The following is a 144,179-nucleotide window of genomic DNA, read 5'->3' as shown; positions in this document are numbered from 1 at the left end:
GTGCGTGGAGGGGAGTAGAGTGAGATGAAGGGGAGAGGTAGGGGAGTGCGTGGAGGGGAGTAGAGTGAGATGAGAGGTCGGAGAGGTAGGAGAGTGCGTGGAGGGGATTACAGTGAGAGGAGAGACTAGAGGTAGGAGAGTGCGTGGACGAAAATAGAGTGAGATGAGAGGGGAGAGGCAGGAGAGTGCGTGGAGGGGAGTAGAGTGAGATGAGAGGGGAGAGGTTGGAGAGTGCGTGGAGGGGAGTAGAGTGAGATGAAGGGGAGAGGTTGGAGAGTGCGTGGAGGGGAGTAGAGTGAGATAAGAGGTCGGAGAGATAGGCAGGAGCGAGTCAATGAAGGATGCCGATGAGACGCGCGTAGAACGGGAGGGAGAGTCCAGAGTAATGCAGACTCCACACAGAGAGACGCTCCACACAGAGAGACGCTCCACACAGAGAGACGCTCCGCACAGAGAGACACTCCGAACAGAGAGACGCTCCACACAGAGAGACGCTCCACCCAGAGAGACGCTCCACCCAGAGAGACACTCCACACAGAGAGGCGCTTCACTCGGTGCATTGAACCCAGGGCGCATCTTTCTGCCTGATTTCGCGAGTGTGATCTCTTGCCGGCAGCTACCCGTGGACTCTGCGCGCTTGTTGTGGAGGCAAGGCGGTCGTCACGCATGTCTCCTGCGGTTCGAGTATTCTTGTCGAGAGACGCTGTCGCCCAGGGGTATGGGGGCAGCTGTTGGGGGGGGGGGGGGGGGTCGCACCAGCGCGTCTGTTTGCAGTCGTGGTGAGTGGGTCACGAAGGTTTGGTGGTTTGGGTGGGCGGGGGATGATGGTGGATGGCGAAGGCGTTGGGGGTGACTGTTGCGGCCTTTGGTCGAGGCTAATGGTGGAGCGACAGCCGAAGGATGGAACCCCTCCAACGTGGCCACTGCATTTGCCCGTCAACCGACGCGCACGCTAAGCCCAGCAGGTCGGGAGTCGCGTGCGGCTCATTAAGAGGACTGATTCGTGACGTTATTGATTGACACTAGCGATAGCCCTAATACTAACACTAGCCCTAGCCTTAACACTAACACTAGCCCTAACACTAACCCTAGCTCTAACACCAACTCTAGCCCATAACCCTAGCCCAGCTCTAACCCTAGCCCAGCTCTAACACTAACCCTAGCTCTAACACTAACGCTAACCCTAGCTCTAACACTAACACTAACCCTAGCCCTAACACTAACCCTAGCCCTAACACTAACACTAACCTTACCTCTAACACCAACCCTACCCCATAACCCTAGCCCTAACACTAACCCTAGCCCAGCTCTAACACCAACCCTAGCCCATAACCCTAGCCCAGCTCTAACCCTAGCCCAGCTCTAACCCTAGCCCAGCTCTAACACTAACCCTAGCCCTAACACTAACTCTAACCCTACCTCTAACACCAACCCTAGCCCATAACCCTAGCCCTAACACTAACCCTAGCCCAGCTCTAACACCAACCCTAGCCCATAACCCTAGCCCTAACACTAGCCCTAGCTCTAACAGCTCTAACACCAACCCTAGCCCATAACCCTAGCCCTAACACTAGCCCTAGGTCTAACACCATACCCTAGCCCTAACACTAGCCCTAGCTCAAACAGTCACCAACACTCGCCCGAGCCCCGGGCACGCGCCGGCGACGCAGGAATGAGAGGCGCGGCCACGGAGCGGTCGGTCCGGTCCCGCCGGTCCCGGCAGTCGCCAGGGCCAACGCCGTCGTTTCTAGTGGCAGCAGCAGCAGCAGCCACCCCCTACACCAGCCACCCCCTACACCAGCCACCCCCTACACCAGCCACCCCCTACACCAGCCACCCCCTACACCAGCCACCCCCTACACCAGCCACCCCCTACACCAGCCACCCCCTACACCAGCCACCCCCTACACCAGCCACCCCCTACACCAGCCACCCCCTACACCAGCCACCCCCTACACCAGCCACCCCCTACACCAGCCACCCCCTACACCAGCCACCCCCTACACCAGCCACCCCCTACACCAGCCACCCCCTACACCAGCCACCCCCTACACCAGCCACCCCCTACACCAGCCACCCCTACACCAGCCAGAGTGCGTGGAGGGGAGTGGAGTGAGATAAGAGGGGAGAGGTAGGAGAGAGCGTGGAGGGGAGTGGAGTGAGATGAGAGGAGAGAGGTAGGAGAGTGCGTGGAGGGGAGTAGAGTGAGATGAGAGGGGAGAGGTAGGAGAGTGCGTGAAGGGGAGTAGAGTGAGATGAGAGGGGAGAGGTAGGAGAGTGCGTGGAGGGGAGTAGAGTGGGATGAGAGGGGAGAGGTAGGAGAGTGCGTGGAGGGGAGTAGAGTGAGATGAGAGGGGAGAGGTAGGAGAGTGCGTGAAGGGGAGTAGAGTGAGATGAGAGGAGAGAGGTAGGAGAGTGCGTGAAGGGGAGTAGAGTGAGATGAGAGGGGAGAGGTAGGAGAGTGCGTGGAGGGGAGTAGAGTGAGATGAGAGGGGGAGGCAGGAGAGTGCGTGGAGGGGAGTAGAGTGAGATGAGAGGGGAGAGGTAGGAGAGTGCGTGGAGGGGAGTAGAGTGAGATGAGAGGGGAGAGGCAGGAAAGTGCGTGGAGGGGAAGTAGAGTGAGATGAGAGGGGGAGGCAGGAGAGTGCGTGGAGGGGAGTAGAGTGAGATGAGAGGGGAGAGGTAGGAGAGTGCGTGGAGGGAGTAGAGTGAGATGGAGGGGAGAGGCAGGAGAGTGCGTGGAGGGGAGTAGAGTGAGATGAGAGGGGGAGGCAGGAGAGTGCGTGGAGGGGAGTAGAGTGAGATGAGAGGGGAGAGGTAGGAGAGTGCGTGAAGGGGAAGTAGAGTGAGATGAGAGGGGAGAGGTAGGAGAGTGCGTGGAGGGGAGTAGAGTGAGATGAGAGGGGGGAGGCAGGAGAGTGCGTGGAGGGGAGTAGAGTGAGATGAGAGGGGAGAGGCAGGAGAGTGCGTGGAGGGGAGTAGAGTGAGATGAGACGGGGAGGCAGGAGAGTGCGTGGAGGGGAGTAGAGTGAGATGAGAGGGGAGAGAGGTAGGAGAGTGCGTGGAGGGGAGTAGAGTGAGATGAGAGGGGGAGGCAGGATGAGTGCGTGGAGGGGAGTAGAGTGAGATGAGAGGGGAGAGGCAGGAGAGTGCGTGGAGGGGAGTAGAGTGAGATGAGAGGGGAGGAGGAGAGTGCGTGGAGGGGGGTAGAGTGAGATGAGAGGGGAGAGGTAGGAGAGTGCGTGGAGGGGAGTAGAGTGAGATGAGAGGGGAGAGGGGAGAGTGCGTGGAGGGGAGTAGAGTGAGATGAGAGGGGAGGTAGGAGAGTGCGTGGAGGGGAGTAGTGAGATGAGAGGGGAGAGTAGGAGAGTGCGTGGAGGGGAGTAGAGTGAGAGAGGGGAGAGGTAGGAGAGTGCGTGGAGGGGAGTAGAGTGAGATGAGAGGGGGAGGAGGAGAGTGCGTGGAGGGGAGTAGAGTGAGATGGAGGGGAGAGGCAGGAGAGTGCGTGGAGGGGAGTGGAGTGAGATGAGGGGGAGAGGTAGGAGAGTGCGTGGAGGGGAGTAGAGTGAGATGGAGGGAGAGGCAGGAGAGTGCGTGGAGGGGAGTAGAGTGAGATGAGAGGGGAGAGGCAGGAGAGTGCGTGGAGGGGGAGTGGAGTGATGAGGGGAGAGGAGGAGAGGAGAGTGCGTGGAGGGGAGTGGAGTGAGATGAGAAGGGAGAGAGTGCGTGGAGGGGGTAGTGAGATGAGAGGGAGAGGTAGGAGAGTGCGTGGAGGGGGTAGAGTGAGAGAGGGGAGAGGTAGGAGAGTGCGTGGAGGGGAGTAGAGTGAGATGAGAGGGGAGAGGTAGGAGAGTGCGTGGAGGGGAGTAGAGTGAGATGAGAGGGGAGAGGTAGGAGAGTGCGTGGAGGGGAGTAGAGTGAGATGAGAGGGGAGAGGTAGGAGAGTGCGTGGAGGGGAGTAGAGTGAGATGAGAGGGGAGAGGTAGGAGAGTGCGTGGAGGGGAGTAGAGTGAGATGAGAGGGGAGAGGTAGGAGAGTGCGTGGAGGGGAGTGGAGTGAGATGAGAGGGGAGAGGTAGGAGAGTGCGTGGAGGGGAGTAGAGTGAGATGAGAGGGGAGAGGTAGGAGAGTGCGTGGAGGGGAGTAGAGTGAGATGAGAGGGGAGAGGTAGGAGAGTGCGTGGAGGGGAGTAGAGTGAGATGAGAGGGGGGAGGTAGGAGAGTGCGTGGAGGGGAGTAGAGTGAGATGAGAGGGGAGAGGTAGGAGAGTGCGTGGAGGGGAGTAGAGTGAGATGAGAGGGGAGAGGTAGGAGAGTGCGTGGAGGGGAGTAGAGTGAGATGAGAGGGAGAGGTAGGAGAGTGCGTGGGGGGAGGAGTGAGATGAGAGGGGAGAGGTAGGAGAGTGCGTGGAGGGAGAGGAGTGAGATGAGGGGAGAGGCAGGGAGAGTGCGTGGAGGGGAGTAGAGTGAGATGAGGGGGAGAGGTAGGAGAGTGCGTGGAGGGGAGTAGAGTGAGATGAGAGGGGAGAGGAGGAGAGTGCGTGGGGGGAGTAGAGTGAGATGAGAGGGGAGAGGTAGGAGAGTGCGTGGAGGGGAGTAGAGTGAGATGAGGGGAGAGGTAGGAGAGTGCGTGGAGGGGGAGTAGAGTGAGGATGAGAGGGGAGAGGTAGGAGAGTGCGTGGAGGGAGTAGAGTGAGGTGAGAGGGGAGAGGTAGGAGAGTGCGTGGAGGGGAGTAGAGTGAGTTGAGAGGGGAGATGTAGGAGAGTGAGACGCGTTCTTTTATTTGGAATAAGTCCACTGACTCAGATCCGCGCCCTTGCCCAAAGCTTTACATCTACAATTATTCTATAATTAGAACACCTTTGCTCAACACTTGCAAGCGTACAAGCTGAATGCACAGTCGGTGTGTGCAGTGCAATTATCCATGAGGTTACTACTGTACGGCAAAACGAGTGACGATTATTTGAAGCGGTCCTGGGCTTCACCTATATCGACTCAGCCTCAAATGAGTACCTGGTACGGTGTGGACGAAACATCGCTACTCCTAGAGAGACAATGGTGACCGAGCGTATTGTTAGCCACCCACCCCCTCGTGTGCCGTGCCGGCCTTCATAGGTGCTCGCTAACAGAACTTGCCCCTACAGTCTGCTAAAGCTACACGGGGAGTCAGCACACACACAACTCCCTGCCAACACAGACACAGCCTGATCACGCCAAACACACACACACCCCACCAACACACACCCAACACACACACACCCCACCAACACACACACACACCACACCAACACACACACACACCCAACACACACACACACACATAGCCTGATCACCCCAAACACACACACACAACCAACACACACCCAACAAACACACATATCTTGATCACCTCCAGCACACACAAATAGCCCGCCAACACACACACACACACAGCCTGATCACCCCCAACACACACACACACCCCACCAACATACACACACACCCCACCAACACACACACACACCCCACCAACACACACACACATCTCCTGATCACCCCCAACGCACACACGGCGGGCAGCTGTGGTGTCGGCTGCCACCTCGTGGTGGCTGTGAGCAGCTGCGATCGTGGCCCCACGGATCTCCCGTGCAAAAGTCGCCGTGAAACTCGCTCCATGGCACCATCAGTTGAACAATTCAACTTCACTCAAGACACACGATTACACAATACAGTGGTCGTTAACAACACATGCATCTCTGTGCGCTGGCAAGCAGGTCCATAGCCCGAAACGTCGTTCATCAGACACCGTGACACTGTTTTATGTGTTACAACAGTGTGGGTATATTACAGAACGCTGCCTCGAACCAGGATCGACATGGAGCACAGAGAAGAGGGACCTTTCCCATACAACGTCTCTCAGTTCACCAGCATTCTGGGCCTCCCCTAGGTCGACTCAGCCTCAAATGGGTACCTGGCGCGGCCTGTAAACATCGCCACTTAGGGAAACAAAGGCGGCCGGGCGTGGTGTTGCCCCCCCCCCCCCCCCCACACCGCGTGCGCTATGTGCCGGCCTTCAGAGGTGCATGCCAACACCACTTGCCCCTAACCGTCTGTTAGAGGCTATACGGGGAATCTTTGTCTCTTTTTGTGTGTGTGTGTGCGTATGTAATTATTTTATTAATTCCCGGTTGCCTTTTAAAAGCTCCATCAGCATCCGGCCGGTCGATTACTCGGAAAATAGACAACACGATCCGAGCGAGCGGGTTCAACCGAGTTGCCCTGTAAGCTCCTCCACTCCCTCCGTCATCGCCACCATCTCATCAGCTCCTCCTCCTCCTCCACAGTAATTTCACCATCAGGTTGTTTTTAATGAGCCAGATTATTGCCGAGTTAGGAGTACTGGAGTGGGTGTGTGGGGCGCCACGGTGGCTATGAGATGTTAACTCCCTCGCCTGGTATACAGGAGGTCGTGGGTTCGATCCCGACCCTGACGCCTGCTGCTGTATATTTGCAGTGTGTATCTCTCTCTTTCTCTCTCCCCCCGTGGTCGCGTGGATTTTTCTCCGGGTCCTCCGGTTTTTTCCCTCCACGTTTAGAACCAACATCACCACGCATTTTGAGTGTTTGGCTGCAATAAATGTCCACGTGATGAGCCACTTCGTTGAGCTGTCGCTTGTGGCCAGAGCTATGGAGCTCTTAATTAAAAAATAAATTACTCTTTGGTTCTTTCGGTAAAGTCACGTAGTTGGAAAATAATAGATCACGACGTTTCGATCGCGACACAAGCGACCGTCACAAGGTGAGACGATCACAGCAGGGAAACTGCTGAAACGGGCGCCTGTTGGCGGATTCCTGCAGTCACGAAAGCTTCAAATCCAAAAATTAAAATAGCTTAGTTTAGAATCATCACTGTCGTGATGATAATGATGATACCACCTCCTTCGGACACTGAGTCGACGTCCCACGTCCCATGGTTCTGCTCTGGGCGTTGGCCACAGTCGCCACGCGCTGAGCGGAAAGTTGTCCATTTTCGACGTGTGCATCAATAATAATAGTACAATTTGTAACGCGCGCAAATTTGCAGACGTAGTGGCCGCAACTCAGAGGCGCGGAGCCAAGCTCAGAGTCGCTCAAAAGCATGATTGTAGAGGTGAGTTTTTAAGTGTCTCTTGAAGGAGGCGATTGAGGTGATGCTGCGAATGTGCAGAGGGATATCGTTCCAGACTGTTGGGGCTGCCACCGAGAAGCGGCGCGTAGACACGATGACCATCCTGGATCTTGGTATTGAGAGGAGGTCGTGAGTCGCGCTGCGCAGGCATCTGCCGTGTGCTGAGCTGCAAGTTGTCAGTAATGAAGAAAGGTACGGCGGGCAGGCGGATATGAAGGCATTGTGGCAGAGGCAGGCGGTCTTGTATGTGACCCTACTGGCAATGGGGAGCCAGTTGAGAGCGCGGAGACGAGCTAGTGAGTCGAGGCGGGGATGAGTGTGGGCAATGACGACGCGTGCTAGGTTATTTTGTAGTCTTTGAAGCTTCCTTAGGTTGCCAGCGGAGGTCCGGACAAGGACGGAGTTACAATAGTCAAGGCGAGACCCAACTATGCAACATGCCAAAGTGTTGGCAATTTCCGTAGAGATGAGAGGACGTATGTGTCTAAGAGCCTTCAGGTGAAAGTTACATGAGCTGATGATATGGTTGGTTTGACGGTCGAAGGATAAAGTTGAATCTAGGATGACACCGAGGTAGCTGAAGTGGTTGGTGAACTTGATGCTATGACCGAAGATGTGTATGTGTGTGGGGAGTGCTGCTGAATTGAGACGTTGCTTGGTACCTAACATGATGGCCACTGACTTTTTCGGATTAAGGGCTAGGTTGTGTGCAGTGAACCATTGTTGCACGGCGGTGGTACATTCCGAGAGCCTCTCGAATCCAGATGCATTGCTAGAATCGATGGCGGTGAATAGAATCGTGTCATCCGCGTATGAGTGATGCTTAACACCGAAGCTTGCAATGAGTCGGCCGATCGGGGAAGTGTAGGCTGTGAAGAGCAGGGGACCTAGAACAGAGCCCTGGGGAACCCCGCATAATGCTCTTGTTTCAGGCGATGTGGACATGCCCACCCTGACTGAGGATTGCCGGTCAGAAAGGTACGAAGCTATCCACTTGAGTGCTGAGCCGCATATACCGAAGTCGGATTTCAGGAGGGAAGTAAGGAGCGAATGGTTGATGGTGTCGAAGGCTGACGAAATGTCCAGACTTACAAGTGCAACAGTTGAGCCGGAATCAACGATCGTTAAAATGTCATCGAGCACCCTAGTGAGTGCTGTTTCTGTAGAATAGTTTTGACGGTAAGCTGACTGGAAGTTGCAGTAGTTTGCGGAGGAGGTGACGTGTGGTTGTAGCTGGGCGAGGGCTAGTCGTTCAAGGAGTTTAGAGAGGTTCGAGAGGTTAGTGATGGGACGATAACTAGATGGGTCATCCGGATCTAGATTTGGTTTCTTTAACAAGGGAGAAACCAGGCCAGATTTGAGGTTGGACGGAAAACACCCCGAAGAGAAGGAGGCATTTGCGATGTTCCTGATCATGATGGCGAGTTCCGGAGCACATTGCTTGAACAAGGAACCTGGGAGCACGTCGAGTGGAGATGACTTCAAAGGAAGTGATTCAATTAAAGCGAAAACGTCTTTTGTAGACACAGGCTTTAGCATAGTTAGAAGAGTGTCTGGGTTAGTGCTTACAATTTTAGGTACCATGAGCGGGGTACAATGGTGCAATGTGTCAGTAGACGTGCACGAGTTTGCGACGGCGATTAGCTTGTTGTTGAAGTAAGTATTAAAAGAGGTGGCAAGTTTCAGTGAGGCAAGGGGATCGCTAAGGTGAGGGACCATGGTGCTACCAGGATGGAGAAGATCTTTGAGAGTTTTCCATAGAATGCGCGGGTTTCCGGTTGCTTTTTTGATGCGTTCCTCAATGTGGGAGGAACGTGAGACAAGGATCAGTTTGTTAGTTTTCCTGCAGGCGACTCTGTAAGCAAGTCGATCAGCAGGTAGACCACTGCGGGATGCGATACGTTCAAGACGCCTCCTGGTTCGCTTAGCAATGATGGCATCTCTTGAGAGCCAGTGAGTGTCGTGAGAAGACTGCCTAGCGGTTCGTGATTTTAATGGAGCTAGTTTGTCCAGCGCCGCCCTCATGTCAGCTTCTAGTTGGAGAGCGCAGACGGTTGGATCCGATGATGGGGATAACATTGAAAGCGAGTTTGCAAGGAGGTGACGAAAAGCAGAAAATTCGATACCCTTAAAATTACGCAAGTTGCGGGTGAATTTGATGGTGATTGGCTTCGGAAATTGGAGGGAAGAAAGTATAAGGCGGTGGTCGGAGTAACCAGTTTGGAAAACTCCCAGTGCAGTGATGCACTGGGAGTTTTCAACATCATCATCATCAAGAACATCACCATCATGAACATCATCAATATAATCAAGTCTCCGCATCATCATCATCAAGAACATCATCAACATCATCAACATCATCAATATAATCAAATACCATCATCAAGAACATCATCATCATCAACATCATCAATATAATCAAGTATCCGCATCATCATCATCATCAAGAACTTCATCATCATCAACATCATCAACATAATCAAGTCTCCGCATCATCATCAGCTGCTGCTGCCATGGTTGGTGCAGTGGATGCGGTTGTGGCCCAAAATGTTCAGCGTGGGTATCGTAACCGGAGGGTCTTCTGCGTCGTGGGGACTTCAACGAGCAGGAGTTTGCTGTTTGTGACTTATTGTGAACTCCATTCAGCTGTCCAAGCTTCACCATCGCCACCACCATCATACCCAAACCCCTATCACTACTCCTACCACTATCTCTACCCCAACCCCTATCACTACCCCAACCCCTATCAATACCCCTATCACTACCCCAACCCCTATCCTTACACCAACCCCTAGCACTACCCCTATCACTACCCCAACCCCTATCACTACCCCAACCCCTATCACTACCCCTATCACTACCCCTATCACTACCCCAACCCCTATCCTTACACCAACCCCTATCACTACCCCTATCACTACCCCAACCCCTACCCCAACCCCTATCACTACCCCAACCCCTATCACTACCCCAGCCCCTATCACTACCCCAACCCCTATCCCTACACCAACCCCTATCACTACCCCAACTCCCATCACTACCCAGTCCAGTTTACCATGGAAGTCCAGTTTACCATGGAAGCACAGTTTACCATGAAAGTCCAGTTCACCATGGAAGTCCAGTTTACCATGGAAGTCCAGTTTACCATGGAAGCGCAGTTTACCATGGAAGTCCAGTTTACCATGGAAGCACAGTTTACCATGGAAGTCCAGTTTACCATGGAAGCACAGTTTACCATGGAAGCGCAGTTTACCATGAAAGTCCAGTTTACCATGGAAGCACAGTTTACCATGGAAGTCCAGTTTACCATGGAAGCACAGTTTACCATGGAAGCGCAGTTTACCATGGAAGTCCAGTTTACCATGGAAGCACAGTTTACCATGGAAGTCCAGTTTACCATGGAAGCACAGTTTACCATGGAAGCGCAGTTTACCATGGAAGTCCAGTTTACCATGGAAGCACAGTTTACCATGGAAGTCCAGTTTACCATGGAAGCACAGTTTACCATGGAAGTCCAGTTTACCATGGAAGCACAGTTTACCATGGAAGCACAGTTTACCATGGAAGCGCAGTTTACCATGGAAGTCCAGTTTACCATGGAAGTCCAGTTTACCATGGAAGCACAGTTTACCATGGAAGTCCAGTTTACCATGGAAGCACAGTTTACCATGGAAGTCCAGTTTACCATGGAAGTCCAGTTTACCATGGAAGCACAGTTTACTATGGAAGTCCAGTTTACCATGGAAGCGCAGTTTACCATGGAAGTCCAGTTTACCATGGAAGTCCAGTTTACCATGGAAGCACAGTTTACCATGGAAGCGCAGTTTACCATGGAAGTCCAGTTTACCATGGAAGCACAGTTTACCATGGAAGCGCAGTTTACCATGGAAGTCCGGTTTACCATGGAAGCACAGTTTACCATGGAAGTCCAGTTTACCATGGAAGCGCAGTTTACCATGGAAGTCCAGTTTACCATGGGAGCCAACTGTTTACCATGGAAGTCCAGTTTACCATTCCCATGTGATAAGCCACTTCGCTGAACTATTACTTGTGGCCAGGTCGCTTCTGTAAGAGAGCTGAATAGCTCAGTGGGCATTAACTGGTCAAATAAAATGAACATTAAATAAAAAACACAGCTCTTTTTCAGAAGCGACCTGGCTATCACAGATGATAGATCAACGAGGTTGCTTAATGATCGCGTGGACATTGATAGCAACCAACAACTCTAAACGCGTGATGTTGATTCTCAATGTGGAGAGAAAAACCCAGAGGACCCCGGAGAAAAATCCACGCGACCACGAGGAGAGGGAGAGAGACATAGAAAACTCTAAATATACAGCAGGTGTTAGGCTCGAGGTCGGACCCACGACCTCCTGCATACCAGGCGAGGTGGTTAACATCTCCTAGCCACCGCGACGCCACCACGACGTTGAAGGTGGTCGCTGGCGTTGCCGGGCAACGGGGCAGGTCACCCGCAGATTTCGAAAACTTGGCGCGGCTCCCCCGAGCTGCGGACCGAGCGTCAGCGCGAGTGGCGAACAACGCGAGCTCAACCCCACGGTGATGGTGGTGGTGATGGTGGTGGTGGTGATGGTGGTGGTGGTGGTGGTGGTGGTGATGGTGGTTGTGGTGGTGATGGTGGTAGTGATGGTGGTGGTGGTGATGGTGGTGGTGATGGTGGTGGTGGTGATGGTGGTGGTGGTGATGGTGGTGGTGATGTTGGTGGTGATGACGGTGGTGGTGGTGGTGATGACGGTGATGGTGGTGGTGATGATGGTGGTGGTGGTGGTGATGGTGGTGATGGTGGTGGTGATGGTGGTGGTGATGGTGGTGTTGGCGGTGATGGTGGTGGTGATGGTGGTGGTGGTGATGGTGGTGTTGGCGGTGATGGTGGTGGTGGTGATGGTGGCGGTGATGGTGGTGGTGCTGATGTTGGCGGTGATGGTGGTGGTGATGATGGTGGTGGTGATGGTGGTGATGGTGGTGGTAATGGTGATGACGGTGGTGGTAATGGTGATGACGGTGGTGGTGATGGTGGTGGTGATGATGGTGGTGGTGGTGATGGTGATGGTGGTGATGGTGGTGGTAATGGTGATGACGGTGGTGGTAATGGTGATGACGGTGGCGGTGATGGTGGTGGTGATGATGGTGGTGATGGTGGTGGTGTGGTGGTGATGATGGTGGTGATGGTGGTGATGGTGGTGGTGTGGTGGTGGTGATGATGGTGGTGGTGGTGATGGTGATTTTGGCGGTGATGGTGGTGGTGGGTATGTTGGCGGTGATGGTGGTGGTGATGATGATGGTGGTAGGGATGATGATGATGATGTTAGTAGTGATGATGATGATTGTGGTCATCATGGTTGTGATGATGGTGATGATGATGGTGGTGATGATGGTGGTGGTGATGATGATGATGATTTTGGTGGTGATGATGGTGATGATGATGGTAGTGGGTGATGATGGTGGCGGAGGTGATAATGATGGTAATGTTGGTGGTGGTGGTGATGATGATGGTCATCATGGTGATGATGATGGTGGTGATGATGATGATGGTGATGATGATGGTGGTGATGATGGTGATGATGATGATGATGGTGGTGATGATGGTGGTGATGATGGTGGTGATGATGGTGATGATGATGATGGTGGTGATGATGGTGGTGATGATGGTGGTGATAGTGGTGATGATGATGGTGATGATGGTGATGATGATGATGGTGGTGATGATGATAGTGTAGCGGTTAGCGTGCTGTGCTACGAATCCGGCGACTCGGGTTCGATTCCCGAGCACGGTTGACACAAGTGACGATTATCTGAACCGGTCCTGGGCCTCCACTAGGTCGACTCAGCCTTTAACGAGGCGCGCGTGAACATCAACAGTTGGAGCCCTTACCGGCTTCAACTTGATGATGATGATGATAGCTGTACTCGCTAGTCACACTTGCCACGACCATCACGGGTCCTGTGCCTCTCCCCTAGGTCGACTCAGCCTCAAATGAGTACCCGGTGCGCTGTGTAAACATCGCCGCTGGGGAGACAAAGGCGGCCGGGCGTGGTGCTGGCCACCCCCCCCCCCTTCGTGTTGCCGTGGCGGCCTTCATAGGTGCTGCTCCTTAACAGCACTTGCCCCAACAGTCTGTTGCAGGCTATACGAGTGGGGGGGATCTTTATCTTTGTGGGGCACTGTTGGGGGGGGGGGGGTGAGATGACTCGGCGCTCAATACGGATCACTCAACTGGGGGGCGGGGGGAGGGAGGACGAGGGGAGGGGGGTTGGGGGGGAGGTCACGGGGTCACGTGACACGCGCCGCCACTCTGGGCGTGGTGTGCCGGGAAAATGTTGCGCTCGGCTGTCGTTGTGGTCGCCCCCCTGTTGTTGTTGTTGCGAGGGCTTTTGATTGTTATAGTGGACTGTATGGAGTTGGGCTGGGCAATGCCCCGCCCCCCATCCCCCCACCCCCCCCACCCGCCCCCCACCCCCCTACCCACCCGCCCCCACACAGCCGCATTCACAGACGCAATGCAGCAGTGGCCTCTCTGTGCGCGGGGCGGCGGCGGCGGCTTTGAATCAAGCAGCATCATCAGCAGCATCAGCAGCAGCATCATCATCAGCAGCAACATCATCATCGTCAGCAGTAGCATCATCAGCAGCATCAGCAGCATCAGCAGCAGCATCATCATCAGCAGCATCAGCAGCAGCATCATCATCAGCAGCAGCAACATCAGCATCATCAGCAGAAGCAGCAGCATCATCATCAGCATCATCATCAGCAGCAGCACCAGCAGCATCATCAGCAGCAGCATCATCAGCAGCTGCAGTGGCAACGGTGGCAGTAGCAATAGCGTCATCGCCACCGCCACCACCACCAGCTGTGTAGCAACACAAACGTCATTCGCAACATCGACATGAGCATCAGAATCAGCTGCTGTGGCAATGTCAGCTGCCAGGTGAAGGTTGTCAAGGAGGTCCCCGGCCAACGGGAAGATTGTCGGGTTGGCAAGGGCTCTTCTAAGGGGTTCGTAACACGAGGGGCATCGTCATCATTAGTATCATCTTGGTCATCATCTTCATGATCAACTTCATTATCATCTTCATCACCATCTTCATCATCAACTTCATTATCATCTTCATCATCATCATCTCCAACTAGTAAGGGTTCCGGTCAACGAGTCAATTAAATTACTCGACACTCTGGTAACAAACAAAGGTTTAGCCAAAGATATCCCAAGACTTGCTGAACACTGCCTAAATAACACTTACTTCTCGTGGCAAGGTGACTTCTATAAACAAAAGGAAGTAGCAGCAATGGGCTCTCCTTTTTCTCCTGTGATAGCGAATTTGTACATGGAAGATTTTGAAACAAACGCAATAGCTTCAAGCACACTAAAACCATCAGCTTGGTTTAGATATGTGGATGACACATTGGTGGTCTGGCCACACGGCAAAGGTACACTGAACGAATTTCTAAATCGTCTCACATCGCAAAACCCATCAATCCAGTTCACCGTGGAAGTGGAAGCTGACAGACCTCTACCATTGCTGGATATTCTGCTCGGACGGGGTAGAAATGGTAAAATGACACACGGTGTTTACCGAAAGAAAACGCATACTGACGCCGATTTGAATGCAGAGTCACACCATCACCCCGCACAGAAATCTGCTCTTATCAAGACGCTCATTCATCGAGCTAAGAAAGTGTCAGATGGTGACAGTCTGAGAAGTGAAATTCAACATGTTAAAGAAGCGCTGCAAATGAACGGTTACAATGATGCATAAATCAACAGAGCATTGAATGCCAAAACCAAATCAAATAACACGAGCATTGAAACTGCCCAAGTAATTAAAACGATCAAAATACCGTACACATTCTGGGAGTAATTGATAAACTAACCAGACGTTTGGAAAAACAAAATATCCGAGTCAGATTTGGCACAGTACATAAAATACAGAGATTAATATATGGTACAAAATATGTACTACCGAAGCTATCAACAGAAGGTGCGTACAGGATTAACTGCACGTGTGGTAAATGTTATGTTGGGCAAACAGGACGAATGATTAGCACGAGACTAAAAGAACATCAGAGAAATATAAAATTCTTCCAAATACAACTGTCAGCAGTAGCAGAACACGCGTGCCAACAAGGACACTCAATTGATTTTGATAATGTTAAAGTTCTGTGCAAAACTAGCTACTACTGGCCAAGGCTAATTAGATAATCTATTGAAATTGAAATAAATAAAAATAACTTTAACCGTTCGGATAGCTACCGCCTTAGTGCTGCGTGGAAGCGAATAATCAAATAATACATTATTTAAATGCATGCCTATGAAGGGCACCGTACTTCAATAGGGATTACCGTTGGTACGGTAATTTAATACCCACAATGGACAGGAAGGACAAGTTCAAAGGGCTCGCATAATGCATCATGTGCGTAGCCTCCGTAACCCCCCCCCCCCCCCCCACGTGGCGCAAGAGCGCAGAAGCGTGGTCACCACACCTACTACTCGATATAAGGAACTAAACAGGTGGACTTCTCCACAAATCTGGCTGTCGCCTGATGATGCTAGTTGTAATTGTTGGCGAAACGTCGTACTCAGGTTGTAAATGTTGTGGCTTGGCTCTCCAACACACCGGTGTGCTGTACTCGTGACGAATTGGCCACGTTCTGTTTACGTGACAACCCTTACTAGTTGGCTGTGTCGGGTGGTGGCGGGTTTAACGACACATTTATATATTTGCACGATCTAACCCCAAAAAACCCTCTATTAGGGATCATCATGTTCATGATCATCTTCAACATCATCTTCATCATCATCTTCATTATCATCTTCAACATTATCTTCATTACATCATGGGACCTCCTTTGCCAGTACCAAAATATGAGAATAGGTGTGGACGAATCAGTTTCAAAGACAATGCATATATTATCAGAGTATGTTTTTTGTTTGAATTCTGGCCACAAGCATTGTGGTTAATGCAGACATGATTCCTTGTTAAAGGTTTCAGTTTGGTGTTTTAACATCTTAACACAACTGTCTTGTTGCCAGAAAAAAGGGGAAAACTTCTTCTCATTATCTTCATTATCATCGTCTTCATGATCATCAACTTCATCATCATCTTCATCATCATCAGCCAAACCACAGCCCGGCAACCAAGATAACAAGTACATTGATTTTTGGTTCGAATTCGATTAAACAAAAACTAACCCGCTCAATATGACTTCAAGAGCCGCAATGGCACGTGAAGCCGAGACGGTGGCGTCCTTAATAAACGACGTCGCGCAGCGGTCCGTCAAAGAGCCGCCGCATGCGGCTCTGGGTCGGCAGGTCGCCTGCCGATCTCTGCGCTCAAACTTTGAAGTCTCCACGCTCACAGTGGCGGCGCGCGAGTTGGTCGTGGATCCCCGTGTTTAGAACAAATCAAAACTTTCAGATTCTTTGGGTCTTTCGGTAAAAGTCACGTAGATCGAGAATAGGTTCCCCCCCCCCTTTTTTTCTGGCAACAAAACAGCCGTGTTAAGATGCTAAAACACCAAACTGAAACCTTTTACAAGGAATCATGTCTGCATTCACCACGATACTTGTGGTCAGAAAGCAAACAAAAAAGATACTCTGATAATATATGCATTGTCCTCGAAACTGATTGGTCCACACCAGAGACAGCTTTCTTTTGAGCTTAGTCTCAAAACGGTGTGAGACCAGAGGATGCCAAAAGGCGGACAGCACAAAGACAATGCACTATCAGAGTAATGAGAGCTACATCATGGGACCTCCTTTGCCAGTACCAAATATGAGAAGAGGTTTTACCCTTTTTTCTGGCAACAAAACAGCTGTCAAGATGTTCAAACACCAAACTGAGACCGTTTTCAACCTATCCACGTGGCTTTTACTGAAAGACCCAAAGAATATGAACTTCTGCAGTCACGAAAGCTTTTAGTCAAGATTCAAATCACACTTTAGTGATGTCGCTGCTGCTGCTGCGTTGGCAGTGGTGCACAAACAACAACAACCACAACAACCACAACAACAACCAACAGCAACTCCACGCAAACTCGTGAATTTCAACACCGTGCGTCTGTGTGTGTGTGGCCTTAAGATACAAAAATAAACACATCTCAGACTCTGCGTTCATCCTGGAGGAATCCGATGAGGTGTGAGGTCACCACCCGCCATGGCCGTTCAAGCCGCCACCCCAAACGGGCTTTGCCCCGCTGTTCTACCCGCCCCGGGACTCTCTGGGACCCATGACTCGGCGCAACCGGCTCCGTGACTCCGCCGTGGCTCACGCGGCTGATGGGGCCACCCCCGTGGCTTGGAGCGGGAGGAAAGCGGGGACGAGGTGGGGGGGGGGGTGTAAGAGAGGGCATAGGCGGGGTAGGAGGGGCAATTCATCCGTGGGGTATTCAGATCTCTCCGCCCCCACTCCAACCCCGCCCCCCTAGATTTTCCACTGCCCCACTCCACCCATCCACCCAGAGCCACACCACCCACCCCCCACGTTTAACTCCTTTTCGCCCTCTGCGCGTGTCGCTGTCTCGGGAGTTGTGTTTACAGTGGAGGGAGCGGTGGCGCAGCGGTTAGCGGCGCTGCTCGACAGCACGACGCCTTTGAGGACCCCGAGTTTGAGTCCCCGCTCACGGCCAATAACATCGGTGGCAGCGGTGATCTGAGCCGGTATCTTGGCCTCCCGCTAGGTCGACTCAGCCTCAAACAAGTACACGGTGTGGTGTGAAAAAAATATGAGCAGTGGGGATACAAAGGCGGCCGTGCGTCGTGTTGGCCATGCCACCTCTTTATGCGCCGTACCGGCCTTTATAGGTGTTACTCGCCAAGAGCACTTGCCCCAACAGTCTGTTGAAGACTATACGGGGGAGTTTTGTCTGTATTTAGTGATGCCACGGTCAATCCACCGCTGGATGAAGACCTCCCCAAGCCGTAAGCCGCCTCGCACGATGCTGCGATGATGTAAGAACCCGCCCGCCGTGCACGATCTCGTGTCGGGGGAGGGGGGGAGCGGTGGCGCAATAGTTAGCGCACTGCACTACGAAACCAGCCAACCTGGGTTTCGTTTTGACTGAAAACTTTCGTGACTGCAGGAATTCACGTTCGTGGTTCTGTCGGTAAAGTCACGGAGATAGAAAATAAAATAAAAATAACAGGTAATATAATTTAATACAATTATCTCCGCCTGATGAAGGCTGCTTGTGTTGCGACCGAAACGCCGTGGGTTTTTTTAGTTTTACAATTTATTATTTTTATTTAAATAGTTTTTATTTTTATTTTATTTAATTTAATTATCTGTCATTTTTATTTTAGTTTCTATCTACGTGACTTTACCGAAAGAACCAAGAATATGAAAACCTTGGCTAAGATTTCTAGCAGTGGTTACCCACCCCCACCCCGCGCGCTTCAGACACTCGCGATGACCAGCTTGGCGAAGTATTGTCAAACAGCTCCCCTCGCGAACCGCCCCACGACCGGGGGAGACCATCCAGCAGTGGATTGTCACCGCAGGTCCACGACCCCACGAGCTCGTAGCCAATTACCTTGTGGTGGTGATGGTGGTGGTGATGGTGGTGCTGCTGCTGCTACCGCTGCTGCATCGGTAGTGGCACGCAAGCAAAGCCAACAACAACCAAACCAACAACAACCAAACCAACAACAACCAGCCAACAACAACCATGCCAACAACAACCAAGCCAACAACAACCAGCCAACAACAACCAAGCCAACAACAACCAAGCCAACAACAACCAAGCCAACAACAACCAAACCAACAACAATCAAGCCAACAACAACCAGCCAACAACAACCAGCCAACAACAACCAGCCAACAACAACCAAGCCAACAACAACCAAGCCAACAACAACTAGCCAACAACAACCAAGCCAACAACAACCAGCCAACAACAACCATGCCAACAACAACCAAGCCAACAACAACCAGCCAACAACAACCAAGCCAACAACAACCAGCCAACAACAACCAAGCCAACAACAACCAAGCCAACAACAACCAAGCCAACAACAACCAAGCCAACAACAAGCCAACAACCAAGCCAACAACAACCAAGCCAACAACAACCAAGCCAACAACAACCAGCCAACAACAACCAAGCCAACAACAACCAAGCCAACAACAACCAAGCCAACAACAACCAAGTCAACAACAACCAAGCCAACAACAACCAGCCAACAACAACCAGCCAACAACAACCAACCAACAACAACCAGCCAACAACAACCAAGCCAACAACAACCAAGCCAACAACAACCAAGCCAACAACAACCAGCCAACAACAACCAATCCAACAACAAGCAGCCAACAACAACCAAACCAACAACAACCAAGTCAACAACAACCAGCCAACAACAACCAGCCAACAACAACCAAGTCAACAACAACCAAGCCAACAACAACCAGCCAACAACAACCAGCCAACAACAACCAAACCAACAACAACCAGCCAACAACAACCAAGCCAACAACAACCAAACCAACAACAACCAAACCAACAACAACCAGCCAACAACAACCAATCCAACAACAACCAAACCAACAACAACCAGCCAACAACAACCAAGCCAACAACAACCAACCAACAACAACCAAGCCAACAACAACCAAGCCAACAACAACCAAGCCAACAACAACCATGCCAACAACAACCAGCCAACAACAACCAAGCCAACAACAACCAACCAACAACAACCAGCCAACAACAACCATGCCAACAACAACCAAGTTAACAACAACCAAGCCAACAACAACCAGCCAACAACAACCAGCCAACAACAACCAAGCCAACAACAACCAAGCCAACAACAACCAAGCCAACAACAACCAGCCAACAACAACCAAACCAACAACAACCAGCCAACAACAACCAATCCAACAACAACCAGCCAACAACAACCAAGCCAACAACAACCAAGCCAACAACAACCAAGCCAACAACAATCAAACCAACAACAACCAGCCAACAACAACCAAGCCAACAACAACCAAACCAACAACAACCAGCCAACAACAACCAATCCAACAACAACCAGCCAACAACAACCAAGCCAACAACAACCAAGCCAACAACAACCAAGCCAACAACAACCAGCCAACAACAACCAAACCAACAACAACCAAGTCAACAACAACCAGCCAACAACAACCAAGTCAACAACAACCAAGCCAACAACAACCAGCCAACAACAACCAGCCAACAACAACCAAACCAACAACAACCAGCCAACAACAACCAAGCCAACAACAACCAAACCAACAACAACCAATCCAACAACAACCAATCCAACAACAACCAGCCAACAACAACGAGCCAACAACAACCAAACCAACAACAACCAAGCCAACAACAACCATGCCAACAACAACCAAGCCAACAACAACCAGCCAACAACAACCAAGCCAACAACAACCAAGCCAACAACAACCATGCCAACAACAACTATGCCAACAACAATCAAGCCAACAACAACCAAGCCAACAACAACCAGCCAACAACAATCAAGCCAACAACAACCAAGCCAACAACAACCAGCCAACAACAACCAGCGAACAACAACCAGCCAACAACAACCATGCCAACAACAACCAAGCCAACAACAACCAAGCCAACAACAACCAGCCAACAACAACCAAGCCAACAACAACCAAGCCAACAACAACCAGCCAACAACAACCAAGCCAACAACAACCATGCCAACAACAACCAAGCCAACAACAACCAGCCAACAACAACCAAGCCAACAACAACCATGCCAACAACAACCAAGCCAACAACAACCATGCCAACAACAACCAAGCCAACAACAACCAAGCCAACAACAACCAGCCAACAACAACCAAGCCAACAACAACCAAGCCAACAACAACCAAGCCAACAACAACCAGCCAACAACAACCAAGCCAACAACAACCAAGCCAACACATTCGACAATAGCCCCGCGTGGCCTTAGAAGGAAAGACAAATACAAACATAGATCTATCAGAATGATATTTATTTATTTATACTGGAGGAATCCGATGAGCTATGAAGCTCTTTCTCACAGATGTCCAGTCGGGGCGCGTAAGAACGTTTCACCAACAAGCACGATACAAAGTAAAAGATGACAGTCGTGCACAGTACAAGGGAGGTAATCAAATCACCCAAACGCATGCAAATGAAAACGAAACCATCCCCATCCTACCAGGATGGCGACGTTTCGGGCAATGGTCCGCCTTCAAGGGACCATCGCTACTCCTGGCCCGTGTCTGACCCTCCACGCACTCGCGTCCCCGTGGGGCAGTGCCGATCCCCCGCTGCTGTGGATGTGCCTCCGTTCGAGAGCGCTCAACGCGAGCCTTGCCAACCCCGTCGGTGGAGAAGAGACGGTCGCAGCTTTCAGAGACTCGCTGCTGCTGCTGATGATGCTGATGATGCTGATGATGCTGCTGATGATGATGCTGATGATGATCCTGCTGATGCTGATGATGATGCTGATGATGCTGATGATGATGATGCTGATGATGCTGCTGATGATGATGCTGCTGATGATGATGCTGCTGATGCTGATGATGATGATGCTGATGATGCTGATGCTGATGATGCTGCTGATGATGATGCTGATGATGATGCTGCTGCTGATGCTGCTGCTGATGATGATGATGATGCTGCTGATGATGCTGCTGCTGATGATGCTGCTGATGATGCTGCTGCTGATGATGCTGATGATACTGCTGATGCTGCTGATGATGATGATGCTGCTGATGATGCTGCTGATGCTGCTGATGATGATGATGATGAGACACGCGCTCCTCCCTTCCATCGTGAGGACGCCACTGAAGGAGCCGTGCGCTTCAAAATCGTCCACATTGACCCGACTCACTCTTCTTAAAGAACCGCCTTCTTAGTGGTATTGTATTCAGTTTGATGTCCTTCCCGCGAAACCCACGATTGTAGCGCGGCTGGCCGCTTACGCTGCGCGAGGAGTTCATCGTCCATACAGATCGATCGCTAACAAGGGAGGCGATCCGCGTACTCCTTCACGCGTGCGACGCAACACGTTGACGACGACAAATATGGAAAGTCTGTTTGCTATGCCCATCCCATCAGATCAGCCGCCACGGTCCAGATTCTGTGAGTGCATCATTTCAGCAGCATTGATTTCAGGACAAGCGAAATTATTTCGACTTTGAGCGTCTCGTCAGCAGTCAGATTCCCTTGAGTGAATGCAGAACTGCCGATTTTCCCGCAAGGACTGGCTTCGACATTCAGGGTCTCATCAACAGTCAGCTTCGCTTGAGTCAATGCTGAACTGCCGATGTTACTGGCAATGACTAGTTTGGGCATTTCAGTGTGTCATCAGCAAAGTCAGGCTCGCTTGAGTCAGTGCGGAACTGCCGATGTTACTGGCAATGACTAGTTTCGGCGTTCAGTGTGTCATCAGCAAAGTCAGGCTCGCTTGAGTCAATGCGGAACTGCCGATGTTATTGGCAAGGTCCCTCAATGTCATTTGCCAGTACGATCGCCAGTTCACCAGCATCGATTGATTCAACTAAGCCCGTCTCCCGTGATGAAACACTGAAAGTCGAAACCGGTTCAGGGCTTCCTGCTTAAACGAACGCCGTTTGCAATGGATCAAAGAGACGGAGCGCCTTGTGTAATGTACGTCTGGTCACATAGATTAATGGACGCTCGCTGATGTGTTTGTTTAACGCGGGATATCGTCGCGTCTGCGTCTTCACGGTAAAGTAGACCTCTGCGATTTCCACCCCATCAGGCAAATAGGAATCGCGAAACTCAATCACCCCCCCTCCTCCTCCCACCCCCAGCCCCCACTTCCTGCCCCCGCACCCACTGATACCCCCCCCCCATCGCTCGCCCCCTCCTCCCACCCCAGCCCCCACTTCCTGCCGCCCCCACCCTGGTTACCCCCCCCCCCACCACTGCCCCCCACTCCTCTCCCACCCCGCCACTGCCAGCTCAGCTTTGCCAGCCGCTGCCAATTCGCCGGAGCTAAGGCCGGAATTACACAACAACAACAACAACTTAAAATCAACAACAACAACAACACAGATGCTGGCCAAAAATCTCCTCTCCCCCCCCCCAAAAAAAGGTGGTGATTATGGTGGTGATGATGGTGGTGGTGATGGTGGTGGTGATGGTGATTATGATGATGGTGGTGGTGATGATGATGGTGGTTATGATGGTGGTGATTATGATGATGGTGGTGATGATGGTGGTGGTGATTATGATGATAGTGGTGATGATGGTGGTGATTATGATGATGGTGGTGATGATGGTGGTGATGATGGTGGTGGTGATGATGATGGTGGTGATGATGGTGGTGATTATGATGATGGTGGTGATGATGGTGGCGATGATGGTGGTGATGATGATGGTGGTGATGGTGATTATGATGATGGTGGTGATGGTGATTATGATGATGGTGGTGATTATGATGATGGTGGTGATGATGGTGGTGATGATGGTGGTGGTGATGATGATGGTGGTGATGATGGTGGTGATTATGATGATGGTGGTGATGATGGTGGTGATTATGATGATGGTGGTGATTATGATGATGGTGGTGATTATGATGATGGTGGTGATGATGATGGTGATGATGATGATGATGGTGGTGATTATGATGATGATGGTGGTGACGATGGTGGCGATTATGATGATGGTTGTGGTGATGATGGTGGTGATGATGGTGGTGATTATGATGATGGTGGTAATGATGGTGATGATGATGGTGGTGATTATGATGATGATGGTGACGATGGTGGTGATTATGATGATGGTGGTGACGATGGTGGTGATTATGGTGATGGTGGTGATAATGGTTATGGTCGTGATTATGATGATGGTGGTGATTATGATGATGGTGGTGGTGATGATGGTGATGGTGGTGATGATGGTGATGGAGGTGGTGATGATTGTGATGGTGGTGGTGATGATGATGATGATGGCGGTGATGATGGTGATGGGTGTATGGACTTCCAGAGTGGAGCCGTGCGAGGGAAGAGGTGAGGTGACCTGCAGTGTGGTGAGTAGGTGGGTGGGTGAGTGGGTGGGTGAGTAGTGAGTACAGTGAGGGAAAACCGTATTTGATACCCTGCTGATTTTGTACGTTTGCCCACTGACAAAGAAATTATCAATCCATAATTTTAATGGTAGGTTGATTTGAACAGTGAGAGACAGAATAACAACAAAAAATCCAGAAAAACGCATGTCAAAAATGTTATAAATTGATTTGCATTTTAATGAGGGAAATAAGTATTTGACCCCCTCTCAATCAGAAATATTTCTGGCTCCCAGGTGTCTTTTATACAGGTAACGAGCTGAGATTAGGAGCACACTTTTAAAGGGAGTGCTCCTAATCTCAGCTTGTTACCTGTATAAAAGACACCTGTTCACAGACGCAATCAATCAATCAGATTCCAAACTCTCCACCATGGCCAAGACCAAAGAGCTATCTAAGGATGTCAGGGACAAGATTGTAGACCTGCACAAGAATGGAATGGGCTACAAGACCATCGCCAAGCAGCTTGGTGAGAAGGTGACAACAGTTGGTGCGATTATTCACAAAAGGAAGAAACACAAAATAACTGTCAATCTCCCTCGGCCTGGGGCTCCATGCAAGATCTCACCTCGTGGAGTTGCAATGATCATGAGAACGGTGAGGAATCAGCTCAGAACTACACGGGAGGATCTTGTCAATGATCTCAAGGCAGCTGGGACCATAGTTACCAAGAAAACAGTTGGTAACACACTACGCCGTGAAGGACTGAAATCCTGCAGCGCCCGCAAGGTCCCCCTGCTCAAGAAAGCACATATACATGCCCGTCTGAAGTTTGCCAATGAACATCTGAATGATTCAGAGGACAACTGGGTGAAAGTGTTGTGGTCAGATGAGACCAAAATGGAGCTCTTTGGCATCAACTCAACTCTCCGTGTTTGGAGGAGGAGAAATGCTGCCTATGACCCCAAGAACACCATCCCCACCGTCAAACATGGAGGTAGAGACATTATGCTTTGGGGGTGTTTTTCTGCTAAGGGGACAGGACAACTTCACCGCATCAAAGGGACGATGGACGGGGCCATGTACCGTACAATCTTGGGTGAAAACCTCCTTCCCTCAGCCAGGGCATTGAAAATGGGTCGTGGATGGGTATTCCAGCATGACAATGACCCAAAACACACGGCCAAGGCAACAAAGGAGTGGCTCAAGAAGAAGCACATTAAGGTCCTGGAGTGGCCTAGCCAGTCTCCAGACCTTCATCCCATAGAAAATCTGTGGAGGGAACTGAAGTTTCGAGTTGCCAAACGTCAGCCTCGAAACCTTAATGACTTGGAAAAGATCTGCAAAGAGGAGTGGGACAAAATCCCTCCTGAGATGTGTGCAAACCTGGTGGCCAACTACAAGAAACGTCTGACCTCTGTGATTGCCAACAAGGGTTTTGCCACCAAGTACTAAGTCATGTTTTGCAGAGGGGTCAAATACTTATTTCCCTCATTAAAATGCAAATCAACTTATAACATTTTTGACATGCGTTTTTCTGGATTTTTGTTGTTGTTATTCTGTCTCTCACTGTTCAAATAAACCTCCCATTAAAATGATAGACTGATCATTTCTTTGTCAGTGGGCAAACGTACAAAATCAGCAGGGGATCAAATACTTTTTTCCTTCACTGTATGTGAGTGGGTGAGTGGGTGAATGACTATTCATAATAAAGGTTTTTGGGTTAGATCGCGTTAGTATAAATGTGTCGTCCCCCTCCACCACCCAACACAGCCGGTAAGGCTTGTCACGTAAACAACGCGCCAATTAGTTACTACTTCGGCCCACCGGTTTGTTCGAGAGCAAATCCACAAAATTTACAATTTGACTACGACGTTTTGCTGGTAATTACATCCAGCATCATCGGGCGATGGTGGAGGGTTACAAAGCATTTATACCTTCGCGATGTAACCCGAAAACCTTTATAATTATGGATAATATTTGGTCGCGAAAGCCTTCGCGTGAAACTAAATGACGATGTTGTCGCAGTGGTAAGGAGCGGTGGCGCAGTGATTAGCTCACTGCACGACGAAACCGGCCACCCGAGTTCGATTCCCACTCACAGACAGCATTGGTTGCCAATATATAAACCAGTCCTGGGCCTCCCCTAGGTCGACTTAGCCTCAAATGAGCACCAGTGGTGCGGTGTGTAAACATCAGCATTGGGAGAGACAAAGGCAGCAGGGCGTGTTTACATCCACACCACCTCCTCGCTTGCCGTCCCGGCTTTAATAGGCGATTGCTCACAGCACTTGCACCAATAGTCTGTTAAAGGCTACAGAGGGGATGTTGTTGTTGTGACCTGGAAAGAGAGAGGGAGGGGGGAGAGAGAGAGGACGACTCGGAGGCGCCAGGGGGAGGAACCGCAGACGAGTGTACAGGCTGCAGCAGACAGCCGGTGGTGAGGAGCCGGCACTACCGACACGTGAACCCTATAGCGGCACCCCGCGGAGCCATAGTACCCCGGCTCACGCATCATGTCCGTGATGCAGTCATTTGTAGTTTGTGTTGGTGGTCGGCGATGCGGCAATCGACTCATCTCGACGAGCTGTACACGATGCACCACCACGGTGCGTACCGCGAGCGTTCAGGGTTTCGGCGCAATCGTCCTCGCTGAGTTTCGACATCGCGGAGTGGCACTGATAGCGGATTGATTGGTACCCCAGTCGCGGAGTGAAGTAACAACCCTGGGAAAAATAGTGTCCCAGAAATAGAATACTTAATTGCCGCGGACATTTTGACTTATTTGGTACCCCGGGGTACCGCCAAAAGGATTAATTGCCCAAGCTCTGCGATCCTCTACATATGACGGTGTTATTTGCCAATGAATGCGTGTTTATACATGTGTAGTGACTGGCTCAGAGACACTAAGAGTAGGAGGCACTCTGTTTATTAACGCGGCCTTAACAATTCACACTTCATAACTACGGATCCCAGTCAGGACAGCTGCTCGACTGCCTGACTGGCAACGCCGAGATGGCGAAGACGGTGACGACGGTGAAGATCTCAGCAGCAGCACGACGGAGATCCCCCCACTCCACACGACAGCCCCGAGCTCCCCTCCCGGGGCCCCCTCTTATGCTGCCAGCGTGGCCTGGCTCCGCCCCCGACCACGTCCCCCTTCTGGAACCTACTAGCGGGTTCTCGGCGTGCCCCTTCCGTGACCCTTCACCGACATCCCTCTCTGGTCTATCACGTGACCTGCTGTCAGCCAGGGCTGCTGTAGCTGCAGATCCCCTTCCCTGCCAGCAGCCAGCGCTATCCTGCTACGTGACCGATTCTATGTCACTACACATGACTGAGGAAATCGGAGCACCGGGAGAAAACCCACGCGTGCGAGGGGGCAACACTCGATCCCGGCATACAGATGGAAAAGCATTCGCCTGGCCAACCAGGGTAAGGCTCCTCCTCGACTCTCACTTACGAGTAGGGAATAATGGAACTGATGGAGATTGGTCCACACATGTCTGCCGTGCCGCCTTCTCATGGCCGAGCCGCGGTGCGGCTCCTCGTCAGCGCCCACAGGAAGGGGGAGAGTCACATCACTCGCGCGGTGATCCACCAACCCTCGCTGCTGCTTCCACGGCGCTGAATTACAGACAACCACGTGCAGCAGCGCAACCATCGCCACCACCACCACCGCCACCATCATTCCTAACGCCACCACCACCGCCACCACCACCGCCACCATCATTACTAACGCCACCACCACCGTCACCACTACCACCGTCACCAGCAAAAAACAAAGATCCGCCATATAGCCTGAACAGACTGTTGGGACAAGTGTTGTTCGTACCACCACCAATACTACCGCCACCACCACCGCCACCTCCACCACCACCACCGCCACCACCACCGCCACCACTACCATCACCGCCACCACCACCGCCACCATCATTCCTAACGCCACCACTACCACTACCGCAACCACCACCGCCACCACTACCATCACCACCACCGCCACCACCACCGCCACCATCATTACTAACGCCACCACCACCGCCACCACTACCGCCACCACCACCACCACTACTATCACCACCACCGCTACCACCACCGCCACCATCATTACTAACGCCACCACAACGCCACCATCACCGCCACCACCACCGCCACCACCACCGTCACCACCGCCGCCACCACCGTCACCACCAGCACCGTCCAGCTGTCGCATGGGCTGGCGGACTGGTTCACAGCAACGCATTTGCTGCACATGCAGCGTCTTGATTTAACACGAGGCGGTCAGTGACGACTCGACAGGAACGTCTGGCAGCTGTTGGGATACCCAAATCGTCTCGTCTCATTCGCGGTGCATGAGTGTGCGTCCTGTTGTAGCGGCGGTGAGTGACTGGGTGGGTACTAAATCAGTAGTGGGGAGCGGTGGTGTAGCGGTTAGTGCGCTTGCGCTACGAACCCGGCAGCAATGATTATCCGGACCGGTCCTGGACCTCGGCTAAGTCTACTCAACCGCAAATGAGTTCCCGGTGCGGTGTGTAAATTTGACCACTGGGGAGACAAAGGCGGCCGGGCGTGGTGCTGGCCGCCCACCCTCTCGTGCGACCGTGTTGGCGTCCGCATGTGCTCGCTAACAGCACTTGCCCCAACGGCCTGTGTAGGCTATAGGGGAGATCTTTGTCTTTGTTCATGTGTCCACGCTTACAAAGACAAAGATCCCCCGTATAGCCTTCAAGAGACTCCTGGGGGCAAGTTCTGTTAGCGAGCAACACCGAGCCCGGCCGTCTTTGTCTCCCCAGTGCTGACGTTTACACACCGCACCGGGGTGGGGGGGGGGTACACATTTGAGGTTGAGTCGACCGAGGTGAGGCCCGGGACCGCTTCAACGTATAGCGCTCGCTCACAACCCAGGGCCTCATCGATGACATGGGCAGGTTTTGTGGCCGTGACTCGGCCGGCTGTTTGCATGGGCGCGTCCTAGCCTGGAGGAGAGATTCAGGCCGACTGTTTGTAGAACCAGATGTGAACTCAGCAGGCCAGGATCGAGTCTCCTGTTGCAAGATATGTGGTGTTGCTGCTGCGTTGGCAGTAGTGGTGCACAAGCACAATTAACAACAACAACAACAACAACTCAACACATTCGTCAATAACAACACCGTGGCCTTTAAAAGGAGTATATAATCGGTGACGTTTCGGACCATGCCAGAGAGCCAACGCTCTACTCACTTAACACACACTCACAAACAACCTACACTCAATCACGGCAGCCGCCGTTCGACAGTGACGTCACCACAACTCTTTGTGCCAGGCTCGGTGCACGTTTCGGCCATCTGCAATGCAGAGGTCGCAACCGGGTACCCGATACCCGTACCCTACCCGTACCCGCCCGGGTACGGGTAGCCGGGTACGGGTACCCGTTTGCGACCCTGGTGCGGCCGGGTACGGGTACGGGTAGGCCGTGAGTCACTGGTGAGTCACCGTTTGTCACTCATTTCCCAACGTCTTGTCTCTTCTCACAATTCAAGTTCCTAAAATCAACCCACCCGCGCCTGTAACATGGCTTCATCCCAGAGGTCGCAATCAGGTACCCGATTCCCGTACCCTACCGATACCCGGCCGGGTATGGGTAGGGTACGGGTACGGCCGGGTACGGGTACCCGTTTGCGACCCTGGTGCGGCCGGGTACGGGTAAGGAATCAAAACCCGTTTGCGACCTCTGCTGCAATGTGGAAGGCTCGCCGCTCGCAGGAGATCACGAGACAGACCCCAGGTATTATGGTTTAAATGATGTGCCAAGCTAGGTGCACGTTGAGGCCACCCGTCACGCGAAGTGTGGAAGACTTTTTGCTGCTGGAAGGAAGAGGTCACGTGACAGACCCCAGGTGTTCTGGGTTGACTCACTGTGGATGACTGACGGATACTCAATCACACACAGACACACACTTGCGTACACGCCTATTCACTGTTACACACAGACACATTACACAAATTCAAATTGTATTTCAATAACCCAGGAAGAGCAATTCTAATATAAAAAAATCCTCGTCTCTCTCAATCTCCCCCCCCCCTCTCTCTCGCCCGTCTCGCGTCTCGCGCTCCGCCCCCCGCGCCCCGCGCGATTGGCCGCGGGAGTGCGGCAGCGCCGCGCATAAAGAGCGGCGCTCTCACGGCGCATCCCCCAAAAAACAACTCATCCCCGTCGCGCGGACACTCGCCGGCATGGACGTGGCAGGGAGCGCTCTGGAAGCGCCCTGGTGCCCTCCGGGCCCCGAGGCAGGCGCCCGTCCCTCACCGCTGGGCCTCTCACCCCGCGAGGCTTCGTCCCCGTCCGGCTCGCCGCGTCACGCCCTGCTCGTGGTGCTGGGCGAACTCGCCAGCGAGAATCAAGTGCGGGCCGCGGTGGCGGACGTGGAGAGAGGTGAGAGAGGGCTGTTCGCGAGTGGTGACCGCTTCTACCGTGTCCCCCCCCGCACCGCACCGCACCGCTGCCCCCGGGGCTGCCAAGATACTCCTCTTCTCCCCCCTCGTCTTCTGCTGAGTTCTTTACTCTCTCTCTTTCTCTCTCGCTATCTCGCACCCGTGTTCGCCGCGTTCCTTGGCCGCTGCTTTGTGTGGCGGCAAGTCTCTGCCTGCTGGTGTCTCGCAGTCTCACCTCTGCCTCTCTCTCTCTCCCTCTTCCCTGGTCAACTTTAATTCTCATCGTGACCTCTCTCTCTGTTCCCCTCCACGCTACCCCCACTTATCTCCCATATCCCATGCGCTCCGTTCGCACCTCAAATCCGTCCCACTCTCTCCTCTCCTGTCTAGCCTCATCTCCCCTCTTCTATACCCCCCCACCCTTCCACCCGCACCTCTTCCACATCTCTTCCCCTCCCCTCTCCCCACTCATCCCGTCGTTTCTCCTCTTTTCTCTCTCCTTTGCTGCTCTCTCCCATCGATTCCTCTTCCGTCATCACCTCGTCTCCCACTCTCACTCGCTTTAATACAGAACTGCATCTCCCACCTCTGATCTCCTCATCTCCCCCTTCTACTCTCCCCCCCAACCCACCCCCTTCTCTCTCCTCTCTCTCCATCGCGTGATTCCACGGGGCATCACCTTGAAACAAAAGCGTATCCCATGGCGCTGCGCGCGAGCGCATCCTGTCCCGTGGAGCACAGGGCGTAGCCGCTGTCCGTGGTGCTGAATCGATCGTTCGCCCGCCCTCCCAGCGGCAGCGAGGCGAACGCAGCGGTCGCCGACGCGGATTGGGGTCTCGACGACTCGTATCTTCAGCCACGCGATGGCTCAATCGTGAACTAAAACTCAGGCACACCGGACCGAGGGAACGTTGGGCAATGCCAGTGATGGTTGGCTACGTACCGTGTGAAAGAAGTTCAACATGCATACATTCATACGACATCGGCTGTGTTAACTGTCCCCAAAGGAGCAGATTGACTATACATTCATACTCTCATACTCTTAGTATGAATGTATACATTGGCTCAAATAGTAGCTGATAACAAAGGCAAAGATCCACCGTATAGCCCTAAACAGATTGTTGGGGCAAGTGTGATGTTAGCGAGCATCTCTGAAGGCCGTTCCCGGCACTCGAGGGGGATGGGTGGGTGACCAATCACCACGCCCTGACGCTTTTGTCTTTTGTCTCCCGAGTGTTGATGTTTTACACACCGCGCCAGGTCGTCATTTGAGGCTGAGTCGACCAAGATGAGGCTCAGAACCGATTCAGATAATCGTTACTGCTACTGGTGTCCGTGAACAGGAATCGAAGTCGGGTCGCCGGGTTCGTAGCGCAGTAGGCTAACCATTGCGCCACCGCTCCCCATACGCACATACAAAGACAAAGATCCGCGTATAACCTTAACAGACTGTTGGAGCAAGTGCTGTTAGCGAGCACCTATGACAGCCAGCACGGAACAAGAGGGGGAGCGGGGGGGGGCAGGACCACGCCCGTCCGCCTTTGTCTCCCTAGTGGCGATGTTTACACAACACACCAGGTACTCACTTAAGGCTGAGTCGACCTAGAGGAGGCCCAGGATCGGTTCAGATAACCGCCACCGGTGTTGGACGTGAGCGGGAATCGACCTCGGGGTGGCCGGGTTCACACACACGCACACACAGAGACGGGCGTGCACACAGCGCTCGACCCACGTGTCTGTCTGCAGGTTATTTTCATCCCGCAAAATCCTCTTAGTGGCCGGATTACAAATGAGAAAGCTTCAGCACTGCGCGTCGCACCGCCCACCCCGCCTTGGTCTCGCCGCGCCATCGCCGTCATCATCTTGGCGATGGCCTTTACACAAGACAACAACGTTGCATAATTTAATTTTGAATGTAAATTAGTAAAAAAAAAATCATGATAATTTAGTCGTATTTATCATTGAAGGGGTTTTATCTGGCACGCGATAGCTGCTGTTAGTGGAACTATTCACGTGGCAATTTACACAACTGGTCATCAGAAAATATATATTTTTTAAGAATGCTATCCTCCCAGGTCCACTCTGTCTCTCTTCTGGCCTCTCTATATTATCTGCTATAACGACGTTTCGGCCATTGCCCGAAACGTCGCCTATAATATGTATTGATTTCTCTTTTAACCCAACAGTGCTATTGACGAATGTGTTGAGTGTTTCATTTTTTGTCCACTGGGAGAGTCGCCGAAGGAGCCGCGAAGCTCGTGCCGTGGCCCACGTGAAGCCAACGGCGCAGGGAACAACGTGGAGCCAGTCTGCTGCTTTGGGGGACCCCTCGGCACAGCTCACGCAGTCGCGCCATCAGCTGGCATCGGCCGACGTTTCTCCGGGTTCCGCGCGCTTCAGTAACAATCGACGATTGAGCCCTCGCGTGGCTGAATAAATGAGACGATCGAGGTCCCAATCTGCACCGGCGACCGCTGCGTTAGCCTCGCCGCTGCTGGCGGGTGGGCGGGCGGGACGAGCACCACAGTGAGCGGCTACGCCCTGTGCTACACGGGCAGGAGGCGCTCACGAGCAGCGCCATGCGGTTCGCGTGTTTTGTGTCAAGGCGATGCCCCGCGGAACTACGCGATGAGAGAGAGAGAGAGAAGAGATAAAGAGGAGAGAGAGAGAGAGAGAGAAGGGGATAGAGGGGAGACGAGGGGGAGAGTAGAAGAGGGAGATGATGAGATTGGAGGTGATACAACGCACTTCTATGTTAAAGCGAGTGAGAGACGAGGTGATGATGGAGGTGAGAGGTGGGGGGAGAAAAGAGGGAAGTGAGGGAAAGGGACGTGGAAGAGGTGCCAGTGGAAGGGAAGAGAGAAGATGGGAGACGAGGGGAGAGATGAGGTCTCGATAAGACACCGAGGCCCCAATCTGCATCAGCGGCCGCTGCGTTAGCCTCGCTTCTGCTGGGGGGGGGGGGGGTGGTGGACGAATGATCGATTCGGCACCACGAAGAGCGGCTACGCCCTTTCCTGCACGGGCAGGATGCGCTCTCGCACAGCGCCATGGAGATTCCTGCGAGCGAACAATGACAGCGTTCGTGTCACGAGTCGCCGCATCGTCCAACGCGCTGCATTTTTCGTTTGGTCTTCGTCCAACGTTTCCGTGACGTCCGTTCATCATCGTCATCAGCCGGATCGAATCATCCATCAGTGCATCGATCTCTCTATGCGAGTCTCTGGGTCTCTGTGAGTCTACGTAGCTCTGTGAGTCTCTATGTCAGCCTATGGGTCTCTACGTGAGCCGGCCAGGGTCTCTATGAGAGTCTGTGGATTTCTGCGTGAGTCTGCGGGTCTTTGGGTGAGTATGTTGATCTCTGTGTGAGTGTGTGTGGTCTTTATGGGTGTAGCGGTGAGCGCGCTGTGCTACGAACCCGGCGACCCGAGTTCGATTTCCGCTCACGACCAACACCAGTCACAATGAACCACTCCTGGGCCTCCCCTAGGTCGACTCAGCCTCAAATGAGAACCTGGTGCGGTGTGTAAATATCGCCACTGGGGAGACAAAGGCGGCCGGGCGTGGTGTTGGCCACCCACCCCCTCGTGTGCCGTGCCGACCTTCATAGGTGCTGCTCGCTAACAGCACTTGCCCTAACAGTCTGTTAAGGCGACACGGGGGATCTTTATCGTTGTCCTCTATGAGAGTCTATGGACCTCTCCGTGAGGCTGCGGGTGTCTGTGTGAGTCCGTAGGCTCTTTCGCCGATCAGTGCCCGACACTTACTCTCTGCAGGATGATGCCACGTGCCCTGCCTGTGAAGGCCCCAGTTGAATCGCAATGGCTTTGCTGACTCTTGGCTCGTGGCTGCCAACTCAACACACGGGCGACGCTCCTCCCTCCACCCATCTGTCTCCGTCCATGTACATGCACAAAAATAGTGTTGTATCTTACGCATCCCATCAGCCTCCACGGGCCTTCTGGGAATGACATCGTAGCGGCGGTATTGGTGTAACAACATTCACCGGTTTAACGTCTGGCAGTTGATCAGCATCGGTTCCAGCAAACGTGTGACTCTGCTGCTGATCGAGGCGGGAGAGAATGAGAGAGAGAGAGGACAGAGATGGAAGGAGAGGGGACTGCATGTGAAGAGAGGGAGTTGCCTCTCGCCGGCGTGTGACGCATTGAGGATAATCACTGCACGATATTCACTTTTCCTCTCTTTCCCTCTCTCTCTCTCTTTCTCTGCTCTATTTCGGTTGCTCTATTGCTCTGCCGTCTCTTGTTCTCTCGCGCGTTGCATATCTCGTTATCTCTTTATATCATTTTCTCTCTCTCTCCCCCCTCTTTGTTTACTCTCTGGTCACTCTCATGTTTCATTTTTTTTTCTCTCTAGTTTCTTCGTGTGTTCGCTATCTTCATCTTCTCTTTCTCTCTCTCTCTCTCTTCGCTCTCCGATTCACTCCTCGTAGTTCCTTACTCTTCCTCTTACATGTCGTCTCTCTCACATCTCGTCTCTCTCACATCTAATCTCGTCTCGTCTCCATCTCCCTTGCTTCTCCTTTGTCTGATCCCTCTCGCTTATCTCTTCCCGTTCTCTCCGACTCTCTCATCTCTATTCCCTCGCCTTTATCTCTTACCTCCCTCCCTCTCTTCTCGCTCATTTCTATTCACCTCCTCCCTCTGCTTTCTCTCTCCATTTCTCTCTCTCCCCTCCTGCCCCTGACCCCCTCTGCTCGGTCTCCGCAGTGAGGGCGGTGGCGCTGCCTCGCGTTGTGGGGGGGGCGGGGGAGCGTGAGGGGGGGAATGGGAAATGAAGCGGTGCTTGGCATGGCACGGGTTGAGGGGCATGGGACAGATGGGGGGCATGGCACGGGGTGGGGGGCATGGGACAGATGGGGGGCATGGCACGGGCTGGGGGGCATGGCACGGGTTGGGGGGCATGGCACGGGGTGGGGGGCATGGGACAGATGGGGGGCATGGCACGGGGTGGGGGGCATGACACGGGTTGCGGGGCATGGCACAGATGGGGGGCATGGCACGGGGTGGGGGGTATGGCACAGATGGGGAGCATGGCACGGGGTGGGGGGCATGGCACAGATGGGGGGCATGGCACGGGGTGGGGGGTATGGCACAGATGGGGAGCATCGCACGGGGTGGGGGGTATGGCACAGATGGGGGGCATGGCACGGGGTGGGGGGCATGGCACAGATGGGGAGCATGGCACGGGGTGGGGGGCATGGCACAGATGGGGGGCATGGCACGGGTTGGGGGGCATGGGACAGATGGGGGATGGTGGTGATGTTGATGCTGGCTATGATGATTTTGGTGATGATGGTGATGATAGTGATGCTATGATGCCAATAGTGGTAATGATGGTTGCAATGATGATGATCATGCCAAGAGTGATGATTGCAGTTTTGACAATGGCTAGAAATCGATGATGATGATGTTGGTGATGATGTTGGTGATGGTGTTGGTGATGATGATGTTGTTAATGGTGATGGTATCGGTGTTGATCGTGTTGATGATGTTAAGGGTGATAATGTTGAGGATGATGTTGGGGGTGATGATGTTGAGAGTGATGTCGAGAGTGATAATGGTGATGGCGATAATCTTCATGGTGCTGGTGTGGTGGTGATGCTGATGATGTTGTTGAGGGTGTAGTGGTGATGTTGAGAGTGATGATGATGTTCACGGTGTGGTGGTGATGCTGAGGGTGATGATGTTGAAGGTGTAGTGGTGATGTTGAGAGTGATGATGATGATATTCACGGTGATGATGGTGATGCTGATGGTGATGATGTTGAGGGTGTAGTGGTGATGTTGAGAGTGATGATGATGATGTTGATGTTCACGGTGTGTGTGGTGTCCAGGTGTGCGTGCCTGGGACGTGGACTCCACGTCGTGCCATCTCGACCAGCAGCTGCAGCTCTTCGTGTCGCGACACTCGGCCCGGTTCTCCTCCGATGTCAAAGGTCAGTGACCCCCTACCCCGCCCCCCCCCTGGACCCCCAAAAACAAAAGCGCTTACACGTGGGGACGAAACGGAGCACCCGCAGAAGACCCGTGAGTGCGTGCGTGCGAGGGGGAAACACTCGATCCCATAAAAACGGACAAGGTGGAGTCCACATTTTTGACGTGTGTATTCTGGCCTTCTTTCGCACCGTACCTTGCCAACCGCGCCAATCGGAGTTGCTGCACCGTATTCTCCTGGCGGAGCCGCGGCTCCTCTTGGATGCCCACCCCCGGGACGGGAGTGTGGAACAGATGGAGATGTGTCCACACACTCTGCTGTACCAACTCCTAGGACAGCCAGGGGCTACGGCTCCTCCTCGACGCCCACCAAAGTGGGCCCATCTCTGTGTGATCCACCAACTGTCGCTGCTGCCTCCACAGCAGTGCCGGATCAGAGGGGCCACCGCCACCACCACCACGGCGCCGTGATATTGACGGCAATGCTGATCCAAATTCTCGCTGCCACCAGAATCACCACTCACGTGCCCGCCCTCCCCCCAATACCCCCGATTCGCCACGAAGTGGCGGTGACGTCACCACGGCGCTCGTGCCAGGCCATGTGCACTTTAAGGCCACGTGAAGTGTCGAACGCCCGCTGGCAGGAGGTCACGGGACAGACCCAGGTGCCATGGGTCGACTGACTGAGATGACTGGCAGATGCACCACCTGTGCCCCCAACTAACTGTGCCAACTTGCCGCATTTTATCCGTCCGGTGCCTCCGCTCGTTGTTGTGAGCGTCGCTCCTCTGCCCTCCGTCGTTGTTGGAGGACGACTGCCTCCAACAGCCCAGCAGCAGCGTCCTTCACGAGCCTCCTCCACCCCCAGCCCACCCACCCTCTTCCCCGCACCCGCCTGCCCTCCACCGGGACGAACATCATCATCACCATCAACTATTTACAGCCGACGCGCAGGAAAAGTATCGACGCCTTCTGATCGAATAAACCACCCGGGGTCACCCCCCAACCTCAACCCAAGCAGGGCCTGAGCCTCCATAGCCCTGGGATGTGTGACTCAGACAAAGATCCCCCGTATAGCCTCAACACCATCTTGGGTCAAGTGCTGTGAGCGATCGGCGCCTACCAAGGCCGCCATGGCGCACTGCCATGCATCCACCCATTGTGGGGAGCGGTGGCGCAGTGGTTAGCGCGCTGCGCTCATAACCCGGCCACCCGAGTTCGATTCCCGCTCACGGTCACCAACACCGGTGATGATTATCTGAACCGGTCCCGGGCCTCGCCTCGGCTGACTCGGCCTCAAATGAGTACTTGGTTCAGCGTGTAAACATCGCCCTTGGGGAGACAAAGGCGGCCGGTCGCAGTGTTGCCCCCCCCCCCCCATCTCCCCCTCGTGTACCGTGCAGGCCTTCATTGGTGCTCGGTAACAGCACTTTCCCCCAAATTCTGTCGAGGCTATACGGGGGAGCTTTGCCCAGGGTGAGTGCGGGGAGCGCTGGCGCCGTGGTTAGCGCACTGCGCTACGAACCCCGACGCCCCATCGGTTCGAATTCCCGCTCCCGGCCAACCCACGGTGGCGAGTGACGCGGACTCGGGAGTCAAAGAGCCGCGCTCAGCTCGACGGGAGCGCATCGCCAGCTGAGCTCGCAAAGTCTGCGATCCGATGCAGCGAGTCGATGGATCGTCGCCAATTCTCCATCTCGACTCTCTCACACACCGCCTCTCCCCCCACCCCTCTCCCTCTTGGTGTTGTATATCGCGTATCTGTGCCGAACAGCGTGTTCGTTTTTCCGACAAATTGAGCTTCACGAATGCGCTCTCAGCCACCCCCCTCCAGCACCCCTCCCCCCAACCACTTTTTTTTACGCAGAAGCGACTCCGCGTGGGCCCTGAGCCGCATGCCACCTCAATTATTCACGCGGGCAAATGTTCCGCGGCGTTTCGCTGGCATTGCCCCCTCGCTCCGCATCAAACATTGATTTCATCTGAGTGCATCCCCCGGAGGAATCATGCCTAACGAACGCCGCCGGTGCCAGCGGACGGGCAGTCGACCGACTCGCCCGTGTTTCCCGTGGGTATTGGACGAACCAACCTCGCACTGCACCGTAGCGTCCAACAATAGTCAGCTCGTCTGAGCACGCTGTAGAGAAACAATGGAAGGGGTTGTTTTTTTGTCTCTTCGTTAAGTGGCGGCGGTGGCTACGCTGCACGTGGGCTACGATCTTGCGCCGTGTGTGGAGTCAGCAGCGAGGGTTGGCGGATCACCGCAACAGATCTTGCGAAACTCCCCTTGACGCTTTGGCTGGGCGCGTCGGGGAGGAGCCCGCACCCGGGCTGCGTTACAGCAAAGTGTGGACCAATCTCAACCCGTCGCTTCTGTACGATGGGATCGAGCGTTGCCCCCTCGCTCGCGTGCGCGGGTTTAATGCGCTCCCTGCGGATGGCTCCCACAGGCAGTGGCGAGATGCAGCTGCAACACCGCGCGCGATTACTCGCAAACTCAATATTACGATCGTCCTTACTTTATCGGTTACCTACAGACGTGATTATCGCCGGCATCAGATGAATTAAAGACGAATTTCTTGAGAACTGCTTTTTGTGTGTTTAGTTTGTTGTCCTTCCGCCGCACCTCCGATTAGTGCGGTTGGCTACGTACGGTGCGAAAGAAGATCAACATACCTAATCATCATCATCAGTTCAACATACACACGTACACTGGGCCCCACGGTGTTGATGTGGCGACCCCACGTGGCACACGCTTCATATGGCTCCCAGAGGCAGACATCGCAGCAGTGACGACACTGTGACTACCACCGCACTGATGAGTCCTGGTCGCAACGAAACCACGGTCCACAGTTCGTCCGTAGCTGCATCACCGCTGCTGCCGGTAGTCACATTTACTGCCATCGATGTTCATGGCGACCTCAGACAAGATGAACCACATTGCAGTTCCTCGGGAACTGTAATGTGGTGTTATTATTATTTACACGCATTTTATTAACTCTGTCTGTCTGTTGCTGTTGTAGCCTCAAATCTTGCAACTCAATTGTTACCCACTTCCCAATGTGGTATTGATTGCAAACTTGGTATACTTATGTCATACTGATGACAATACTATATTCTATCATTAAACATGTTTTATATGTTATGTTTCGGCTTGGGTCTAATTGTCCACGCTCAACTGACGTTGGCTGTAAATCAACACGGTCCCTTACGTTATGGCAAACTTCGGGGCCACTTCCTGGAGTCGAGGAGTTCTTACATTACTAGTACGGTACATTTAATTAAAGCATGTTTAAATTTTTTTTATATTACTTATTTTGCATAATGCACAGAGTCTGCGTGATTTGTATACACGTCTGTGTTGTTATTGTTGCTGTTGTTTGAAACTCTGTGGTTTCCAGCTTTGGCTATTATTCTGTTATTTCACTCAATATTGGGTATAATTTTTTGTTATCAACGCAGTCAAATATCCATACAAAGCTATGACAGACTATGGATTTCTGTGTGAATTTGCTGGTCACTGTGTGAGTCCATGGCTCTCTGTGTGAGTCTGCTGGAATCTACGTGAGTCCATGAATTTCTGTGAGTCTGCTAGTCTCTATGTGAGTCTATGGATCTCTGTGTGAGTCTGATGGTCTCTTTGTGAGTCGATGGCTCTCTGTATGAGTCTATGGATCTCTGTGTGACCTGCTGGTCTCTGTGTGAGTCTATGGATCTCTGTGTGAGTTTTCTGGTCTCTTTGTGAGTCTATGGATCTCTGTGTGAGTCTGCTGGTGTCTTTGTGAGTCTATGGATCTCTGTGCGAGTCTGCTGGTCTCTGTGTGAGTCTATGGGTCTCTGTGTGAGTCTGCTGGTCTCTGTGTGAGTCGATGGCTCTCTGTGTGAGTCTGCTGGTCTCTGTGTGAGTCGATGGATCTCTGTGTGAGTCTGCTGGTCTCTGTGTGAGTCGATGGATCTCTGTGTGAGTCTGCTGGTCTCTGTGTGAGTCGATGGCTCTCTGTGTGAGTCTGCTGGTCTCTGTGTGAGTCGATGGACCTCTGTGTGAGTCTGCTGGTCTCTGTGTGAGTCGATGGCTCTCTGTACGAGTCTGCTGGTCTCTGTGTGAGTCTATGGATCTCTGTGTGAGTCTGCTGGTCTCTTTGTGAGTCTATGGATCTCTGTGTGAGTCTGCTGGTCTCTGTGTGAGTCGATGGCTCTCTGTGTGAGTCTGCTGGTCTTTGTGTGAGTCTATGGATCTCTGTGTGAGTCTGCTGGTCTCTTTGTGAGTCTATGGATCTCTGTGTGAGTCTGCTGGTCTCTGTGTGAGTCGATGGCTCTCTGTGTGAGTCTGCTGGTCTCTGTGTGAGTCTATGGATCTCTGTGTGAGTCTGCTGGTCTCTGTGAGTCGATGGCTCTCTGTGTGAGTCTGCTGGTCTCTGTGTGAGTCGATGGACCTCTGTGTGAGTCTGCTGGTCTCTTTGTGAGTCTATGGATATCTGTGTGAGTCTGCTGGTCTGTTTGTGAGTCGATGGCTCTCTGTGTGAGTCTGCTCGTCTTTTTGTGAGTCTATGGATCTCTGTGTGAGTCTGCTGGTCTCTTTGTGAGTCGATGGCTCTCTGTGTGAGTCTGCTCATCTTTTTGTGAGTGTATGAATCTCTGTGTGAGTCGATGGCTCTCTTTGTGAGTCTGCTGGTCTCTGTGTGAGTCTATGGATCTCTGTGAGTCTGCTGGTCTCTTTGTTAGTCTATGGATCTCTGTGTGAGTCTGCTGGTCTATTTGTGAGTCTATGGATCTCTGTGTGAGTCTGCTGGTCTATTTGTGAGTCTATGGATCTCTGTGTGAGTCTATGGATCTCTGTGTGAGTCTATGGATCTCTGTGTGAATCTGCTGGTCTCTATGTGAGTCTATGGATCTCTGTGTGAGTCTATGGATCTCTGTGTGAATCTGCTGGTCTCTGTGTGAGTCTATGGATCTCTGTGTGAGTCTGCTGGTCTCTTTGTGAGTCTATGGACCTCTGTGTGAGTCTGCTGGTCTATTTGTGAGTCTATGGATCTCTGTGTGAGTCTATGGATCTCTGTGTGAATCTGCTGGTCTCTATGTGAGTCTATGGATCTCTGTGTGAGTCTATGGATCTCTAAGTGAGTCTATGGATCTCTGTGTGAGTCTGCTGGTCTCTTTGTGAGTCTATGGATCTTTGTGTGAGTCTGCTGGTCTCTTTGTGAGTCGATGGCTCTCTGTGTGAGTCTGCTGGTCTCTGTGTGAGTCTATGGATCTCTGTGTGAGTCTGCTGGTCTCTTTGTGAGTCTATGGATCTCTGTGTGAGTCTATGGATCGCTGTGTGAGTCGTTGGCTCTCTGTGTGAGTCTGCTGGTTTCGTTGTGAGTCTATGGATCTCTGTGTGAGTCTATGGATCTCTGTGTGAGTCTGCTGGTCTCTTTGTGAGTCTATGGATCTATGTGTGAGTCTGCTGGTCTATTTGTGAGTCTATGGATCTCTGTGTGAGTCTGCTGGTCTCTTTGTGAGTCTATGGATCTCTGTGTGAATCTGCTTGTCTCTATGTGAGTCTATGGATCTCTGTGTGAGTCTATGGATCTCTGTGTGAGTCTGCTGGTCTCTTTGTGAGTCTATGGATCTCTGTGTAAGTCTGCTGGTCTCTATGTGAGTCTATAGATCTCTGTGTGAGTCTGCAGGTCTCTCTGTGAGTCTATGGTTCTCTGTGTGAGTCTATGGATCTCTGTGTGAGTCTGCTGGTCTCTGTGTGAGTCTATGGATCTCTGTGTGAGTCTACTGGTCTCTATGTGAGTCTATAGATCTTTGTGTGAGTCTGCAGGTCTCTTTGTGAGTCTATGGTTCTCTGTGTGAGTCTGCTGGTCTTTTTGTGAGTCTATGGCTCTCTGTGTGAGTCTGCTGATCTATATGTGAGTCTATGGATCTCTTTGTGAGTCTATGGATCTCTGTGTGAGTCTGCTGGTCTCTACGTGAGTCTATGGCTCTCTGTGTGAGTTTATGGATCTCTTTGTGAGTCTGCTCGTCTTTTTGTGAGTCTATGGAAATCTGTGTGAGTCTGCTGGTCTTTTTGTGAGTCTATGGATCTCTGTGTGAGTCTGCTGGTCTCTACATGAGTCTATGGCTCCCGGTGTGAGTCTATGGATCTCTGTGTGAGTCTATGGCTCTCTGTGTGAGTCTGTGGATCTCTGTGTGAGTCTGCTCGTCTTTTTTTGAGTCTATGGATCTCTGTGTGAGTCTGCTGGTCTTTTTGTGAGTCTATGGATCTCTGTGTGAGTCTGCTGGTCTCTACATGAGTCTATGGATCTCTGTGTGAGTCTATGGGTCTCTGTGTGAGTCTATGGCTCTCTGTGTGAGTCTATGGATCTCTGTGTGAGTCTATGGATCTCTGTGTGAGTCTACTGGTCTCTGTGTAAGTCTATGGATCTCTGTGTGAGTCTGCTGGTCTCTGTGTGAGTCTATGGATCTCTGTGTGAGTCTACTGGTCTCTGTGTGAGTCTATGGATCTCTCTGTGAGTCTGCTGGTTTCTGTGTGAGTCTATGGATCTCTGTGTGAGTCTACTGGTCTCTGTGTGAGTCTATGGATCTCTGTGTGAGTCTGCTGGTCTCTGTGTGAGTCTATGGATCTCTGTGTGAGTCTACTGGTCTCTGTGTGAGTCTATGGATCTCTGTGTGAGTCTGCTGGTCTCTGTGTGAGTCTATGGATCTCTGTGTGAGTCTGCTGGTCTCTGTGTGAGTCTGTCGATCTCTGTGTGAGTCTATGGGTCTCTGTGTGAGTCTATGGATCTCTGTGTGAGTCTGCTGGTCTCTGTGTGAGTCTATGGCTCTCTGTGTGAGTCTACTGGTCTCTTTGTGAGTCGATGGATCTTTGTGTGAGTCTATGGATCTCTGTGTGAGTCTGCTTGTCTCTTTCTGAATCAATTGATCTCTGTGTGAGTCTGCTGGTCTCTGTGTGAGTCTATGGGTCTCTGTGAGTCTGCTGGTCTCTGTGTGAGTCGATGGATCTCTGTGTGAGTCTGCTGGTCTCTGTGTGAGTCGATGGATCTCTGTGCGAGTCTGCTGGTCTCCTTGTGAGTCTATAGATCTCTGTGCGAGTCTGCTGGTCTCTTTGTGAGTCGATGGCTCTCTGTGTGAGTCTGCTCATCTTTTTGTGAGTCCGAATCTCTGTGTGAGTCGATGGCTCTCTGTGTGAGTCTGCTGGTCTCTGTGTGAGTCTATGGATCTCTGTGTGAGTCTGCTGGTCTCTTTGTTAGTCTATGGATCTCTGTGTGAGTCTGCTGGTCTATTTGTGAGTCTATGGATCTCTGTGTGCGTCTACTGGTCTCTATGTGAGTCTATGGATCTCTGTGTGAGTCTATGGATCTCTGTGTGAGTCTATGCTCGTCTTTTTGTGAGTCTATGGATCTCTGTGTGAGTGTGCTGGTCTCTTTGTGAGTCTATGGTTCTCTGTGTGAGTCTATGGATCTCTGTGTGAGTCTATGCTCGTATTTTTGTGAGTCTATGGATCTCTGTGTGAGGCTGCTGGTTTCTATGTGAGTCTATGGATCTCTTTGTGAGTCTATGGATCTCTGTGTGAGTGTGCTCGTCTCTTTGTGAGTCTATGGTTCTCTGTGTGAGTCTGCTGGTCTCTTTGTGAGTCTATGCCCTCTGTGTGAGTCAACACTACACAATGTTGATTCATATCTGCTGTGTCTAAATGCGATCGCATATCTAACAAAGGAGGGGCCCTGCCTTTAAATATCTGACAGTTTGTGGTGCCGGTGGTAGTCGTTGGTGTGGAAGCGGTAGTGGTCATAGTGATCGTGTTAACATTCGCGGCGGTGGTGGTTGGGAAGGTTATTATGGTGTGTGACAACCATTGCAGTAGCAGTGGTGGTGATGATGGATGATCGATGATGATTATGATGATCATGGGCGTTGTACGTATGTTGAACGTCTTTCGCACCGTACGTAGTCAACCGTGCTAATTGTATGTGCGGGGGAAAGGCAATAAACTGTAGAGAAAAAAAGTTGTAAAGAAATGAATTTTTTATCTAGATTATTTAAAAGTGCGTAGCTCCAGTGGCTTCCTAATATCGTAGAACAGAGTTCCAGACGGCCGCAGAAGCACATCTAAGAGCGCGATGCAGTAACCATGATGGTGGATTCACGGATGCCTTCATCCAGCAGTGGATTAACCACGGCTGATGATGATGATGAGTCGTAAACAGCCCTTCTCGTCCTCCTCACCACACCCCCGTCATGTCCATGATGACTCTGTGTTGTGTATCGCGCTGGTGTTTTTTTTGCGTCGGTTGTGATGACGATGCTGGTGCAGTTGGTGATGTGAGTACCCCGTCGTGCAACGTGGCGCTTGGTGCTGCTGCTGCTGCTGGGCTCGTCGTGGTTGGCGTTGGAGGTGGTGGCGGTGGTGGTTTGAGAGCCATCCGCATTTACAATATTTGCCCACGTGGGGGCGACTCAGCCCCACGCCATTGCAGCCGGAGTGACCCCCTCCCCCACATCCCCCGCTTCGTCTTCCCCACCTCCTCCCCCCACCTCCCCCCATCTCCCCTCTACCCCCCCACCTCCCCTCAACCCCCTCCCCTCTACCCCCCCACCACCCCTCTACCCCCCCACCTCCCCTCTACCTCCCCCGCATACCCCCACCCCTCTCCTAACTCGGCCACTTACTATCACTCCACGCCTCCGATGAGCGCGGTTGGCTACGTACGGCGCGAAAGAGGTTTAACATGCACACACATACATAGGAACGCACTCACGCAGCCCGCGTTCTCAATCCACTGCTGGATGAAGGCCTTCCTCACGCCATAGCGGTCATGTGGGGGGGGGGGGGTTGTTTGACCATACTTCACCATACTGCTCGGTACGGATTGGTGAAGGGGGCACACTTAATGATGTCTATAATGAATCACTGCCCAATGATTTGTTGGTGGTGATGCTACCACCGCTGCTTCTGCGTTGAGCACTGGTACACAAGCACAGTTAATCATGACAACTCACCACATTCGCTCGGTAACAAGACCGTGCGTGGCCTTAAAATGGAAAATATATCATAGGCGACGTTTCGGACAATGCCCCAACTTCAAAGCACGTAATTCGAGGCGCATTGGTCACGTAAACGTGGTCGACTCAGCCCATCACACTAGCTTCCGATAAAACGACTACCACTTTGCGGACAGTCACCAGTAATTCATCATCCTATAGCTCTCTATTCTGCCCCCCCCCCCTCTCCTCCCGTCATAAGAATATGGAATTTCCACCGCCACAAAATTCTGGTTAATTTCAACTTCCGCTGGTGAGATGTTAACTACCTCGCCTGGTATACAGGAGGTCGTGGCTTTGATCCCGACCCTGACGCCTGCTGCTGTATATTTGGAGTTTGCGTGTCTCTCTCTCATCATCATCATCACGGTGGCTAGGAGATGTTAACTACCTCGCCTGGTATACAGGAGGTCGTGGCTTCGATCCCGACCCTGACGCCTGCTGCTGTATATTTGGAGTTTGCGTGTCTCTCTCATCATCATCATGGTGGCTAGGAGATGTTAACTACCTCGCCTGGTATGTAGGAGGTCGTGGCTTCGATCCCGACCCTGACGCCTGCTGCTGTATATTTGGAGTTTGCGTGTCTCTCTCTCATCATCATCATCATCACAGTGGCTAGGAGATGTTAACTACCTCGCCTGGTATGTAGGAGGTCATGGCTTCGACCCCGACCTTGACGCCTGCTGCTGTATATTTGGAGTTTGCGTGTCTCTCTCTCATCATCATCATCACGGTGGCTAGGAGATGTTAACTACCTCGCCTGGTCTACAGGAGGTTATGGGTTCTATCCTGGCCCTGACGCCTGCTGCTGTATATTTGGAGTTTGCGTGTCTCTCTCTCATCATCATCATCACGGTGGCTAGGAGATGTTAACTACCTCGCCTGGTCTACAGGAGGTCATGGCTTCGATCCCGACCCTGACCCCCTTCTGTATAATTGGAGTTTGCGTGCCTCTCTCTCATCATCATGGTGGCTAGGAGATGTTAACTACTTCGCCTGGTCTACAGGAGGTCGTGGCTTCGATCCCGACCCTGACGCCTGCTGCAGTATATTTGGAGTTTGCGCGTCTCTCTCTCTCGCTCTCCCCCCCGTGGATGTTTCTCCGGATCTCTCCGGGGTCTTCATTCTAAATTTAGAATCACCATCGCCACGCGTTTAGACTTCATAGTATTTGTCTGCTACAAATGTCCACGTGATAAGCCACTTCGTTGGGCTATCATTTGCAGCAAGGCCGCTTCTGAAAAAAGAGCTAGACACTTCAGCGGGCCTTACCTGGTAAAATAACAAAAACACATTTCTAGTTTATGGTTTCAGTTTGATGATGTCCGATGGTCGAGACTAAACACGGAGTGGCAGCTCCGAGATGGAGCGATTGCATCGCTCGCGTGAAGGCGTCGGCGGATGCGGGAGGTCTTCATCGAGCAGTGATTAACCATGGCCGCTACTGCTGATGATGATGATGGAGTCGCGTTAATCGTAAACGTCGATCCACCATCGCAGTCCTCCTTCCTCCCTTCCCCTCTCGTCATGCCCCTGACGGATCTGCGTTGTGTGTTGCTGGAGAGAGTGGACCTTGCCTGTGAACAACTGACAGTTCACCAGGATCGGGGAGGAGGTTCGGTGATTCAAGCGAGACACTGAATGTCAAAACCGCTCCAGACTGTTGCTTGTGTTGAACCAGCGCCGCTGAAATCGTGCCCTCCCAGTAGGAAGGCTGTCAGGCTGATGGGATGTGCAAACGCTTACTTATTATTTATTACGTGTAAGGGACAGATGTGGCATCGAAGTAAGTGGCAATGCCGCCTCGCTGAGCTTTTTACCGTCTGCTGATTTATTTTATTCCATTATCGAATCACCCAACATTCGCATCGTCTCATCCGGGCCCCCTGAACCCTCCCCAAAATACATCTCACTTGGCTTCGTCTAAACACCCGCACAGCCACCACCACCACCTCCCCCACCCCCCTTGGCGCTGCGGGGTGGTACGGTCCTTAGCTCATCCCTGCGTCCCTTTTTATAAAGATCGCGCTGCGCAAAGATCCGACTTGCCGCATCACCGCTCCCTGCCACCCGATCTCGCTCTCCGATACTCCTTCTCGATACTCCTCCCAGATCCTCTTCCCTGATTTTCCCAGATCATCCTTCCCAGATCTTCCTCCCCGATTCCTCCCAGATTCTCCCAAATTTTCTCCGATCCCATCCGCATTCTCTTCCTTTATTTTGACCCCAAACCAACAGGGACCGGAGCGTCAGGCTCTATCTACTGCCAGGTAACCGGTACGCGAGGTCGGAAGTGGAGCGGAGGTCGGAAGGGTTTTGGAGGGGAGGTGGGGGAGGTTTGTACGTCCGCGTGACAATAATGACACTCGCTGATAATCACGCGTGATATTGCGCCGCAGTGATACCATTATTATTAGTAATTGCAATCTTAACGTGTCTGCTGTTGTACTGATTGGCGTGCGTTCTTGTTATTCATCTAATGATTGCATCCGCCGTCCGCGGGGGAAGAGCGGTGGCGCTGTGATTAGCACACTGCGCCTGTGCGACTAGCGCTCAGAGTTTCATCGTTGGTCACGGGTTTGACGCCAGTTGGCTAAATCGTGGATTGTCTTGAATCGTTCCAGGGGGGGGGGGGGGGGGATAAAACACCTCTTCACCAACCAGCTGGTTACCAGGGTGGTAAAGTATGGTCAACCCAGTTCCCACCCCATCATGATTCCTCGCGGCGTGGTGTTGGAGCTGGACGTCCTCGTGATATTCGGACATTCGCGAATAAAGCCGCGTGCAGGGGCAGCTCTGTGATCACGTTTGCGTTGATTGACGTTTGTACACAATGCGATGTGTGTGTGTGTCGGTGGGTGTGAGTTCGATTCCCGCTCACGGCCAACGCCGGTCACGATTATCTGAAGCGGTCATGGGCCTGCCCCCTGCGTCGACTCAGCCTCAAATGAGTACCTGGTGCGGTGTTTAAACATCGCCGCTGAGGAGACAAAGGCGGCCGGGCGTGGTCTTGGCGACCAACCCCTTTCGTGTGCCTTGCCGGCCTTCATACGTGCTCGCTAACAACACTTGCCCCAACAGTCTGTTGCAGGCTATACGGGGGACCTTTGTGTCAGTGTCGGGGAGCGGTGGCGCAGTGGTTACCGCACTGCGCTACCAACCCGGCGGCCCGAGATCGATTCTCTGCTCGTAGCCAACACCGGTGACGATTATCAGCACCGGTCTTTATACGATGTCACGGCACATACTGTGGTCAGCGCTGTGGGCAGCGGAGCAGGACAGCAACGCGTCTGGTTCGCTGTACATCTATGCTCCCCGCATTCTATGCAACTGACTTCACACTGACCAGCGAGGTGAAGTATGGTCAAATAACGATCCGCACGGCGTGGGGAGGACCCTCGTCCAGCAGTGGATTGACTTCCCAGTGCTGGACGTGGACATTTACAACTGCCCCTGAGTGGCGGCAACGTTACCACGGTGCTTGTGCCAGGCTAGGTGCAGGAGGCCACGGGACAGACCCAGGTGACATGGGTAGACTGTTGTGCCAGGCTAGGTGCAGGAGGTCACGGGACAGACCCAGGCGCCATGGGTTGACTGCTGCACCAGGCTAGGTGCAGGAGGCCACGGGACAGACCCAGGTGACATGGGTAGACTGTTGTGCCAGGCTAGGTGCAGGAGGTCACGGGACAGACCCAGGCGCCATTGGTAGACTGCTGTGCCAGGCTAGGTGCAGGAGGTCACGGGACAGACCCAGGTGCCATGGGTAGACTGGTGTGCCAGGCTGGGTGCAGGAGGCCACGGGACAGACCCAGGTGCCATGGGTAGACTGCTGTGCCAGGCTAGGTGCAGGAGGTCACGGGACAGACCCAGGTGCCATGGGTAGACTGGTGTGCCAGGCTAGGTGCAGGAGGCCACGGGACAGACCCAGGTGACATGGGTAGACTGCTGTGCCAGGCTAGGTGCAGGAGGTCACGGGACAGACCCAGGTGCCATGGGTAGACTGGTGTGCCAGGCTGGGTGCAGGAGGCCACGGGACAGACCCAGGTGCCATGGGTAGACTGCTGTGCCAGGCTAGGTGCAGGAGGTCACGGGACAGACCCAGGTGCCATGGGTAGACTGGTGTGCCAGGCTGGGTGCAGGAGGCCACGGGACAGACCCAGGTGACATGGGTAGACTGCTGTGCCAGGCTAGGTGCAGGAAGTCACGGGACAGACCCAGGTGCCATGGGTAGACTGGTGTGCCAGGCTAGGTGCAGGAGGTCACGGGACAGACCCAGGTGCCATGGGTAAACTGCTGTGCCAGGCTAGGTGCAGGAGGTCACGGGACAGACCCAGGTGACATGGATAGACTGCTGTGCCAGGCTAGGTGCAGGAGGTTACGGGACAGACCCAGGCGCCATGGGTAGACTGGTGCGCCAGGCTGGGTACAGGAGGCCACGGGACAGACCCAGGTGCCATGGGTAGACTGCTGTGCCAGGCTAGGTGCAGGAGGTCACGGGACAGACCCAGGTGCCATGGGTAGACTGGTGTGCCAGGCTAGGTGCAGGAGGCCACGGGACAGACCCAGGTGACATGGGTAGACTGTTGTGCCAGGCTAGGTGCAGGAGGTCACGGGACAGACCCAGGCGCCATGGGTTGACTGCTGCACCAGGCTAGGTGCAGGAGGCCACGGGACAGACCCAGGTGACATGGGTAGACTGTTGTGCCAGGCTAGGTGCAGGAGGTCACGGGACAGACCCAGGCGCCATTGGTAGACTGCTGTGCCAGGCTAGGTGCAGGAAGTCACGGGACAGACCCAGGTGCCATGGGTAGACTGGTGTGCCAGGCTAGGTGCAGGAGGTCACGGGACAGACCCAGGTGCCATGGGTAAACTGCTGTGCCAGGCTAGGTGCAGGAGGTCACGGGACAGACCCAGGTGCCATGGGTAGACTGCTGTGCCAGGCTAGGTGCAGGAGGTTACGGGACAGACCCAGGCGCCATGGGTAGACTGGTGTGCCAGGCTGGGTACAGGAGGCCACGGGACAGACCCAGGTGCCATGGGTAGACTGCTGTGCCAGGCTAGGTGCAGGAGGTCACGGGACAGACCCAGGTGCCATGGGTAGACTGGTGTGCCAGGCTAGGTGCAGGAGGCCACGGGACAGACCCAGGTGACATGGGTAGACTGTTGTGCCAGGCTAGGTGCAGGAGGTCACGGGACAGACCCAGGCGCCATGGGTTGACTGCTGCACCAGGCTAGGTGCAGGAGGCCACGGGACAGACCCAGGTGACATGGGTAGACTGTTGTGCCAGGCTAGGTGCAGGAGGTCACGGGACAGACCCAGGCGCCATTGGTAGACTGCTGTGCCAGGCTAGGTGCAGGAGGTCACGGGACAGACCCAGGTGCCATGGGTAGACTGGTGTGCCAGGCTGGGTGCAGGAGGCCACGGGACAGACCCAGGTGCCATGGGTAGACTGCTGTGCCAGGCTAGGTGCAGGAGGTCACGGGACAGACCCAGGTGCCATGGGTAGACTGGTGTGCCAGGCTAGGTGCAGGAGGCCACGGGACAGACCCAGGTGACATGGGTAGACTGTTGTGCCAGGCTAGGTGCAGGAGGTCACGGGACAGACCCAGGCGCCATGGGTTGACTGCTGCACCAGGCTAGGTGCAGGAGGCCACGGGACAGGCCCAGGTGACATGGGTAGACTGTTGTGCCAGGCTAGGTGCAGGAGGTCACGGGACAGACCCAGGCGCCATTGGTAGACTGCTGTGCCAGGCTAGGTGCAGGAAGTCACGGGACAGACCCAGGTGCCATGGGTAGACTGGTGTGCCAGGCTAGGTGCAGGAGGTCACGGGACAGACCCAGGTGCCATGGGTAAACTGCTGTGCCAGGCTAGGTGCAGGAGGTCACGGGACAGACCCAGGTGCCATGGGTAGACTGCTGTGCCAGGCTAGGTGCAGGAGGTTACGGGACAGACCCAGGCGCCATGGGTAGACTGGTGTGCCAGGCTGGGTACAGGAGGCCACGGGACAGACCCAGGTGCCATGGGTAGACTGCTGTGCCAGGCTAGGTGCAGGAGGTCACGGGACAGACCCAGGTGCCATGGGTAGACTGGTGTGCCAGGCTAGGTGCAGGAGGCCACGGGACAGACCCAGGTGACATGGGTAGACTGTTGTGCCAGGCTAGGTGCAGGAGGTCACGGGACAGACCCAGGCGCCATGGGTTGACTGCTGCACCAGGCTAGGTGCAGGAGGCCACGGGACAGACCCAGGTGACATGGGTAGACTGTTGTGCCAGGCTAGGTGCAGGAGGTCACGGGACAGACCCAGGCGCCATTGGTAGACTGCTGTGCCAGGCTAGGTGCAGGAGGTCACGGGACAGACCCAGGTGCCATGGGTAGACTGGTGTGCCAGGCTGGGTGCAGGAGGCCACGGGACAGACCCAGGTGCCATGGGTAGACTGCTGTGCCAGGCTAGGTGCAGGAGGTCACGGGACAGACCCAGGTGCCATGGGTAGACTGGTGTGCCAGGCTAGGTGCAGGAGGCCACGGGACAGACCCAGGTGACATGGGTAGACTGCTGTGCCAGGCTAGGTGCAGGAGGTCACGGGACAGACCCAGGTGCCATGGGTAGACTGGTGTGCCAGGCTGGGTGCAGGAGGCCACGGGACAGACCCAGGTGCCATGGGTAGACTGCTGTGCCAGGCTAGGTGCAGGAGGTCACGGGACAGACCCAGGTGCCATGGGTAGACTGGTGTGCCAGGCTGGGTGCAGGAGGCCACGGGACAGACCCAGGTGACATGGGTAGACTGCTGTGCCAGGCTAGGTGCAGGAAGTCACGGGACAGACCCAGGTGCCATGGGTAGACTGGTGTGCCAGGCTAGGTGCAGGAGGTCACGGGACAGACCCAGGTGCCATGGGTAAACTGCTGTGCCAGGCTAGGTGCAGGAGGTCACGGGACAGACCCAGGTGACATGGATAGACTGCTGTGCCAGGCTAGGTGCAGGAGGTTACGGGACAGACCCAGGCGCCATGGGTAGACTGGTGTGCCAGGCTGGGTACAGGAGGCCACGGGACAGACCCAGGTGACATGGGTAGACTGGTGTGCCAGGCTAGGTGCAGGAGGTCACGGGACAGACCCAGGTGCCATGGGTAGACTGGTGTGCCAGGCTAGGTGCAGGAGGTCACGGGACAGACCCAGGTGACATGGATAGACTGCTGTGCCAGGCTAGGTGCAGGAGGTCACGGGACAGACCCAGGTGACATGGATAGACTGCTGTGCCAGGCTAGGTGCAGGAGGTCACGGGACAGACCCAGGTGACATGGATAGACTGCTCTGCCAGGCTATGTGCAGGAGGTCACGGGACAGACCCAGGCGCCATGGGTTGACTGCTGTACCAGGCTAGGTGCAAGAGGCCACGGGACAGACCCAGGTGACATGGGTAGACTGTTGTGCCAGGCTAGGTGCAGGAGGTCACGGGACAGACCCAGGCGCCATGGGTTGACTGCTGCACCAGGCTAGGTGCAGGAGGCCACGGGACAGACCCAGGTGACATGGGTAGACTGTTGTGCCAGGCTAGGTGCAGGAGGTCACGGGACAGACCCAGGCGCCATTGGTAGACTGCTGTGCCAGGCTAGGTGCAGGAGGTCACGGGACAGACCCAGGCGCCATGGGTAGACTGCTGTGCCAGACTAGGTGCAGGAGGTCACGGGACAGACCCAGGTGAGATGGGTAGACTGCTGTACCAGGCTAGGTGCAGGAGGTCACGGGACAGACCCAGGCGCCATGGGTAGACTGCTGTGCCAGGCTAGGTGCAGGAGGTCACCGGACAGACCCAGGTGACATGGGTAGACTGCTGTGCCAGGCTAGGTGCAGGAGATCACGGGACAGACCCAGGTGCCATGGGTAGACTGGTGTGCCAGGCTAGGTGCAGGAGGTCACGTGACAGACCCAGGTGACATGGGTAGACTGCTGTGCCAGGCTAGGTGCAGGAGGTCACGTGACAGACCCAGGTGACATGGGTAGACTGCTGTACCAGGCTAGGTGCAGGAGGTCACGGGACAGACCCAGGTGCCATAGGTAGACTGCTGTGCCAGGCTAGGTGCAGGAGGTCACGGGACAGACCCAGGTGCCATGGGTAGACTGGTGTGCCAGGCTAGGTCCAGGAGGTCACGGGACAGACCCAGGCGCCATGGGTCGACTCACCGAGATTACTGGCAGATGCACCAGCATTTTGCCGCGTTTTATCTGCCCCGCGCTCATGCTCGTTGTTGTGGGTGTGCGACGGCAGACACGCGTGTACACACCACGTCGGCGAGTGGCTGAGTGAGGATGATGGTAGCGATGATGGGGTATTATCAATACTAATCCTCCTTCCAGATCACTCATTGCAGGGCTCATGGCACGTGCGGTAATAATCATCACAATTCGCGTCAGAGCGCGCTTCGGCTGTCGAGCCGAGTGTCAGGTGATGGCCCTGATTGGTTAAACGGTGCAGCTGGTGATGGTGCACCTAGCCTGGCACGAGTTCCGCGGTGCTGTCACTGCTTTGAAGTGGCGAATAGCGGCAGTTGTTTTTGATGATGATGAGAGGCAGATTGTGATGGTTCTGGTGATGATAATTATGATTTTGACTGACGTTAATGGTGTTGATGATTATGGCGTCAATAATGATGTTGGTGGTGATGATGATGGCGATGATGGCTATACCATTGATGATGGTGATAAAGGGGATAGTAGTTGTGATTATCACGTGGGACACAGAGCCCACGTAAGTCATCCTCATCAGCCCATCCTGTCTGCCTCTGTCTTGCCGGCCTATCTGACTGTCTGTCTGATTTCTCCTCTCTCTGCGTGCTTCTCTGTCTGTCTCTCTGTCTGTTAGTCTGCCTCTCTGTCTGTCTGCCTCTCTGTGTGCCTCTAAGTCTGTCGGCCTGCCTGCCTTCCCTCCTGTCTGGTCTATCTGGTCTGTCTGTCTGTCTGCCTCTCTGTCTGTTAACATGTCTCTTCGTCTCCCTGTCAGTCTCTCTGCCTCTCTGTCTGTCTGCCTCTCTGTCTGTCTGCCTGCCGGCCTCTCCCCCCCCCCCTGTTTTGTCTATGTGGTCTGTCTGCCTGTCTGTCTCTCTGTCTAGTCTCAATGTCTGCCAGCCGAGCTATCAGTCTGCCTGTCTTCCTGTCTTAAATGCCGGAATGTCGGTCTGACTGCCTGTTCATCAACCTGTCTGCCTCACTGCCCGTACTGCCTGCCCGCCCGTGCATCCGTCAGTCAAAGATCCAGAGAGTCTGTGAGTGAGTGAGTGAGTCAGTCTGTGAGTGAGTGAATCAGTCTGTGAGTGAGTGAGTCAGTCTGTGAGTGAGTGAATCTGTCTATGAGTGAGTGAGTGAATCCGTCTGTGAGTGAGTGAGTGAGTCAGTCTGTGAGTGAGTGAGTGAGACAGTCTGTGAGTGAGTGAGTCAGTCTGTGAGTGAGTGAGTCAGCCTGTGAATGAGTGAGTGAGGAGTCAGTCTGTGAGTGAGTGAGTCAGTCTGTGAGTGAGTGAGTGAGTCAGTCTGGGAGTGAGTGAGTGAGTCAGTCTGTGATTGAGTGAGTCAGTCTGTGAGTGAGTGAGGAGTCAGTCTGTGAGTGAGTGAGTCAGTCTGTGAGTGAGTGAGTCAGTCTGTGAGTGAGTGAATCAGTCTGTGAGTGAGTGAGTCAGTCTGTGAGTGAGTGAGTCAGTCTGTGAGTAAGTAAGTCAGTCTGTGAGTGAGTGAGTCAATCTGTGAGTGAGTGAGTGAGTCAGTCTGTGAGTAAGTGAGTCAGTCTGTGAGTGACTGAGTGAGGAGTCAGTCTGAGAGTGAGTGAGTCAGTCTATGAGTGAGTCAGCCTGTCAGGCTGTGAGTGAGTCAGTCTGTGAGTGAGTCAGTCTGTGAGTGAGTGAGTCAGTCTGTGAGTGAGTGAGTCAGTCTGTGAGTGAGTGAGTCAGTCTGTGAGTGAGTGAGTCAGTCTGTGAGTGAGTGAGTTAGTCAGTCTGTGAGTGAGTGAGTCAGTCAGTCTGTGAGTTAGTGAGTGAGGAGTCAGTCTGTGAGTGAGTGAGGAGTCAGTCTGTGAGTGAGTGAGTGAGTCAGTCTGTGAGTGAGTGAGTCAGTCTGTGAGTGAGTGAATCAGTCTGTGAGTGAGTCAGTCTGTGAGTGAGTGAGTCAGTCTGTGAGTAAGTGAGTCAGTCTGTGAGTGACTGAGTGAGGAGTCAATCTGAGAGTGAGTAAGTCAGTCTGTGAGTGAGTGAGTCAGTCTGTGAGTGAGTGAGTGAGTCAGTCTGTGAGTGAGTGAGTGAGTGAGTTAGTCAGTTTGTGAGTGAGTGAGTCAGTCTGTGAGTGACTGAGTGAGGAGTCAATCTGAGAGTGAGTAAGTCAGTCTGTGAGTGAGTGAGTCAGTCTGTGAGTGAGTGAGTCAGTCTGTGAGTGAGTGAGTCAGTCTGTGAGTGAGTGAATCAGTCAGTCTGTGAGTACGTGAGTGAGGTGTCAGTCTGTAAGTGAGTGAGTCAGTCTGTGAGTTAGTGAGTCAGTCTGTGAGTGAGTCAGTCAGTCTGTGAGTGAGTGAGTCTGTGAGTGAGTGAGTCAGTCTGTGAGTGAGTCAGTCAGTCTGTGAGTCAGCGAGTGAGTCAGTCTGTGAATTAGTGAGTCAGTTTGAGAGTGAGTGAGTGAGTCAGTCTATGAGTGAGTAATTAAGTCTGTGTGTGAGTGAGCGAGGAGTCTGAGAATGAGTGAGTGAGTCAGTCTGTGAGTGAGTCAGTCTGTGAGTGAGTGAGTCAGTCTGTGAGTGAGTCAGTCAGTCTGTGAGTCAGCGAGTGAGTCAGTCTGTGAATTAGTGAGTCAGTTTGTTAGTGAGTGAGTCAGTCTGTGAGCGAGTGAGTGAGTCAGTCTGTGAGTGAGTGAGTCAGTCTGTGAGTGAGTCTGTGAGTGAGTTAGTGAGGAGTCAGTCTGTGAGTGAGTGAGTCAGTCTATGAGTGAGTAATTGAGTCTGTGTGTGAGTGAGCGAGGAGTCTGAGAATGAGTGAGTGAGTCAGTCTGTGAGTGAGTGAGTCAGTCTGTGAATGAGTGAGTAAGTCTGTGAGTGAGTGAGTCTGTGAGTGAGTGAGTCAGTCAGTCTGTGAGTGAGTGAGTCAGTCAGTCTATGAGTGAGTGAGTGATTCTGTGAGTGAGTGAGTGAGTCAGTGAGTGAGTGACTGAGTCAGTCTGTGAGTGAGTGAGTCTGTGAGTGAGTGAGTCAGTGAGTGAGTGACTGAGTCAGTCTGTGAGTGAGTGAGTCACTCTGTAAGTGAGTGAATCAGTATGTGAGTGAGTCAGGCTGTGAGTGAGTAATTGAGTCTGTGAGTGAGTGAGTTAGTCTGTGAGTGAGTGAGGAGTCAGTCTGTGAGTGAGTAATTGAGTTTGTGTGTGAGTGAGTGAGCGAGGAGTCTGTGAGTGAGTGAGTGAGGAGTATGAGAATGAGTGAGTGAGTCAGTCTATGAGTGAGTGAGGGAGTCAGTCTGTGAGTGAGTGAGTCAGTCTATGAGTGAGTGAGTGAGTCTGTGAGTGAGTCACTCTGTAAGTGAGTGAGTGAGTCAGTCTGTGAGTGAGTCAGTCTGTGAGTGAGTAATTGAGTCTGCGAGTGAGTGAGTCAGTCTGTGAGTGAGTAATTGAGTCAGACTGTGAGTGAGTCAGTCAGTCTGTGAGTGAGTGAGTCACTCTGTAAGTGAGTGAGTGAGTCAGTCTGTGAGTGAGTCAGTCTGTGAGTGAGTAATTGAGTCTGCGAGTGAGTGAGTCAGTCTGTGAGTGAGTAATTGAGTCAGACTGTGAGTGAGTCAGTCAGTCTGTGAGTGAGTGAGTCACTCTGTAAGTGAGTGAGTGAGTCAGTCTGTGAGTGAGTAATTGAGTCTGTGAGTGAGTGAGTCAGTCTGTGAGTGAGTGAGTGAGTCAGTCTGTGAGTGAGTGAGTGAGTCAGTCTGGGAGTGAGTGAGTGAGTCAGTCTGTGATTGAGTGAGTCAGTCTGTGAGTGAGTGAGGAGTCAGTCTGTGAGTGAGTGAGTCAGTCTGTGAGTGAGTGAGTCAGTCTGTGAGTGAGTGAATCAGTCTGTGAGTGAGTGAGTCAGTCTGTGAGTGAGTGAGTCAGTCTGTGAGTAAGTAAGTCAGTCTGTGAGTGAGTGAGTCAATCTGTGAGTGAGTGAGTGAGTCAGTCTGTGAGTAAGTGAGTCAGTCTGTGAGTGACTGAGTGAGGAGTCAGTCTGAGAGTGAGTGAGTCAGTCTATGAGTGAGTCAGCCTGTCAGGCTGTGAGTGAGTCAGTCTGTGAGTGAGTCAGTCTGTGAGTGAGTGAGTCAGTCTGTGAGTGAGTGAGTCAGTCTGTGAGTGAGTGAGTCAGTCTGTGAGTGAGTGAGTCAGTCTGTGAGTGAGTGAGTTAGTCAGTCTGTGAGTGAGTGAGTCAGTCAGTCTGTGAGTTAGTGAGTGAGGAGTCAGTCTGTGAGTGAGTGAGGAGTCAGTCTGTGAGTGAGTGAGTCAGTCTGTGAGTGAGTGAGTCAGTCTGTGAGTGAGTGAATCAGTCTGTGAGTGAGTCAGTCTGTGAGTGAGTGAGTCAGTCTGTGAGTAAGTGAGTCAGTCTGTGAGTGACTGAGTGAGGAGTCAATCTGAGAGTGAGTAAGTCAGTCTGTGAGTGAGTGAGTCAGTCTGTGAGTGAGTGAGTGAGTCAGTCTGTGAGTGAGTGAGTGAGTGAGTGAGTTAGTCAGTTTGTGAGTGAGTGAGTCAGTCTGTGAGTGACTGAGTGAGGAGTCAATCTGAGAGTGAGTAAGTCAGTCTGTGAGTGAGTGAGTCAGTCTGTGAGTGAGTGAGTCAGTCTGTGAGTGAGTGAGTCAGTCTGTGAGTTAGTGAATCAGTCAGTCTGTGAGTACGTGAGTGAGGTGTCAGTCTGTAAGTGAGTGAGTCAGTCTGTGAGTTAGTGAGTCAGTCTGTGAGTGAGTCAGTCAGTCTGTGAGTGAGTGAGTCTGTGAGTGAGTGAGTCAGTCTGTGAGTGAGTCAGTCAGTCTGTGAGTCAGCGAGTGAGTCAGTCTGTGAATTAGTGAGTCAGTTTGAGAGTGAGTGAGTGAGTCAGTCTATGAGTGAGTAATTAAGTCTGTGTGTGAGTGAGCGAGGAGTCTGAGAATGAGTGAGTGAGTCAGTCTGTGAGTGAGTCAGTCTGTGAGTAAGTCTGTGAGTGAGTCTGTGAGTGAGTGAGTCAGTCAGTCTGTGAGTGAGTGAGTCTGTGAGTGAGTGAGTCAGTCTGTGAGTGAGTCAGTCAGTCTGTGAGTCAGCGAGTGAGTCAGTCTGTGAATTAGTGAGTCAGTTTGTTAGTGAGTGAGTCAGTCTGTGAGCGAGAGAGTGAGTCAGTCTGTGAGTGAGTGAGTCAGTCTGTGAGTGAGTCTGTGAGTGAGTTAGTGAGGAGTCAGTCTGTGAGTGAGTGAGTCAGTCTATGAGTGAGTAATTGAGTCTGTGTGTGAGTGAGCGAGGAGTCTGAGAATGAGTGAGTGAGTCAGTCTGTGAGTGAGTGAGTCAGTCTGTGAATGAGTGAGTAAGTCTGTGAGTGAGTGAGTCTGTGAGTGAGTGAGTCAGTCAGTCTGTGAGTGAGTGAGTCAGTCAGTCTATGAGTGAGTGAGTGATTCTGTGAGTGAGTGAGTGAGTCAGTGAGTGAGTGACTGAGTCAGTCTGTGAGTGAGTGAGTCTGTGAGTGAGTGAGTCAGTGAGTGAGTGACTGAGTCAGTCTGTGAGTGAGTGAGTCACTCTGTAAGTGAGTGAATCAGTATGTGAGTGAGTCAGGCTGTGAGTGAGTAATTGAGTCTGTGAGTGAGTGAGTTAGTCTGTGAGTGAGTGAGGAGTCAGTCTGTGAGTGAGTAATTGAGTTTGTGTGTGAGTGAGTGAGCGAGGAGTCTGTGAGTGAGTGAGTGAGGAGTATGAGAATGAGTGAGTGAGTCAGTCTATGAGTGAGTGAGGGAGTCAGTCTGTGAGTGAGTGAGTCAGTCTATGAGTGAGTGAGTGAGTCTGTGAGTGAGTCACTCTGTAAGTGAGTGAGTGAGTCAGTCTGTGAGTGAGTCAGTCTGTGAGTGAGTAATTGAGTCTGCGAGTGAGTGAGTCAGTCTGTGAGTGAGTAATTGAGTCAGACTGTGAGTGAGTCAGTCAGTCTGTGAGTGAGTCACTCTGTAAGTGAGTGAGTGAGTCAGTCTGTGAGTGAGTCAGTCTGTGAGTGAGTAATTGAGTCTGCGAGTGAGTGAGTCAGTCTGTGAGTGAGTAATTGAGTCAGACTGTGAGTGAGTCAGTCAGTCTGTGAGTGAGTGAGTCACTCTGTAAGTGAGTGAGTGAGTCAGTCTGTGAGTGAGTAATTGAGTCTGTGAGTGAGTGAGTCAGTCTGTGAGTGAGTGAGTGAGTCAGTCTGTGAGTGAGTGAGGAGTCAGTCTGTGAGTGAGTAATTGAGTCTGTGAGTGAGTGAGTGAATGAGTCAGTCTGTGAGTGAGTCAGTCTGTGAGTGAGTGAGTCAGTCTGTGAGTGAGTGAGTCAGTCTGTGAGTGAGTGAGGAGTCAGTCTGTGAGTGAGTGAGTGAGTCAGTCTGTGAGTGAGGTGTCAGTCTGTGAGTGAGTGAGGTGTCAGTCTGTGAGTGAGTGAGCGAGGAGTCAGTCTGTGAGTGAGTGATTGAGTCAGTCTGTGAGTGAGTGAGGCAGTCTGTGAGTGAGTGAGGCAGTCTGTGAGTGAGTGAGTGAGTCACTCTGTAAGTGAGTGAGTGAGGAGTCAGTCTCTGAGTGAGTAATTGAGTCTGTGTGTGAGTGAGCGAGCGAGGATTCAGTGTGCCGGGCTGTCAGCGGTGACAGAGCTCGAGTTGGCGATGCCCTCTCCGTAGACGGCGCCACGCAGAGGTCGCGGTGACCTCTGCAGGGCGCCGCTGCGCCAGCTTCCTCGCGCGGGGAGAGCCGCGTGGGGGAGTGGTGGTGATGGTGGAGGTGGTGATGGTGGTAATGGTGGTGGTGGTGGTGATGGTGGTGGTGGTGGTGGTGGTGATGGTGGAGGTGGTGATGGTGGTGATGGTGGTGATGGTGGTGGTGGTGATGGTGGTGGTGATGGTGGTGGTGATGGTGGTGGTGGTGATGGTGGTGGTGATGGTGGTGATGGTGGTGGTGGTGATGGTGATGGTGGAGGTGGTGATGGTGGTGATGGTGGTGATGGTGGTGGTGGTGGTGATGGTGGTGGTGGTGGTGGTGATGGTGATGGTGGTGGTGATGGTGGTGATGGTGATGGTGGTAATGGTGGTGGTGGTGATGGTGGTGGTGATGGTGGTGGTGATGGTGGTGATGGTGATGGTGGTGATGATGGTGGTGGTGGTGGTGATGGTGGTGGTGATGGTGGTAGTGATGGTGGTGGTGATGGTGATGGTGGTGGTGATGGTGGTGGTGGTGATGATGGTGGTGATGGTGATGGTGGTGATGGTGGTGGTGATGGTGATGGTGGTGGTGATGGTGGTGGTGGTGATAGTGGTGGTGGTGATGATGGTGGTGGTGATGGTGGTGGTGATGGTGGTGGTGATGGTGGTGATGGTGGTGGTGTTGGTGATGGTGGTGGTGATGGTGGTGATGGTGGTGGTGGTGTTGGTGATGGTGGTGGTGATGGTGGTGATGGTGGTGGTGGTGGTGTTGGTGATGGTGGTGGTGATGGTGGTGGTGGTGATGATGACGATGGTGGATTGGTGATGGATTGGTGATGGTGGTGGATTTGTGGTGATATAATGGTGATGGTGGTGATGGTAGATTGGCGGTGATGATAGCGCTGATGTTGGTGATGGTGGATTATTTGTGGTGATGGTGATGATCGTAATGGTGGTGGATTGGTAGTCATAATATTGTGATTAGTGGTGATATGATAGTGATCATGGTGGTGATGGTGGTGGATTTGTGGTGACGATAGTAGTGATGATCGTGGTGATGGTGGATTAGTGGTTATGGTGGTGGTGAAGATAGTGGTGATGATGATGGTGGTGGTGATGGTGGTAATGATGGTGGATTGGTGGTGATGATAGTGGTGGTGATGATGATGGTGGTGATGATAGTGATAATGATGGTGAATTGGTGGTGATGATAGTGGTGATGATGATGGTGGTGGTGATGGTGGTGGTGATGGTGGATTGGTGGTGATGATAGTGGTGATGATAGTGGTGATGATGATGGTGGTGGTGATGGTGGTAATGATGGTGGATTGGTGGTGATGATAGTGGTGATGATAGTGGTGATGATGATGGTGGTGGTGATGGTGGTAATGATGGTGGATTGGTGGTGATGATAGTGGTGATGATGATGGTGGTGGTGATGGTGGTAATGATGGTGGATTGGTGGTGATGATAGTGGTGATGATAGTGGTGATGATGATGGTGGTGGTGATGATGGTAATGATGGTGGATTGTGGTGATGATAGTGGTGATGATAGTGGTGATGATGATGATGGTGGTGGTGATGGTGGTAATGATGGTGGATTGTGGTGATGATAGTTGTTACGCGTATCCGCTACTCAAAAGGGTCAATACCACCATCATCATAATCACCACCATCATCATAATCACCACCATCATCATAATCACCACCATCATCATAATCACCACCATCATCATAATCACCACCATCATCATAATCACCACCATCACCACAATTCTTGATACATGACTATGCTATCAGTGTCAGCATCATCAGCAATAGCCATCATCAATCCACTGCTGGATGAAGGCCACAGCAATTGCATGTCTATGTATCCGTGTAACCGTGTGTCTGTATTTTTCTTATCCACGTGTTTGTGTATCCATGAGAGTTGGAAAAGTTCGATTGAATACTTCAACGATATATATCCTCAATGGGATATTTCATTGGGATACTGCATATTTATGGACTATTTAATTGGGATATGTGATCGGATGCTTCAATATGATATTTCATTGGTATATATCTAATAGGATATTTAATGGGATAATTCGATGGGATAATGTTTTAGGATGTTTCAATTGAATCTAGTAATATTATATTTCTACGGGATATTTCTAAGAGCATGTCAGTGTGATGTTTGTGTGGAATATGAAAAAAACAGATGGGGTATTCAAATTGGTTGAATAAGGGATATTTGATTATAAAGTTCAATGGGATATTTTTGTTTTTATTATATATGTCTATGGGATATTTCATGGGATAAGTATTGGCATATTTAATGGGATATTAGAATGGAATACATCTACGTAATATTTAATGGATATTGCAATTGGATATTTAAATAGATATTTACGAGGGTGTTAATGGAATATGTCAATGGAACTTTTATTTTCTTGGTATATTCAATTGGATATTTCAGTGGGCTATATCGATCGGCTATTTCAATGTGATATTTAACACGACATTTAATGGGATATCCGAATGGCATATATGACTGCTGTATGGGACATATTTGACTAGGAATCAATGGCGTAAATGGAATCTCACCTCGTCCGTCTCGGGTCCTAGGGGAGGGAGGGAGCATTGCCGGCATCAGGGAGGAGTGTTGATCAGAGGTGTGGAGGACGAGGTAGAGGAGGGAGGAGGGAGAGTCGCCTTCTTCCGTCGTATGGCTGATGCAGAGTAACAACTGCAGTTCCACGTGCAGGTGGTTATGAAGGCACACAACCGCTTCAGGAGCAGCTGTGAAGTCCCCTTCGTATTTGTGGATCTGCCATTGCGTCGTTAAGCGTCGCACTACGGTCTGTTCTGGATGAAACACAGTCGCACACTGGAGCGTTTCGATTTTCCATTTGTGCATCAGAAACCGACATCTACTGCCCTGGGTTGTGCAGTGGATGTGGTTATGGTGGACCATGAGCTTCGTGGAAGATCAAACCCAGTGATCTTCAGCGTTGGGTCTTCACAAGGTGGTGTTTGTGAGTCCCTTTGAACTCCATTCAGCTCCCCACGCTTCATCGGGTTGAACTCACATTGATGCAGGTTAAGCGCGTGGGTCCAAAAGTGCTTGGCGTGACTTCAAGCGATGCCGAGGGACGTTATTGAGGTCCTGGTGAATGTGAAGGCGACTGCTTCCCTCGATTTTCAGGCCTTCCCCGAGGGTTGCAGCGTTGCGGCGGATGACAAAAACAAGAACAGGTTGTCCGCAGCGCTGAGGGTGCTGATGCCTCCCCAGCTTGTGGTTGGAGGAGGTGAGAAGGAGACAGTGCCAGGTTGAGAAGGAATGTAGAGAAAAGAGGTGAAAATAACGAGGTGAGAAAAAGATGGAGGTGGGGCCGACGTGATGATGTGATGAGAAGGAATATTCGAGGAGGTGGAGGAGAGGCTAAGAAAGGGTGAGGACAAGGCGGTTCTGAAGGTGAAGCATTGAGGATGTGAGGAGGTGGTGGTGAGGATGAGGTGAGGAGGTGGTGGCGAGGATGAGGTGAGGAGGTGGTGGTGAGGATGAGGTGAGGATGAGGTGGTGAGGATGAGGTGAGGAGGTGGTGGTGAGGATGAGGTGAGGAGGTGGTGGTGAGGATGAGGTGAGGAGGTGGTGGTGAGGATGAGGTGAGGATGAGGTGGTGAGGATGAGGTGAGGATGAAGTGAGGAGGTGGTGGCGAGGATGAGGTGAGGAGGTGGTGGTGAGGATGAGGTGAGGAGGTGGTGGTGAGGATGAGGTGAGGATGAAGTGAGGAGGTGGTGGCGAGGATGAGGTGAGGAGGTGGTGGTGAGGATGAGGTGAGGAGGTGGTGGTGAGGATGAGGTGAGGATGAGGTGGTGAGGATGAGGTGAGGAGATGGTGGTGAGGATGAAGTGAGGAGGTGGTGGCGAGGATGAGGTGAGGAGGTGGTGGTGAGGATGAGGTGAGGATGAGGTGAGGAGGTGGTGGTGAGGATGAGGTGAGGAGGTGGTGGCGAGGATGAGGTGAGGAGGTGGTGGTGAGGATGAGGTGAGGAGGTGGTGGCGAGGATGAGGTGAGGAGGTGGTGGTGAGGATGAGGTGAGGAGGTGGTGGCGAGGATGAGGTGAGGAGGTGGTGGCGAGGAGGTGGTGGTGAGGATGAGGCGAGGATGAGGTGGCGAGGATGAGGTGAGGAGGTGGTGGCGAGGAGGTGGTGGTGAGGATGAGGCGAGGATGAGGTGAGGAGGTGGTGGCGAGGATGAGGTGAGGATGAGGTGGCGAGGATGAGGTGAGGAGGTGGTGGCGAAGAGGTGGTGGTGAGGATGAGGCGAGGATGAGGTGAGGAGGTGGTGGCGAGGATGAGGTATTTTTGGGTCGAGTGCTCTGGAGGAAACGTTCTGAGTAACGCAGCTCGCGTCCTTGCACATCGCGCGATGCAGATGGTCATCATCAACATCATCACCATCACTCCACCCTCGTCATCATCAACATCATCACCATCAATACCACCCTCGTCATCATCAACATCATCACCATCAATACCACCCTTATCATCACCACCACCCTCGTCATCACTACCACCCTCATCATCATCAACATCATCACCATCACCACCACCCTCATCATCATCAACATCATCGCCATCAATACCACCCTCATCATCATCAAGATCATCACCATCACTACCACCCTCATCATCATCAACATCATCACCATCACCACCACCCTCATCATCATCAACATCATCAACATCACTCCACCCTCGTCATCATCAACATCATCACCATCAATACCACCCTCATCATCATCAACATCATCACCATCACTACCACCCTCATCATCATCAACATCATCACCATCAATACCATCAACATTATCACCACCCTCATCATCACTACCACCATCATCATCACTACAGCCCTCATTATCACTACCATCATCATAAACATGGTCATCAACATCACTGCCAGCATCATCACATCCACCCTCATCATCAACGTCGTCATCAGGACCACTACCATCATCGTCGTCATCATCATCACTACTACCCTCGTCATTAACATCCTCATCATGATCACTACCATCATTATCACTACCACCATCATCACCACCATCATGCTGGTGCATGACTATACTGAGAGTCAGCATCATCATCAGTAGCAGCCATCATCAATCCACTGTTGGATGAAAACCATCCCAATGTGTGTCCGTGTGTTTATTTATATGTGTGTCCGTATGTCCGTGTGTCCGTATGTCTGTGTGTCTGAGTATCCATGTGTCCTCACGTCCGTGTGTAAGTGTGTCTGTGTCCGTATGTTCATATGTCCGTGTGTCCGTATGTCCGTGTATCCGTATGTCCGTGTGTCTGTGCATCCCTGTGTCTGTATGTCGGTTAATCAGTGGGGAGCGGTGGCGTAGCGGTTAGCGCACTGCGCTATGAACCCGGCTGCGCTATGAACCCGGCGAACCGAGTTCAATTCCCGCTCACGGCAACAATTATCTGAACCGGTCCTGGGTCTCCCCCAGGTCGACTCAGCCTCAAATGAGTACCTGGTGCGGTGCGGTAAAACATCACCACTCGGGAGACAAAGGCGGTCGGGCGTGGTTTTGGCAACCCACCCCCTCGTGTGCCGTGCTGGCCTTCATAGGTACTCGCTAGGAGCACTTGGCCCAACAGTCTGTTCAGACTATACGGGGGTTCTTTGTCTTTGTGTTCGTGTGGACGGAGGTGGCCAGTAAGTGGTTTATTCGACGAGACACCGCAATGCAGCTCCGCTCGTCGTCATCATCATAGGAATTAGTATCATCATCATTATTTTCAGCAGCATCATCATTACAACCTCCAGCACCCTGTTCATCTCCAAAAGCAGCGTCGTCGTCGTGGTCTGTCACATCACGTGACCAACATCATCATGAGCAGCACCGTCTGGAGATGCGGTATTCATGTTTTTATTGTACTCTGTCGACTGGCAGAGTCCCATAGCACCTGACTGCAGGAATTCATATTCTATGGTTCTTTCGGTAAAGTCACGTAGATATAAAAAAAATAATAACAATAAAAGAATAAAAATAAGTGAATACATTTTTTTAAATTGTTTATATAGAAAAAAATTATAACAACAAAATAATAAAAATAAAGTGAATAAAACAAATATTTGTTATTCTTTTTTTATTCACTTTAATAAAGTGATTTTTTATTTATTCACTTTATTTTCATTATTTTATTATAATTGTTTCTATCTACGTGACTTTACCGAAAGAACCATGAATATAAGTTATATTGAGTGATTTGGGCGGACGAGCGGATGTGGGAAGGAGGACTACTGAGGGATGCTGTTAACAGTTAACCCGACTGATTCAGAGCAAGACCCTTGCTGCTGTGGTTGTTATTGTTGTGGTTGTTATTGTTGTGGTTGTTGCTGTTGTTGTTGTTGTGATGCTGCTGCGGCGTGACAACGAAATATATTCTTGCATGCAATTGGTGACGTTACGGGCAATGGCGCTTTGTACTACGTGATCTGAAGGAGGGCCATTGCTCGAAACGTCACCGATTACATGGGCCGATAATGCCGTAATACATAGGGGACTGCGGAGCTTGGGCAGTTGGTAGTGCTGGCTACTCACCGCGTGGCTGCTGCCTTCCCCGCTCATCTGTGGTTCCTCTTCTCCTGACATGCCTGTGTGCACGTGTGTGGGTGTGTGCACGCGTGTATGTAGCTGTTTTTGTATGTGTGAGTGCTTGTGTGCGTGCGTGTATGTATGTGTATATGTATGTATGTGTGCGCGTGTGTATGTGTTTGTGCGCGTGTTTATGTATGTGTATATGTGCGTGCGTGTGTATTTATGTGTGTGTATGTATGTATGCGTGTGTGCGCGTGTACACGTGTGTATGTATGTGTGTATGTATGTATGTATGTGTGCTTGTGTACGCGTGTGTATGTATGACGTGTGTATGTATGTGTGTATGTGTGCGCGTGAGTGTGGTAGTGGGGGCCGTAGTGTAGTGGTAAGCGCGCTGCGCTACGGCCACCAACACCCAGTGACGATTATCTGAATCGGTCCTGGGCCTCCACTAGGTCGACTCAGCCTCAAATTAGTATCTGATGCGGTGTATAGACATCGTCACTGGGGAGACAAAGGTGGCCGGGCGTGGTGCTGGCCACCCAACCCCTCACACGTTGTCCGTGCCGGCCTTCGTAGGTGCCGCTCGCTAACAGCACTTGTCCCCAACGGCCTGTTACAGGCGATGCTGCTTTGTCTTTGTGTGCGTGGTTGCGTCGGGTGGCGCAGGGCAGAAGACCCTGCAGCACAGCAGCGATGAGTTGGACACCGTGGTGCTGATCAACCCCTCGGAAGAGGCCGTCGGAACCGAGGTGAGCAGGAGAGTGGAGAGAGACGAGCAGTGGTGTTGACTCACGTGGCTGTCAGTAACCCAGCACTACTGTGGAGGCAGCGCCCAGGGGTTGCTGGATCACCACACACCACCTGTGCGGTGATCTACCAACCCTCCTGGCGGTGCCATACCCTGGCACGGGGATAGAGCGTTGCCCCCTCGCGCAATGCGTGGGTTTTCTGCGGGTGCTCCAGTTTCCTAAAGATACAAATCTCAACGTAGCAGCAGCAGCAGGACCCTCCTGAAAAAGTGTCACAAGGCTCAGAGTGGCTCTCCTGGATAAACTGTTCACGGGTCTCCATCATCAAGGAGCATTGGTGAGTATTCTGGGGGGGGGGGGGGGTTGTGAGTTTTGTGTGGGGAGCGGTCGCACAGCGGTTAGTGTACCCGAGTTCGATGTCCCGCTTCAAGGCCTCCACCAGTGACGATTCTCTGAACCGGTACTGGATCTGCCCTAGGTCGTCTTAGCCTCAATTGAATACCTGGTACAATGCGTTAAAATATTGCCAACTGGGGAGACAAAGGCAGCCGGGCGTGGTGTTGGCCGCCCACCCCACTCGGTGCTGGGTCGGTCTTCATAGGTGATGCGACTCCCTAGCAGCTATATGGGTGATCTTTGTCTTTGTAAGGTGCATGTGCAGTGAGTGTGGGCATTGAACACGCTGGTGTTGGTGTGTGTCCTCCTGCCCCGCTACCTTCCATGCACCCCCCCCTTCATCCCCCTCCCCAACACTGCCCCCCATGCACCCCGCCCCCCGCCCCCCTGCCCCCTCCCCAACACTGCCCCCCATGCACCCCGCCCCCCCAGGTGCGCACTCTCCTCCGGGGTCCGGCGCACCACAAGCTGCTCGTGGTGTCCGGCCAGAGCCTGGAGCCCACGGGCGACATCGCCCTGCAGCAGGGCTACGTGTCGTGCCAGGGCCTCGCCAGCATCCTCACCGAGCCCGAGGTGAGCTCACCGCTCCGTACCGGATGGGGGGCACAACCGGTAGCGTAACGAGCGTGGGGCAGGCAGGAGGTGCCTTTCCTCTACACCCCCCCCCCCCCCACCAAAGCTACGAGTTTGGGCCCCCTTAACAACCACAATGATAGATGTTTTCAAAAGTTTAGTATTGGAAGTAATACCGTTTTTTTACCGTAAAGAAACGTAATTGACTTTAGTGAAAGAACATTGGACGTGGAACTCCGTTTCTGGGATTTTTGTTTAATTGGATAAGTGTCAATTGTTTTTCAAAAAGGTACTAGGGAGCTGTAAGTGGCCGCATGTTGCGAAGACGCAGCGCCCGTACAGCGTTACATGTTCGATACCGTGAGCGTAACGACGATGTGATTAGGCACGAGGAGGCCGCGATTTTTATAATAGCCTGGGTGCGACCGTACTGTGAGACAAATCAAATATTGGGGCCCCACCTGACCGATCGCTGCACCCCCTGGGCTGATGATGTCGCTACTACGCCACTGGGCACCACCCTCCAGCCACCTCCAGCCACCTCCACCACCACCACCACCGCTACCCACCGCCTCCTCCTCTTCTGCTGACACCGCCGGTCTTCATTTGCGCCCGTAACCAGAGACGCCGGATTGGGATGGGGGATCTCAACGATCACGCCGCGCGCCGCAGTGGCAGAGCAACCTTGTCCCTATCGATTAAACGTTGCTGCACCCCCCACCCCCACCATACTCCCCCACACACCCCCACCATACTCCCCCACACACCCCCACCATACTCCCCCACACACCCCCATCACCACCGCGCCACTTCCTCAAATGTGCCACCCTGGCGTGACCAAATTGCTGAGCAGGGCAGAACAGAATGCGGTGGTAACGATCGGCACCCTCATGAATCATTCATCGGCCCACGTCGTCCCTCGGAGATGACTTCCGAGAATGGGGGGAGGGAGGGTGCGGGGTTGGTTCGCCAGGGGGGGGGGCAGCGCGGCAGGGGTGGGGTTCACAATGGCCTTGTCACTGAGAAACTGAGCCAGCGGGCTGGTGCTGACGTCACGAGTGTTCAACTTGAATCTGAGCGAATTCTTCGAGACCCATAGCCTCGCACAAAGATCTATAGATTCACACTGAGATCAATAGACTCACATAGAGAACAATCGACTCATATAGATACCTCTAGACTCACATGGTGTGTGTGGGTGGATTTTTCTCCAGGTCCTCCGGTTTTTCCCTCCACATTTGGCTGCTATGTATTTCCACGTGATGAGCCACTTCATTGAGCTATCATTTGTGGCCAGGTCGCTTCTGAAAAAAGAGCTATGCAGCTCAGTGGGCCTTACCTCGTAAAATAAAAAAATAGTTGAGTTTAGTTGTAGCAATATCAGCATCAGCAGACTCATCCATCTGAACTGGTCTCATAACTGACGTCTCTCCTCCCTCTCTCCCCACCATCTCCCCACCCACAGCTCAGCGCGCAGCTCTGCTCCGCACCCTCAGACGCGCGCGCCCACCTCACCGTCGCGTGCCCCGACGACGGCGACTGGCGCGGCGGCGCCCTGGAGGCGCTCGCCCTCACGCCGGGCGACGCATTCATCCGAGTGAGCGTCAACCCCCCCGCCCCCGCCAGCGCCCCCGCCGGCGCCCCCGCCGGCGCCAACAACAACGGCAGCGCCGCCGGTGGAGACGCAGCGATGGACGGCCTCTCCGAGTTCACCGAGTACCTGGCAGAGTCCGTGGAGCTGCCCTCGCCGTTCGAGCTCCTGGAGCCGCCGACGTCGGGCGGCTTCCTCAAGCTGTCACGCCCATGCTGCTACATCTTCCCCGGCGGGCGCGGCGACTCAGCGCTCTTCGCCGTCAACGGCTTCAACATGCTGGTGGACGGCGGCTCCGAGCGTCGCTCGTGCTTTTGGAAGCTGGTGCGGCACGTGGACCGCGTCGACTCGGTGCTCGTGACGCACATCGGTGCTGACAACCTGCCCGGCGTCAACGGCCTGCTGCGCCGCAAGCTGGCCGAGGTGGAGGACGAGGAGTCACAGGGCTCGGCGGCCTACGGCGAGTGGATGCGCAACCTCATCTCACCCGAGATCGGTGTCGTCTTCTTCAACGTGCCCGACAAGCTGCGTGCCGCCGCGACCGAGCCCGCGGGGCGCAAGGTGAGGAAGAGCTTCGAAGAGGCGCGCCAGACCCTGCAATTGCTCGACGGGCTGGGCATCGTGCCCGAGCCCTTATCGCGGGCGGCTGGCGCCACAGCCATTGAGCCCATCGTGCTCTTCCAGAAGCTGGGCGTGGGGCGGCTCGACATGTACGTGCTCAACCCGGTGCGGGACAGCAAGGAGATGCAGTTCCTCATGCAGAAGTGGGCGGGCAACAGCAAAGCCAAGACGGGCGTCATGCTGGCCGGGGGCAAGGAGGGCGAGATCGCCGTGCCCTACCTCACGTCCATCACGGCGCTCGTCGTGTGGCACCCGGCCAACCCGGCCGACAAAATTGTACGCGTGCTGTTTCCCGGCAACGCACCGCAGGGTAAGATCCTGGAAGGGCTAGACAAGCTGAAGCATCTGGATTTCCTCAAGCACCCCGTGGCCATGCAAAAGGATCTGGGTGCCGGGCTCTTGCCAAAGCAGTCCAAGCTGAAGCAGAAGACAGACAGCAAGGAGAGCCTCAGGTCATCGCCAAAGATCCAGGCAGTCAAGTCGCCGCCTCCGCCACCGAAGGAAGGCAAAGAATCAGTTGTCGTGGCGATGGTGAGAGCCGTGGAAACGACGCCTGGCGATGAAAAGTGCCGGCCGCCGGCAAGTGCCAGCGAGAAGGAGGCTGAATGGGCGGGTGACATAAAGGCAGAGAGAGCCGAAGCCAAGCTGGAAAAGCCAGAAGTGAAAAAACCGTCGGGGATCAAAAGGGAAAAGGGCAAACTGGATGCTTCGAAACCGAAAACAATGAAGAGGAGCTCGAAGGACAAGTCGGTGGCCTTGAACGAAAATAAGGCCAAGGAGCAGGAGAAGAAAATGGATGCCGCGAAAGATGCAGCCCATGATGCAGAGAAGGAGCTCAAAAGGACCGACCACAAGAAGGATGTCAAAAAGACAGAGAGGAAGAATGGGGGCAAAGATGACAAGGAAGTGAAGAAACCATCCAGACATGAAGTGAGGCCTCTCACCTCTCCCACGCCGACAAAGAAAGTGGCAGAGAAAGCCAAGGTTCTGAAGAAAGACGCTGAGCCAAAGCTCCTGCGCAAGGAGAGGACGCCATCGCCGAAGCTCAAGCCTCACGGCAAGGCGGAGAAGAAGAAGAAGGAGGCAAAGCCTGTGAAGAAAGCCGAAGATGCCTCGCAGGCCGCGGTCGCCATTGCTGCTGCCGCCACCACCACCACTGAGCCCGAGGCAGAGAGATCCCGGATGACAACGCCAGAGGACCTGTCTCGGGAGTTCAAGGACTTGGTGGAAGACGAGAAGCTCGTCGAGGTGGAGGTGGCAGAAGAAGCCTTGGAAGCAGGAGGGTCGCCAAGTCCGGTTGCCGATGCTGCTGACGCTGCGCCAAGTCGCCTAGAGAAGGAGGAGGTGGTGGAAGAGGAGGAAGTGGTGACAGTGGTGGAGCAGCAGCAGGAAGATCTGCAGGAAGTCGAACAAGCTCACGAGGAGGAGGTGAAGACGCTGACGCAAATTGAAGCTGACGAAGAGGAGAGGGGCGAGCGGTCTCCCCGTCGCTCGTTTTCAGATGACACGCAACTCACAGCTATCGAGGAGGAACCCGAGCCAGCAGAGCAGGCCGAGGCAGAGCCCATTAGTGTCACGGAGCCCTGCAAAAAAGGAATCGATGGCGAAAAGAAGGAAGATAAGGAGAAGATGCACGACAACAGGCTTGAAGAGGAGGAGGAAGACAAACATGACGAAGAGAAGGAGAAAGAAAGTGAGAGTGAAAAACAGGTGGAATTTGAACTGGAGAAAGAGAAGAAGAAAGAGGAGAAGGAGGAGTGTGACGCCGCTGATAAATTCACGAGCGACCGACACCTGGAAGATAGCAACAAGAACACAACACAGGAGGACGACGCGGAGGCCCGCGGCGGTGCTGAGCGCGATGTTCAGCCAGACACCAATCCGAACCAAAACAATAAACCCGAGATGCTGAGTGTTGACTCCTCGGAGGAAGAGGAGGAGCTGAGCGACATCAGGGAGAAGCACGAGGAGGAGCAGAAGGAGTGGGCCGGAGAGACTGGCAAGCAGCTCCCGACGAGCGCCGGCATCACGCCGGAGTCCCCGCCAGTGGAGGCCTCTCCGGGGCAGCACGACGCGGTGGCAGAAGCAACGGTGGGGGCATCAGTGGCGTCGCCGGGCCCATCGGACACCGAGCAGATGGTATCAGACGAAGACCTCCGTGAGGAGGCCACCCCCACATCCGGCTTCACTTTCGCATCACTGGAGATCTCAGGCGAACCAACGCCCATGTCCGAGATGCCGACCCCGAAGGAGAGCATGAGTGACAAAGATGAGGATGAGTCATCGGGTGGCGAGGCCACGACGGCCGTGATCCAGCACGCTGAGACAGAGCCCGCGGAGGCAGACAGGACGACCGTCGCCACCTTCTCCCCCCTGGCTCTCGACAGCTCCAGCAGCCTGGTGTACTCGAAGACCGAGGCCACGCCCGGGAAGGACTACATTGCCAGCGCCTCGACGATATCACCCACTTCCTCACTGGAGGATGACCGTTTCTTCAAATATCCCAGCGACGAAGGCAAAGCCACGGAGTCGCCAAAGAGGGAAGCTCAAGAGCTGCAGGTGAAGCTCGAAGAGCACGGAAGCCAGGCGGCGATTGGCACGTCGCCCTCCCCCATGGTCGACAAGACCCCAGACCTTGCGTCAGATCTGACGCCGACCAACATCGAGAAGACCCCTGCTTTGGAGAAGACGCTGCCAGTGGCAGCAGCTGCTGACATGCCAGAGAAATGCGCCAGCAGCCCTGAGGAGAAAACCCTGCAGATGGACTCGCTGCCTGGCTCGCCGCAACTTGGCGTGGCGTTCACTCCCTCCTCCTACTCCCCAGCCGACGAGAAAATCTACTTCCCCATGGACGAACTCAGCCCTGACGCGAATGAACGTGGAGCAGAGACCACCACATCCCAACGGGATGATTCCGAGCCTGGGCGAGGAGCCACCCTGGGCAATGAGGCCACAACGTTCTCGCCCACGGAGAAGACTGCATCGTCGCCCATGGTATCGCCCGTGGCGTCACCCGTGGTGTTGCTTGCGTTTCCGCCATCGCCCACAGTGCCGGAGCAGCAGCGATGCGAGTCTCCATTTGCAGAAGCTCCCAGTGTCCTACCTTTTGACAAAGATGTGCATGGCGATGATGACAGCGATGGCAACGAAGTTTCCAAAAAGCCCCCTTCCGTGCACGACGCCGACACTGACAAACCGGTTGCCGCTTCTCACGACGAAACTCTGCAGTACAAAAAGGTCAAATTCGAAGACTCACCGGCACTTCCCGAGCAGGTGCCGGATTCGTTGGACGCCAGCACAACCACGGCACCCTCCATCAGCCCCTTCGATGACTCTAAGCCATTGCCCCCATCTGAGGCTAGCGGCAGGGGCTCCGGCAAGGAGGAGGGGAAGACCTTGTCAGAGCTGACGTTCTCCGACAAGTCCATCACTCCACTGGAAGATCCGCACATGGGCCTTGAGTGCGAGCCGTCCGAAGAGTCGATGTCCGAGCCATGCAACCTCGAGTACGACAGCGTGTCAAAGAGTTCTGCAGCAATAGACCAGGGCAACTTTGACGAGGAGTACAGTGCGTTCCTCCTGCATGGCCATCCCACCTTGGAAGAATTCACCCTTCCCCCATCGCCCTCCTCTGCAGCCACCACTCACTCGCCAAAATCCCTCAAGCTGGATGACAAAGCAAGCCACGGTGATCTACCCGAGTTGCCGATCTCCGCCTTTCAGAAATCCTCCTCCTTGAGGCAGGACGGCGAGTTCACCCCATGCCTCTCATCCGAGTCGGAGTCCACGAGCACTGCCAGGTCAGTCAGAGAGCACGCGCTCGCCACCGGGGGAGGCGACTACGCTGCCGCAGCCCGGGCAGCCCCCTCCGTCACGCTGGCTGTCTGCCTCAAGAGGGCCCCGACGGCGCAGAAAGAGTCGTCCGCCGAGTCACCTCTCAGCGAGACGTCCTACAGCCTCAGCATCGCCTCTGAGTCTGGCAGGATGGAGAGCGAGCAGGGGCAGGCTCCACCGGTCAACGTTGGGCCGAGCACCGACTCCGCCGAGGGCCTGGCTTTGTCGCACAAAAGGCCAGAGCCTAAGAGAGACTCTTTCGGGACATCGCAGGACTCCTCTGTCTCCGAGGCCTCTCACACTCTAGTTCCGTCGGAGATGCTGGGCGACATGGCTGTGCGGGGCGACCTCAATGAGGGATTGTCATCAGCATGCGGAGAGTCATTAGCAGCAGTGTCCAGCAGGCCGGGAGATATGCCAGCTATGGGAGACGCAGGCACCACAGACGTCAAGCCGTCACTTGGCGAGGACGCGGTTTCTCCCGCGACAATTTCGCCGGAAAAAACAATGGTGGCTCACGCAGCCGAGAAGCGCCCTAGCCTGGCCGAGGAAATCCACGCCGCTGGAACGGCGAATGAGTGTCTACAAGAAGCCGAGGATTTAATGCCGGCAGATATACCGACGGAGCAACAGCAACAACGGCCTCCCTCCGACTTGTTTGGCGCTGAGCCATGGCCCCTGTCCATCGCAGAGGAGAATCGCGGGTCATCTCTTGCGGCTGCGGCAGAGCCCCTGTGGCCATGTGCTGCCCCTGTCGAGCGTTCGCTTGAGAGGTCTCCGCTTAGCGGCTCCAGCTCGTCCCTGGGCTCCGTGACCGATGGCCCTTGCACCGGCGGCTCGTTTGCGTCCAGCCCAGCGGCCGAAGCCGACCCCAGCAGAGCACCAGGCATGGGACAAGAAGCGCTGAGTGATGTTGGAGGCGAGGGCCAAGAAGAAACGCGCACGCGGGCAGACAGAGCGACAGAGCAAGAGGTGTTGGCGCCGACAACCCCTGCCTCGCCGCACACGTTTGTGGGGACACGCGCTTTCGACGATCGGGATTCCGAGGAACTGCAGAGGTCTCCCCAAATTGAAGCGACGGCTCAAAGCACAGAAGCATTACCACTGCGCAGTCCCACTCTTATGTCGGCTGCACTGGAATCCCCAGGCAACGTGAGCTTCCTCAATGAGGCATCATCCGCAGACAAAACAGCCACTGCGGTTGCAAGTCTTCCTCACTTCAGCGGAGATGATGACAGTCAAGTGAACGGGGCGTCTGACAAGTTGCCAACCAAGGTTCCTGAAAAGCCAACTTCTAATGCTGAAGCAAAAGATGACCTGGCGGTGGTGGCAGATCATGGGCACAATGCTTCTCCTACCAAGAAATCCTCTTGTGGGGAAAATGCAGATGAAAAAATACTCAACCTGATGCAGGAGATAAGAGCTGAGATCACCACACTGGCCGATGATGCCGGCAAAGAGGCGGCGGCGGCAGCCATGTTGGTTGAAACCTCCCTACAGGCTGGCGGAGAAGCCTTCCTCGCGTTGACCCAAATCCCATCTTCTCATCAACCTTCGGCCTCACCCTCGCCGCTCTCCCCACTCTCCTCGCCCGCGTCCCCCAAGGAGGCTCCTCCGCCCAGCGGAAAACACCCGAGCAAGGACACCGCTCGTTCTCCTGTCTCCCCGCAGGAGTCACCTGTCACCAAGAAGCTCTGCTCTTCCAAGTCTCCCGTGGCCGCCACCGCCCCCGCAATGGCACCGTCGCTTGACAGCTTAATCGCGGCCTCCAAGGCGGCGGCGGAGGCCCTGGTGTCGTCCGCGAGCAAGGCACAGGTGGACGAAGGCAGCCTCACAGATTATCCAACGTCATCAGCCGAGATGCCGTCGCGGGGACCAGGGGAGCACCGTGGGAGCATCGACGCCACCCGAACGAGGTCCCCAGCGTTTGGGGGGCAGCCCGAGTTTTTCAAGGCGGAGTCGAAGATGACGCTGTATCCCATCGAGGCCGTGTGTGACGCGGCCGGTAAAGGGGCGAATAGACCAGACGAGCTCAACATTTCCAAGCGCGGGCCACTGCTCGCCGGGCCTCCCTCACAAATGACCACCGTCAACGAGGCCAGCAGGCCGGGTGAAGTTGGGAGAAGCCCGCCAAAGTCCCCAGCAAGTGCCAGGCCAGCCGAGTCATCCAAAAATTCCTCGCCAACGTCCAAAGACTCACTATCACCCGACGACAGCGACACCAAAACTCCAGACACGTTTGACCTGAAACTCTCGGCTGGCGATGATGTCACAGCTCGAGATGATGATGAGGGAGAGGAGGAGGGGATGCACGGGAATGGTGCCGGGCGTCCTGGCAAAGCGGCCCCTGAGGTAGCACCACCCGGCAAGCCGGCTAGCGAGAGTCCGACCTCCAAGTCGCCCATCTCGGAAGATTCGCTTAAAACCCCGGAAAACGCGGACGTTCCCAGGAAGCCGGCCGGATTGCCAACAGACACCGTGGCCCCTGCACGGCCCGCGGCGGACACTGAGAAGAAGTTGGCGGAACAGAAGGACAAGGAGGGCAAAGATCCCAGCGGGAAGTACAGGAGTCCATTTGAGTCGACAGATGATGACGAATCGCCCCTGTCCCCACCGCCCGAGTACAGCCTCATCCAGCCCCTGGCATCCAGGCTTTCCCCACTGCACGATTTCTACGCCGACATCTATGGCAAAGGAAAATCCCCCTCGCCGCCGAGCCTCCCGAAAACACCGCCGCTTGCTGGCACTGAGCCTACGGAGAAGTTCCCGTCAGCGGGGCTCGAACGGCGAGAGCAGGACGGGGAGAAGGACATTGCTCCACCTGAGAAACCACAGCTCGACTCAGGAATGCCGGAGGGCGCAGAGTGGAACAACAACCTCCCGCCATACGTGCAGATCGATCGCATGGCGAGTGCCTCCTACTCCATGATGGGGACGTTCCCGGGACAGGATTACAAGTACTTCTACTCAGCGTTCACCACAGGAGAGATCCCCCATGTGGTCGCAAGTGAGGCAGAGGGCAAAGGGACGCCACCAAGGAAGGCCGATAAGGAGCGCGGTGTGGAGGAGGAAGAGCGGCTCCGCCACACTCTGCGGCTACGGTCCACCGACGTCGACCCAGCGTTCTCCCCTCTGTCACCGTCACCGCTCAGCGACTCGTCGGCGTCGCCTGGTGGCGTGTCCCGGGGCTCCGATGGCTTTGAGGCGGACCACGCCCCACCGACTCCACCACGGCGTGGCGAGTCGGGCTCGCACGCCGCTGAGAGCCGGCGGGATGCGCCAGACAAATGGGAACCTCGCGAGGCAAGAGCGGCCGATGCTGCACCACCCTTGAAGGACGAGACGCCGGGAGATGCGCCACGCCCTGCCAGGGAAGACAAGGGGTCGGCCGGGTCACCTGTCAAGCTCTCCGATGCGCATGGGGCTGAGATCTTGGAGACGATGCTGATGTTCGAAGAGGCGTATTCGCCGGACTCGTTGCTCGAATCGCCGCATCCCGATGGCGAAACTGACCGATCAGAGCACGGGGAGATGGCCCCTGCGATGAGCGAAGCTCCCGAGAGAAAGCGTGATGTGGAGCTGGATAGGGGCTCTCCACCTTGCGAGAAGCAAACGATGCCGCACGCATCCCTGCCCGCACCCGCAGCAGCGTCGATGAAGGATTCACCCAACTCTGAAGAGTCCGATTTGGTTTCCAAGAGTGGAGCCGTGCTGCCTGAGAAGTCACCGACGGGCGCTTCTTCATTCGCCCTCGATGAGCAGGCGGCGGATGCAGAAGAGGCGACACGTGTGATTGTCCAACCCGATCTGATGCTCATGCTGGCTGAGGTGTCTCCCCAGGCATCTCCTTCGTGCAGCCCACAGAAACCGCCCACGCCTCCACCGCGCCCCGCGATGGAGCTTGCGCCACTTCCCGGCGGATGGAGCCAGAAGGCAAGACCATCGAGCGTGACAGAGAACGCGACGCATGACGAGGTGGAGCAGGGAGGAACGGCATCACCATTGTCACCGCCATCGCCATCATCGTCGTCGACACCGGCGACCGAATCTGCGTCAGTCAAAGAGAGGTCCGCGCTGCCGCCTCCCGCTGAAGTGAAAAACTACGAGCCGGGGTCACCCGCTTTGACTGCGTCGCCCACGTCGCCCATCCAAACGATGGAAAAACAAGTCCTGAAGGACAAAAACTTCTCCATGCCGGCGACAGAGAGAGAGGGAAGCAAGCCGCAGGAACCCTGGGAGATGAATGTCTCCCACGTCTCCCGCACCGCAGGAGCATGCCGTGGTATGCCAGAGACGGTCTATGCCGAGGCCTCCCGGTGTGGGCCCCACGAGAAGGCACTGGCTCAGGGGGCCACCTACTCGCCCGTGTCCCCCGATACGTCGTCCGTCACAGAGCCATCGCGGTCCTCTGGCTCCCCGCTGCACTCGCCGGCGCTCGAGTCATCGCGCGCCGACAAGGAGCCTGGTTCTTCCAGCCGACAGGACGAGTCAGCGAGCACGCTCTCCTCCACCTCCCCCGGCTCGCCCAGCGCCGAGTACAGTGAGGGCCCGCGCTTTGGCGGCTCCTTGAGCGCATTCTCGCTGGAGGCACACCTCCCCCGAGCACCATTCGACAAGGAGGGGCCGAAGATGAACTTCTGCTCGGGTCTGGACACAAAGCCCGAAGGTCAGACCGTGACTACCTTGGATGTGAAGCCCGCGGGAAAGCCGCCGGCGAGGGACGGTGACGATGAACCACAAGGCGACAGGCGCTCTCCGGAAGCGGCAACATCGTCCACGAAGCTATCACCCATCTCGAAGTCACCAGTCTCTCCTGACATGCTGGCTGGCAATAAATCTCCGGCGGGGGAGATTTCTCCAGCCAAAGATCGATCTCCGCAGTTCGGTGGACAGCCTTCGACCCGCGGGGAGCAGACACCGACCAGGCCTCCTGCGACTCCGGTGTGGGCCAGCGACAATCCACCATCTCCTCGCGACAGCCCACCGTCTCCTCATGGCAGCACGACCGTCTTCGCGTCCTCCGTCGTGACGCACAGGTTCCTGAGTGAGGGCACCTCACCTACGGTGGTGGCCTTGACGGAGCAGACATCCGCCACTGCCATTGGCAGCAGCAGCAGCACCGAGAAGCGACATCACCGCGAGTGCAGCCGAGTGCCGCTCACGCTGGAAGGCATCTCGCTCGCGTCGCCATGCAAAGGCGGCGCCCGGGTGCACGTGAGCCCCGCCGAGGAGAGCCCCCCTTCGTCGGTCAGCGACTCGCTGCCCACACCCACCGACTCCGACCTTCCACTGGAGACCGAGGAATTCCACTCGATCGCCGGAGACGCCACGCTCGACGACTCAGAGGACGAGTCCGAGACGATCCAAGCGGACGTTGCCATCGCTCGACCGGTGCGGGCATTGCCCCTCGCCTCTGCCTCCTCCTTGTCGTCATCCTCTGTGCGGGATCGGCCCCTGCAGCCGTTCGCAACCAAGGACTTGCCAGACCCACGGCCTCCGCCGCCCGACCCCGACGTCCACATGATGGACTCGGCGGCCTGGCCGGCCGAGAAGGACAGCGGGAGGCTCGCCACGAAGAAGGAGCTCAAGGAAAAGACGAAGAGCAGAAAGTCGACCAAGTCCCCGGCGAGGAAGAAGGCGGCGGGTGCAGTGAAGACGTCGGTGGCGAAGAGCAAGGAGAAGGAGGCAGAGAAGCTCGCCAGGGCCGAAGGGAAGGACAAGGAGATGAAGAATGCCACCAACTCGGCCAAGCTCGGCGCCAACCGCGCCAAGTCCCGTGAGTCACCAGCTCGCGATGCTCAGTCAGCACTCTGGTCTGGCAGTGCAACTGTGCAGTTGTACTGCGATGGCAGTTGGGCACAAAATCCGGAAGCTCTCGGTTACGAATCAATCCCTGCCACCACCCGGATACCGATTTCCGGATCGCTCCGTTGGCGAGCGGATCGTTCGCTACCAGCTCTCCCACAATCCTGCCGTGCAGCATTAATCTACCCAGCGCCTGCTACCCCCCCCCCCCCCCCCCAGCTAGATTTCCCCGGCACTCGTGTTCAGATAGAGCGATGGTGAAGTGAGCTCGCAGTGTCGGGGAGCAGGCGCTGGATAGAATAATGCCGCATGGTAGGATTGTGGGAGGGCTGGTAGTGAGGGCTTGGGAGAAACCTTTATCCAGCAGTGGATTGCCCACGGCTGATGACGATAATGATATTTAGATCTCGTGAAATCGCGCTGGCAACGGTGAGGGTCAGGGGGCCGTGACCTGCGATCCAATGTCACAATCTATATTTATTACTCGAGGAATCCGATGAGCTATGAAGCTATTTTTCAGAAATGTCCAGTAGGGGCACGGGGTCAGAACGTTACAACAGCAAACAATACAAAACACATGACGGGAGTGCAAAGTATAGGAAAGGTACACAATTCACTTTTAAAAAATACACGGATAAAACAATTTTTTTTATAACCTCAACAACTGTACCCCCCACTTTCTCCCTCCCTCCCACCAGCCACAGCTGCGGTTCCACCAGGCCCGCCCATATACGTGGACCTGGCCTACATCCCCAACCACTGCAGCGCCAAGACCGTACGTGGGACGCACGGGCTGACACGGGGAGACACGCGGGGAGACAGGGGGGACCCACGGCGTGACACGGGGAGACAGGGGGGACACACGGGGAGACACGGGGAGACAGGCGGGAAGACAGGGGGGACACACGGGGTGACACGGGGAGACAGGGGGGACACACGGGGAGACACGGGGAGACAGGCGGGGAGACAGGGGGGACACACGGGGTGACACGGGGAGACAGCGAGCCACACGGGGACACGCGGGGGACACTCAGGGTGACACGGGGAGACAGGCGGGGAGACACGCGGGGACACACAGGGTGACACGGGGAGACACGCGGGGAGACACGGGGTGACACGGGCAGACACGCGGGGAGACAGGGGGGACACACGGAGCCACACGGGGACACGCGGGGGACACACGCCCTTCCTTCTGCCCGCACGGCCTCGGAACGTCGGACAGGCAACTCTCTCGTGCAGACACCGAGCGGCTGCTTCTGGCGACTGCTGCTATCCTACTGCCGTTGCTCTTCCTGCTGCAGTTCGCTACTGCTGCTGCTGTTGCTGTTACTACTGTTGCTGTTACTGCTGTTGCTGTTGCTGCTGTTGCTGTTACTGCTGCTGCTGTTGCTGCTACTGCTGTTGCTGTTACTGCTGTTGCTGTTACTGCTGTTGCTGTTGCTGCTGCTGCTGTTGCTGCTACTGCTGTTGCTGTTACTGCTGTTGCTGTTACTGCTGTTGCTGTTACTGCTGCTGCTGTTGCTGTTGCTGCTGTTACTGCTGCTGCTGTTGCTGTTACTGCTGTTGCTGTTACTGCTGTTGCTGTTACTGCTGCTGCTGTTGCTGTTACTGCTGTTGCTGTTACTGCTGTTGCTGTTACTGCTGTTGCTGTTACTGCTGTTACTGCTGCTGCTGCTACTGCTGTTGCTGTTACTGCTGTTGCTGTTACTGCTGTTGCTGTTACTACTGTTGCTGTTACTGCTGTTGCTCTTACTGCTGTTGCTGTTACTGCTGTTGCTGTTACTGCTGTTGCTGTTACTGCTGTTGCTGTTACTGCTGTTGCTGTTACTGCTGTTGCTGTTACTACTGTTGCTGTTACTGCTGTTGCTGTTACTACTGTTGCTGTTACTGCTGTTGCTGTTACTGCTGTTGCTGTTACTACTGTTGCTGTTACTGCTGTTGCTGTTACTGCTGTTGCTGTTACTACTGTTGCTGTTACTGCTGTTGCTGTTACTGCTGTTGCTGTTACTGCTGTTGCTGTTACTGCTGTTGCTGTTACTGCTGTTGCTGTTACTGCTGTTGCTGTTACTACTGTTGCTGTTACTGCTGTTGCTGTTACTGCTGTTGCTGTTACTGCTGTTGCTGTTACTGCTGTTGCTGTTACTGCTGTTGCTGTTACTGCTGTTGCTGTTACTACTGTTGCTGTTACTGCTGTTGCTGTTACTGCTGTTGCTGTTACTGCTGTTGCTGTACCCGCGAGAAGAAGCCACCAAGGGCCCCTCTGAGCAAAACATCCCACTCCTGCTCCCATGAGCATCCACGGACCAAGTCGTGCATACAGCCCCTGCGCAGCCAGTGATGGGACATTCCACATTCCTCTTGCAGAGGCAACTGAGATGTACGCCTGCCGAGTCTCCAGAGCCGATAAAACGAGTGTCCCATGTGTCTATGTCCGGTGTCTCATTGTCCCCGTGTCTTCTTGCGTCTCTCCGTGTGTCCCCACGTGTCCCTGCGAGTTCCCGCCCCGGGTGTCCCTGAATGTCGCTGCATGTCCCCGTGTCTCTCCGTGAGTCCCCTATCTCCCCGTGTATCCCCGTATCTCCCTGTATCTCCCCATGTCTCCCCGTGTCTCCCCGTATCTCCCCGTGTCTCCCCGTGTCTCCCCGTATCTCCCCGTGTCTCCCCGTGTCTCCCCGTATCTCCCTGTATCTCCCCGTGTCTCCCCGTGTCTCCCCGTGTCTCCCCGTGTCTCCCCGTGTCTCCCCGTGTCTCCCCGTGTCTCCCCGTGAGTCCCCGCGTCCCCCCGTGTCTCCCCGTGTCTCCCCGTATCTCCCCGTGTCTCCCCGTGTCTCCCCGTATCTCCCCGTGTCTCCCCGTGTCTCCCCGTGTCTCCCCGTGTCTCCCCGTGTCCCCCCGTATCTCCCCGTGTCTCCCCGTGTCTCCCCGTGTCTCCCCGTATCTCCCCGTGTCTCCCCGTGTCTCCCCGTGTCTCCCCGTGTCTCCCCGTATCTCCCCGTGTCTCCCCGTGTCTCCCCGTGTCTCCCCGTGTCTCCCTGTATCTCCCCGTGTCTCCTCGTGTCTCCTCGTGTCTCCCCGTATCTCCCCGTGTCTCCCCGTGTCTCCCCGTATCTCCCCGTGTCTCCCCGTGAGTCCCCGCGTCTCCCCGTGTCCGCGTGCTTCCCCGTGTCTCCCCGCATCTCGCCGTCTCTCCCCACGCACCCCAGGTGGACGCAGAGTTCTTCCGCCGCGTGCGCTCCTCGTACTACGTGGTGAGCGGCAACGACGCGGCGAGTGGCGAGCCCAGCCGCGCCGTGCTCGACGCCATGCTCGACGCCAAGGCGCAGTGGGGCGGCAACAACATGCAGGTGAGCTCGCACGCTCACCCTCGCCCGGTGAGCTGGCCAGATGATGCTAACTTGGTGAGCTCACCCGGTCACAACATCACTCCACCGCTGAGAACACCACTCACCATCCACATCGCTCGATAGCGCCATCATCACTCAATCCGTCATAGCGGTCCCCCATCGGTACCCCTCAACCCCCTCACCCCCTCCCCCCCTCCCCCCTGCCCGCCCCCCACGCGCAGGTGACGGTGATCCCGACGCACGACACGGAGGTGGTGCGCGAGTGGTACCACGACTCGCACCAGCGCCAGCAGGAGCTCAACGTGCTCGTGCTGGCGAGCAGCAGCACGGTGGTGATGCAGAACGAGTCGTTCCCCGCGTGCAAGATCGAGTTCTGAGCTCGCGCGGCCTACGCCGCTCCACGCCTCGCGACCACGACCACGACGACGACACCGCAACCGCCACAGTCACATCCACCGCCGTCACCACAACAACCACCAACACTGTAACCACCACTACCACCGCCGCCACCATCGCCACCACCGCGACCGTAGCCAATGGATACCGCCACGGCCATGCGCCATCACCACGACAACCACCAACACTGCAACCACCACCACCATGGCCACCTCCACTTCCGCGACCAATGGATACTGCTACCGCGAACACCACCGCCACCACCGAGCCGTGTACTCCCTGCTTCACCACAGCACCTCGTACCAACACCGGATATCCTTGCTGATGAGAAGCTCCGTCCATCGCACAGGGGATTGACCATTGTTTAACATTTTAAATCGGAATACGACTAGGGCAATGAATCTCGCCGAGTATTTCGTGCAGCAAGTTAGCGACTAGTCAGTTCTGCCGCTGTCCACAGCGAGACCGGGTGCCGGGTGACCCAAAGGTGTCTTCACCAGGCCTACCGGCCCCGGTCAAGCCAAGTCGTTACGAGTTTCACGCGCCTGATGATGAGTAAACAAAGTCAGTGTCACGGCGTAGAGACTGCAGATTCACAACTGAATATCGAAACAGTACATGTGTGTGTGTGTACGTGTGTGGTTCGCGCACTGCACTACGAATCCGGCGACCCGAGTTTGATTCCCTCTCACAGCCGATCCGAGTGACGATTATCTGAACCGGTGCTGGGTCTCACCTAGGTCGACTCAGCCTCAAATGAGTACCTGGTAGATCAATAAACATGGCCACTAGTGAGACGAAAGCTGCCGGGCGTGGCACTGGCCACACACCCCCCCCCCCCTCGAATGGCGTTTCTGGCCCATTAAATAGGTGCTCGCTAACAACACTTGCCCCAACAGTATGCCCAGCATCAGGCGCGTGCGGCGTGAAACGACCTCGCGTGCGTTAGATTGGTGAACGTGAGATTGGTGAACGCGTTAGATTGGTGAACGTGAGATTGGTGAACGCATTAGATTGGTGAACGTGAGGGAGGTGAGAGACGGGAATAGGGCCGCTGAGCATGGACTGGAGTCTGACCCAACCTGGACCCATAGCCGATTTGACCTGTCCTGACCTGACCCCACCCGACCTGACTCCACCCGACCTAACATGACCCCACCCGACCTGACCTGACCCCACCCGACCTAACATGACCCCACCCGACTTGACCCCACCCCACCTGACCCCACCTGACCTAACATGACCCCACCCAACCCAACATGTCCCGATCTGACATAATTCTTACATGACCGACCTGACGTGAACTGATATGACCCCACCTGACCTAACATGACCTGACCCAATCTGACCTGTCCCGACCTAACCCCTGGCGCTATGAATGCCCTGCGTGCGTGCGTTCAACCTACCTCCTCCTCCAGCGAGAGTCGGGCCCATTGTGAGCCCATCGCTGCAGTCCAAATCCGCTTCAGCGGTTTCACTGATTTGTGACGACGACGACGATGATGTCGTCGACGACGATGCCGTCGATTATGACGACGACGATGGTGATGATGGCGACGATGGTTACGGTGATTGCCTTATAGTCTTCGACCGTGTGGAGGCGAGGCGTGAATGTACGATTTGCTGTCCATGCACTTGGTCTTCTGGATGAGCCAATGAAGCTGCTCGGGGGGGGGGGGGGGGCGGGGGGGGGGGTCGCGCGTGGGAGTCCACGGCTCATCTATTCGTGTTTACCTCTCGCTTACGATCCACACGCGAACGCCTGCGCAACGTACACCTTGCCTGCCTGCCTGCTAGAGAGCGCGCGTGTGTGTCAGTGTGTGCACGCAAGTGTACGGGGGGGGGGCGTAGCGGTTAGCGAGTTGAGCTACGAATCCCGGCCACGCGAGTTCTCTTCCCGCTCACGGCCAACGCCCAGTGACGATAATGTGAACTGGTCCTGGGCCTGCCCTAGGTCGACTCAGCCATGATTGAGTACCTGGTGTGGTGTGTCGTCAACATCGCCACTACAGAGACGAAGGTGGCAATCGTGTGCCGTGCCGGCCTTCATAGGTGCTCGCTAACAGCACTTGCCACCAAAGTCTGTTCAGGCTGTACGGGGGATCTTTGTCAGTGTTGCGGGGAGCGGTGACACAGTGGTTAGCGCACTTGCGTCGCGAACCCAGCGCACCCCCCGAGTTGGATTCCCGCTCACGGTCAATAATCACAGCGGTGGCGGATACGTGAACCTGCCCTGCTGGGCCTCCCCTTCTCGGTCGATGCAGCCGTAACACTGAGTGCCCGGTGCTGTTGTGGAGTAAACATCAGCACTGGGGAGACAAAGGCGGCCAGGCAGGCGTGTGGAGCTTATTTGTCCACCAAAAGCCCACCCCTCCCCGCCTGGAGTGGCGTTCCGGGGCAAGTGGGTGAAAAAAAAACCACACTTGTCTCAACAGTTTGTGAAGGCCATCCGGGGGATCTTTGTCTTTGTGTCTCTCTCAGTGTTAGCACGCTGCACAGGCTGGAATGCAAAGCAATGACGACTCGCGTCGATGACTCTGCGATGACTTATTTCACGTACCGACTCAATCGGAGGGTACGGAAAGCGGCAGGCTTCTAGCGATGGGTAGGAAAGGAGATTGCACTTTATGTACGTGGAGCGTGTTGGGCTTCTTTCGCACCGTACGTAGCCAACCCATGGTGAATTGGAGGTGCGGGGGAAGGACCAACACGACGCTAAAACTCGGAGCACCTCGTGCGGAGCGACGCGTGTATGATTTGGCGTCAGGTACAGACCGAGAGAGGTTCGTGTGCGCCTCGGGTTCATTGTTACACGCTTATGGGAACTGCGCATTCGCCCAATCGGTTACGTGTGTTGGAATTCATTGATTTATTGCGATCCTGCTTGCTGATGATGCGCTGGGTGATGATGCCGCTTCTGATAATAATAATAATGATTTGATGATGACGATTTTGGTACAAGCACGGATGATGATGATGATGACGATGGTGATTAAGTAGATGATTGTGAGAATGATACAAATGATGATTGTGGAGACGCTGCAAATGATGGTGACGGTGATGATGTAATTGATAGCTATTATACCGCAGGTGATAACGCAGCAGCAGATGATGATGATGGTGATTTTGATGATGATAATGGTATAGCACAGATGATGGTAATGTTATAGATGAAGGTGAGAATGATGCATACGTTGATGATGCTGACGAGGCTGCTGATTATGCTGATGATAGTGATGCTATGTCCAGGGTGCAGTTAATGACGCAACAGCAGTAGATTAGGATGATGATAAATTAAGCGATGATGATACAGCACAGCCAACCTTGATGTTGCTGCTCCTGTTGCTGATAATCATGACGCCACTGTAGGTGAGTTTGTTCATGCTTCCGTTGCTTTGAGCGCTGTTGGAACGTCATGTCTCGAAGGTTGAGGAGCCTTGCAAAGCTCCACCCCGGGTTTTGCCAGTCTCAGATCACGCATGGCCCGTGCAGGTGGACTCGTGAATGGATCATTTGAACAAACACAAAGACAACGTGCGTTGGACGTGATGGCGATGATGCTGCTGGAGACAGCTCTGATGACAAAGCCACTGGCACAGCAGCCCAGTTAGAAGTTGTTGTCGTATCGCTCCGTGTGCCCCGCGTCCTTACTCAAAGACGTCGGCGGTCGTGGCCTTCCCCTCCATTCAGCCCTGGCCGTGATATCCACTCAATAACTTTGCAATGGAATACGACTCCCAGCTGCACTCCACTCTTCACGCTGCCCGTTGCAATTTAATTCGCTGTCTTCTCGGACTTCCTGTGGCACCTCTAATATCCCCGGTCAAATTTAAATCTTGACTTAAAGCTTTTGTGACTGCAGGAATTCATATTCTTTATTTTCTTTGTTGTTCTACGTGACTTTACCGAAAGACCCAAAGAATATGAATTTAGTCTCATGTTCTCTCGCCGCAAGTCAAAGAAATTCAACTTTTCCTTTCTCTAATTAGACGTGTTAATTGACAATATTTGTATCTGCTATCCGTAACCCATTAATGTTATGGCTCTTTATGTGAGATTTTGGGTCTCTGTGTTAGCCAATTGGTCTCTAGCACTTGCTGATCAGGATGGCGAAGCCGCTTGCCATCACAATGGTTCCATCCACCTGCTCGCGTTGTCACCCGAGACTGGAACAAAAAAACCCCGAGATGGGGATCTAGTTCTCCTCAACGTGGAGCAAATCAGCAGCCGCGACTTAATGGGTCGTGGGGAGACGTCGAGATGAGTGGGCCGACTTTGTCGATGGGCCGAGCACTGGAGTTGTTCTATTGATTCAGTCATTGAGGTTCGTGCGTCGACATGTGTCAGGACTCTTGATGATCATGATGTTCCGTGTCGTCGAGGGTCCAATTGCCTGAGATATTATTAGCACAAACGCGTGTCTCTCTGCGTCTCTCTTGCCTTGTGCTCTGCAAAAATACAGACTGTGAAGTTGTGGCCCCCGCTTAACCAAATGCCGCTGCTCTGTCCCGTTAATTACGCTCCGGGTGGCGGTCAAACGGAAGTGGCCCACCTGGTGGGGTTCAGTTGAACGGGCGAGGGGTGAGTGCAGTGGAGTTGGCGATTGGGACGCGTGCGCTTCTCGCCTTATTTTCAGCTTCGCCGATTCGTCTTGAACTCTCAGGACGAATTCGATGATTAGCCGCGTCGGGTGCGGAAAATCGAGATCGAGTCTCCCCTCCCCCCTCCCGGTTCTCCCGTTTACCCGCCGCTGGATAGAGACCCACACTGTGTCATCCTTTGTGCGGCAAAAGAACCCTCGCCCCCATACCTGCATAGGCTGAGATTTAAACTTCGATTGTCAATGTTATTTCGTTTACGTTCAAGTAACTGCAGTTAATTAAGGGCTTTCAGTGAATTTTGTCTCTTTACTAGGCGAACGCTTAATGACCGAGAGGGGAAGGGGCTTCACCCCCTCAACCCCCCAGGGGGGTGTGGTGGGGGGAGGGGGGGTTACATGGGGGGAACTGGTGTCACGTGACTCACGCGCCGTGCCGTCATTTTGTTGGTCAGTGCTTTACGTGGACGCCCAAGATGGCGGCGCCTCTGCCTTTAATCCGCGTGCTTCGCATGGTCTCGCGAGGTATTGTGAGTGCCCGTGGTCCACGAATGCTGCACGGACATCGATACATCGACCGATCAATGTCAATCCTCGTGATCACGCTACAAGCATCGAGTCGTGTGCGTGAGAATTGAGTACGACCTGCACAAACAAATATGCCATGAACCCAGTAAACATGACAACGTTTGGGGCCAACGTTGTCACGTGTTGGGCCAACGCTGGCACGACGTTGGCCCAACGTTCCGTGTTTACTGGGCTGTTCGAGTTCTGCTATCGGTGCGAACGACAACAGTGGCTCTGGGCATGAAACAGAACAAAACGAGGAATGGAACAATGCGATGAACAGATCAAAACTAAGCAAACACATCGCCTGACCCGATGAGTAACGATTAAAACGAATCGTGGGTGCAGTGGATGGTTACATGTGTGTAAGAATAGAATATACACAATATTAACAGTAACAAGTATGCGGATAATTGAGGCATGACGCGACAGTAGCTGTTACGTGTGCTCACGTGAAACTCCGCCTCGTGCCTCGGTTCTCCGCCAGGAACATTTCGCCTGACCGAACTGCTCGCATGGCCCTTGTTGTCTTCTGTGATGATGATGAAGCGCTTGCCCATGCTGATGCTGCTACTACTGATGATGATGATAAATCTACCAAATGTCTTGATAGGGGCGGGAGTCGGCCGTGGAGGTGTCAGAAAGTCGACCAATGTCACCCGTGAAGGTTTCGTGAAAATCGGGGATTTTGTCCACCGGTTCAAAATGTTTCTGGCCTCGTGCTCAACTCCTCACGTGAGTGTGGGCTGGGCTGCCCGAGTAGCGGGCGGGGATACCTGAGCAGTGTGCGGGCCTATCTCATAAAGAGCGAGGGGTATGCTGCTTCCTGCGTGGGTTGTGATAGTGAGCTCGTAGGCATGGTTATGTAAGAGTGCTTGTGGCTGATGAAGGTAGGGACTGCCAGATGTCCATGTGACCTGATTGAGCCTCCCAAAAATATATATAGTAGCTTTACTGATGATGATGATGATGAAGATGATGCCGATGACTTGCAATGAATTGCACGATGAAATTGGGTGTGTTTAGGATGCAAGGAATCACAGGAAGTATTGGTTGAACCACTGTTCATAAAAAGGCTAAAAGCATGGAACATGGCCACTATGCACCGGCTTCGAGCTGATTATGATTCATCATCAATCCAGTATAGCATTGCTACCTTGTGAAATGACCACGCGTTAAAACGCCGATGTCAAAAACTCGGTTTCGCCTTGAATAGGCATCGTCAGTGGGGTGTAGCACTGCGAGCCTATATACGACAATTGCATCAATACCGGTTTCACCTTATTTGGGAGTGATCGGTCCAGCGTAGCCCTGCTACTCTGTAAACAACTGAGCTACCACCGATTTCGCCTTGACTTGGGGCTCACCAGCGCTCCATAGTTCCGCTACCGATGCACGCGACACGTTCATTAACACAGAATTATTCGCCTTCTCTGGAGATCATCAGCATAAAGATGACGCCGCCGCCACCAGACAATGCTGCCGCGTACCCTTTGCCCCCCCCCCTCCCCGAGTGATGACGTCACCACTCGACTAATTAACCAATCAATTGCCTTGTGAAGTGAATCATTATTAACATGTCCTGTAGCCAGTTGTGGCGGAATGATGGGATATCAGAGAGGAGGTGGGGGTGTTTATTTGTTTTTTTTGGGGGGGGTGCAATAAACTTGCCCGCTTTAAAATCCGACGGGAGTGCCATGTAGCCATGAAGGCTATGAATGTGTGCAACCCCGACCCTCCAATGTAATGACAGGGGGGGGGGGGCCTTACCCCGCCCCCTGTATCCTCGATGACCCCTCACCCCCCGTTGATCTCCTCTCATTCTGCCTCTACATGCCTGCAGCATAATCGTGACTTAAGCGCTCTACTTGCATGCGTTCGCAGGCTGATGCAACTGTTGCTGCTACTGCTGCTACTGCTGCTACTGGTAGCGGCGTCTCTGTCAAGTGCTGTTAGGGGTTGTTAGGGTTCGGGCAGATATCCCCAACTTCCAGTCCACCCACCCCACTTGTTCGAGTTTACAGATTTGTCTCCAGTAAAAACTAAAAAAATTCAATGAAGCCGTTACACACTGCACGAGCCCGATGATTGCTAAACAGGCCACGTGATTTGATGGTGATGCTGCAGCAGCCCGATTGGAAGTAGTGTACAAGCACAATTGACAATAACAACTCAACACATTCGTCAATAACTGAGGCCTTAAAGTAAGATATAGATACGTGAAGTTTCGCGCGGTGGCCCTTCTTCATAGCTCATCAAATTCGCCGATGAGAAGACGATGTCTCCTTCGGGTATCTGTATGGAAGGCGACATGCATGTTGTCTGCTTATCTGCGTTACTTATATCCTCCACTACGACGGTCGATTACGTCAATTCAAATTTAAGATAAACTCCACACATCTTTCAGGAACAACAATCCTGAAGAACAAAACAATATATGATACCTGTCAACCCATACGGTTTACCCGTATTATTGTACAGGGAAATTGAGTAAAAGAAATGGGTCTATTCGTTTGTGTTTCTCCCGTGTGGTGGGACTTTGTAAGATGAACGTTGCTATTTATAAGGGCACGGGATGACCAATAATGTCTGAATTGGTCTGTAATGAGGTAAGTACTGAAAGGAGGGTGGCAGGTATGACATATACATGTATAATATGTGTAATAAACGACGTTTCAAGCAACAACCCTTCACAGCAGAGAGTTAGAACATTCGGCTACGTACGGTGCGAAATAAGGTCAACATACATACGAGCGATAACATCTGCAGACTGCACTATACAGTACACCACAGACACCATGATGGGACCGCTGCATTATATCATTGCATGCGTGGTTCACGTGGGAGGCGTTTCACGAGCATCGGGCTCGTACTGTGCGCGTTGACCTAATTTGCATTTTTCAACGGCCACCAATCGGGGAGTCGTGGTGTAGCGGGACACCAATAGGACTCGAGTTTGGGGAGAAATCCTGGGCTGGGCGGTGGTGGGAGGGTTCGGGTGTGGGAAGAGCTCCCGACTGAGCGGTTGCCGGTCTGGTGGTGGTGGTTGTGGATGACGGATGGCGCACTGCAGCAGCCGCTCTGATTTAACCCCAACTGCGTGTGTGTGTGCCGCATTCTTAACGAAACGCGTGATTTGTGTGGTTCAAAGCGTTAACTCCGTCCGTGTTTCCGCCGCGCTTTACGGGAACTTGTAGGTGCAGTACAATGCCATAACAAGCGAACAAATACGTAGGTAAAGAATAAATGTACATGCATTGAGACGAGAGAGGGAGAGGCTCGTTTTTTGTTGTTGTCGTTGTTGTTCCCGTTATCCTCCCTGTCGTTGTGGAAACACGGAAGGTGAAAGGCAGACAAGAGGAGATGTCGCTGCATTTCGGCCATTTTTGGGGAAGAGCACACGGGTCAACCAGAGCCTAACCTACACACTAGCCACTTTAACTATAACCACACTAAAACAAGAACCTAGCCTCAATTACACACTAAACAAACTAGCTAACAAGACCCTAACCATAACCACACGAGCCAACCAGACCCTTACCACACTAGCCACCCAGGGCCTAACCATAACCACACTATCCAACCAGACCGAAGCCCTATCCACACTAGCCAACCAGACCCTATCGCGAACCACACTAACCTTCCAGACCCTAACCCTAACCACACTAGTCAACCAGACACTAAACATATCCACACTAACCAACCAGACCCTAACCCTAAACACACTAGACCAAGCCGAGCCTAACCCCTACCACACTAGACAAGCAGACCCTACCCTAACCACACTAGCCAATAATACCCGATCCTTAACCACACTAGCCACCCAGAGCCTAACCATAACCACACTATCCAACCAAAACCTATCCCTAACCACACTAGACAATTAGACCCTACCCTAACAACACTAGTCAACCGGACACTAAACATAACCGCACTAGACCAACCCGAGCCTAAACCTGAACACAATAGCCAACCAGACCATAACCCTAACCACACTAACCAACCAGACCATAATCCTAACCACACTAACCAACCAGACCATAACCCCAACCACACAAGATAATCAGACCATAACCCCAACCACACAAAACAATCAGACCCTACGCTAACAACACGAGCCAACCAGACCCTCTCACTATCCACACTAGCTAATCAGACCCTAACCATAACCACACTAGCCACTCATACCATAGCCCTAACCACACAAACCTACCAAACTTAACCCTCACCACAGGAGCCAACCATAACCTAGCACTCACCACACTAGCCAGCCAGACTTTCACCATATGCACACTAGCCAAACACATACGAAACAGAACCACATTAGCCACTTTCATTATGACCACACTAATAATATAACCAGACTCTAGCCTCAATCACACTAGCCAACGAGACGCTAACGACACGATTCAACCAGAGTCGAACCTTAATTACACGAGCCAACCAGACCCTAGCTCGAACCACACTAGACCAACCAGAGCCTCACCCTAAACACAGTAGCTAACCAGAGCCTAACTCTAACCACACTAGACAACCAGACATGAATCATAACCACACCAGCCATCCAGAGCCTAACTCTAAACACAGTAGCTAACCAGAGCCTAACTCTAACCACACTAGACATTCAGACACGAACCATAACCACACTAGACCAACCAGAGCCTCACCCTAAACACAGTAGCTAACCAGGGCCTAACTCTAACCACACTAGACAATCAGACACGAGCCATAACCACACCAGCCATCCAGAGCCTAACCCTAAACACAGTAGCTAACCAGGGCCTAACTCTAACCACCCTAGACACTCAGACACGAACCATAACCACACCAGCCATCCAGAGCCTAACCCTAATCACATTAACCAACCAGAGCCTAATCCCAACCACACAAGACAATCAAACCCTACACTATCCACACTAGCCAGCCAGAGCCTAACCCGAACCACACTAGCCAACCAGACCGTAACAACACTAGCTAACTAGACCCTAACCACACTAGCCAACCAGACCCTCACCATAACCACACTAGCAAACCAGACCCTCACCCTCCCCACACTAGCCATCCAGACCCTCACCCTCCCCACACTAGTCACCCAGACCCTGACCCTCCCCACACTAGCCACCCAGACCCTCACCCTCCCACACTAGCCACCCAGACCCTCACCCTCCCCACACTAGCCACCCAGACCCTCACCCTCCCACACTAGCCACCCAGACCCTCACCCTCCCTACACTAGCCACCCAGACCCTCACCCTCCCACACTAGCCACCCAGACCCTCACCCTCCCACACTAGCCACCCAGACCCTCATCCTCCCCACACTAGCCACCCAGACCCTCACCCTCCCCACACTAGCCACCCAGACCCTCACCCTCCCCACACTAGCCACCCAGACCCTCACCCTCCCCACACTAGCCACCCAGACCCTAACCCTCCCACACTAGCCACCCAGACCCTCACCCTCCCACACTAGCCACCCAGACCCTCACCCTCCCCACACTAGCCACCCAGACCCTCACCCTCCCCACACTAGCCACCCAGACCCTCACCCTCCCCACACTAGCCACCCAGACCCTCACCCTCCCCACACGAGCCACCCAGACCCTCACCCTCCCCACACTAGCCACCCAGACCCTCACCCTCCCACACTAGCCACCCAGACCCTCACCCTCCCCACACTAGCCACCCAGACTTCACCCTCCCCACACTAGCCACCCAGACCCTCACCCTCCCACACTAGCCACCCAGACCCTCACCCTCCCACACTAGCCACCCAGACCCTCACCCTCCCCACACTAGCCACCCAGACCCTCACCCTCCCCACACGAGCCACCCAGACCCTCACCCTCCCCACACTAGCCACCCAGACCCTCACCCTCCCCACACTAGCCACCCAGACCCTCACCCTCCCCACACTAGCCACCCAGACCCTCACCCTCCCACACTAGCCACCCAGACCCTCACCCTCCCCAAACTAGCCACCCAGACCCTCACCCTCCCCACACTAGCCACCCAGACCCTCACCCTCTCACACTAGCCACCCAGACCCTCACCCTCCCCACACTAGCCACCCAGACCCTCACCCTCCCACACTAGCCACCCAGACCCTCACCCTCCCACACTAGCCACCCAGACCCTCACCCTCCCCACACTAGCCACCCAGACCCTCACCCTCCCCCACTAGCCACCCAGACCCTCACCCTCCCCACACTAGCCACCCAGACCCTCACCCTCCCACACTAGCCACCCAGACCCTCACCCTCCCCACACTAGCCACCCAGACCCTCACCCTCCCCACACTAGCCACCCAGACCGTCACCCTCCCCACACTAGCCACCCAGACCCTCACCCTCCCCACACTAGCCACCCAGACCCTCACCCTCCCCACACGAGCCACCCAGACATTCACCCTCCCACACTAGCCACCCAGACCTTCACCCTCACACACTAGCCACCCAAACCCTCACCCTCCCACACTAGCCACCCAGACCCTCACCTTCCCACACTAGCCACCCAGACCCTCACCCTCCCACACTAGCCACCCAGACCCTCACCCTCCCCACACTAGCCACCCAGACCCTCACCCTCCCCACACTAGCCACCCAGACCCTCACCCTCCCCACACGAGCCACCCAGACCTTCACCCTCCCACACTAGCCACCCAGACCTTCACCCTCCCACACTAGCCACCCAAACCCTCACCCTCCCACACTAGCCACCCAAACCCTCACCCTCCCACACTAGCCACCCAGACCCTCACCCTCCCACACTAGCCACCCAGACCCTCACCCCCCCCACACTAGCCACCCAGACCCTCACCCTCCCCACACTAGCCACCCAGACCTTCACCCTCTCCACACTAGCCACCCAGACCCTCACCCTCCCCCACTAGCCACCCAGACCCTCACCCTCCCCACACTAGCCACCCAGACCCTCACCCTCCCACACTAGCCACCCAGACCCTCACCCTCCCCACACTAGCCACCCAGGACCCTCACCCTCCCACACTAGCCACCCAGACCCTCACCCTCCCCACACTAGCCACCCAGACCCTAACCCTCCCACACTAGCCACCCAGACCCTCACCCTCCCCACACTAGCCACCCAGACCCTCACCCTCCCACACTAGCCACCCAGACCCTCACCCTCCCCACACTAGCCACCCAGACCCTCACCCTCCCACACTAGCCAACCAGACCCTCACCCTCCCCACACTAGCCACCCAGACCCTCACCCTCCCCCCACTAGCCACCCAGACCCTCACCCTCCCCACACTAGCCACCCAGACCCTCACCCTCCCCACACTAGCCACCCAGACCCTCACCCTCCCCACACGAGCCACCCAGACCTTCACCCTCCCACACTAGCCACCCAGACCTTCACCCTCCCACACTAGCCACCCAAACCCTCACCCTCCCACACTAGCCACCCAGACCCTCACCCTCCCACACTAGCCACCCAGACCCTCACCCTCCCACACTAGCCACCCAGACCCTCACCCTCCCCACACTAGCCACCCAGACCCCTCACCCTCCCACACTAGCCACCCAGACCCTCACCCTCCCCACACGAGCCACCCAGACCTTCACCCTCCCACACTAGCCACCCAGACCCTCACCCTCCCACACTAGCCACCCAGACCCTCACCCTCCCACACTAGCCACCCAGACCCTCACCCTCCCCACACTAGCCACCCAGACCCTCACCCTCCCCACACTAGCCACCCAGACCCTCACCCTCCCCACACGAGCCACCCAGACCTTCACCCTCCCACACTAGCCACCCAGACCTTCACCCTCCCACACTAGCCACCCAAACCCTCACCCTCCCACACTAGCCACCCAGACCCTCACCCTCCCACACTAGCCACCCAGACCCTCACCCTCCCACACTAGCCACCCAGACCCTCACCCTCCCCACACTAGCCACCCAGACCCTCACCCTCCCCACACTAGCCACCCAGACCCTCACCCTCCCCACACGAGCCACCCAGACCTTCACCCTCCCACACTAGCCACCCAGACCCTCACCCTCCCACACTAGCCACCCAGACCCTCACCCTCCCACACTAGCCACCCAGACCCTCACCCTCCCCACACTAGCCACCCAGACCCTCACCCCCCCCACACGAGCCACCCAGACCCTTCACCCTCCCACACTAGCCACCCAGACCCTCACCCTCCCCACACTAGCCACCCAGACCCTCACCCTCCCCACACTAGCCACCCAGACCCTCACCCTCCCCACACGAGCCACCCAGACCTTCACCCTCCCACACTAGCCACCCAGACCCTCACCCTCCCACACTAGCCACCCAGACCCTCACCCTTCCACACTAGCCACCCAGACCCTCACCCTCCCCACACTAGCCACCCAGACCCTCACCCTCCCCACACGAGCCACCCAGACCTTCACCCTCCCACACTAGCCACCCAGACCTTCACCCTCCCACACTAGCCACCCAAACCCTCACCCTCCCACACTAGCCACCCAGACCCTCACCCTCCCACACTAGCCACCCAGACCCTCACCCTCCCACACTAGCCACCCAGACCCTCACCCTCCCACACTAGCCACCCAGACCCTCACCCTCCCACACTAGCCACCCAGACCCTCACCCTCCCCACACTAGCCACCCAGACCCTCACCCTCCCCACACAAGCCACCCAAACCCTCACCCTCATCACACTAGACCACGGTCCATTACTGTTGCCCGAAAATCGCGAGGCAGACACATTACGCTCTGAACAGCTCTTACACATTCCCTCATAGTTTCCCGGCTTATTCGCATGTGTGTGTGTGTTTTAATACAACTCTAGTGGCCATTAATTCATTTTATATTTCATCCTTTATATTTATTCGACACTTTTAAATCGGACATTGCTTGGCCCAGTCGCGTCACGGTGACCAGGGGTAACGGCCTCGGTCGCCATGGCAACGGAGTGACTCAGCCTCTCCTCCTTGATGGTCCACGGCAGCCCCCACCCCCCCACCCCCCACCCCCCCCACCCCCCCACCCCCCACCCCCACCCCCCACCCCCCACCCCCCACCCCCCACCCCCCACCCCCACCCCCCACCCCCCACCCCCCACCCCCACCCCCCCTTCGCAAGAAGAATAACTGAATGCCCCCTGTTGCAGGGTGCATTCTGTCGCAGGGGGAATTCTGGGAGATTTATTTTGTTTCTCTCGGCGCCGTTGTGTTGCCTCTTGGCTGCCACTGCTGCTGCTCGCCAGGCTCCGTGTGGGGTCCGCGAACGGCGCCAAGAGACCCGGGCACAGACAGACGGCCACGGGAGGGTTGGGAGGTGGGGGGGTGTGTGTCTACGGGCGTGTCAATGTCTCCGTGTGCGTCTGCCGGTCATCTCGGTCGGTCAATCCATGCCAACTGGGTCTGTCTCGTAACCTCTTCCTGCACCTAGCCTGGCACACCAGTCAACCCATGGGACATGTAACCTCTTCCTGCACCTAGCCTGGCACATCAATCAACCCATGCCAACTGGGTCTGTCTCGTAACCTCTTCCTGCACCTAGCCTGGTACACCAGTCAACCCATGGCACATGTAACCTCTTCCTGCACCTAGCCTGGCACATCAATCAACCCATGGCACCTGGGACTGTCTCGTAACCTCTTCCTGCACCTAGCCTGGCACATCAGTCAACCCATTGCACCTGGGACCTGCCAGCAGCAGTAAAGCCTTCCACACTTCACGTGACGGGCTCGAGGTGCACTCAGCCTGGCACGAGCGCCGTGGTGGCGTCACAGCCACTTATGGAAGAACAGCGGCTGCTGTCAGTTTGTGGCTGAGAGTGTGGGGTGGGGAGCGGTGGTGCAGCGGTTAGCGCTACGCTGCGCTACGAACCCAGCGACCTGAGTTCCATTCCCGCTCACGGCCAACACCAGTGACGATTATCTGAACCGGTCAAGGGCCTCCCCTAGGTACCTGGTGCGGTGTGTAAACATCACCACTGGGGATACAAAGGCGTCCGGGCGTGGTGTTGGCCGTCCATCCCCTCGTGTGCCGTGCCGGCCTTCATAGGTGCTCGCCAACAGCACTTGCCCCAACAGTCTGTAAATTCTATAGGTGGGATATTTGTCTTTGTTTTGTGTGAAGTACGACAGGGATGTCCTCTGTCTCCCACATTATTTACTTTCATCTTTGACCACGTAGTTCGAGAAGCTTTCCATGGCTGTACCGGAGGAATTTCCATCTTGTACAGATATAATGGGAGGCTGATCAACACCCGGGTGTGGTCGAGGGATGGCTCCCTATTGATTAACCGTGTATATGTGTGGTGATGATCTGGTCATAGCTGTTTACTCAGACGATAAATTGGAGGCGCTGCTGCTCAACCTGGATTGTACTGGAAAGAGGTGGGGTCTTACCATCAGCCACACCAAAACTAAGCACCTTCCTGGGTATTTTGTGCAATCAAACACTCCACTCCTTTAACTCCCCACTGGTGACGAAGCAGTTGTGGTGAAAAGTTTAACATACCTGGACAGTGTGCTTATGACCAGCTCCAGTTTTATAGCAGAGGTCTCACTCCTAATCAGTCGGGCGGATTCTTTTAATTGGCTGCGTAATGCTGATTTGGAAGCTACCTGGTCTGTCGCCCCACACGAAGCATCGCGTCTTCTCGGTCACAGCCATGCCCTCCCTTCTCTATGCTTGTGAAATGTGGACCCCTCAAATGGAACATCTGCAGCGGTTAGAAACATTCAAGCTGGCCTGCCTACGATCCATCCTGGGTTTTAACCAGGCTGTATTGTGTGAGGAGCTCACAAATCCTTGAAAGATCTGGACACATTCCCATCTGTGAGCTCATCTGGCAGGCAAGGCAGCGTTGGCTGCGTCATGAAGCCCGCATGCCCAGCCACCGCATGCCCACACAGCTTCTATTTTACCGGATAGAGGGGGCTTAACGGGCACGGCACAAGCTGGAGAAGAGATGCACTGATGCGGTAAGGGAGAATGTGGAGTTGAATAGTCTTGCCGAAGACTGGTACCAGTAGTATCAAGATCAGCCTGAATGGAGGAAGGCTCGTGAAGGACACTACTGGTCAGTTGGAGGTAGTCGCCCCACAGACGGCAGAGCAGCGACGCTCACAACAACGAGCGGAGCGCCGGGCGATTAAAATTCAACAAGTTGACACAGTAGGGGGCACAGCTGGTGCATCTGCCAGTCATCTAAGTCAATCCATGGCACCTGCTGGGTCTGTCCCGTGACCTCCTGTCAACGAGCCTTCGACACTTCACGTGGCCTCAAGGTGCACCTAGCCTGGCACAGGCGCCGTGGTGCCGTCACCCGGCGGCTGTTACTGTGGAGCGGTGGTGGAGCGGTTAGCGCGCTGCGTTATGAACCCGGCGACCCGAGTTCGATTCCTGCTCACGGCCACCACCTGTGACGATTATTTGAACCGGTCCTGGGCCTCCCCTAGGTCGAGTTCACCTCAAATGAGTAACTGGTGCGGTGTGGAGACATCGCTACTGGGGAGACAAAGGCGGTCGGGCGTGGTGCTGGCCACCCACCCCCTCGTGTACCGTGCAGGCCTTCATAGGTGTATCTCTACCAGCACTTGCCCTAACAGTGTGCTAAGATTACCCGGGGGATCTTTGTATGTACGTGTGCCCTTGGAAGTGTGGTCATCCAGGTTCGATGCACAACATGCATTTTATGTTGTGCAAATTCGTTGTTGCAAACTCCTTTCTTGAGAAGTGCTTTTTGTGCTTTGTGCATTGCCCTTCACCTCCGGTGGTTACGTACGGTGCGAAAGATATGCACGCATGCTGAACTTCTTTCGCACCGTACGCAGCCAACCTAGAGAATCGGAAGTGCGGCAGAAGGACAACAAATAACACACATAAATGACGCCACGAACCTAGGGGGGGTCAGACATTTGTCACGATGTGTGAGGGGGGTTTAGAAATTTGACGTCACATCAAAATGCGCAACTTTAAATACATTTAGACAACACGTTCTACTTAATTAAATATACTTTTTGATAAATGTTTATTATACAACATCAGAGTGCAGCGCCACATTAAATACGCACTACAATGACAATAGTTTAAAGCGATTTGAAGCATGTTTTATTTTAAAAATGGAAATATGGTTTGGAGGGGGGGTGCAGAGCTTTGTGACGTCATATTTGAGGGGGGGGTCTGACTTGTTGTGACGCCGTGTGACGAGGGGGGAGTCAAAAATCGTCCAAAATTGCGTGATGTCATTATTGGACGGCCCCTTAAAAGAAATGAGTTTTGTATTCAGTATAGTGACGTCGTGTATATCAGTGACGTGCGGTGAGGTCAATGGTTGGGGAGGCACTGGCTAGTATCAGAGCCAGATTTACACACATTTGAACCCGATACAGGTAGCTTCAATTCACCATTCAATTGGCAGGTTACACGATGACTATTGGTTAGGCGGCCGTATGTTTCATATTTCATATCAGCATTCTTTACAACACACGCATACAGGTAAGTTACGTATTCGATTCACGTTTTATAGGCGAATGCAGTTCCACTATTCATGCTCATTCAACACAAATTAAAATAAATATAGATATTGCATGGTCTTACCTTTATTTGTAAATGAAGTCCATTCGCCTATCCTTCTGGACAAACATGTCACTGACTTTGTTGTAGAAGTCCTCTTTATTCTCTTTTAGTTTTATAAGTCTCTCCGTCTCAATAGAGATGATTGCCAGGGATGAAAGTCGTCCTTGGTCAGTCCGACTGTGTGTTTTAAGTCGTTTCAAAGCAGAGAACGACCTTTCAACGGACGCTGTGGTAGCTGGTATAGTGAGCACCGGCTGAAGTAACTTTGTCGCCTCGGGAACCGTCGGCATCAGATCATTCCGGGCCAACGAGCTGAGGAGCTGTCCGGGCGATTTGCGTTCGTTCCTCACCATTTGTGAACGATACAACCAGATACGGTCAGCCTTGAGTCTAACAAAGCCAAAGTACCTTGCATATTTTGATAGGCTCTGCATTTTGGTGTCATCGGAATGTTGCGACCTTTAATGAAGTTTCGTGCAATCAACCAAACCAAGGAAAGTTAGCTCACCGAAAATTATCATTTGAACACTGATTTTGTCCAGAATGTTATAAAACATCATTTTACTCTCAACCCTGATTGGCTGTTTACTTCGGGCATTGTCTGTCAGGCCAAGCGTGACGCATTTCTGCTCGAATCGATCATAGAAACTGTAAAACTCTTGTCTCTGGCGTTCCACAACTCCCATTGTGTCGCGGATTCGCGCACAGCAGAATCCAATGTTCATTACTTTAATCTGCAGCACACGAAAGAGTGTATCGGTTTCATTGACAATGCCTTCATATGCCATTATGAAGAAGCAGGTTGATGCTTTTGACAGCCAGAGATCATATCCGGCGGCCATCATCAGGGTGTCATTGTCCCAACCATCGGGATTTTTCCTCATAATCCGGAACACAGCACGCAGATCAGATTGGTACATGTTGATCGTCTGAACTAGTCTAGAATTTGAGCTCCATCTCGTGGGCGCTGCTCTTGGTAAACGTCGCTTCACAACATCGTCCAGTAGGTGGGTGTGCTTGGTCGACTTATTGAAAAACGTCGCAAGTTCCTCAACTGTCTTAAAAAAAAATTACACTCAAACATACATTTAGCTGAATGCGAGAGCACCAGGTTCAATTTGTGTGCATAACAATGGGTAAACGTGGCTTCAGGTACCTTTTCTGTAATCTTGGCCTGCAAACCACTAAGATCTAATGCCGTCACAGAGGCTCCGTCGTAAGTCTGAGCTATCAGCTCTTCAACGCAATTGTATTTCCCCAACACTCACAAAGCATAAGCAGCAACAGCCGGTGCTTGTCTGTCATCACTGACATCATCAAATCCCAAGAACGCCTCCCTCACCTCACAAGTCACCTCACTTTTAGCCACGTAACGCACAATTACAGAGATCTGGGCTTTGTTTGTGATATCCGTTGTCTCGTCTACTTCGACTGCAACAAAATGGGACTGCATTAATCTCCTCTTTGATATAATTGCTAATTACATCACCGACTGTTTCGATGAAATCGTTCTGTATTCTGTTTGATAAGCCAGAAAACACAATGGATGTCTCCAAATGTCTAGCTAACTTTTCATCTTTCTCAGCAAAAGCCGGTAATAGCTCCACATCGTTGCCACGATTAGAAGAGCTTGCACCTCTCATCGTTACCACGAAATGCTAATTCCTGTTTGACTAGGAAGCAGGTCGCATTAATAAGGTATTTTAAAATCTCACGCTTTTCCTTTACCTTAGCATTGTGGATGCTGATATTTAATCTCCGCTGTTCATTCAAAGCCAGATCTATTCTTGAAGCTCCAAAAGTTTTTAAAGCAATTTGTCTTTGAATGCGAGTTGTCGATTTTTCATGTTTGTTGAGGCTCCTTGGTAGATTTTTCAAGAAACAAAATCCCGCGTTAGTCCAAAGGTTGTCGGTAGTGGAGAACAGAAGGCAGGGGAAGCAGTGAAGGCGATTCTTCGTAGCACAGCCAACAGTCAGTCGTTGGTACCACTCCATGTGATACGACCGTGTTATTTTCTGCCCCTTCGTTTGAAGTAGATCCTTAAACTCAGGCATTGGTCTTCCATTGTTTATCACTCCCTGTTTTGATTGAAAGTCCAAATTTGATTTTTTAAAAAATAAGGTTATATATAACGTTTTCCATTTCTGCAGCTGCTGGAAAAAAAATTCTAGAGCTGGCTAACGTGGAGGGAGAGCGAGTGTCAATTACGTGGGCTCAAGACACGTCCCCCTCAGTGAGGCAGATGTGATAGCTGCCTCCCCTGGTGCGTTTTCATTGCAGTTTATGACGGACGAGACCAGCGAGCCTAAATATCTTTATAGTTTATACACATACGTGAAATAAGTTACCTGGAGTATGGAAGGCGAGGACATGAAATGAAGGGGTCTACAAACATTACATTGGTGACATACTGAGATAGTAACAGGCACGCGCTTATTGCCCGCGCTCCATCCAGTTACTGAGGTGTTGCGCAATCAGAGGGGAGGCTGAGCACGTCGCTGCCTCACCTCTCATCTCTCCCTGTATTTGCAGCGAAGCTCCGCAAATTTGGCAATTTTGACTATAAAAAATTATTGGAATCGTATAGAAATGACATTTATAACACAGATCAGTGGGGAAAAAAATGTTAGATTTATTTTATTATTTACTTTTCGTAACAGCTATTAACATTTGAGTATGACAGGTGAGGCTCTGCCTCCCCTGCCTTCCCTGACCGCACGTCCCTGGTGTATAGTAGGGTAGTGTATATTAGTGTAGTGTATCGTGTAGTGAATCGTGTAGTGAATGTATAGTGTAGTGTATAGTAGTGTAGTGTATCGTGTATAGTAGTGTAGTTAAAGTAGTGTAGTGTATAGGAGTGGGGTATATAATAGTGTAGGGTATTGTGAAGTGTATAGCGTAGTGTAAAGTAGTGGAGTGTATAGTAGTATGTGCGTAGGTTGAACTTCTTTCACACCATATGTAGCCAACCGCGCTAATCGGAGGTGACACATCGGTATCTCAAGATCTCAACCTATCTCGGGCCTTCCTTAGGCCGCAAAGGAGCACCCGATGCTCTTGCAGCTACTGCTGCTCCTTCTGCTGCTGCTGCTCCTTCTGCTGCTGCTGCTGCGAGTGTGACGTCACCTTGCGGAAGCGCGTTTTCCCGCTTGTTCTAAGAGCTTCACGGTTCCATTCCAGCGGGCCGCCCTGATCAATACTGCGGTGTGCATTCGCCGCGTGCGTAGCCGCGCGCCGTCTCGCTCGGTGGTGGGACGTTAAAGATCCAGTGGCGTCATCCGCAAGAGTAGGCCAATTGCGTGCTGGCGTCATGATCCAAATTTGCCCAATGACTCGCAGGTTGGTATGAGACGCACAGCAGCGATTATCATACCCCCCCTTCCCCCTACTGCGCAAACTTGGCAGGACCCTCCCGAAAACGGGTGCCACGATGGCTGGGAGATGTGAACTACCTCGCCTGGTATGCAAGGAGGTCGTCGGTTCGATCCCGACCCTGACGAATGCTGTATATTTAGAGTTTGCGTCTCTCTCTCTCTCCCTGTGGTCGCGTGGATTTTTCTCCAGGTCCTCCGGTTTTTCCCTCCACGTTTAGAATCAACACCGTGCGTTGATACTCTTTGGCTGCTAAACATTATCCGTATGACAAGCCACTTCGTTGGGCTATCATTTGTGATAGCTCGGTCACTTCTGAAAAAAAGAGATACAGAGCGCAATGGAGCCTTACCTGATCAAATAAAGAAATGTTTTAGTTTAGAAAACAGGGTCACGGGCCTCATGCGAACTCGGGTGATCCTCGCAGCAGCGGATTTTGGCTCGTCATCGAAGAAAGACGGTGGTAACTGCATCGCGCGCTTTCGGATGCGCTTCTGCGTCCGTCTGGAACGCTCTTCCTTCCGATATTAGGAAGCCACTGGAGCGATGCACTTTTAAGTTACCTCGATTGAAAAATAGTTCTGTAAAACTGCTTTTTTTAGTCTTGATTTGCAGCTTTCGTGACTGCAGGAATCCATACTCTTGGGTTCTCGGTAAAGTCACGTGGGTAGAAAGGTGAAGACGGTGGCTTGTTGTTGCGATCGAAACGTCGTGATCTATTTTTATTTTTTTCTACTTATATGTGAATTTACCGAAAGAACCAAAGAGTATGCTTTTTAGTGTTTAGTTTCTTGTCCTTCCCCTGCACCTCCAATCAGCACGGTTGGCCTACGTATGGTGCAGAAGAAGTTCATCAGTACATATGTAATGACAACTGCCACCGCAGTGGCCACTAGTCCATTCACACTGCAAACTGACTCCTCTGCCATTACCTCCCATGGCGACCACTAGTCCACTCACACTGCAGGCTGACTCCCCTGTCATTACCTCCCGTGGCCACTAGTCCACTCGCACTGCAGGCTGACTCCCCTGTCATTACCTCCCGTGGCCACTAGTCCACTCACATCGTAGGCTGACTCCCCTGTCATTACCTCCCGTGGCCACTAGTCCACTCACATCGTATGCTGACTCCCCTGCCGTTACACATACGAGGCTGAGCTGGGTACGATTCGCCCGCTCTCTGCTGTGGCATCTGTCATCATTCTCTCCGACCACTCCCGACGCTGGGCTCCAGGCACCTCGCCACGCAGAGAGAGTTCAAGTGGGGGCAGCCTTCCCCCCCTCCCCTCTCTATGCCCACCTCCCCTCCCACATCTATTCCACTGCAGCTATCATTGGGGTGATGCGCACAGATAGGAAGGTGAAATGAAATGCCAATCAACTCTGGATCGCTACATATATACTGCACGGACACGCGATAACAATTAGAGCACACGTTCTAAAGTTGCGTACTGTATCTTCAGTAACGGGAAGACAAAGGCGACCGGGCGTGGTGCTAGCCACACCAACGCACTCTCAACCAGTGATTCGAAACGACATCTCGGGGCTGGCAAAGGTCACATGTTACCCGTAATAGATATATCGATTAATCAACAAATTGTACGTCATTATTAGATTAACCAATTTGCTGTACATCTGTGTTATATGATCTCCACCGCCTTGTCCATGGTTTTGTTTACGTTTTTAATCAATATATATTTGTGTTTGTGCGCAATCGAAGTGTGCGCGTATGGGCGTAGTATCGTCCTCCGCGAGCAGTGAACCACCGTGTGTCGCAGGCCGTCATGGAGACGCTGCTGACTGAGGTCGTCTCAATAAAACTGCAATCCGCCCAGTGGCTCCGAATCCCGGATCCCCAATCCCGGATCCCGGATCCGTTCCCACATTGCGTTGCTCACCGCCTCAAGATCCTGCATAGACCCACCCCTCCCCCTCCCCTCCCTTCCCCTCCCTTCCCCTCCACGCACTCTCCCACCTCTCATCTCCCTCGCCTCCACGCACTCTCCTACCTCTCCCCTCTCATCTCCCTCCACGCACTCTCCCACCTCTCATCTCCCTCGCCTCCACGCACTCTCCTACCTCTCCCCTCTCATCTCACTCCACGCACTCTCCCACCTCTCATCTCCCTCGCCTCCACGCACTCTCCTACCTCTCCCCTCTCATCTCCCTCCACGCACTCTCCCACCTCTCATCTCACTCCCCTCCACGCACTCTCCTACCTCTCCCCTCTCATCTCACTCCACTCCACGCACTCTCCTACCTCTCCCCTCTCATCTCACTCCACTCCACGCACTCTCCTACCTCTCCCCTCTCATCTCACTCCGCTCCACGCACTCTCCTACCTCTCCCCTCTCATCTCACTCCCCTCCACGCACTCTCCTACCTCTCCCCTCTCATCTCACTCCACTCCACGCACTCTCCTACCCCTCCCTCCCCTCCCTTCCCCTCCACGCACTCTCCTACCTCTCATCTCCCTACCCTCCACGCAATCTCCTACCTCTCCCTCTCATCTACCTCCACGCACTCTCCTACCTCTCCCCTCTCATCTCCCTCCACGCACTCTCCTACCCCTACCTCCCCTCCCCTCCACGCACTCTCCTACCCCTACCTCCCCTCCCCTCCACGCACTCTCCTACCTCTCCCCTCTCATCTCCCTTCCCTCCACGCACTCTCCTACCTCTCTCCTCTCATCTCCCTCCACGCACTCTCCTACCTCTCATCTCCCTCCACGCACTCTCCTACCTCTCCCCTCTCATCTCCCTCCACGCACTCTCCCACCTCTCATCTCCTTCGCCTCCACGCACTCTCCTACCTCTCCCCTCTCATCTCCCTCCCCTCCACGCACTCTCTCACCTCTCATCTCACTCCCCTCCACTCACTCTCCTGCCTCTCCCTCTCACCTCCCTCTGCACCCCTCCTCACACTCTCCTACCTCTCAGACCTCTCATCTCACTCTAATCCCCATCCACGCACTCTCCCACCTCTCCCTCTCATCTCCCTCCCCTCCACGCACTCTCCTACCTCTCATCTCCCTACCCTCTACGCACTCTCCTGCCTCTCCCCTCTCATCTCCCTCCCCTCCACGCACTCTCCTACCTCTCATCTCCCTACCCTCTACGCACTCTCCTGCCTCTCCCCTCTCATCTCCCTCCCCTCCACGAACTCTCATACCTCTCCCCTCTCATCTCCCTCCCCTCCACGCACTCTCCTACCTCTCATCTCCCTCCCCTCCACGCACTCTCCTGCCTCTCCCCTCTCATCTCCCCCCCCTCCACTCACTCTCCTACCTCTCCCTCTCATCTCCCTCCACGCACTCTCCTACCTCTCCCCTCTCATCTCAATCCACTCCCCTCCACGCACTCTCCTGCCTCTCATCTCCCTCGACTCCCCACCTCACAATCTCCGCTGCAGTAAACCGAGGCTCTCTACTGAAGCCCGCCGTCAACCTGGGCTCTATGGGAGGTCTCTCATTCCCCTCGCCTGCTATTCAGGGGGTCGTGGGTTCGATCCCGACCCGAACGGCTGCTGTAACATTTGCAGTTTCCGGCGTCTCTATGCCCGTGGTGGCGTGGATTTTTGTCTCCCGGTCCGGGTTTCCCCCTCCACATTTCGACTCGACATCACGCGTGTTGAGTCCTTGGCTGCTCTAACACGTGCCGAGTGATAGGCCGACTTCGTCGACAAAGAGCGACACGCAACTCAAGTGGGCCTCATCTGCATGGGTAAAATAAATAAATAAATAGCTTTTAATTTTAACTCCCTTCCCCCAGCCGCCCGTACTGTCGAGTCCCTGTCCAGGTTCAGGCTAAGACCTTCTCACTTGAAGAGACCCCCCCCTCATCCCCCACGAAGATGAGCCCCCCCCCTCATCCCCCACGAAGATGAGCCCCCCCCTCATCCCCACGAAGATGACCCCCCCCCTCATCCCCCACGAAGATGCCCCCCCTCATCCCCACGAAGATGAACCCCCCCCCTCATCCCCCACGAAGATGAACCCCACCCCCTCATCCCCCACGAAGATAGCCCCCCCCCCTCATCCCCCACGAAGATGAGCCCCCCCCACCTCATCCCCCACGAAGATGACCCCCCCCTCATCCCCCACGAAGATGACCCCCCCCCTCATCCCCCCGAAGATGAGCCCCCCCCCCCTCCTCCCCACGAAGATGAGCCCCCCCCTCATCCCCCACGAAGATGAACCCCCCCCTCATCCCCCACGAAGATGAGCCCCCCCTCATCCCCACGAAGATGAGCCCCCCCCCTCATCCCCCACGAAGATACCCCCCCCCCTCATCCCCCACGAAGATGACCCCCCCCCCTCATCCCCCACGAAGATGAGCCCCCCCCCCTCATCCCCCACGAAGATGAACCCCCCCCCCTCATCCCCCACGAAGATGAGCCCCCCCCCCATCCCCCACGAAGATGACCCCCCCCCTCATCCCCCACGAAGATGACCCCCCCCCCTCATCCCCCACGAAGATGAGCCCCCCCTCATCCCCCACGAAGATGAACCCCCCCTCATCCCCCACAAAGATGAGCCCCCCCTCATCCCCACGAAGATGAGCCCCCCCCCCTCATCCCACGGAGATGAACCCCCCCCCCCCTCATCCCCCACGAATGAACCCCCCCCCTCATCCCCCACGAGATGAACCCCCCCCCCTCATCCCCCACGAAGATGAACCCCCCCCTCATCCCCCAAGATGACCCCCCCCTCATCCCCCACGAAGATGAGCCCCCCCATCATCCCCCACGAAGATGAACCCCCCCCCTCATCCCCCACGAAGATGAACCCCCCCCCTCACTCCCCCACGAAGATGATGACCCCCCCCCCCCTCATCCCCCACGAGATGACCCCCCCCCCTCATTCCCCCACGAAGATGACCCCCCCCCCCTCATCCCCCCGAAGATGAGCCCCCCCCCTCATCCCCCACGAAGATGAGCCCCCCCTCATCCCCCACGAAGATGCCCCCCCCCTCATCCCCCACGAAGATGAGCCCCCCCCCTCATCCCCACGAAGATGAGCACCCCCCTCATCCCCACGGAAGATGAGCCCCCCCCCTCATCCCCCACGGAAGATGAACACCCCCCCCCCTCATCCCCCACGAAGATGAGCCCCCCCCCCTAATCCACCACGGAGATGAACCCCCCCCCTCATCACCCACGAAGATGAGCCCCCCCCCCTCATCCCCCACGAAGATGAGCCCCCCCCCTCATCCCCACGAAGATGAGCCCCCCCCCTCATCCCCCACCGAAGATGAGCCCCCCCCCCTCATTCCCCACGAAGATGCCCCCCCCCTCATCCCCCACGAAGATGCCCCCCCCACCTCATCCCCCACGGAGATGAACCCCCCCCCATCCCCCACGAAGATGCCCCCCCCCTCATCCCCCACGAAGATGAGCCCCCCCCCCTCATCCCCCACGAAGATGCCCCCCCCCTCATCCCCCACGAAGATGCCCCCCCCCCACCTCATCCCCCACGAAGATGAGCCCCCCCCTCATCCCCCACGAAGATGAACCCTCCCCTCATCCCCCACGAGATCCCCCACGGCGTCTCGGGGTCGCGATTCGGAAGCCGCGGTCGCAATTAGCGAGCTGACCCGTTTAAAATGCAATTACTCCTTCAATCATTCGATTAACGATTCGATCAATCTTACGCTCGCCCAATTACACATTGGATCGCTCCCCGTGAACGTGGGAGCGACGATGAGACGAGGTGGGGCGCGGGCGAGAGTCTCCAGAGGAGAGCGGCAGCACGTCGATGTGTGTCTACGCTCACTTCCTATTCCTCATTCATCCATCACCACACATACTGCTGCACTCCCCCCCCGCTCTCTCCCCCCTCTCCCTCTACCCCCTCTCTCTCTCTCTACCCCCTCTCTTCCCCCCTCTCCCTCCGTCTCCCCCTCTAGGCCATGTGGGGGGGTCGGGGTTGGCTGAGGACAGCGTCGGGTTGGGGTGTTGCTCATGCTGCATTCACGTGTGTGTGTGTGTGTCTGTGTGTGTGTCTGTGTGTGTCGTCGTGTGTCGTCTGTGTGTCGTCTGTGTGTGTCTGTGTGTGTCATCTTTGTGTGTGTGTGTCTGTGTGTGTCTGTGTGTGTCATCTTTGTGTGTGTGTGTGTCTGTGTGTGTGTCGTCTGTGTGTGTATCGTCTGTGTGTGTGTGGTCTGTGTGTATGTCGTCTGTGTGTGTATCGTCTGTGTGTGTGTCGTCTGTGTGTGTCGTCTGTGTGTGTGTCGTCTGCGTGTGTGTCGTCTGTGTGTCTGTGTGTGTGTCGTCTGTGTGTGTGTCTGTGTGTGTGGTTTGTGTGTATGTCGTCTGTGTGCGTGTCGTCTGTGTGTGTGTCGTTTGTGTGTGTATCGTCTGTGTGTGTGTCGTCTGTGTGTGCGCTATGAACCCAGCGACCCGGTTTCTATTCCCGCTCACGGCTAACGCCAGTGACGATTACCTGAACCGGTCCTCCCCTAGGTCGACTCAGCCTCAGATGAGTACCTGGTGCGGTGTGTAAACATCGCCACTTTGGAGACAAAGGCGGCCAGGCGTGGTGCGTATCGGCCACCCACCTCCACGTGTATCCTGCCGGAGTTCATAGGTGCTCGCTAACAACAGCACTTGCCCCAATGGTATGTTACAGGCTATACGGGGGACCTTGGTCTCTGCATTGTTGGTGTGGGAGAGCGATAGTCACGTGGTGGTCGGCTCTCTGCACTGCGAACCCGGCGACCTGGGTTCGATTTCCGCCCACGGCCAAGTCAGTCTCTTTCATAATAAAGTTTTTGGGTTAGATCGCGTTATTTATTAATGTGCCGTAACCTTTTACCACCCGATACGGCCAATCAGTAAAAAAAAATGTCACGTTAACGAAGAGACTAATAATTGACTACTTCAGTCCACCGGTGCGTTTGAAGAGTGAATCCACAACATTTAGAATGTGAGTAGTACGACGTTTCGCTGGTAATTACATCCAGCATCTTCAGGAGATTTGCCAGAATAGTGAAGCCATCCACCTGCTTCCGGTCTTAAATAGTGCAGGATGACGTCATCATCGTTGAACCCCATCAGGTTTCGAGATCAGAAATTAAGAAGAATTCAAATAATTTCAACCGCTGTGATAGCTACAGACTCAGCACAGCATGGACGCGTTTTATTAAGTAATACACAACACATATTGCAATTCCTTATAGAGGAATCACATACTAAGTGGCTGATTACTAATCTATTACATAATTGCAATACCCCCACACCTTCCATCTCTGATCTCGAAACGTGATGGGGTTCAACAATGATGACGTCATCCTGCACTATTTAAGACGGGAAGCAGGTGGATGGCTTCACTATTCTGGCAAATCTCCCGAAGATGCTGGATGTAATTTCCAGCGAAACGTCGTGCTACTCAAATTCTAAATGTTGCGGATTCACTCTTCAAACACACCGGTGGGCTGAAGTAGTCAACTATTTGTCTTTTTGTCAACGAGACACATTTTTTACTGATTGGCCGTGTCGGGTGATGGAGGGTTGCAACACATTTTTAAATAACGCGATCTAACCCAAACACCTTTATTATGAATAATACTGGTCGCAAAAGCCGACGTGTTAAGTCCGTCTCTGTGTCTGGCTTAGCATTTATCTGTGGTTCTCTGCGTGTGTATGTGTTGTGGGGAGCGGTGGTTAGAAACATTCAGGCTGACCTGCCTACCACCCATCCTTGGTTTAACCAGGCTAAATTGTGTCAGGTGCTCGCAAATGATCCGAAGATCTGCACACCTGTCCCATCAGTCAGATCCTCTGGCAAGCGAGGTTGGGTCATGTAGCCCCAATGCTCAGCCACCGCATGCCCAAGCTGCTTCTTGGCCGGATAGAGGGGGCTAAACGGACTTGCCAAGAGCTAGAGAAGAGATGGAGCTGATGCGGTACAGGAGGACGTATAGCCGATTGGCCTTGCCGAAGACTGGTACCAGCGGTGTCAAGATCAGCCTCTCTGGAGGAGATTCGTGAAGGACGCGACTGTTCAGTTGAAGGCAGTCGCCCTCCAACAACAACAACGGAAAGAGCGACGCTCACAACATCGAGTAGAGCACTGGGCGGTTAAAACCCCCAACTGGCACAGTAGGGGAAGCAAAGTTGGTGGATCTGTCAGTCATCTCAGACAGTCAACCCATGACACCTGGGTCCTGTGACCTCCTGTCAGCAGCGAGCGTGGCCTCAAAGTGCACCTAGCCTGGCACAAGCGACGTGCTGACGTCACCGCCACATCAGTGGTCAGCGGCGGTGGTTGTTTTTAACGCTCCACCAGACATCACCGGACGCAATCCGTGAAGAGTCGTCAAACATCCCGGCACGCGAATCGAGCTGTCGCCCGCGTCCTTGATTCATCTCAGCGAACACATCTTAGTGACGTCGTCGTCCACCTCGGCCCCTGTCTCTCCCTCCTCGCCTGCCCGCGTCCCTCTGTCCGACCGTTTGTCTCTCCGTCTGTCGCTCTCCATCTGTCCCACCGTGTCTGTCCGGGGGGAGCGGTGGCGCGGTGCTTAACGCACTGTCTGTGCCGGCGTGTATTAGCGCACAGCGCCACGAACCTGGCAGCCCGAGTTCGATTCCCGCTCTCCCGACCAACGTCGGAGACGAATATCTGAACCGGTGCTGGGCCTCCGTTAGGTCGACTCGGCCTTAAACGAGTACCTGGTGCAATGAGTAGACAATGTTCTTCGTGGTTTAGTTTGTTGTCCTTCCCCCACAACTCCAACTCGCACGAATGTCTGTGTACGATGCGAAAGAAGTTCAACATACGTACAGCAGAAGTGGGGAGGCAACGGCGGATGGACGTGGTGCTGGCCACCCACACCCCTCATATGTCGTGCAGGCCTTCATAGGTGATTGTAAACAGTACTCGCCATAGCCGTCTGTTCAAGGCTATGCGGGGGATCTTTGTCTTTGTGCGTGCGTCCTTCTGTGTGTCTGTCTGTCTGTCCCTCTGTTTGAAACAGTCAACCAGTGGGTTGTAAAACGCAGCACGTGCAACACACTTTACACTAGACGGTACCTGTTTTAACGACCACCACTACCACGTCGGGATGATGATAATGGTCAAGGTAAATGATGACGACGTGGGCGCTGATGATAAATAGAGGTTGGAATACTGCGCATAATCATGATTGTGATATCGTAGATGAACATCATTATTCGAATCGTTCATTGATGGTGCAGAGGATGATACAGAGAATGATACATCAGGAAATTCCGTGGATTATGTATTCTGCAGATGATGATGCTGGATGTTATGAACACATTCTTTTTTTATTTTACCAGGTAAGGCTCACTGAGCTATAATTGCTATCACAAATGGCAGCAGGCAAATACTCTAAACGCATGATGTTGATTCTAAATGTGGAGGGAAAAACCGGAGGACCGGGAGAAAAATCCACACGACCACGGAGAGAGAGACATGCAAACTCCAAATATACAGCAGCAAGCGTCAGGGTCGGGATCGAACCCACGACCTCTTGCAAACCAGGCGAGGTAGTTCACATCTCCTAGCCACTGCGGTAGGTACTGACGATTAATCCACCTGATAATTTATGTAATTATATGAATTGACCCAAACTGCGGTATTTCACTGGTAAGTTTTTTACATTATTTTTATTTAACCAGATGAGCATTTAAGAGGCAAGGATGAGTCTCAATCGCAAGAGTGGCCGTTTTGTGTTCACAATGAAGACTATTCCCACGTATTTAATAATCCATTATCATAACGATATCACAGAATAGTAAATATTCGTTCCTCATTCTCCTTGCTTGGAGTCAAACACGAGAATACATCGCCGCCTGCTGTTAAATGCGAGTACTACATCTGCCTCTACTACACCTACTGTCTCTACTACAGCTGTCTCTTCTACACCTGCTGTGTCTACTACACCTGCTGTCTCTACTACTCCTGCTGTCTCTACTACACCTGCTGTGTCTACTACACCTGCTGTCTCTACTACACGTGCTGTGTCTACTACAGCTGCTGTCTCTACTACACCTGCTGTCTCTACTACAACTGCTGTGTCTACTACACCTGCTGTTTCTGCTACACCTGCTGTGTCTACTACAGCTGCTGTGTCTACTACACCTGCTGTCTCTACTACAGCTGTTGTCTCTACTACACCTGCTGTCCCTACTACAGCTGCTGTGTCTACTACACCTGCTGTCTCTACTACACCTGCTGTGTCTACTACAGCTGCTGTCTTTACTACACCTGCTGTCTCTACTACAACTGCTGTCTACTAAACCTGCTGTTTCTGCTACACCTGCTGTGTCTACTACAGCTGCTGTGTCTACTACACCTGCTGTCTCTACTACAGCTGTTGTCTCTACTACACCTGCTGTCTCTACTACATCTGTGTCTACTACACATGCTGTCTCTACTACAGCTGCTGTGTCTACTACACCTGCTGTCTCTACTACAGCTGCTGTGTCTACTACACCTGCTGTCTCTACAACACCTGCTGTCTCTACTACACCTGCTGTCTCTACTACAGCTGTTGTGTCTACTACACCTGCTGTCTCTACTACACCTGCTGTGTCTACTACAGCTGCTGTCTTTACTACACCTGCTGTGTCTACTACAGCTGCTGTCTCTACTACACCTGCTGTCTCTACTACACCTGATGTGTCTACTACACCTGCTGTCTTTACTACAGCTGCTGTCTCTACTACACCTGCTGTGTCTACTAGACCTGCTGCGTCTACTACACCTGCTGTCTCTACTACACCTGCTGTCTCTACTACACCTGCTGTGTCTACGACACCTGCTGTCTCTACTACACCTGCTGTCTCTACTACACCTGCTGTCTCTATTACACCTGCTGTGTCTACTACACCTGCTGTCTCTACTACACCTGCTGTGTCTACTAAACCTGCTGTGTCTACTACACCTGCTGTCTCTACTAAACCTGCTGTGTCTACTACACCTGCTGTCTCTACTACACCTGCTGTGTCTACTACACCTGCTGTATCTACTACACCTGCTGTCTCTACTACACCTGCTGTCTCTGCTACAGCTGCTGTCTCTGCTACACCTGCTGTGTCTACTACAGCTGATGTCTCTACTACACCTGCTGTCTCTACTAAACCTGCTGTCTCTACTACACCTGCTGTCTCTACTACACCTTCTGTCTCTACTACACCTGCTGTCTCTACTACATCTGCTGTCTCTACTACACCTGCTGTGTCTGCTACAGCTGCTGTGTCTACTGCACCTGCTGTCTCTACTACACCTGCTGTCTCTACTACACCTGCTGTCGCTACTACACCTGCTGCTTCTACTACACCTGCTGTGCCTACTACACCTGCTGTCTCTACTACACCTGCTGTGTCTACTACACCTGCTGTATCTACTACACCTGCTGTGTCTACTACAACTGCTGTCTCTACTACACCTGCTGTGTCTACTACACCTGCTGTCTCCACTACACCTGCTGTGTCTACTACAGCTGCAGTGTCTACTACAGCTGCAGTGTCTACTACACCTGCTGTGTCTACTACACCTGCTGTGTCTACTACACCTGCTGTCTCTGCTACACCTGCTGTGTCTACTACACCTACTGTCTCTACTACACCTGCTGTCTTTACTACACCTGCTGTGTCTACTTCACCTGCTGTCTCTGCTACCCCTGCTGTGTCTACTACACCTGCAGTGTCTACTACACCTGCTGTCTCTACTACACCTGCTGTGTCTACTGCAGCTGCTGTGTCTACTACACCTGTTGTCTCTATTACAGCTGCTGTCTCTACTACACCTGCTGTCTCTACTACAGCTGCTGTCTCTACTACACATGCTGTCTCTACTACACCTGCTGTGTCTACGACACCTGCTGTCTCTACTACACCTGCTTTCTCTACTACACTTGCTGTCTCTAATACAGCTGCTGTCTCTGCTACACCTGCTGTGTCTACTACACCTGCTGTCTCTACTACACCTGCTGTGTCTACTACACCTGCTGTTTCTACTACAGCTGCTGTCTCTACTACACCTGCTGTGTCTACTACACCTGCTGTCTCTACTACACCTGCTGTCTACTACACCTGCTGTCTCTAATACACCTGCTGTCTCTACTACACCTGCTGTCTCTACTACACCTGCTTTGTCTGCTATAGCTGTTGTGTCTACTACACCTGCTGTGTCTACTGCACCTGCTGTCTCTACTACACCTGCTGTGTCTACTACACCTGCTGTCTCTACTACACCTGCTGTGTCTACTACAGCTGCTGTGTCTACTACACCTGCTGTCTCTACTACACCTGCTGTCTCTACTACACCTGCTGTGTCTACTTACTACACCTGCTGTCTCTACTACACCTGCTGTCTCTACTACACTTGCTGTGTCTACTACACCTGCTGTCTCTACTACAGCTGCTGTCTCTAAAACACCTGCTGTGTTAACTACACCTGCTGTCTCTACTACACCTGCTGTCTCTACTACACCTGCTGTGTCTACTACACCTGCTGTCTCTACTACAGCGGTTGTGTCTACTACACCTGCTGTCTCTACTAAACCTTGCTGTCTCTACTACAGCTGCTGTTTCTACTACACCTGCTGTGTATACTACACCTGCTGTTTCTACTACACCTGCTGTCTCTACTACACCTGCTGTCTACTACACCTGCTGTCTCTACTACACCTGCTGTCTCTACTGCACCTGCTGTGTCTGCTACAGCTGCTGTGTCTACTACACCTGCTGTGTCTACTACACCTACTGTCTCTACTACACCTGCTGTCTCTACTACACCTGCTGTCTCTACTACACCTGCTGTGTCTACTACACCTGCTGTGTCTACTACAGCTGCAGTGTCTACTACACCTGCTGTCTCTACTACACCTGCTGTGTCTACTACACCTGCTGTCTCTACTACACCTGCTGTCTCTACTACACCTGGTGTGTCTACTACACCTGCTGTCGCTACTACACCTGCAGCTTCTACTACACCTGCTGTGCCTACTACACCTGCTGTCTCTACTACACCTGCTGTGTCTACTACAGCTGCTGTGTCTACTACACCTGCTGTGTCTACTACACCTGCTGTCTCTGCTACACCTGCTGTGTCTACTACACCAACTGTCTCTACTACACCTGCTGTCTCTGCTACACCTGCTGTCTACTACACCTACTGTCTCTACTACACCTGCTGTCTCTACTACACCTGCTGTGTCTACTGCACCTGCAGTGTCTACTACACCTGCTGTCTCTACTACAGCTGCTGTGTCTACTACACCTGTAGTCTCTACTACAGCTGCTGTCTCTACTACACCTGCTGTCTCTACTACAGCTGCTGTCTCTACTACACCTGCTGTCTCTACTACAGCTGCTGTCTCTACTACACCTGCTGTGTCTACTACACCTGCTGTCTCTACTACACCTGCTGTGTCTACTACACCTGCTGTCTCTACTACACCTGCTGTCTCTACTACAGCTGCTGTCTATACTACACCTGCTGTCTATACTACACCTGCTGTCTCTACTATACCTGATGTCTCTACTACACCTTCTGTCTACTACACCTGCTGTCTCTACTACACCTGCTGTGTCTACAACAGCTGCTGTCTCTACTACACCTGCTGTGTCTACTACACCTGCTGTCTCTACTACACCTGCTGTCTACTACACCTGCTGTCTCTACTACACATTGTCTCTACTACACCTGCTGTCTCTACTACACCTGCTTTGTCTGCTATAGCTGTTGTGTCTACTACACCTGCTGTGTCTACTGCACCTGCTGTCTCTACTACACCTGCTGTGTCTACTACACCTGCTGTCTCTACTACACCTGCTGTGTCTACTACAGCTGCTTTGTCTACTACACCTGCTGTCTCTACTACACCTGCTGTCTCTACTACACCTGCTGTGTCTACTTACTACACCTGCTGTCTCTACTACACCTGCTGTCTCTACTACACTTGCTGTGTCTACTACACCTGCTGTCTCTACTACAGCTGCTGTCTCTACTACACCTGCTGTGTTAACTACACCTGCTGTCTCTACTACACCTGCTGTCTCTACTACACCTGCTGTGTCTACTACACCTGCTGTCTCTACTACAGCGGTTGTGTCTACTACACCTGCTGTCTCTACTAAACCTGCTGTCTCTACTACAGCTGCTGTTTCTACTACACCTGCTGTGTATACTACACCTGCTGTTTCTACTACACCTGCTGTCTCTACTACACCTGCTGTCTACTACACCTGCTGTCTCTACTACACCTGCTGTCTCTACTGCACCTGCTGTGTCTGCTACAGCTCCTGTGTCTGCTACACCTGCTGTGTCTACTACACCTACTGTCTCTACTACACCTGCTGTCTCTACTACACCTGCTGTGTCTACTACACCTGCTGTGTCTACTACACCTGCTGTGTCTACTACAGCTGCAGTGTCTACTACACCTGCTGTCTCTACTACACCTGCTGTGTCTACTACACCTGCTGTCTCTACCACACCTGCTGTCTCTACTACACCTGGTGTGTCTACTACACCTGCTGTCGCTACTACACCTGCTGCTTCTACTACACCTGCTGTGCCTACTACACCTGCTGTCTCTACTACACCTGCTGTGTCTACTACAGCTGCTGTGTCTACTACACCTGCTGTGTCTACTACACCTGCTGTCTCTGCTACACCTGCTGTGTCTACTACACCAACTGTCTCTACTACACCTGCTGTCTCTGCTACACCTGCTGTCTACTACACCTACTGTCTCTACTACACCTGCTGTCTCTACTACACCTGTGTCTACTGCACCTGCAGTGTCTACTACACCTGCTGTCTCTACTACAGCTGCTGTGTCTACTACACCTGTAGTCTCTACTACAGCTGCTGTCTCTACTACACCTGCTGTCTCTACTACAGCTGCTGTCTCTACTACACCTGTCTCTACTACACCTGCTGTCTCTACTACACCTGCTGTGTCTACTACACCTGCTGTCTCTACTACACCTGCTGTGTCTACTACACCTGCTGTCTCTACTACAGCTGCTGTCTATACTACACCTGCTGTCTATACTACACCTGCTGTCTCTACTATACCTGATGTCTCTACTACACCTTATGTCTACTACACCTGCTGTCTCTACTACACCTGCTGTCTCTACTACACCTGTTGTGTCTACAACAGCTGCTGTCTCTACTACACCTGCTGTGTCTACTACACCTGCTGTCTCTACTACACCTGCTGTCTACTACACCTGCTGTCTCTACTACACATTGTCTCTACTACACCTGCTGTGTCTGCTACAGCTGTTGTGTCTACTACACCTGCTGTGTCTACTACACCTGCTGTCTCTACTACACCTGCTGTGTCTACTACACCTGCTGTCTCTACTACACCTGCTGTCTCTACTACACCTGCTGTATCTGCTACAGCGGCTGTGTCTACTACACCTGCTCTCTCTACTACACCTGCTGTCTCTACTGCACCTGCTGTGTCTGCTACAGCTGCTGTGTCTACTACACCTGCTGTGTCTACTACACCTACTGTCTCTACTACACCTGCTGTCTCTACTACACCTGCTGTGTCTACTACACCTGCTGTGTCTACTACACCTGCTGTGTCTACTACAGCTGCTGTGTCTACTACACCTGCTGTCTCTACTACATATGCTGTGTCTACTACACCTGCTGTCTCTACTACACCTGCTGTCTCTACTACACCTGGTGTGTCTACTACACCTGCTGTCGCTACTACACCTGCTGCTTCTACTACACCTGCTGTGCCTACTACACCTGCTGTCTCTACTACACCTGCTGTGTCTACTACAGCTGCTGTGTCTACTACACCTGCTGTGTCTACTACACCTGCTGTCTCTGCTACACCTGCTGTGTCTACTACACCAACTGTCTCTACTACACCTGCTGTCTCTGCTACACCTGCTGTCTAATACACCTACTGTCTCTACTACACCTGCTGTCTCTACTACACCTGCTGTGTCTACTGCACCTGCAGTGTCTACTACACCTGCTGTCTCTACTACACCTGCTGTGTCTACTACAGCTGCTGTGTCTACTACACCTGTAGTCTCTACTACAGCTGCTGTCTCTACTACACCTGCTGTCTCTACTACAGCTGCTGTCTCTACTACACCTGTCTCTACTACAGCTGCTGTCTCTACTACACCTGCTGTGTCTACTACACCTGCTGTCTCTACTACACCTGCTGTGTCTACTACACCTGCTGTCTCTACTACACCTGCTGTCTCTACTACACCTGTCTCTACTACACCTGCTGTCTCTACTACACCTGATGTCTCTACTACACCTGCTGTGTCTATGACACCTGCTGTCTCTACTACACCTGTCTCTGCTACACCTGCTATCTCTACTACACCTGCTGTCTCTACTACAGCTGCTGTCTTTGCTACACCTGCTGTGTCTACTACACCTGCTGTCTCTACTACACCTGCTGTCTCTACTACACCTGCTGTGTCTACTACACCTGCTGTTTTTACTACAGCTGCTGTCTCTACTACAACTGATGTCTCTACTACAGCTGCTGTCTATACTACACCTGCTGTCTATACTACACCTGCTGTCTCTACTACACCTGATGTCTCTACTACACCTTCTGTCTACTACACCTGCTGTCTCTACTACACCTGCTGTGTCTACAACAGCTGCTGTCTCTACTACACCTGCTGTGTCTACTACACCTGCTGTCTCTACTACACCTGCTGTCTACTACACCTGCTGTCTCTACTACACCTTGTCTCTACTACACCTGCTGTGTCTGCTACAGCTGTTGTGTCTACTACACCTGCTGTGTCTACTACACCTGCTGTCTCTACTACACCTGCTGTGTCTACTACACCTGCTGTCTCTACTACACCTGCTGTCTACTACACCTGCTGTATCTGCTACAGCGGCTGTGTCTACTACACCTGCTCTCTCTACTACACCTGCTGTCTACTACACCTGCTGTCTCTACTACAGCGGCTGTGTCTACTACACCTGCTGTCTCTACTACACCTGCTGTCTCTACTACAGCTGCTGTTTCTACTACACCTGCTGTGTCTACTACACCTGCTGTTTCTACTACACCTGCTGTCTCTACTACACCTGCTGTCTCTACTACACCTGTTGTGTCTACTACAGCTGCTGTGTCTACTACACCTGCTGTGTTTACTACATCTGCTGTCTCTACTACACCTGCTGTGTCTGATACAGCTGCTGTCTACTATACCTGCTGTGTCTACTACACCTGCTGTCTCTACTACACCTGCTGTGTCTACTACACCTGCTGTGTCTACTACACCAACTGTCTCTACTACACCTGCTGTCTCTACTACACCTGCTGTCTCTACTACACCTGCTGTGTCTACTGCACCTGCAGTGTCTACTACACCTGCTGTCTCTACTACAGCTGATGTGTCTACTACACCTGTAGTCTCTACTACAGCTGCTGTCTCTACTACACCTGCTGTCTCTACTACAGCTGCTGTCTCTACTACACCTGTCTCTACTACAGCTGCTGTCTCTACTACACCTGCTGTGTCTACTACACCTGCTGTCTCTACTACACCTGCTGTGTCTACTACACCTGCTGTCTCTACTACACCTGCTGTCTCTACTACAGCTGCTGTCTATACTACACCTGCTGTCTATACTACACCTGCTGTCTCTACTACACCTGATGTCTCTACTACACCTTCTGTCTACTACACCTGCTGTCTCTACTACACCTGATGTGTCTACAACAGCTGCTGTCTCTATTACACCTGCTGTGTCTACTACACCTGCTGTCTCTACTACACCTGCTGTCTACTACACCTGCTGTCTCTACTACACCTTGTCTCTACTACACCTGCTGTGTCTGCTACAGCTGTTGTGTCTACTACACCTGCTGTGTCTACTACACCTGCTGTCTCTACTACACCTGCTGTGTCTACTACACCTGCTGTCTCTACTACACCTGCTGTCTCTACTACACCTGCTGTATCTGCTACAGCGGCTGTGTCTACTACACCTGCTCTCTCTACTACACCTGCTGTCTCTACTGCACCTGCTGTGTCTGCTACAGCTGCTGTGTCTACTACACCTGCTGTGTCTACTACACCTACTGTCTCTACTACACCTGCTGTCTCTACTACACCTGCTGTGTCTACTACACCTGCTGTGTCTACTACACCTGTTGTGTCTACTACAGCTGCTGTGTCTACTACACCTGCTGTCTCTACTACACCTGTTGTGTCTACTACACCTGCTGTCTCTACTACACCTGCTGTCTCTACTACACCTGGTGTGTCTACTACACCTGCTGTCGCTACTACACCTGCTGCTTCTACTACACCTGCTGTGCCTACTACACCTGCTGTCTCTACTACACCTGCTGTGTCTACTACAGCTGCTGTGTCTACTACACCTGCTGTGTCTACTAAACCTGCTGTTGCTGCTACACCTGCTGTGTCTACTACACCAACTGTCTCTACTACACCTGCTGTCTCTGCTACACCTGCTGTCTACTACACCTACTGTCTCTACTACACCTGCTGTCTCTACTACACCTGCTGTGTCTACTGCACCTGCAGTGTCTACTACACCTGCTGTCTCTACTACACCTGCTGTGTCTACTACAGGTGCTGTGTCTACTACACCTGTAGTCTCTACTACAGCTGCTGTCTCTACTACACCTGCTGTCTCTACTACAGCTGCTGTCTCTACTACACCTGTCTCTACTACAGCTGCTGTCTCTACTACACCTGCTGTGTCTACTACACCTGCTGTCTCTACTACACCTGCTGTGTCTACTACACCTGCTGTCTCTACTACACCTGCTGTCTCTACTACACCTGTCTCTACTACACCTGCTGCCTCTACTACACCTGATGTCTCTACTACACCTGCTGTGTCTATGACACCTGCTGTCTCTACTACACCTGTCTCTGCTACACCTGCTATCTCTACTACACCTGCTGTCTCTACTACAGCTGCTGTCTTTGCTACTCCTGCTGTGTCTACTACACCTGCTGTCTCTACTACACCTGCTGTCTCTACTACACCTGCTGTGTCTACTACACTTGCTGTTTCTACTACAACTGCTGTCTCTACTACAACTGATGTCTCTACTACAGCTGCTGTCTATACTACACCTGCTGTCTATACTACACCTGCTGTCTCTACTACACCTGATGTCTCTACTACACCTTCTGTCTACTACACATGCTGTCTCTACTACACCTGCTGTGTCTACAACAGCTGCTGTCTCTACTACACCTGTTGTGTCTACTACACCTGCTGTCTCTACTACACCTGCTGTCTACTACACCTGCTGTCTCTACTACACCTTGTCTCTACTACACCTGCTGTGTCTGCTACAGCTGTTGTGTCTACTACACCTGCTGTGTCTACTACACCTGCTGTCTCTACTACACCTGCTGTGTCTACTACACCTGCTGTCTCTACTACACCTGCTGTCTCTACTACACCTGCTGTATCTGCTACAGCGGCTGTGTCTACTACACCTGCTCTCTCTACTACACCTGCTGTCTACTACACCTGCTGTCTCTACTACAGCGGTTGTGTCTACTACACCTGCTGTCTCTACTACACCTGCTGTCTCTACTACAGCTGCTGTTTCTACTACACCTGCTGTGTCTACTACACCTGCTGTTTCTACTACACCTGCTGTCTCTACTACACCTGCTGTCTCTACTACACCTGCTGTCTCTACTACACCTGCTGTCTCTACTACACCTGCTGTGTCTACTACAGCTGCTGTGTCTACTACACCTGCTGTGTTTACTACACCTGCTGTCTCTACTACACCTGCTGTGTCCGATACAGCTGCTGTCTACTATACCTGCTGTGTCTACTACACCTGCTGTCTCTACTACACCTGCTGTGTCTACTACACCTGCTGTGTCTACTACACCTGCTGTGTCTGCTACAGCTGCTGTGTCTACTACACCTGCTGTCTCTACTACACCTGATGTGTCTGCTACAGCTGCTGTGTCTACTACACCTGCTGTGTCTACTACACCTGCTGTCTATACTACACCTTCTGTGTCTACTACGCCTGCTGTGTCTGCTACAGCTGCTGTCTACTACAACTGCTGTCTCTACTACACCTGCTGTGTCTACTACACCTGCTGTCTCTACTACACCTGCTGCCTCTACTACAGCTGCTGTCTCTACTACACCTGCTGTTTCTACTACACCTGCTGTCTCTACTACACCTGCTGTCTCTACTACAGCTGTTGTCTCTACTACACCTGCTGTCTCTACTACACCTGCTGTCTCTACTACACCTGCTGTATCTGCTACAGCGGCTGTGTCTACTACACCTGCTCTCTCTACTACACCTGCTGTCTACTACACCTGCTGTCTCTACTACAGCGGCTGTGTCTACTACACCTGCTGTCTCTACTACACCTGCTGTCTCTACTACAGCTGCTGTTTCTACTACACCTGCTGTGTCTACTACACCTGCTGTTTCTACTACACCTGCTGTCTCTACTACACCTGCTGTCTCTACTACACCTGCTGTCTCTACTACACCTGCTGTCTCTACTACAGCTGCTGTGTCTACTACACCTGCTGTGTTTACTACACCTGCTGTCTCTACTACACCTGCTGTGTCTGATACAGCTGCTGTCTACTATACCTGCTGTGTCTACTACACCTGCTGTCTCTACTACACCTGCTGTGTCTACTACACCTGCTGTGTCTACTACACCTGCTGTGTCTGCTACAGCTGCTGTGTCTACTACACCTGCTGTCTCTACTACACCTGATGTGTCTGCTACAGCTGCTGTGTCTACTACACCTGCTGTGTCTACTACACCTGCTGTCTATACTACACCTTCTGTGTCTACTACGCCTGCTGTGTCTGCTACAGCTGCTGTCTACTACACCTGCTGTCTCTACTACACCTGCTGTGTCTACTACACCTGCTGTCTCTACTACACCTGCTGCCTCTACTACAGCTGCTGTCTCTACTACACCTGCTGTTTCTACTACACCTGCTGTCTCTACTACACCTGCTGTCTCTACTACAGCTGTTGTCTCTACTACACCTGCTGTCTCTACTACAGCTGCTGTGTCTACTGCACCTGCTGCGTCTACTACACCTTCTGTGTCTACTACACCTGCTGTCTCTACTACACCTGCTGTATCTACTACACCTGCTATCTCTACTACACCTGCTGTCTCTACTACACCTGCTGTGTCTACTACACCTGCTGTTTCTGCTACACCTGCTGTGTCTACTACAGCTGCTGTCTCTACTACACCTGCTGTGTCTACTACACCTGCTGTGTCTACTACACCTGCTGTGTCTACTGCACCTGCAGTGTCTACTACACCTGCTGTCTCTACTACAGCTGCTGTGTCTACTACACCTGTAGTCTCTACTACAGATGCTGTCTCTACTACACCTGCTGTCTCTACTACAGCTGCTGTCTCTACTACACCTGTCTCTACTACAGCTGCTGTCTTTACTACACCTGCTGTGTCTACTACACCTGCTGTTTCTACTACACCTGCTGTGTCTACTACACCTGCTGTTTCTACTACACCTGCTGTCTCTACTACACCTGCTGTCTCTACTACACCTGTTGTGTCTACTACAGCTGCTGTGTCTACTACACCTGCTGTGTTTACTACATCTGCTGTCTCTACTACACCTGCTGTGTCTGATACAGCTGCTGTCTACTATACCTGCTGTGTCTACTACACCTGCTGTCTCTACTACACCTGCTGTGTCTACTACACCTGCTGTGTCTACTACACCAACTGTCTCTACTACACCTGCTGTCTCTACTACACCTGCTGTCTCTACTACACCTGCTGTGTCTACTGCACCTGCAGTGTCTACTACACCTGCTGTCTCTACTACAGCTGATGTGTCTACTACACCTGTAGTCTCTACTACAGCTGCTGTCTCTACTACACCTGCTGTCTCTACTACAGCTGCTGTCTCTACTACACCTGTCTCTACTACAGCTGCTGTCTCTACTACACCTGCTGTGTCTACTACACCTGCTGTCTCTACTACACCTGCTGTGTCTACTACACCTGCTGTCTCTACTACACCTGCTGTCTCTACTACAGCTGCTGTCTATACTACACCTGCTGTCTATACTACACCTGCTGTCTCTACTACACCTGATGTCTCTACTACACCTTCTGTCTACTACACCTGCTGTCTCTACTACACCTGATGTGTCTACAACAGCTGCTGTCTCTATTACACCTGCTGTGTCTACTACACCTGCTGTCTCTACTACACCTGCTGTCTACTACACCTGCTGTCTCTACTACACCTTGTCTCTACTACACCTGCTGTGTCTGCTACAGCTGTTGTGTCTACTACACCTGCTGTGTCTACTACACCTGCTGTCTCTACTACACCTGCTGTGTCTACTACACCTGCTGTCTCTACTACACCTGCTGTCTCTACTACACCTGCTGTATCTGCTACAGCGGCTGTGTCTACTACACCTGCTCTCTCTACTACACCTGCTGTCTCTACTGCACCTGCTGTGTCTGCTACAGCTGCTGTGTCTACTACACCTGCTGTGTCTACTACACCTACTGTCTCTACTACACCTGCTGTCTCTACTACACCTGCTGTGTCTACTACACCTGCTGTGTCTACTACACCTGCTGTGTCTACTACAGCTGCTGTGTCTACTACACCTGCTGTCTCTACTACACCTGCTGTGTCTACTACACCTGCTGTCTCTACTACACCTGCTGTCTCTACTACACCTGGTGTGTCTACTACACCTGCTGTCGCTACTACACCTGCTGCTTCTACTACACCTGCTGTGCCTACTACACCTGCTGTCTCTACTACACCTGCTGTGTCTACTACAGCTGCTGTGTCTACTACACCTGCTGTGTCTACTAAACCTGCTGTTGCTGCTACACCTGCTGTGTCTACTACACCAACTGTCTCTACTACACCTGCTGTCTCTGCTACACCTGCTGTCTACTACACCTACTGTCTCTACTACACCTGCTGTCTCTACTACACCTGCTGTGTCTACTGCACCTGCAGTGTCTACTACACCTGCTGTCTCTACTACACCTGCTGTGTCTACTACAGGTGCTGTGTCTACTACACCTGTAGTCTCTACTACAGCTGCTGTCTCTACTACACCTGCTGTCTCTACTACAGCTGCTGTCTCTACTACACCTGTCTCTACTACAGCTGCTGTCTCTACTACACCTGCTGTGTCTACTACACCTGCTGTCTCTACTACACCTGCTGTGTCTACTACACCTGCTGTCTCTACTACACCTGCTGTCTCTACTACACCTGTCTCTACTACACCTGCTGTCTCTACTACACCTGATGTCTCTACTACACCTGCTGTGTCTATGACACCTGCTGTCTCTACTACACCTGTCTCTGCTACACCTGCTATCTCTACTACACCTGCGGTCTCTACTACAGCTGCTGTCTTTGCTACTCCTGCTGTGTCTACTACACCTGCTGTCTCTACTACACCTGCTGTCTCTACTACACCTGCTGTGTCTACTACACCTGCTGTTTCTACTACAGCTGCTGTCTCTACTACAACTGATGTCTCTACTACAGCTGCTGTCTATACTACACCTGCTGTCTATACTACACCTGCTGTCTCTACTACACCTGATGTCTCTACTACACCTTCTGTCTACTACACATGCTGTCTCTACTACACCTGCTGTGTCTACAACAGCTGCTGTCTCTACTACACCTGTTGTGTCTACTACACCTGCTGTCTCTACTACACCTGCTGTCTACTACACCTGCTGTCTCTACTACACCTTGTCTCTACTACACCTGCTGTGTCTGCTACAGCTGTTGTGTCTACTACACCTGCTGTGTCTACTACACCTGCTGTCTCTACTACACCTGCTGTGTCTACTACACCTGCTGTCTCTACTACACCTGCTGTCTCTACTACACCTGCTGTATCTGCTACAGCGGCTGTGTCTACTACACCTGCTCTCTCTACTACACCTGCTGTCTACTACACCTGCTGTCTCTACTACAGCGGCTGTGTCTACTACACCTGCTGTCTCTACTACACCTGCTGTCTCTACTACAGCTGCTGTTTCTACTACACCTGCTGTGTCTACTACACCTGCTGTTTCTACTACACCTGCTGTCTCTACTACACCTGCTGTCTCTACTACACCTGCTGTCTCTACTACACCTGCTGTCTCTACTACACCTGCTGTGTCTACTACAGCTGCTGTGTCTACTACACCTGCTGTGTTTACTACACCTGCTGTCTCTACTACACCTGCTGTGTCTGATACAGCTGCTGTCTACTATACCTGCTGTGTCTACTACACCTGCTGTCTCTACTACACCTGCTGTGTCTACTACACCTGCTGTGTCTACTACACCTGCTGTGTCTGCTACAGCTGCTGTGTCTACTACACCTGCTGTCTCTACTACACCTGATGTGTCTGCTACAGCTGCTGTGTCTACTACACCTGCTGTGTCTACTACACCTGCTGTCTATACTACACCTTCTGTGTCTACTACGCCTGCTGTGTCTGCTACAGCTGCTGTCTACTACACCTGCTGTATCTACTACACCTGCTGTGTCTACTACACCTGCTGTCTCTACTACACCTGCTGCCTCTACTACAGCTGCTGTCTCTACTACACCTGCTGTTTCTACTACACCTGCTGTCTCTACTACACCTGCTGTCTCTACTACAGCTGTTGTCTCTACTACACCTGCTGTCTCTACTACACCTGCTGTCTCTACTACACCTGCTGTATCTGCTACAGCGGCTGTGTCTACTACACCTGCTCTCTCTACTACACCTGCTGTCTACTACACCTGCTGTCTCTACTACAGCGGCTGTGTCTACTACACCTGCTGTCTCTACTACACCTGCTGTCTCTACTACAGCTGCTGTTTCTACTACACCTGCTGTGTCTACTACACCTGCTGTTTCTACTACACCTGCTGTCTCTACTACACCTGCTGTCTCTACTACACCTGCTGTCTCTACTACACCTGCTGTCTCTACTACACCTGCTGTGTCTACTACAGCTGCTGTGTCTACTACACCTGCTGTGTTTACTACACCTGCTGTCTCTACTACACCTGCTGTGTCTGATACAGCTGCTGTCTACTATACCTGCTGTGTCTACTACACCTGCTGTCTCTACTACACCTGCTGTGTCTACTACACCTGCTGTGTCTACTACACCTGCTGTGTCTGCTACAGCTGCTGTGTCTACTACACCTGCTGTCTCTACTACACCTGATGTGTCTGCTACAGCTGCTGTGTCTACTACACCTGCTGTGTCTACTACACCTGCTGTCTATACTACACCTTCTGTGTCTACTACGCCTGCTGTGTCTGCTACAGCTGCTGTCTACTACACCTGCTGTCTCTACTACACCTGCTGTGTCTACTACACCTGCTGTCTCTACTACACCTGCTGCCTCTACTACAGCTGCTGTCTCTACTACACCTGCTGTTTCTACTACACCTGCTGTCTCTACTACACCTGCTGTCTCTACTACAGCTGTTGTCTCTACTACACCTGCTGTCTCTACTACAGCTGCTGTGTCTACTGCACCTGCTGCGTCTACTACACCTTCTGTGTCTACTACACCTGCTGTCTCTACTACACCTGCTGTATCTACTACACCTGCTATCTCTACTACACCTGCTGTCTCTACTACACCTGCTGTGTCTACTACACCTGCTGTTTCTGCTACACCTGCTGTGTCTACTACAGCTGCTGTCTCTACTACACCTGCTGTGTCTACTACACCTGCTGTGTCTACTACACCTGCTGTGTCTACTGCACCTGCAGTGTCTACTACACCTGCTGTCTCTACTACAGCTGCTGTGTCTACTACACCTGTAGTCTCTACTGCAGATGCTGTCTCTACTACACCTGCTGTCTCTACTACAGCTGCTGTCTCTACTACACCTGTCTCTACTACAGCTGCTGTCTTTACTACACCTGCTGTGTCTACTACACCTGCTGTCTCTACTACACCTGCTGTGTCTACTACACCTGCTGTCTCTACTACACCTGCTGTCTCTACTACACCTGTCTCTACTACACCTGCTGTCTCTACTACACCTGATGTCTCTACTACACCTGCTGTGTCTATGACACCTGCTGTCTCTACTACACCTGTCTCTGCTACACCTGCTATCTCTACTACACCTGCTGTCTCTACTACAGCTGCTGTCTTTGCTACACCTGCTGTGTCTACTACACCTGCTGTCTCTACTACACCTGCTGTCTCTACTACACCTGCTGTGTCTACTACACCTGCTGTTTCTACTACAGCTGCTGTCTCTACTACAACTGATGTCTCTACTACAGCTGCTGTCTATACTACACCTGCTGTCTATACTACACCTGCTGTCTCTACTACACCTGATGTCTCTACTACACCTTCTGTCTACTACACCTGCTGTCTCTACTACACCTGCTGTGTCTACAACAGCTGCTGTCTCTACTACACCTGCTGTGTCTACTACACCTGCTGTCTCTACTACACCTGCTGTCTACTACACCTGCTGTCTCTACTACACCTTGTCTCTACTACACCTGCTGTGTCTGCTACAGCTGTTGTGTCTACTACACCTGCTGTGTCTACTACACCTGCTGTCTCTACTACACCTGCTGTGTCTACTACACCTGCTGTGTCTACTACACCTGCTGTGTCTACTGCACCTGCAGTGTCTACTACACCTGCTGTCTCTACTACAGCTGCTGTGTCTACTACACCTGTAGTCTCTACTGCAGATGCTGTCTCTACTACACCTGCTGTCTCTACTACAGCTGCTGTCTCTACTACACCTGTCTCTACTACAGCTGCTGTCTTTACTACACCTGCTGTGTCTACTACACCTGCTGTCTCTACTACACCTGCTGTGTCTACTACACCTGCTGTCTCTACTACACCTGCTGTCTCTACTACACCTGTCTCTACTACACCTGCTGTCTCTACTACACCTGATGTCTCTACTACACCTGCTGTGTCTATGACACCTGCTGTCTCTACTACACCTGTCTCTGCTACACCTGCTATCTCTACTACACCTGCTGTCTCTACTACAGCTGCTGTCTTTGCTACACCTGCTGTGTCTACTACACCTGCTGTCTCTACTACACCTGCTGTCTCTACTACACCTGCTGTGTCTACTACACCTGCTGTTTCTACTACAGCTGCTGTCTCTACTACAACTGATGTCTCTACTACAGCTGCTGTCTATACTACACCTGCTGTCTATACTACACCTGCTGTCTCTACTACACCTGATGTCTCTACTACACCTTCTGTCTACTACACCTGCTGTCTCTACTACACCTGCTGTGTCTACAACAGCTGCTGTCTCTACTACACCTGCTGTGTCTACTACACCTGCTGTCTCTACTACACCTGCTGTCTACTACACCTGCTGTCTCTACTACACCTTGTCTCTACTACACCTGCTGTGTCTGCTACAGCTGTTGTGTCTACTACACCTGCTGTGTCTACTACACCTGCTGTCTCTACTACACCTGCTGTGTCTACTACACCTGCTGTCTCTACTACACCTGCTGTCTATACTACACCTGCTGTCTCTACTACACCTGATGTCTCTACTACACCTTCTGTCTACTACACCTGCTGTCTCTACTACACCTGCTGTGTCTACAACAGCTGCTGTCTCTACTACACCTGCTGTGTCTACTACACCTGCTGTCTCTACTACACCTGCTGTCTACTACACCTGCTGTCTCTACTACACCTTGTCTCTACTACACCTGCTGTGTCTGCTACAGCTGTTGTGTCTACTACACCTGCTGTGTCTACTACACCTGCTGTCTCTACTACACCTGTTGTGTCTACTACACCTGCTGTCTCTACTACACCTGCTGTCTCTACTACACCTGCTGTATCTGCTACAGCGGCTGTGTCTACTACACCTGCTCTCTCTACTACACCTGCTGTCTCTACTGCACCTGCTGTGTCTGCTACAGCTGCTGTGTCTACTACACCTGCTGTGTCTACTACACCTACTGTCTCTACTACACCTGCTGTCTCTACTACACCTGCTGTGTCTACTACACCTGCTGTGTCTACTACAGCTGCTGTGTCTACTACACCTGCTGTCTCTACTACACCTGCTGTGTCTACTACACCTGCTGTCTCTACTACACCTGCTGTCTCTACTACACCTGGTGTGTCTACTACACCTGCTGTCGCTACTACACCTGCTGCTTCTACTACACCTGCTGTGCCTACTACACCTGCTGTCTCTACTACACCTGCTGTGTCTACTACAGCTGCTGTGTCTACTACACCTGCTGTCTCTGCTACACCTGCTGTGTCTACTACACCAACTGTCTCTACTACACCTGCTGTCTCTGCTACACCTGCTGTCTACTACACCTACTGTCTCTACTACACCTGCTGTCTCTACTACACCTGCTGTGTCTACTGCACCTGCAGTGTCTACTACACCTGCTGTCTCTACTACACCTGCTGTGTCTACTACAGCTGCTGTCTCTACTACACCTGCGGTCTCTGCTACACCTGCTGTCTACTACACCTACTGTCTCTACTACACCTGCTGTCTCTGCTACACCTGCTGTCTACTACACCTACTGTCTCTACTACACCTGCTGTCTCTACTACACCTGCTGTGTCTACTGCACCTGCAGTGTCTACTACACCTGCTGTGTCTACTACACCTGTAGTCTCTACTACAGCTGCTGTCTCTACTACACCTGCGGTCTCTACTACAGCTGCTGTCTCTACTACACCTGTCTCTACTACACCTGCTGTCTCTACTACACCTGCTGTGTCTACTACACCTGCTGTCTCTACTACACCTGCTGTGTCTACTACACCTGCTGTCTCTACTACACCTGCTGTCTCTACTACACCTGTCTCTACTACACCTGCTGTCTCTACTACACCTGATGTCTCTACTACACCTGCTGTGTCTATGACACCTGCTGTCTCTACTACACCTGTCTCTGTTATACCTGCTATCTCTACTACACCTGCTGTCTCTACTACAGCTGCTGTCTTTGCTACACCTGCTGTGTCTACTACACCTGCTGTCTCTACTACACCTGCTGTCTCTACTACACCTGCTGTGTCTACTACACCTGCTGTTTCTACTACAGCTGCTGTCTCTACTACAACTGATGTCTCTACTACAGCTGCTGTCTATACTACACCTGCTGTCTATACTACACCTGCTGTCTCTACTACACCTGATGTCTCTACTACACCTTCTGTCTACTACACCTGCTGTCTCTACTACACCTGCTGTGTCTACAACAGCTGCTGTCTCTACTACACCTGCTGTGTCTACTACACCTGCTGTCTCTACTACACCTGCTGTCTACTACACCTGCTGTCTCTACTACACCTTGTCTCTACTACACCTGCTGTGTCTGCTACAGCTGTTGTGTCTACTACACCTGCTGTGTCTACTACACCTGCTATCTCTACTACACCTGCTGTGTCTACTACACCTGCTGTCTCTACTAGACCTGCTGTCTCTACTACACCTGCTGTATCTGCTACAGCGGCTGTGTCTACTACACCTGCTCTCTCTACTACACCTGCTGTCTACTACACCTGCTGTCTCTACTACAGCGGCTGTGTCTACTACACCTGCTGTCTCTACTACACCTGCTGTCTCTACTACAGCTGCTGTTTCTACTACACCTGCTGTGTCTACTACACCTGCTGTTTCTACTACACCTGCTGTCTCTACTACACCTGCTGTCTCTACTACACCTGCTGTCTCTACTACACCTGCTGTGTCTGCTACAGCTGCTGTGTCTACTACACCTGCTGTGTTTACTACACCTGCTGTCTCTACTACACCTGCTGTGTCTGATACAGCTGCTGTCTACTATACCTGCTGTGTCTACTACACCTGCTGTCTCTACTACACCTGATGTGTCTACTACACCTGCTGTGTCTACTACACCTGCTGTCTCTACTACACCTGATGTGTCTGCTACAGCTGCTGTGTCTACTACACCTGCTGTGTCTACTACACCTGCTGTCTATACTACACCTTCTGTGTCTACTACGCCTGCTGTGTCTGCTACAGCTGCTGTCTACTACACCTGCTGTCTCTACTACACCTGCTGTGTCTACTACACCTGTCTCTACTACACCTGCTGCCTCTACTACAGCTGCTGTCTCTACTACACCTGCTGTTTCTACTACACCTGCTGTCTCTACTACACCTGCTGTCTCTACTACAGCTGTTGTCTCTACTACACCTGCTGTCTCTACTACAGCTGCTGTGTCTACTGCACCTGCTGCGTCTACTACACCTTCTGTGTCTACTACACCTGCTGTCTCTACTACACCTGCTGTATCTACTACACCTGCTATCTCTACTACACCTGCTGTCTCTACTACACCTGCTGTGTCTACTACACCTGCTGTTTCTGCTACACCTGCTGTGTCTACTACAGCTGCTGTCTCTACTACACCTGCTGTCTCTACAACACCTGCTGTGTCTACTACACCTGCTGTCTCTACTACACCTGCTGTCTCTAATACACCTGCTGTGTCTACCTGCATTTGCTGTCTCTACTACACCTGCTGTCTCTACTACACCTGCTGTCTGTACAAGAGTTGCTATGCGGAGGTGTCAGCTATTGATTGCGCAGGTGCTACAATTGCACAGGGGCCCACACGCAGGGATGTGAGAAGGGGGGCGATGATTGGGAATCGGGAATCCCGTTTAGCAACCCCATTGTACCAGGGCACGTGCCAGCAAGGGCCGTCCATAGGGTGGGGGTGGGTGCGTGCGTGGCCCGGGGCAACCCACACACCACGTGGACCAGCCCCCCCCCGCCCCCCAAAGCGCGGGGCCCGGGGCGGTCGCCCAGATTCGTCGTTCCCCTAGAAACAGCTCTGCGTGCCACAGCTACTGCTGATGAACCGCCTGTACCAACCCCCAGCTTTCTGTGCCTACAAGACAGTGGCAGCTGACCCTAACGCTTAAGCCCCCGGGGCATCGTCATCGTGATCCATGGGGTCAGATAGCCCCGTGGGTGTCCACTGCATCTTTCGTCAGTTGTTTCCACTCTCCTCTATCTTGTAGTGCCAATAAGCTCAAGCGCTTGCCACATCTTTCTGGGCACCAATCTCTGATGTCGTCAAGCCATTCTCTGTGAGGTCTTCGTCTCTTTCCGGTTCCTTCCCATTTCATTCCGAACTGGGAGTGTGTGTGGGGGGAGGGGGGTGGTGGGTGCAGGATGGGACTGTGGGGGGCAAAGACTGAAAGACTGAGACGTGGACAATGAGAGAGCTGCGAGTTTAATGGGACGCGACGCGAGATTAGTGCGGTGGGATTTCAACTCGCACACAAAGACAGAAGAGACCCCCCCCCCCCCCCCCCCGTATGGCCTCTAACAGACTGCCGGGGCAAGTGATGTTCACGAGCAGCACCTATGAAGGCCGGCACGGCGCACGAGGGGGTGGGGTTTGCCAGCACCACGCCCGGCCGCCTTTGTCTCCTTACCAGTGCTTATGTTAACACACACCACACCGGGTACTCATTTGAGGCCGAGTCGACCTAGGAGAATCCCACGACCGGTTCATCAGATATTCGCCGTCATTGGTGTTGGTGGCCGTGATCGGGAATCGAACACGGGTCGTGAGCCGGCAGCGTTCTTGCCGGAGGCCTCCTGCTGATGCCAACGAGTGCCAATTTCTCCCTGTGGCTTTTTTTTTTTAATCACCGGGTAATTTGCTTATTCCGTCTCATTACGTCAAGCAGGAATGGACAGCGAATGCCAACCGGCCATCGAACCTCACAGCAGGCAGTTGCCACCAAGTCCGGGTTTGGCCAGGACAGTCCGGGGGAATAAGCCACCTGCGTCCGGGCGGAAAACCACCGATTGGTAACACAGATCTACCCGCTCACATGGGTCTTGTGTTGAACTTCATCGCAGTCTAGCTGCAAGCACAGCTGCGATGATCGAGCTCGTGCCGACTTGAAAAATATGGGTTTGGCGAGTGAATGGGCGAGTGGGTTAGGGCTAGGGTTGCCACCTCATCCACAGATTTTCCCCATCAGATCTTTGCTACAAATCAATTCGTGCTGCCCAAAACACACACGCACGCATATGTCAATTCCTGAACTGTGTCCGGTTCATAGCCCCGACAGGCTGGCCGCCGTCAGCCCTGGCCACCCAACCCACCTCAACCATCCACCGGCACGGCCAGCCCGTGCCAGGCATGTCAGGTCGTGCCAGCCCGTGTGTCACGAGCGCCGCTAGTGGCACGCACTGCTAAAGTAGAGCTTGATGTTGCGCAGGGCCCCCTTGGCGTCGTACGTGAACGCCGGGCAGCCCGCCCCGTCGCAGCCCGCGCCGCCACCAGCCTGGTGGCCACACTGGCCCGGCGGCACACCGGGGCCTACGGGAAGGCCTTGGCCCGCAGCGGGGAGACCGTGGTCCGTCGTCGGGACGCTTCGGCCCCCGGGCAGGGCCGAGCCCACGGGCAGGCCTTGGCCTATCGGCAGGCCCTGTCCCACCGCGATGCCGTGACCCGTCGGGACGCCTTGCACCACGTGGAGGACTTGCCCCGCGGGAAAGCTCGGCCCTACGCTCAGGCTCTGGCTCACGTGGAGGCCCGGGCCGCCGACGCTCGGGCTGGCGCCCGCGGAGAGGCTCCTGGCGCGCTCGCTGCCACCGTCGACGCGGAAGAAGCCCTTCTCCGCTCCGAGGGCCGGCGTCTGCTCCCCCGCTTCCCCGCCTCTCGCCGCGTCTCCGCCGTAGCTCCCCCGTGCACACCCTCCACCTACGCCCGCCGCCGCGGCCCCGCGCACGCTGGGCCCGCCGCCTTCCTCGTGGCCCCCGGAGCCCTCGGCAGGGCCCGAGCTCGTCCGGCCCGAGAAGCCCACGAGGTCGTAGGGGGTCGCGTCCGGCCTCCACTCCATCGCCTCCTCCGAGGCGGAGTCTGCGTGCCGGAGAGCGCAGCGAGGTTAGCGCGTCCACTCGAAGTCGTCCCTCTTCTCACACTGATCATTGCAGACGACCTCTCTTACCCGCTGCGTGTAACGTCTACGTCTACATGCACGCATGCATAGCAAGGCCTCGTTTAACGCGGTAGATGCGTTCCTGAAAAGTGCCGCGTGAAGCGAAAACTAAAAAATAATTCTTCACCCCCCCCCCCCCCCCCATAAAGAAGGCGAAACGCGAAGTTTGACCACCGAGGGTAACGCTCCCACGTGCTGTATCACGCCACTCGAGAAAGTCGTTCCGTGTGCCCGGAATGGATGCACCGCGTTATAGCGTCGTGTGAAGACCGCACGTGGACTTAACACCTATATATATACACACAGTGTACACGTTTTATTTTGATGAGTGAAATAGCGCTTGAGGGCGTTATGACCCAGTGTCACCACCACCTCTCCCCGATGTGCACGGATATCATCAGGAGATAGATGGAGATGCGATCGTGACGAGGGCTTTGTGATTGGTGGGACGAGTGGTCAAGGATGCTGCAGGAGGACAGAGTCAGTGACAGAGAGAGACGGACGGAGAGAGACGGACGCTGGGAGAGGGGACGGGGAGAGATGCAGGGAGTCAGAAGATAACAGGTCGTTTGGAGGGAGTGAGGAGAGGTAGAGCGAGAAATGGAGAGATAACATCCCAAGAATATTTCTTAAAGGACACACCAATTGTACAATGATTTAAGACCCAAAACCCAGACATTCCATTCTCGTGCATGATGGCAGCAATGTTGAGCTCGATGCCAATGACGCGGTCTGCTAAAGATTACGAGAGGGCTTCAGGGGAGAGCTTGTAGAGTTTTGCTCATCCTCCTCTGTTGAAGGATCGCAGACTGCAGTGGGTCTCACTGAGCGCTCCGCTCCACCGTCACGGCTTGCGCTGTGTCTGTGTCGCTGCGTCTGCCTGTGTCTCTGCGTCTGTCTGTGTCTCTGTGTCTGCCTGTGTCGCTGTGTCTGTGTGTGTCGCTGTGGCTCGCCACCAAAAATGGTGACCATCTTGCAAAAACAGTGGCCGCAGTTGTGTTCGTTCTTGACTTAAAGCTTTCGTGACCGCAGGAGTTCATATTATTTGGGTCTTTCGGTAAAGTCACGTAGAACAAAATAATGTACAAAACACTACGACGTTTCGATCGCAACACAAGCAATCGTCATCAGGAGAAAAAAGGTTGTGTTAATGTTTGCATTCTATTTCAGTAGGAGCGCGGTACAGGGAACATACCGATCCGTGTCGGCGGGGGAGAGATACAGAAATCCCACGGACAAAAGTCCCGAACGCTGCGCTCCTGAGCTTAGAGTAGGAGGAGGAGGAGGGGGAGGGGGGGAGATTGTGCTCGCTGCTGTCCCACACAAAGTGTAAGCCACAAGTGGGGTGTTGTTGTGTACGTTTACGTGTGACGGGGAAGGTGAGGGGGGGTTGAAAAACTTAAACAGGTAGAGGGGGCGGGCATATTTGAGTGTGTGGGTTGCTATTACGGTTTTCTCTGCGTGTGTCGTTCACTTTCTAAAAAGACTCCACCGCTGCGAATCTCGCCTGGGGCGCTTGCCTCGGCGCTTCCATCGCAATCTGAATGATTCCTGTGAGGTTATTTTTTGTATCATATAAAAACACACGCTTCCGCTCCAGATGAAGGGGGTCGTTTGCGGTGGAGTAAAGTGTTGGCACCACCCCCCCCCACCACCACCTCTGCCCACCTCGATTATCTCCCGGGGACATCCGGCTGGCCACATGGAACAACAATCTCTCGCTCTGCCGTCGATTGCGTGCGTGCGCGTGTGCGCGTGTGCGCGCGTGCGTGCGTGCGCGTGTGTGCGTGAGTTGGCACAGGAGGGAGCTGCAGCTGGCCGCATCTGCCGGTCATCTCAGTCAGCCAACCCATGGCACCTGCTGGGTCTGTCCCGTGACCTCCTTGCCAGCGGCGAGCCTTCCGGCACTTAGCGTGGTTCCCTCAAAGTGCACCTAGCCTGGCCCCGTCGCTTCGTGGCGAACGGCGGGGTTGTTGGTGTTTGTTGTGTGTGGCCGGGTAAGTGCAGCGGTTAGCGCGCCGCGCTACGAATCTGGCGGCCTCGAGTTCGATTCCCGCCCACGACCAATGCCGGTGACGGTTCTCTGAACCGATCCTGGGCCTCCCGTAGGTCGACTCGGCCTCAAACGAGTAGCTGGTTTAGTAGCGGTGTGCAGTAAACATCGCCACTCGGGAGACAACTGCGGCCAGGCGTGGTGCCGGCCACCACACCCCCTCGTGTGCCGCAGTGCCGCCCTTCGTAGGTGCTGCCGCTCGCTAACAGCGCTCGCCCCAACAGTCTGTGACAGGCTACACGAGGCGATCTTTGTCTTTTTTGTGTCCCCGCACCCCCCCCCCCTCCATTAGCTCACCGGTCGCCAGCGCGTCGCCCGAGTGCAGGCCGTGCTTGAGCTTGGCGTGGCGCGTCAGGTTGCCCTTGAGGGTGAAGCGGCTGGGGCAGCGCGGGCACGTGAAGGGCTTGCGCGCCGCGTGCACGTGCATGTGGCCCATGAGGTTGTGCAGGCGGTTGAACTCCTTGCCGCACACCTGGCGCAAGGGGGAGGGGAGGAGATGGGAGGGAGGGCGGGTGAGAGGCGGTTTGTTGTGTCCGTCTGTCCACCTCGCGTAACCGGTCTCGTGAGCGGTGATGGACACAAGGACGGGGGAGTGGGTTAGGCGATGGAGGCGATGGAGGTGATTGAGATGATGGAGTTGATGGAGGTGATGGAGGCGATGGAGGTGATTGAGATGATGGAGATGATGGAGGTGATGGAGGCGATGGAGGTGGTGGAGGCGATAGAGGCGATGGAGGTGATGGAAGCAATGGAGGTGGTTTCCTGCGGCTTTAATGAGCGTTGAAGGCATCGGTACTCATCGCCTGTTTACAGCCCTGCAGCTGAGCATGTGATGGAAATTACACATTCCTATGGCGGGGCTGCTGGTGCTGATGACCTTGGACTAGGTGGTGGACAATTGGGGAGATCCCTCCTCCATCTCCTCCTCCACCTCTCGCTGACCTCTCAACGGAAGGACTCTCTGTGAGGGTGGTGGTGGTGGTGATGATGTTGGACCGGCGGTGATCTGATCTGTCGTGATGGTACTGAGGTGGTGGACGACCGGGAAGTCCCTCCGTTTCCACCACCTCCTCCACCACCTCCTCCGCCTCTCGCTCACCTTGCAGTGGAAGGGCTTGCTGTCCGAGTGCACCACCATGTGCGCCTTGAGCGTCTGCTTCTGCGCGAACGCCTTGAGGCACACGTGGCACTGGTGGGCGCGCTCGCTGCTGTGCGTCAGCAAGTGCCGCTTCATGTTGGCGTGCAGCGTGAAGCCGCGGCCGCACACGCCGCACTCATGCTCCTTGACACCCTGCGCACGGGCACACCGGGTGGGTTGAGAAAGGGGCGACCGCACACTGGCCCCCCTCCCCCCCTCTCCACCTCTCCCTGTCCCTCTCTCCCCACTCGCGCTCTCTCCCCCTCCCCCCCTCTCCACCTCTCCCTGTCCCTCTCTCCCCCCTCGCGCTCTCTCCCCCTCCCCCCCCTCTCTCCCCCCTCGCCTTGCTGCGTGAGCAATGCGCCCACCACCGGCAGTGCGGCGGTTGGCGTCACGAACCTGGGGACCCGAGTTCAATAGCCGCTCGCGGCCAACACGGCCAGTGAAGACTATCTGAACCGGTCCTGGGTCTCCCCCTAGGTAGACTCAGTCTCAAATGAGTACCTGGAGCGGTGTGTAAACATCGCCACTGGGGAGACAAAGGCGACCGGGCGCGGTGTTGGCCACCCAGCCCCCTCGTGTGCCGCTCAGGCCTTCATAAGCGCTCGTTAACAGCACTTGCCCCAACAGTCTGTTAAGGCTATACGGGGGGATCTGTGTCTTTATATTTGTTAACCCCCCCCCCGCTCCCCTCACCTTGTGGGTGAGCGCGTGCTGCTTGAGGTGGTGCAGCTGAGCGAACTCGGTGCCGCACTCGGCGCACACGTGCGGACGCTCCCCGCGGTGGCGCTGCGCGTGGTTCTCCAGCTGGCTGCGGTAGCGGAAGCGGCGCACGCACTCCCCGCACTGGAACTCGCCCGCTCCTCCGCCTCCATCCTGCTGCTGCTGCTGCTGCTGCTCCTGCTGCTGCTGCCCTGCTGCTGCTGCCACCGCATGGCCCCACTGACGGCGGGGACCCCGCACGCCCGCCCGGGAAAAGAAAAGAAAATGAGGAATTGCCACGGACAACGCGGGCGGGGAATTGAGGTGAGATTCCTGGGAAAGATCATCAGCATCATCATCACCACCACCATCATCATCTTCACCATTTTTGTCACCCATCATCACAATATTCATCACCGTCATCATCGTCATCATCGCCATCATCATCACTTATCACCACCATCATTACCATCATCATCACCATCAGCCATGATCAATCCAAAATTGCCATCGCTATTTCATTTACCGTTTATAGCTCATACGCAGCGCATCTCTCAACCCCCACCGTGTTCTACCCACTGCTGAATGAACTCCTCCAGCGAGCCTCCGCCGTGTCGCACGATTCTGCGACAGTCCACATAGCACCCCCCCTCCCCCCTGCCCCACCCCTCCTCCCCACTCTGAAATTTACCGCTCCATCTCCCGACGGCGAACGTCCTCCCCACTCCCATCCGCGCTCCCTGCTTTGCCTGCCACTCACCGTCATCAGTCTCGCCCAGCGGCCCACTCGCCACTCGCTACTCGACAGCCGGTGATGTTTGGGGACACGGCCAGTGAACGTGGGAATCACCTTGAGCTCGTCGGAGTCGGGGACGGCTCCGGCCGCGTCGCACTGCTCACAGTGGCGTCCCGGCTCCGGGGTCACCGGGGTCACGGCCACCAGGTCCCCCGCACCCTCCGCCTCCTGGCCCTTCGCTCCCTCCCCCCCATCGTCCTCATCGCCATCGTCGATGTCGCCGTCACGATCATCATCATCATCATCCTCGTCGTCTTCACCGCCGCCGCCACCGCCGCCGTTGTGGTGTTCACCCACATCCTCTTCCTCCTCTTCTTCTTCATCGTCCACACCATCGCCACCATCACCACCCGCGCCTCTGCCCACACCGGCGATGGCGCTGCTGCTGCTGTTGTTACTGACGTTGGCGCCACCATCACCACCACAATCGCCGCCATCGCAACCGCCACGACCCCCGCCGTCACGATCGCCGTCGTCGTCGTCGTCGCCGCCATCGCCGCCAGCAGCACCGTCGCGACCGCCGCCGCCCGACTGCGGGTGGCGGCTGCGCTCGTGCGCCCGCAGCTCGCTGGGGTAGGCGAACCCTCGGCCGCACTGCCCGCACGGGTGGCAGCGCACGGCGCCGTGGCGCATCAGGTGGCGCTTGAGGTGGCTCGTCTGCGTGAACGCGCGGCCGCACACGTGGCACGGGTGGGGGCGCGCGCCCGCGTGCGTCAGCCGGTGCGTCTGCAGGTGGCTCAGCTGGCGGAAGAGCTTGCCGCACTGGGGGCACGCGTGCGGCTTGGCGCCGCTGTGGCCCAGGATGTGGGTCACCAGGTTGTACTTGGAGGCGTAGGAGCGCTCGCACTGGCGGCACTGCCAGCGCCGCCCCCCCCCGCCGGAACCGCCCCCCGCCGCCGCCGCGCCGCCGCCCGCCGCCGCCGCGACGCAGTAGGAGTCGTCGATGCAGACGCTCACGTCCATGCGGTCCAGCCGCTTCGTCTCGACCTCCGTCTCCGCCGCGGCGGCCGACGGCGATCG

General features: G+C 53.7%; 2 protein-coding genes across 3 annotated transcripts in view; one reads left to right on the top strand and one right to left on the bottom strand.

Annotated features, from left to right (window-relative positions):
* The first annotated feature begins 30,355 nt into the window (after positions 1–30,355).
* LOC133343685 (microtubule-associated protein 1B-like) lies at positions 30,356–92,773 on the top strand. Of its 2 annotated transcripts, XM_061553417.1 has the most exons (8): positions 30,356–30,581; positions 36,437–36,538; positions 67,706–67,788; positions 68,617–68,757; positions 70,223–80,579; positions 81,307–81,383; positions 83,812–83,952; positions 84,174–92,773. In XM_061553417.1, the coding sequence occupies exons 1-8, from the start codon at positions 30,383–30,385 to the stop codon at positions 84,327–84,329; spliced, it is 11,256 nt and encodes a 3,751-aa protein (XP_061409401.1). In that variant the 5' UTR covers positions 30,356–30,382; the 3' UTR covers positions 84,330–92,773. The 2 variants fall into 2 exon arrangements, with proteins under 2 accessions (XP_061409401.1, XP_061409402.1); XM_061553418.1 differs by lacking the exons at positions 30,356–30,581; positions 36,437–36,538 and adding an exon at positions 47,803–47,836.
* A 44,079-nt stretch (positions 92,774–136,852) lies between these two features.
* Positions 136,853–144,179, bottom strand: part of LOC133343684 (zinc finger protein 316-like) — a 12,776-nt gene continuing 5,449 nt past the window's right edge. The window contains exons 3-7 of the mRNA XM_061553416.1: positions 143,214–144,179; positions 142,358–142,603; positions 141,623–141,814; positions 140,821–140,995; positions 136,853–138,391 (exon numbers count right to left, since the gene is read on the bottom strand). The exon at positions 143,214–144,179 is cut by the window's right edge and continues 846 nt beyond it. Of these exons, the coding sequence (XP_061409400.1) occupies positions 137,706–138,391; positions 140,821–140,995; positions 141,623–141,814; positions 142,358–142,603; positions 143,214–144,179 (2,265 nt within the window). The 3' untranslated portion in view covers positions 136,853–137,705. The remainder of the gene's footprint in view (positions 138,392–140,820; positions 140,996–141,622; positions 141,815–142,357; positions 142,604–143,213) is intronic.

Source organism: Lethenteron reissneri, chromosome 18, assembly GCF_015708825.2.
Source record: "Lethenteron reissneri isolate LAM-NWPU_2019-01 chromosome 18, ASM1570882v1, whole genome shotgun sequence".
Lineage (NCBI taxonomy): Eukaryota > Metazoa > Chordata > Hyperoartia > Petromyzontiformes > Petromyzontidae > Lethenteron > Lethenteron reissneri.
The sequence above is the reverse complement of the archived record's forward strand: the minus strand, read 5'-3'. Positions and strand labels throughout refer to the sequence as shown.

Excerpts from the sequence above, each read along its gene's own strand:
- LOC133343685 (XM_061553417.1), top strand. The coding sequence starts at position 30,383 with ATGGACGTGGCAGGGAGCGCTCTGGAAGCGCCCTGGTGCCCTCCGGGC. Across the intron at positions 81,384-83,811 it reads ACCACTGCAGCGCCAAGACC|GTGGACGCAGAGTTCTTCCG; the intron begins GTACGTGGGACG and ends CACGCACCCCAG. Across the intron at positions 83,953-84,173 it reads GGGGCGGCAACAACATGCAG|GTGACGGTGATCCCGACGCA; the intron begins GTGAGCTCGCAC and ends CCCCACGCGCAG.